The sequence below is a fragment of the Marmota flaviventris genome, chromosome 5 (genome assembly GCF_047511675.1).
Source record: "Marmota flaviventris isolate mMarFla1 chromosome 5, mMarFla1.hap1, whole genome shotgun sequence".
NCBI lineage: Eukaryota > Metazoa > Chordata > Mammalia > Rodentia > Sciuridae > Marmota > Marmota flaviventris.
This window is the reverse complement of record NC_092502.1, coordinates 68,300,959-68,445,137: the sequence shown is the minus strand read 5'-3', so window position 1 is coordinate 68,445,137 and position 144,179 is coordinate 68,300,959. Positions and strand designations below refer to the sequence as shown.

The 144,179-nt window shown below is 44.2% G+C and overlaps 1 protein-coding gene and 1 non-coding gene across 5 annotated transcripts; both read right to left on the bottom strand.

Annotated features, from left to right (window-relative positions):
* Nucleotides 1-38,375: 38,375 nt before the first annotated feature.
* On the bottom strand, nt 38,376-132,633 carry Fgf1 (fibroblast growth factor 1). 4 transcript variants are annotated; one of them, XM_071612278.1, is made up of 6 exons: nt 132,248-132,633; nt 121,270-121,423; nt 119,132-119,236; nt 57,713-57,915; nt 45,953-46,056; nt 38,376-40,913 (listed from the first exon to the last, which is right to left on the bottom strand). In XM_071612278.1, the coding sequence occupies exons 4-6, from the start codon at nt 57,879-57,881 to the stop codon at nt 40,719-40,721; spliced, it is 468 nt and encodes a 155-aa protein (XP_071468379.1). In that variant the 5' UTR covers nt 57,882-57,915; nt 119,132-119,236; nt 121,270-121,423; nt 132,248-132,633; the 3' UTR covers nt 38,376-40,718. The 4 variants fall into 4 exon arrangements, with proteins under 4 accessions (XP_071468379.1, XP_071468378.1, XP_071468377.1 ...); XM_071612277.1 differs by lacking the exon at nt 119,132-119,236 and adding an exon at nt 112,774-112,891; XM_071612276.1 differs by lacking the exon at nt 119,132-119,236.
* LOC114086676 (small nucleolar RNA SNORA36 family) lies at nt 68,519-68,645 on the bottom strand. Its single transcript, XR_003581675.1, has one exon. It is a non-coding gene; the product is annotated as a small nucleolar RNA SNORA36 family (small nucleolar RNA).
* Nucleotides 132,634-144,179: the final 11,546 nt, after the last annotated feature.

Genomic DNA, 144,179 nt, shown 5'->3' with positions numbered 1-144,179 from the left:
AAGATGTCTCTCCTTGGCTTTCAGACAACTGCTTTCTTGTTATGTCCTCACACAGTTTTCCTCTGTGTATAAATATCCCTGTTCTCTGTGTGTCCAAATTTTTTTTTTTTTTTTTTTTTTTGGTACTGGGGATTGAACCCCCAGCATCACTCTACCACTGAGCTACATTCCCTTTTTACTTACTTTTTGTTTTAGTTGTACAAGGATAGCATGCCTTTATTTTATTTGCTTATTTTTATGCGATGATAAGGATCAAACCTAGTGCCTCACATGTGCTAAGCAAGCACTCTGCCACTGAGCTATAGCCCCAGTCCCTATTTACTTTCTTTGTTTGTTTACTGTTTGAGTCTAACTTGCCAAAGCTGGCCTTGAATTTGTGATTCTCCTGCCTCAACCTCCTGACTAGCTGGGATATATACATACATACATACATACACACACACACATATGCTATACTGCATATACTACATGGGGTGAATGTTGGGAATTGAACCCAAGGCTTCATGCATGCTAGACAAGCACTCTACCACTGAGATATACCCCCAGTCCCTCTACTCATTCATTCTTTCTCTTTCCCCAACCCCCTCCTGCCAGGATTGAACCCAGGGCCTCACACGTGCTGGGAGGGTGCTCTACCACTGAGCTACACTCTCAGCCCATGAACTGTCATTTTTATGGGCCCTAAAATCCTTTCTTACTCTAAATATTAGAACTAGAGGCTGGGTCTATTGGGAAGATTTTGGTTTTCATTTTAGATCTTTCTCTAGTTTTACCATGTTCAATTATTACTTTTATCATTTAAATTATGAATACAATTTTGAAAAAAAATTATGAACAAAATTTTGATAATCTGGAGTGTGGCAGGCCAAATAGAACCCCTTTCTCAGCTTTCCTCTTTCTAAATGAGTGTTCTGGGTGAAAAGAATGCAGAATCAGAATTCATCAGAACAAAAAAACCAAGAGATATTGGTACATTATCATTAATTCAAGTCCAGAATCCGGTTCAGGAAACCACATTGCTTTTAGCTATCAGGCTTCCCCAGGCGCCTCTGGCCTGCGAGTTGCTCGGTCTTTTCTTGTTTTTCCTGACCTTAGGAGTCTTAAGGAGCGAGTCCTGGACTCTTGGGTGAAGTGGAAAGTCTATGCTCCTTCCCCTAGCCTATGTCTTTTTTTTGTTCCAGAGACTTCCAAACCCGCAGACAAGAGCAGCAAATTGATCAAAGGAGGTGAAATGCATCTCTAAACATTGAACTCTCTCACAGCTCTGTGGCCTGGGTGCCAGTTGCAGGCCCATGGCTTTGACAAGAGCACTGATCCATGGGGACTTTAGCTCACTTCCCCTTGGAGGGGCTGTTAGGGTGGGACTGTCCCCCAAACCCTCATGTGTTAAAAGCATGGTCCCCAGTACAGCGTTCAGAGGTTGGGCTGTTATGCAGTGATTGGATCATGAGGGCTCAATCCACATGATGGATTGATCGCCGGTTGAACTAATGGGAGGTAGGACCTATTTGGAGGAAGTGGGTCACTATGGGGAGGAGAGTCCTGGGAGGGTTTATCTTCTTCCTAGCACCTTCCTTTCTCTCTCTCCCTTTTTGGTACCTGGCTGCCATGAGCTGACAGCTTTTCTCTGCGACACACTCCTGCCACCATGATGTTCTGCGTCACCTCAGGCCCACAGCCATGGAGCTGAATGACCATGGACTGAAATCTCTGTAACTGGGAGCTAAAATAAATATTTCCTCTTCTAAGTTGTTTTTCTCAGGTGTTTTGTCACAGCAACATCAAGCTGACAGACACAGTGGCACATCTGCCTTCAGAGGAGATTCTATTAGATGACCTTTTGCAAATGAAGCCTGTCATAGAGGACGGAATGGGATATGAGGACAGAGTGCCATACCATGGTGGAAACTTTGATATATTTCAAGTAATCCTGGCAGCTGGGGCATCCGGAGTTCTTCTCATCAGCCTTCATCCTGAACATTCCCCCTCCATTTCAGTTGGGTAGCTCTTTGGTTACTGCTTCGAGTTCCACATGCTGGGGGAAAAGAATTCATCTCTAAATGAAGAAAAAATTCTCCAGTTAGCAGATCTATAACCATGCACACTAATACCTTCTGGGACTTAGGACTTTTCAATGCATGGTCAAGTTCAGACAGCCCCCAAAGACATCTGAGGTCCATTAAGTTCAGATTTACATTCTTACCCAACAAATGGCAGTACTTCAGAAAGTTTGTTTATTTAACATAAAACGCAATAAAAAAAAGTTTTGGCCCCTAGAGTACAGAGTTTATGTGACTTCATGCCCCTCTTTCTGGGGTAGAATAAACAAAACAGGGAAATGGCAAAATCTATAGGATCCTCCTGCCTCAGCCTCCCCAGTAGCTAGGATTACAGGTGTGTGCAACCATACCTGACAAGATTTTTTATTTTTTAATGTATGACTAGGTCAACTTCAATATAAAAAAATTTTCAAGAGTTTATTGGATTTTTTTGATTGTACTGGAATTAATGATATTAAATATTGCTAGAAATAAGTGGGCCCTGCTAGGACCTTGAGATTATCATTATTTTTTTTTTGTCACAATTATATTCACTGTAATAGAATTTGGTTTTCCTGGAACTAAAAGTTCCTACCAAGAGCTTTATTAAAATCCACACATCTATCAAAGATTTGAACTCCTGCTTCAAGTTATTCTTGGAACTAAGGTAAAGAATTGCCCAGTTCACATTTCAGAGGCGAGAGACACAGAGGTGAGAGAGGCTTGTCATGAAGTCCTACAGCCAAGGAGTCCTGGAGGATGAGCAGTGATTGCTCTTGAAACAGCCTCAGAGCATACAAGGTGTGCAGAGGTAATGCCAGGTCCTAGTGCAAAAGTGGTCAGCCTGGAGGCGGGGCTTGATGTTGACTGACCCCTCACCACCCACATCTCCCACCCCAGGATGCCAGGGAGGCACCTAAGAGAGGCCCTGACCCCTGACTTCCCCTGACCCCAGACTGGCAGTCTTTCTTCCCTGCTGCTTTCTACAGTGTCTCTCATCATGATTGTAACACCCATCATGTCAACACAGTATCTGTGAGAGCTGTTGAAAAGGTACGGCTTTTGGAGACTGCCAGCAGAGAACCAGGCTGGCTCCACATCCTACCCCACTCTCGGTGGCTCCTTTCTTTAAATGAGCCTATTTAATGAGTCTAGAATATTCCATTAACCAATTGAGTACAGCTGCCAACAGGAATGTTCCAAAGAAAATAAATGAAAACTTGTCTACTTTGCACTGTTTTGATGGGCAGCCTCTTTAAAATCGTGGTGCCTGGTCTGTCTCCTCTGGGGGTGTAGTGCATTAGAACAAAGTGACCCTGAGAGGCCTAAGAAATGGTTTCATGCAGTGATACTTCACAGCTTCCTTTTTTTCTTACTCTATACTCCTCCCTCCTCGGTGCCTAAGGCTCTGTCTGGGAAGAAGCTCCACATTTAAAAGGTACATTAACTCTTTGGAGCCTAACTCTTTGGCTTGCAAATCTAAACAACAAACTTTATTATCTAAAGATCAAATCTATTGAGCCAACCTCTAAAAAAATGCTCTCGCATTGCTTCGGATAACAAGTCTGTGTCGATGAGTTTGAAAAGTGAAGAAAACTCTAGCCACATGAAATAACCCATATCAATCTTTTTCTCCATGTTAACAAGTGTGGAGTTTTCTTAGTAGAAACTGAACATGGTGGAAGTCGGAAACCTGACCTACGGCTGGCTCCCCTGTTCTGCCTTCCCAGGCCTGAATCAGGGGCTGGCGGGCTGAGCTCTTTTCTGAAGGCTCAGGGGAAGAATCTACTTCCCAGCTCATTCAGGTTTTTGGCAGAATCCAGGTCCTTGTGGTTGCAGGACTGAGGTCCCATTTCCTTGCTGGCTGTCATCTGGGAGCTGTGCTCAGCTCTTAGAGGCTTCTCCTGACAAAGCCTTGCCAAAAAAAAAAAAAAAAAAGGTCAGGACTTGAAAAACGGAATTTAACCCTTGTGAGCCCTGAAGACTGAACTCTGAGGGACGCTCAAGACATATCAGGCTCAAGCATTTTTCAATGCAGTGTCTCTTCTGGTTAGTTATTGGGTATTTAAGGGTTCTCCAACTTTGGTCTAATTATTTTATGCTGTTCCCAAGACTCCTATATGACCACATCAGAGAATACTTGGTGTTAGAAGTGAGTTTTCATCTGGGTGATCCGAGCCTTTGAGGTCTACTCTCCCACTGAATGTTTTACCTTTGTAAAGATTAGAGTTCGTTGGGCTGGGGATGTGGCTCAAGCGGTAGCGTGCTTGCCTGGCATGCGTGTGCCCGGGTTCGATTCTCAGCACTACATACAAAAAAACAAAGATGTTGTGTCCGCCGAGAACTAAAAAATAAATATTAAAATTCTCTCTCTCTCTCTTAAAAAAAAAAAAAGATTAGAGTTCGCATTGAACAAGCCTGATTTCAGATGAAAAACAAAAGCAATTTTATTTAGCCATAGTTTGCATGAAATGACATTTACTCATTTTAAATTTATTTGGACAAGTTTTTAAGAAGCAATACTTGCATGTAACCACCACCACCATCATCATCAATATAGATATTTCTGTCACCCTACAAAGTCTTCTTGGACTCTGTCCCAGACACCCTCGCCCCTCATTCCTTTTCCCTTCTATCCCAAGCAAAGACTGAACCATTTTCTCTCTCTGTACATTTTATTTGTTTTTTTTTTCCAGGAGTTTTATATAATTGGAATCATGCACACCTACATCTATTTTGACATGCGTGCATGCACATGCACACACACACACAATAAACACTTTGGTTTCTTTTACATAGTATAATGTTTTAGAGTTTCATCCATCTTGGGCTTATTTTTTGGGGGGAGGGAAGGGTGCTGGGGATTGAACCCAGGGCCTTGTGCATGTGAGGCAAGCACTCTACCAACTGAACTATATCCCCAGCCATCCTTCTTATTTTGAATCCCAGTAGTTTGTTCCCCTTAATTACTGAGTCATTTTTTACTATGTGAATGTACCACAATCATCCCTTTTCTGTATTGCTAGAATAAATCTGCTAAGATTTTGTCTAGAATTTTTGCATCTGTGTTCATGAAGGATATTTGGTCTGTAGTTTTCTTACAATGTCTTTGCCTGGTTTTGGTATCAGAGTAATACTGGCCACATAAATGGAGTTGGGAAGTATTGGGCGGGGGGGGATATTTATTGCTATTTGCAGGTGGTTTTTCTTGGCCATCTGTTGGGCACTACTGCCCCAAGAGGCCCAGAGACATCCTTCAAAGAGCTTTTTTTACAGGCCTAGGGAGAGTGCAGAAGTCCCTGGCACTGCTCTCAGGGTTTTGTGGCTTAGCAGCTATTCTCCGTTCCTGTTCCGTACATGGCATGCCAATAGGGCACAGATGTTCAAACACTCTACACAGAAACTCCTAAACCCTGACCTTGCAGAGAATTTCATCCACGCTCTTGAGTCTGGCTGCTTCTACTTCAGCACAAAGCAGTGACCTCCATCCTTCCCCTGGGATGATCTAGTAAAATCCTCCTCAACCAAAAGTGCATTTTGCTTCTAAGAGCAAGAGTAGGGGTAGTGGAGAGAGGCAGCAGTGAGAGAGGCGGGGTGCTCAGACCTTCAAAAAACAAATTTAGCTCTTGCCAGAGTATGGAATGGGGAAAGGAGACATTTTAATGTCCCCTAATAAGTATCCAGAAGTAAAAAAAAATCAAAAAAGAAAAAAAAGTTTACTCCTCAAACACACTTTGTAAGGCAAACCAAGGAAAATTTAGATTCATACATAAACTTTCAGAAAAGGAAACTTACAAATCATATAATGTCCTCCCTCAAGCGGTTTTCTTTTACAAGTGTGGGGACTGTCCTTCAGCCCTATCCATCCCTGAGAGATAGTCAAGATGCTTGAAAACCACTGTTTTATGAGGTTTTGGGGGGGTGGCTCAGGCAAATAAAATTCCTGCTGATTGAGGCTGATCCCCAGGTATCCTGAGTTGGCATGCAGATGAGGCTCTCAGAGTTCTGGCAAAATCAGAACAAAGAACACATTATGATGACTTCCAGCCCAGGACGGAGGCTACTGCATGATGCTATATAAGCTCCCATGCTCTTCAGGTGCCTTTTTGTTTGTGTTGAGCTAAATTTCAAACATCAAGAGATACCATTATCAATAGATACATTGTAATTCTCACTGTGTGTGTGCATACACACGTGTGCATATACAGACATAACCACGACATGATGAAGGCATTAGCATAATGAGAATGTAATGCACCTGCTTCTGTATGCAGCTTGAGACTCGCCTACAAAGAGAGTTACCTGAGCCATAGCCATTCATGGAGAGCCAAGGATGTCAGTGCTCATTGCCAGCTAACTTCATCGTGAACCGGGCCTATTGCTTTGGTGGGAAATAAGACTGAGTTCAGGGGACAGCAAAAAGGAGGTTCTGTCTTTGGGGAGTTGGACACAGCATGATACTTTGATAGACTGTTTCCAGGGCCAGGGAGCCAAGATGGTGCTGGGAGGCCGTATAGTACAGAGCCACAGAGGAGCAAACCTCAGGGTGGAGGGAAGCCATCAAGACCTGGCTGTTGCTGTTTGTAATGCTGGGCTTGAAACCCAGGCCACCCTCCATGCTGCACAAATGCTCTACCTCCAAGCTTCAGCCCAACCCAAGGCCATGCTTTTAAGAGTTGTAGCTGGAAAAAAACAAAAGGACGGGAGAAGGCACTGAAGTCACCACATTCATAGTTCAGCTTCTGACACAAAATTGTTTTATGACCTTCACCTACTTTCTCTGGACGCCCCCCCTCCACCCCAAAACTATAAGAGGGTCTCATCATCTATAAGAGAAAAGTTAAAGAGGCTAATGATTAAACTATGCCTAGATTTCAAGTCCTAAAACTGAATGTGAGGAAATAGTTGTTCTTTATTTTTGTTTGCTGGTTTTATAATGTTCTCTATAAAATTGCCAGCTGGTCTGAGACATTATAAATGGGAGGAGAGAAAGGGAATTTTTGTCTATGCTTCAATTGGAGTTGGTAGTTAGATGTAGCTGAAGACCTTCCAAGAAGGGAGTAGAAAGTCAGGGAGAGACTCAGAGACAGCTGGACATTCAGTTCTTCCATAAGATTGTTCTATCATGCTCTAGAAGATTCTGAGTCTTATTTCACTACATAATGATTTTGATATCCTGAATTCTTTTTTTTGGAACTGGGAATTGAACTCAGGGGCACTTAACCACTGAGCCACATCCCCAGCCATTTTTTATATTTTATTTAGAGACAGGGTCTTGCTGAGTTGGTTAGAGCCTTGCTAAGTTGCTGAGGCTGGCTTTGAACTCGTGATCCTCCTGCCTCAGCCTTCCGTGCCACTGGGGTTACAGGTGTGCACCACCATACCTGGTGATATCCTGAATTCTTAAGCAAGCTGCATGTATGTTTTATAATGCCCCAAATCTTGTAAACAATAAGATAGCCCTTATAAACAGTCACAGTGAGCATAAATACTGAAAGCTTTTAGATTCCACAGAAAGATTCTACCTTTTGGAGAACCATTTTCTGTCTTCTGGAAGATATTCCTATACCCCACCCCCACACCTGACCACCCAGCCCTGGAGCGAGCAGGTACTTTCATACAACATGGTTACCCTCTGGCCTCCTGGCTGGAGATCTGTTCATTTTGAGACTGAGAAAGCATCGGGAATTTAGGGGGAATAATTTTTGCTTTGGAGTGATGCAGGAAGAGGAACAGATTAGGACTGAAGGGACAGCAGATGACTTTTATGCAGATCATCGACATGTCCACAGGGGAAAGTTGAACATACTGATCCACAGCTCCCCCAAACAGTTGCTGACACAGGTTTGGAGATAGCCTTAAAGTCTCCTTGAAGACATGAGAGCAGCTGTAGGTACCCCAAGAGTATGGAAGAGGCCAAGGACAAACCCTGTGCAAAAGAACAGGGGAAAGACAAGCCAAAATGATTGTAAAAGAGGTGAGGACCATGGTCAGGGGCTGTGTTGTCCCTCTGCTCTCTGAAGAGGCAGCCTCTGGTCCATGCATGTGTCTTCTGTCTGCTCCACAAATCACTGGTGTTCAGCCTTTTGTTGTCTAGGATGTCAATGTTTCCAGGATGCATTAGTGTTCCTGCTTGTTAGCAATCTGACCATACACACTGTCAGTTCCTAACTAGGTGAGTTAAAATATCTGGCTTTGTGTGTTTGCCATGTTTGGCATCCCTTCCATGCTCTTCAGACTGCATAGGGACCTGTTAGATCCTTCTGGAGAGATCTAAGTGAAGGGGCAGCAGGTTGTAGCCCTTCTACTTGTTGTAGGCCAAACCAAATAGGTAAGAGATGGAACCTACATTTTGGCTTGTTGGTTTCTTATTTGGGCTTTTAAAAAACGGTTTTATGGGCTGGGGTTATGGCTCAGGAGTAGAGCACTCACCTAGCATGTGTGAGGCCCTGGGTTCGATCCTCAGCACCACATAAAAATTAATCAATCAATCAATAAAAATATTTTTTTTTAAAAAATGATTTTATAATTTCCTTCTTGTAGGGGACCAGCAAGGGAAGGGGCTCTGGTTCTTGTGGACAAATTAAAACATCACAGATTCAGGTAAAACCCAGTTTGGGATCTTGCCCCTGGGCTTCGTAAGGCTGCTTGGGCCCAACTCCTTTTCCAAGTCTCACCACATTCTCACCAGGAGCGAGATGGAGTTGGACCCCTTGCTCAGTACAGCCTAATTTCTTTCTGTTATTTCCATGATACCAGAGACAGACTTAAAAAAAAATGGAATATAAGTTTAGTTGAGTGAATAGTGAATATTTTTTTGTGCTTCAGTTCACCAGTCATGGAAAAATAAATGAATCTGGCTCAGTGTGAACTGTATTTCTAAAGTTTATTTATGTATTTAAAACATAAGTTTGGTTTTGCAGCTGAGTAAAAAAGAATACTTGGTCTCAGTTCAAAATTCACAAAATGTGCAGCTTTTGGTTCGCAGTCTAGCTCAAAACCCTAGCTATTTATTCTTAGCTGTCTTCTGCACAGAGAAGTTGGGAAATCATCTTCCCCCTTACTAAGGGCCTCTGAAAAATGGGTTACTTGTGATTCCTCCCTTCTCCTCTGAGAACGGGTGGATATGCCTAAATTCAGGAAAGGCTAAGAACATCTTCGCCCCTTGTCACGTCCTTCCCATTTGGTTCGTGACTTGATGCAACTCTCCTGGTCACATGGGGGGGGGGTCCTTGTTTAGGCAGAGTGGTGCTATTTCTTTTTCTACTCCAGCATGAGGATGGATCCTACCAAGTAGTCCCTGAGCCTCAGCCCTCAACAGAAGACCAGCGATGAGGTTAATGAGGTGTCGGAAGATGGCAAAAGCAGCTCCAATGTTCCGCCTTCCAACTTTTTAATTAGGAGTCCTGATGAATGGCTTGCTTGTAAAATACTCTTTCACTGGTGACACCCCCGCCCAGCACCAAGAGGTGAGGAAGTACGGGGTGAGATAAAGCAGGGCACTTAGTCTCTGCTTTCTCCCAAGTCTGTCCAGCTCACATCCAGGGACTGTAGCTGCCTATAGCTGCCATAAATAATGTCCCAGGGCTTCCAGAGGCTTCCAGAGGCCAGAGCTACCAGTGCAGCATGAATTACCCCAGAAACAGGAGCTTGCTGGGGGCTTTCTCTTACTATTTTTCTCCTGCAGGCCATTGGTGTGATCCAGAGTCTCTGGCAGCTTTGTGCATGGGTTTGCTCCATAGAGCCTGTTTGGGCTCTTGTGGGACCTGCTTCTTCCAGGTCCTCAGAGTCACACACCTGAAGGTTTCCAGAGGCCGTGGTCATTAAACAACCCAGGAGGCTCACACTGTGAGTCTATACATTTCCCCAGGTTGTACCTCAGGAGGACTTGGGGTGCTCCTTGTCACGGCATGACGGATGTGTGTTGTGGCGTTCTCCCAGTGCTCTGTGGACGTTACCCCTGGGACCCAGCCACATTTCTCTTTCCCAGGTGAAAAAAGTTTTGTCCGGAAAAAGCATCAAGTGTAGAAAGGCAAAGAGCGTGGCTTTAGATGGATGGACAAGTGCAAAGAAAAGGACCCTTCCTAGGAACAGCAGTGTGCACCCTTTGTTATAATTACAAGAGAAATGTTTCCAGATAGTGCTCTCTGAGTGATATTACGAGATAGAGGTTCCAGGGGAAATCAGGGACTTGAGGGAGGAAGCAGTTATCAGTGGTGACAGGAGCAGTGACAGCGATTGTTGACATTTCTCCTACCCCTCCCTTTTTTTTTTTTTTTTTTACAACTTGACTTGTAAAATTCCAATGAATACTTCTATGACTTTTAACATCTACATAAATTCACGTAGCCACCGCCACAATCAGGGTTCAGAACGGTTCCATCTCCTGCCCCCAAAACTCTCCTGTGCCACCGCTTTGACTCTACTCTTCCCTACCAGCGCCCCACTGATGTGCTTTCTATTTCATTGTGAGGATGTGGTAAACAGAGAATCACACAGTAGGTGTCATTTTGAAACTAGCTTCTTTCACTCAGCATAATACCCTTGCAATTAATCAAAGTTGTTGTATGTATCCATAGTTAGTTTCATTTTATTCTAACATATGAATGTACCACAATTTACGTACGGATTCGTTCATCTATTGGAGGGCACTTGGACTGTTTCTAGTGGAGTCCCTCATTCAAAAAAATTGTGGTTATATATGATATATAATACATTATATAGAGAGGGAAATTATTATATATATTATATGTAATATATAAATAATATATATAATACATTATATATAATACATTATATCATATATATAATATATATCATCAAATTTGCTCCTTTAACCATTTTTAAATGTACAATTCTATGGTATTGATTTTGCATTGTTGTACAACCATCACTATTTTATATTTCCTGAACTTTTTAATCAGCCCAAATAGAAACTAAGCAATAATCATCCTTTCCCTTTAGCTCCTGGCAACCTCTAATCTATTTCCTGTCTCTGTGAATTTATCCATTCAAGATATCGCTTATAAATTGATTCATACAATATTTGGTCTTTTGGGTCTGGCTTATCTCACTTAACATAGTGTTTTCAAAGTTCACCCAGGGTGTTCAGCATGTTCAGCACCTTCATTCCTCTTTTTTTTTTTTTTTTTTTTTGGTACCAGGGATTGAACCCAGGGGGTGCTTAACCACTCAGCCAAATCCTCAGACCTTTTTTTTTTATTTATTAGAGACAGGGTCTTGCTGAGTTGCTAAGTGCCCTGCTAAGTTGCTGAGGCTGGCGTTGAACTCACAATCCTCCTGCCTCAGCCTCCTAAACTGCTGGGATTGTAAGTGTGTGCCACCAGGCCTGGCTCATTGACATGAATTTTTGGTTCCTGTTTCCAACTCTTTTGCCATCTCTACTTTTTAATTTGAACTTGCAGGGGATGGAAGAGTCTAGTTTCTAAGAATCCAATACTTTGTCTGAATCTATTCATCGTTCTTTGTGTTCTTAAAAGAATTCCATCATGGGGCTAGGGATGTGGCTCCAGCGGTAGCGCGCTCGCCTGGCATGCGTGCGGCCCGGGTTCGATCCTCAGCACCACATACAAACAAAGATGTTGTGTCTGCTGAAAACTAAAAAATAAATATTAAAAAAAAAAAAAGAATTCCATCATTTTTTTGTTCACTAGCCACCTTAGTATCTTGAAGGAGGCAGGCAATCAGTGGATTGTGGGGAAAATAGACTTGTGGTAAAGGGCTGGAGACTGTCAGCCTCTTTGTGTGTACTTTCTCAGGCCCTGGTGTGATGGTTTGTTTAGACCTGGAGATCTTTAATAAGTAACTCACAATTTTTCTTTCTTTTCTTTTCTTTCTTCTTCTTTTTTTTTTTTTTTTGGTGTTTAGGGAAAAAAAATATATAAAATCATTTGAGACAGGGTCTTGCTACATTGCCCAGGCTGACCTCAAACTTGTGATCCTCCTGCCTGAGCCTCAGGAATAGCTGGGATTAGAAATATGCACCATTCCTGGCTTGAGTGTTAATGATCATTTTTTGCCACCGCTAAAGTGTGGCATATCTTTCCTTTTATCAACAGCTTGCCAGAGCCTTCCACCATCTGAGATTCTTACCCCAAGTGATTCTCTTGCCTTAAAATCCTTCATTTTCAGGATAAAAATGAGGTTGTTAAATATGCAAGCGGTGTGTGTGTGTGTGTGTGTGTGTGTGTATGGACATGCGTGTGTGCAGCTTTCAGAATGACTGTGAACTCATTCTGAATCTCTGTGTCAGTCTGGCCACCCTCCTTCAGTTCCTGGGTTTTTGTTCATATGGGGATCAGGGGAACAGCAGGTGATGTCCCACTGCAAGGTAGACTGAGAAGACCCCAAGGTGTGAGGATCAAGGGATCCAGTCTCATACTAACCCACTTTGCAGAATCAGCCAAGCCTGCTTCATGGTCCCCCCTTCATCAGCACGTTCCCTTGAATGGAAGCTTTTTGGTATTGTATTTTGAGGTTCCTCATGAAATTAATTAACCTTTTAAAATCGTGAAACAGGGCTGGGAATGCAGCTCAGTAGTAAAGCGCTGGCCTAGCAGGTCCTGGGTTTCATCCCAGCTTTGCAAAACAAAACAAACAGAAACAGAAGTTAAAATGAGCTTATCTTAAAAAGGACAAATTACAATCAGGACAACAATAACTTACAAAGCCTCTGATTTCAGGCTCATCATTCCGAGCGACTATGCTTAGCCTCTCACAGCAAAAAAGAAAATGCACAACTACACGATACGCTTCTGGTCTTTAAGAATTTAGCAATTATTCTGGGGCAACCACCCAAGTGTCCATCAACAGATGAATAGCACAGTCTGTCACATTTATGTCAATATTTTGGATTTCATTGACATTTTGTTTTTAATCTATGAATAAGTCCTGTGCCTTTATTCATACATTTTAGGCTTAGTAATTGTGTGAGAATTATAAGCATATGAGCATTAGACCTAGTTTTATATATTTGTGCATAGTTTAGTAATATAATAAAAATGGCTTAGGTCAACACTGGCAGTCCACAGTCTTATGTCATTAACACCCTGAGCATATTAACACTGTTTACTTTAAATAAAATCCCTTCAAAGCCTAAGAGACTGGACATATTTGATGGACTGGGAGTGAAGAGGTAACAAGAAAGCTCAAAACAGAAGTTCAGAAATGACTTGACGTTGGTCACAGGGAACCAGCCGGTTAACGATTATTTTCTCTCAGCCCTTTGAAGACAGAGTCTCCTCTCTCCTGGCTGCTATTGTTGTGTTGCTGCTGCTATAAATGCCACTGTACAGGGAACCACCCTTTCCTTCAGTTCTTTTAAAGATATTCTCTATGATGTTCTTCCTCCTGGTGACTGTCCCTCTGAATGTGGGCATAGATCCGGCAGAGAACTCCACATGGTTCCAGAACATTAGGATTCTACCTTTCATCAAAGCAAGAACAGTTTCAGTCCCCGTCCCTCCATATCCCCTCTCTCTGTTTCCCCTCTTTTCCCACACTGCACGGCCTCCTCACTTTCTCCTCCCCAGCCCTCAGTTCCTCTCACATTTCTCACCATGTGACATTCTGGTTAATTTCTTCAGATCTGTTTTTCTATTTGTATTCTCTTCAGTATTTACCAATATAATATTTTTTTTTATCAATTCAAGAATGTTCATTTCTCATACTATTACAAATGTGAAGTACACACAGAAAGCCAATTAGAACATGCAGTCCAATATAACATTATTATAAAGCGAACACCCAAGTTGAGAAGTACTAACACTTAGTACTTCCTTCCCAATCAGAAATAATTTTTCCTTGCAACTAATAAGCTTTTGGTGGAGAGGTACTTTGCAACCCTGCCAATACTCTGTCTTTTCATCATGGTTTTGCTATTATGACTTTATTTTTATTATTTTGCACATTTTTTTATTGGTGCATTATAGTTGTACATAATGATGAGATTTTGTTGTTACATATTTGTACATGTGCACAATATAATTTGGCCAATTATGACTTTTGTGATAGATTTTTTTTTTTGCTTTCCTTTGTAGTTTTACTACCCATTTAAACATCTTTACACGATAGTTTCACACATTAGTAACTTATATGATAAAGTCATACACCTGTATTTTCAAGTCTCTCAGTCTATGATAGTCTAAACTCAGACAGACCTAGACAAAAACTGTCTTCCAAACATTTTGTTGGAATTACCGTCGTGATTTCAGGAAACTTTTCCTACTGTACTGTAGAGGACATTTTGCATTCTAGACTTTAGCTGTTCAGGACCAGGCCAACCCAAGTGTAGCGTGTCAGTGATAAAATCTAGGTGGTTTTGGTATATGGGTTTTACTGTAAAATCTTTTCAGTTTTGCTTCATGTTTGAAAATGTCCATCATAATGTTGGAAAAATTCTATATCTTGAGTTTGAGCCAAAATGGAGGAGCCCCAATCTTCCCAGGTTGTCTTTCTTGTAATTTAAAAACCCCTGACATGACACAATAAAGGAGCCTAAGAAGACTTGGAAATGTGGAAAGAAGTTGGCCAACTGGGGACTTTGGGACTGAGGAGAAGCTTAATGGAAATTTCCTTTATTTTCCTCATCATCTCCCAAATCTCCCAACTAAAGAGTTGTAGAAGCTATAGATAGGCAGTTTGTGTCACCCAAAATTCATGTATTGAATCCTAACACCTAAGAGATGGGGCCTTTGTAAGGGAATTAAGTCATGAGATTGGAATCCTCATGAATTGGATCATTGCCCTTGAATAAAGAGACATGAGGTCTTGCTTTTCCCTACCTCTCCACCAAGTAGGACACAGCAAGAAGTTGGCCATCTGCAAGTCAGCAAGTGGGTCACCAGATACTGGACCTTCAGATACCTTGTTCTTGAATTCTTCCTTAGCCTCCAAAACTGTGAGAAATTGGTGTTGGTTGTTTAAGCCATTCAATCTATGATAGTCTAAGACAGACACAGACAAAAATAAAATGTTCTAAGAAAAGCTGTTCCCTTAGCCAAAGGACCATTTGGTGGCCTCTACCCTACATAATCCAAACACCAGCAAAACAACAACATCAAAACCCCTCATACCTCCTCACTTTTCTGAACCCATGGAGGAAAGAAATAGCACATTTTTCTCAAATTAAAAAAAAAAAAAACTCAACCATGAATTCTATATCTGGTAAAAATATTTAGCAATGAATAGGAAATAAAAATATTTTCAAACAAAGGATACCCAAGAGTATTTATGGGAACAAGCCTACCCTTAACATGTAATTAAAGGAAATACTCTAAGCAAACAATAAATAAAAGATTGGGAAGTGCAAACATCGCCAATATAATATTTAACTCATACATTAGGATGTTTTTAATGGGAGAGATGAGCATATTTCTGTCAGGGACTAGAAGGAAATTCTCCTTCAAAGATTAGCCTGACAGCCCCCTGGGAGACATCCTGCCTGGGAGGCATCCTGCAGCTACTTATCTCACCTGAGACATCCTGAGGCCACCTATCTTCCTGAAACCTATCTTCCTGAAACATCCTGCGGTTATCTCACCTTGTGCAGACATCCAGCAACTGCCGATAAGAGAGCTTCCCCATTCCCACCATATAAATACCCCTGTGTGAACAATAAAAGTTTGCAGCTTGATCAGAACTTTTGTCTTGCTGTCATCCTTCTGTGTCTCTTGTCCCTTCATTCCTCCCCATCTAGGTTCGCTGCCCACGTTGATGTGTCCTGTCAGACGGGACATTTGGCGCCCAGTGTGGGGCTCGAGCCTTTGACTGAGGGGGAACGCCATCCTCCGGGAAGACTTGGCCAAGCGGGAGCGCGAGATCGCCTCGGCAGACACAACCGAGAGACAGATCCAGGAGGAGAGTGAGGACGACGCAAGGTGAGTGACCCACCATGGGACAAGCAGTTTCGTCACATGAGTTGTTTTTGTCAGGCCTCAAGGAGGCCCTCAAGACACGGGGGGCACGTGTTAAGAAAAAGGACTTAAAATTATTCTTTTCATACATAGGAGAATTGTGTCCTTGGTTTCCCCTTGAAGGGACCATTGATGGTAAAAGATGGCTTAGAGTAGGAGACTGTTTAAAAGATTATTATGAATCCTTTGGCCCAGAAAATGTGCCTGTTCCCACCTTTTCTTACTAGAACCTAATTAATTAAAAAAAAAAAAAAAAAGCTTAAAAAAAAAAAGAGAGAGAGATTTTTTGGCCTTTATGTTCTAGAAGTTTGTGCTAGGAGAGTGAGAAAAAGGGAGAGAAAATGTGATGTTTACCTGGAGAGAAATAAGTTTCAATTTTCCACTGTTTTTGTCAATACTCAGAAAGTATGTAGGGACCTTTTTACTACTTGATTGTCCTATGAATCAGAATGGCTATAACTCAGCCGCTGGGGACAAGAGACTTTAGCCGCTGCTGCTTGCTATGGGGTCCTAGCCCCTGCGGCCAGCAGTGCTTTTAACCCTTGAATTACTTGACCTAAATGCCAAACAGACTAACTTAAGATCTGATGGTAATGCTAGCGTTTGCTGCTAAAAAACCTTTGGAGCACCCACGTGCCACAGAAAAAAGTGCAGGATGTACATGAGCTGCAACCGCAGGTCGCAGAGACAGAACAAGCTGCTACCGCAGTAGGATCTTGGCCAGGCGGGGGAAAAGGCAGACAAAATCAATCAAAATGCAATCGGCTAGGAAAAATTTTGCCCCGAAAATGGGCAGCGGACTCCATGTTGTTTGCATCACCATGGTAACCATGGGGTGCCTGGCCAGAAGAGCGGGCTTCCTGGTCCCACCTCCCACACTTTCGCGGGCTTCCGATTGGTTCTTCCACAGTCACTCAGACAGGACTTCTAGTCCCGCCTTCCAGCCACTAATCTGTACTACTGTGTTTCAGATTTCTACCGGAGCTGTTCAGAGCCTGTATTTTTAAGAATGCCTACCTGTAAATGCTAACGAAAGATATCTTTTTCAGACAAAATTTAATTCCACAGCTTTCTATGTTGCAGCCCTAAATTTAAGTTAGTTCTGAGTTAAATAACCTGACTTTTCTCTATAGTTGTGTTACTAAATAATGTTCTATTGATGAGAGATCAAACATGCTTCTTTATATTTTACTTTTAATTTTGGAGGTTATGAGGATGCATTTGCTCGCCACAGGAACAAAGCCGGCAATATTCCTGTGATGACCAAAAAATCCTTATTCTCATTCCTAACTATAAAAAATAAATATGCATACTCAACAAGGATTTTATTTCAGTTACATCAAGTGACGTCACATAGAAGAGTGCACTCCTAGTTAAAAATAAATTAAAATGGATCCAAATATTTTAAGACCACGTGGTTACATAAAATTAATACAATTATAAGTTATGTTCTTATTCTTAATATATATATTTTTAAGATATTTAGATAACCTATATTTGTTAATCTATAAAATAATTAGCACATGCCTAATTGATTAGTTAATATATATTTGCCTAATTGTTTTTCTTCAACAGAAAACCCATAATTTATGTTTTATATTTACATTTATCAGATACTCTGCCTTTTCAGTTACAGATATTTGAGATAAATGTGTTTACTATAAATTTGCTTTTAAGTGAAAATACAATCTTCAAGTAGTTTCTAATTCTCAAAGTTACTGTTCAAACTCATAAGATGATAAATAATTATAATTATGTCTACAAAATATCTAAGGATTTTAACTATATTTTCATTGATATCTCTCAAAGCTCTCCAAAATTGTTCTGCAACTTGTATGCATACCCAGGCGATGTATGTCTCTTGTTATGCGTCAGCCTCAATTTGTGTTAACAAGCAGGGAGAACAATTTTTTGAAGCCACCCTAACTAAAACTCATGCAGCAGAGGGGACCACTATTCATTATACCCCCCTCCTCTTTGACCGGGGAGGAGAAGGCATATATACCAAGTTACAGTCAGCTGGGTGCCAAGGCACTGTTGGTAAACCCTCCTGCTGGCCCATTAAGGCCCCTACAGGGGTCTCTGATGGTGGAGGACCCACTGATGCTGTCAAGCATCTTCAGATAATCAAACTTTTGAAACCCCAAATCCCTGAGCTCACATATCATCCCTTAATGCTGCCTAAATCCCAGCTCCCAGATTTAGATACCAATACATTAGATATTTTGGAAACTACCTTCTCCTTGCTTAATAATTCCAACCCCACCCTTGCTGGTGATTGCTGGCTCTGCATGACAACAGGGGCAATCATGCCTATGGCAGTTCCTATTAATTCTATCATAGACAGTGATAATACATGCCAACCTGGATTTCCTTTTAAAGTACAGCCTATAGGCACTTTTACATCATGTCTTTTAGGCGCGATGCAGAATAATACCTATGATATTGATGTTGGAGTTACTTCCTTTGGAAATTGCTCAACAGTAAAAAATTATTCCTCACCCACCCCATCTCTTTGTCCCCCCAATGGCACAGTTTTTATGTGTGGAGGAAACTCAGCCTTCCCCAGGCTTCCAGCGAATTGGAACAGTGGCTGTGTTCTTGCCTTATTACTCCCTGATATAACTATTGTCCCAGGAGATGAACCTCTACCCATTCCTAGCCTAGACACCTTAGTCAAAAGACACAGGCGGGCAATACAGGCCTTACCACTCCTTGCCAGCCTTGGAATAACAGCTGCTGTGGGCACAGGTACAACTATCTCAACAACTTATAGATGATGTACAAACTCTATCAGGAACTATTAAAGATTTACAGGACCAAATAGACTCCCTGGCAGAAGTGGTCCTTCAAAACAGACGAGGCTTAGATTTGCTGACAGCTAACCAGGGAGGTATTTGCTTGGCCTTAGGGGAAAGATGCTGCTTTTATGCCAATAAATCAGGCATAGTACGCACTAAAATTAAGCAGCTTCAAGAAGATCTAGAAAAGAGAAGAAGGGAACTATTTGAAAATCCCCTCTGGACTGGGCTTAATGGATTTTTACCCTACCTTCTTCCCTTATTAGGCCCTTTGTTGGGTTTGCTTTTAATGGTGTCCATAGGACCCTGCATTATAAACAGGCTGGTACAATTTATTAAAGAACAGATTAATATTTTGGCCTCTAAGCCCATACAGGTCCACTATCACCGTTTGGAGATGGAAGACCGCGCTGCCAACATTTAAAAGGATGTTCTACCCTTCTTTCAGGCTTATTTCTTAAGTTTACATCCCCACAGATCTCTCTTTCTTATATAAAAGTAGAAGTAACAGCTCTGACCAACCATCTTCTGCCCTTGCCATAAGGGTTCGCTCCTCCATGGGCCCCTCCGCTTGGGGGAGGACGCACCCATGGAGTGAGGATGTTAGGCCATAATGACAGAGGGTGCAGGAAGGACTGCAGGAGGATGGATCCACGGATCCCAAAACCCAAGACCTCTGAGTGACACGCTCTGGTGCATGGCGGTTGGCATGCTCCCCCCTCAAAGCCGTCTCCTCCAAAAACATGCCAAGGCCACCACGAAATCTCCTAGTGAAGACGCTCGCTCGGATCAGGAGATATTCTAAGGCCTTCTAGAGGAACAGAGCCTCTATCACCCCCTAAAAACATGGCCAATAAGGTATGGTCAAATATTTTATATAAGAAAGGGGGAAGATGTCAGGGACTAGAAGGAAATTCTCCTTCAAAGATTAGCCTGACAGCCCCCTGGGAGACATCCTGCCTGGGAGGCATCCTGCAGCTACTTATCTCACCTGAGACATCCTGAGGCCACCTATCTTCCTGAAACCTATCTTCCTGAAACATCCTGCGGTTATCTCACCTTGTGCAGACATCCAGCAACTGCCGATAAGAGAGCTTCCCCATTCCCACCATATAAATACCCCTGTGTGAACAATAAAAGTTTGCAGCTTGATCAGAACTTTTGTCTTGCTGTCATCCTTCTGTGTCTCTTGTCCCTTCATTCCTCCCCATCTAGGTTCGCTGCCCACGTTGATGTGTCCTGTCAGACGGGACATATTTCATCACTTTTTAGAATAGAGTATTAGATACTGATTGATATACATCATTTATAGTATACAATTAGGTGAGTTTTGATGAATGTTTACACCTCTGTGCTCAAAGCACACAGCATTTCTACCATCCTTAAAAGTTTCCTTGTGCCCCTTTGGGAAGTTTTTAATAAAGAGTTCTTCGGTTACCTTTTCTTCCTCTTCTTTCTCCTCTTCCTCTGGAATTCCAATGACATGTATACCAACATCTGGAACATCTGGATATCTATCCCCCAGGTCCTGAGGTCCTCTTCCTTTCTCTTCAGTTCTTATTCTTGCAGTTGTGTGAATCTGGCATCTCCATTACACTGTCTTCAGGTTCACTGATTCTTTGTTTTATCATCCCAAATTTTTGTTGAGCCCGTGTCATGATCTTTTTAAATTTCAGTTTCCATATTTTTCAGACCTAGATCTTCCTGGCTCTGTTTATTTGTTGTTGTTGTTGGTGGTGGTTTTGTTTTTCAGTTCTCATTTCTCCACTGAGAGTTCCTAGCTGTTCATTGAATGTGATACAATAATTTCCTTTAATTTTTTTTTGAACATTTTTATAATAACTGCTTTAAAGATTTTTGCCCATGAAGTCCAACATCCGGAGTCACTCAGAGTCAGTTTCTATTGGCTGCCTTTTCCTGGGAGAATAGAGACCACTTTCATGTTTCTGTGCACGTCTAGGAATTTCTGGTTGAAAGTTGGGCCTTGTAGATAACCCACTCTGGCAACTCCAGATTCTGTTGCATTCTTTTGAGCTTTGTTGAGTTTTGACCTGGCAAGCAGTTAACTTGTCTGGACTCCCCTGCAAACTTTGTCACCTTGTGAGGCTCAGTAGCTGATTTCTCTGTTCCTATGGCTTCCCATTGCTGTGTTTCTCCTCTGGCCCTTTGGGGGTTTCCCCTGTTTCTGTCATTTGGTGGTTAGCCAAGGATTTCAACAGAGACGGAATTGCTCTCTTTGTGATTTTCTTGCTTCTAGGGGTTCCCTTTCCCTGTTTTCTAGCTATTTGGCCGATTTTGAGCACTCTCTCTAACATTTCAGGCCTGTAAGTTTCAATTTTCCACCACCTGATTTGTGCACAGTTGAGAAATTTACTCAGTTTTTAAAAACAAATTTAAAAAGGCAGTGACTGCACACAGCTCTGTTCAAGAGCAGATTTCTTTCTGGTTTCTGTCCACTTTTTCACCACGTCCCTTAGGGTCTCCTACCACATCTGCGTAGTTTAGTTTCTGGCCAAGGGTTTGGGCAGAGTTTATACTCACAGTTTTATACTCCTTCTGTGGTTTTTCTACTGCCAGTACTTTTCCTGTAGATTTCTAGCTACTTTTCCAGCCTTGAACTCTGATCTCTGGCACCTTCAGCTGGTAAAACTGTGGTTTTCCACTGCTATTTTTCACAGTTGTAACTGTGAGGGTTAGGCATCACCCTCAAGCCAGGAAGACAGAAACTCAAAATTCTTACCTCTTCCTGTGGCAGTTTTTGAGATTAAATTCTTCTGCTTCTGTCTTTCAGTAGTTGTGTGTGTGTTTTTTTTAATTGTTTTTATCCTATTTTTTATCATTATTATCTGTGGGAGGATTTCATGACCACTTTAATCATCTGCCATTGCTGGGAGTTCTACCCATTGGGTTTTAAATTTCAGTATCTTTTTCATTTGAAGTTCTATTTGGCTCCTTTCCGAATTAAATTTGCCTTGGATTTGTGAGAACCTTTATATTTCTTCACGTCCCTTTGAAAAGCATATTTGACCATCTTACAGATATGTATTCTATGGTGAGGACACCCGATCAGCACTGATGGTTCCACTCTCTGAAGTTCTTGGACATTTAGCATTGCTGTTCGGCATGTCTGCTGACTGTCTCATTCAACTTTTTGCAAGTAAGTTTTGAATTATGAACTAGGGATCAGAGATTCAATAAACATGGAAAAACCATGTGTCCTGATTTGGGAAGTTGAATCTGCAGAGAGAGTTCTGTTTCCTTTGACTTGGTGTCCCAAGAATACCATGGGCCATTTCTTATGTTTATTTCTAAGGCTGGGGTTCCTCAACCAGACAGGTAGTATAAATTTGTAGCCCAGATCTTCTTAAGGATAGATGATGATTATAAATCCTTGGAGAGTGACCTCTGTTTCTCAGGATACAGGGTCCATGGCAGCCATATCTCTGGGCCAATAAATAGACTACTTTTCTGACCACAGCTTGGCTGTTTGAACCTGTGTCATGTGTCTGCTCATGGTGGAAAAGATAAAGCAGTCTATGGGGTCTCTGGGGTCTATTTTTTTATTATTATTATTTTTAAATAAGGGCACTGATCCCCTTCATGAGGATAGAGCCCACTTCACCTAGTCACCTCCCAACCCCATCACAATGGTGACTGGGTTTCAACATGTGCGTGCATTTCGGGGCCACACAGACATTCAAATCATAATATCTGCTCCTCTGTTCTGACATAGCTCAAATGTTGCTTCTCTGGGAAGTTTTACTAACATCCCTAGGAAGATTTTTTTTTCCTCCTACCTGTGTTCCCAAAGCATCCTGTACATATTTCTTTTAGTGCTTTTCTTGTTGCTTTTAAATGATTTGTTTATGTCACATTCTCCCGCTAAGTTTTGAAGCCCCTCAATAGCATCCTTTTTTTTTTTTTTTTTTAGTTCATAATTCTCTGGTCTCTGTTACAGTCTCTCCCCCATAGGAGGGATTCAGGGACTCTCTTTTTTTGCTTGGTTGTCAGGAAAGCAGATCTCTATCCTTTTAGAAAAACAAATGAGGTCAACTCATAGAGGTTATTGCGAAGAATCAGTCATTTCTTAAAGAATCTGGAGTACCAAAATTTTTCTATCTCTACTCATTTCTACTCATTTTCTGTCTCTTTGATTTCTTTGTTCTTTCTGTAGGGTCACTATTTTACCTTAGGACCTTAGGAAACTAGTTCCTGAAGGGTAATATGGGCTGTGGAGTTTTTCTCTTTAGATCTGTATAAATAAGCTTCTTATGTTATTTATTTTCATACCCAGATTAAGACATCCCCAGACAGCCAGTTCCTTCCTGAACTCTGAAACTGGCACCATCTCTAAAGAGTTTTCCAGTTGCCTTTTTCTCCCTTGTGAAGAATGTAAGGTTTGGCTGTGTGATTCTTTTTAAGCTAATCATTTGTTTTTGGACTGATTAACATCGTAGCTATCCAAACTTGGGCAGAAACACCAAATTCAGAATCTCCGGAAGCAAAACAGTAAGAAGTTAATTCCTTCATGCTTTCAGATGAATGAGACGCCAATACATAATCACGGTTCCCTTGTTCTAACTCACACCCTTGATTATGCTGGCAAATCTTGCTTTTCTTTCTGGGTCCCAGGGAATTCATTGGGGGGGGGGGGGAGGGGGAAGCATTTTCCTGTACTCCACCTGCTGGATGGAATGAATAAAAGCCTCAGTGAAAGATCTAAATATTTAGCAAATGTAACCTCAGCCTCCAGAGTTTCAAGTCTGGAATACATTTCACAGGCTCTCAGATCTGAACCCAGGCCAGACACATGCATGCTGATACTGATTATTTGTGTTCTTTGGCAGAGGCACTAGAGAAGCGTTATAATTCAGCTGTGCGTGGAGAGAGAACGATTATGCATATGTAACTTCCACTTGGTTATCTACAGATGTTGGAGAATGCAGTCCACCCAACTTTTCTGTTTCTGGCATCCGCCTCTCTGGTGGGTCTCAGGTCCTACTCTGTTCCTGCCCCCCTTGCTTTCTACACTGAGCCTCCCTGGCATATGCTCTCTCCTGTCACAGGCATTTGGCACATGCTGCTACTTCTATCTGGAATGTTCTTCACAGGCCTGCCCATGCCTCTTGACCTAGTCAGCTTTGCTCTTCCTTCAGATGTCAGGTTGCTTCTCAGGGAAGCTCTTGAGCAAGTTTAACCCTCTACCACAGGGTCCAGGATGCCTGATACTTCTCCTTCGTAAGCACCTGTTACCGTTGCAATTATACGTTTCTCTGTGTGATCTTTTATAAAAACTGCTTCCTGAAGTGTAGTGTAGGTATGTGTGCCAGCTTATCGATATGTGGATATTTGTTTTATTATGAGTTATGTGTTTATTTTAATGTGCATTTTTTTTAAAAAAGTCTACATAGTACTGGTAGTAATGAACAACATTTTGTGAACATTTTAGGCCACCTTACGATGGGTCTAAAGTAGATAAAACTATGAATCCACCTATGCAAACCATGTGAATCAGGAGCACTGTGGTCCGGAAACAGGCATATGTGGCAAACATTTTGGAAACAGAATGAAAATGACTGAAATTTGGGAAAGAATGCATTCGTCAGTATGTTTCCCCTCACAAAAATGTAAGCTCCAGAGGTGATTTTTGTTCTTGTGTGTGTGTGTGTGTGTGTACCATTGTACCCACCAGACTTGATGCACATTTGGGCCTTAGTAAATATTATCCACAGAGGAGACAGGTTGTAACTTTGTAGACCTAAACCAGTCACCTTCAGATGCCCAGAGACTCTGTAGAGTCACAGAGCTGTAGGGATCTTTACCATTACCTTACTCAAAATAGTATCAATAGCATCCTAGAAGGGTGCTGTCACAGACTGGAGTCCCTGAGAAGCAGACTCTGAGAGGGAGATCAGTGGCAGGGAGTTTATAGAGAGTGCTCTTAGAACTCCTGTGGAAGGGAAGGAAGCAGGAGTGGGCAGAGGGAGAAATCAAGGCCGTCTCAGTGTGGGCTTCAGTGGGTTCCATAAGAAGTTCTAAACCTGGAATGACTTTTAGAGCTGCCCAAAGAATTATACACCCTTATAGGCCACTTCAAGGAGAGGACTACCTTGGGGACAGCAGCTCTCTTCATCAGGGCCATCCCTGCAGGTGTTATAGGCTAGGGTCTGCCTGTAGGTAGGGCATATCAGAAGGGAGATAGGGTGACACGTCACTGGATTTGCCATAGACTATGAAAATCTCCAGGAGTAGCAGGTGTCAGTCATTGGCTGTGGATATACCTTCTGTCATGGGAATGGCTTTGCTATTTTAATTTTTTTCCCTTTTATTAAACCCAAATCACTTTCTTGTTAAGTCCCAAATACTAAACTATAACAGAGCAAGAAAAGCAAAAGGTACTCAGACTATCTGAAGAGAACTTTTATCTTTATCTCTCTTAACTAATGTAATCCTCCACTTAACTTTTTTTTTTAATTTATAAAACGTCACATACCATGCAGCATCTAGAATCATATACAATGGCCTAGATGAGCACTGACCAGCTCAGATTACTGTAGAAAAATTACTGTAATCTGGACCTCATTAACTTGGGATCAACTAAGATTCTTATATCTTCTTCATGTGGATTGTATGGAGTAATATCTCTTTTTTTTTGTAATATCTCTTTAAATACAGACTCATGAAATCATTCTTTCCTAAGACTCATTAAATGAAGAGTCTTAAAAGATCATTTTTAGCCCTTCTTATTTTATAATATGTATGATTATACTTATTATAGAGACAATACCAAATGTTTACTGAATCCTTGTCATATGCCGGAGGTTGTGTTTCACAGTTCTTGCATGTCTCCTTCTTATTAGATCCTCCTGATGACACTGTGAGGTTCATACTGTTTGTATTTACTCAGGAGGAGATGGAGGCACAGACAGAGTAAGTAGCTTGCCCAAAGTTCTGATGTCAGTAAATGGAGAACTGGGATTCCCACCCTCCAGTCTGGCTTCAAAACTGCCTTCTTCTGTACATGTATGTTATGTTGGTTTAAGTTGATTTAAACTAATGAATGAATAGCCAGATGTAAAGACAGTGCTATGAACATACAAGGTACTCATCCGAGTGGCTCAGAGGGCTTAGAGAGACTGTTATATTCTTTTTTTTTTTTTTTTTTTTTTAATTTTTTATTGTTGGCTGTTCAAAACATTACATAGTTCTTGATATATCATATTTCACAATTTGATTCAAGTGGGTTATGAGCTCCCATTTTTACCCCATATACAGATTGCAGAATCACGTCAGTTACACATCCATTGATTTACATATTGCCATACTAGTGTCTGTTGTATTCTGCTGTCTTTCCTATCCTCTACTATCCCCCCTCCCCTCCCCTCCCCTCCCCTCCCCTCTTCTCTCTCTGCCCCCTTTACTGACATTCGTTTGTCCCCCTTGTATTATTTTTCCCCTTCCCCTCACTTCCTCTTGTATGTACTTTTGTATACCTCTGAGGGTCTCCTTCCATTTCCATGCATTTTCCCTTCTCTCTCCCTTTCCCTCCCACCTCTCATCCCTGTTTAATGTTAATCTTCTTCTCATGCTCTTCGACCCTACTCTGTTCTTAGCTACTCTCCTTATATCAAAGAAGACATTAGACATTTGTTTTTTAGGGATTGGCTAGCTTCACTTAGCATAATCTGCTCTAATGCCATCCATTTCCCTGTAAATTCTATGATTTTGTCATTTTTTAATGCAGAGTAATACTCCATTGTGTATAAATGCCACATTTTTTTTATCCATTCATCCATTGAAGGGCATCTAGGTTGGTTCCACAGTCTAGCTATTGTGAATTGTGCTGCTATGAACATCGATGTAGCAGTGTCCCTGTAGCATGCTCTTTTTAGGTCTTTAGGGAATAGACCGAGAAGGGGAATAGCTGGGTCAAATGGTGGCTCCATTCCCAGCTTTCCAAGAAATCTCCATACTGCTTTCCAAATTGGCTGCACCAATTTGCAGTCCCACCAGCAATGTACAAGTGTACCCTTTTCCCCACATCCTCGCCAGCACTTGTTGTTGTTTGACTTCATAATGGCTGCCAATCTAACTGGAGTGAGATGGTATCTTAGGGTGGTTTTGATTTGCATTTCTCTGACTGCTAGAGATGGTGAGCATTTTTTCATGTACTCGTTGATTGACTGTATGTCCTCCTCTGAGAAGTGTCTGTTCAGGTCCTTGGCCCATTTGTTGATTGGGTTGTTTGTTCTCTTATTGTCTAATTTTTTGAGCTCTTTGTATACTCTGGATATTAGGGCTCTATCTGAGGTGTGAGGAGTAAAGATTTGTTCCCAGGATGTAGGCTCTCTATTTACCTCTCTTATTGTATCTTTTGCTGAGAAAAAACTTTTTAGTTTGAGTAAGTCCCATTTGTTGATTCTAGTTATTAACTTTTGTGCTATGGGTGTCCTATTGAGGAATTTGGAGCCCGACCCCACCGACTGTAGATCGTAGCCAACTTTCTCTTCTATCAGACGGCGCGTCTCTGATTTGATATCAAGCTCCTTGATCCATTTTGAATTAACTTTTGTGCATGGCGAGAGAAAGGGATTCAGTTTCATTTTGTTGCATATGGATTTCCAGTTTTCCCAGCACCATTTGTTGAAGATGCTATCCTTCCTCCATTGCATGCTTTTAGCCCCTTTATCAAATATAAGATAGTTGTAGTTTTGTGGATTGGTTTCTGTGTCCTCTATTCTGTACCATTGGTCCACCCGCCTGTTTTGGTACCAGTACCATGCTGTTTTTGTTACTATTGCTCTGTAATATAGTTTGAAGTCTGGTATCGCTATACCGCCTGATTCACACTTCCTGCTTAGCATTGTTTTTGCTATTCTGGGTCGTTTATTTTTCCATATGAATTTCATGATTGCTTTCTCTATTTCTACAAGAAATGCCGTTGGGATTTTGATTGGCATTGCATTAAACCTATAGAGAACTTTTGGTAATATCGCCATTTTGATGATGTTAGTTCTGCCTATCCATGAACAGGGTATATTTTTCCATCTTCTAAGATCTTCTTCTATTTCTCTCTTTAGGGTTCTGTAGTTTTCATTGTATAAGTCTTTCACCTCTTTTGTTAGGTTGATTCCCAAGTATTTTATTTTTTTTGAAGATATTGTGAATGGAGTGGTTGTCCTCATTTCCATTTCAGAGGATTTGTCGCTGATATACAGGAATGCCTTTGATTTATGCGTGTTGATTTTATACCCTGCCACTTTGCTGAATTCATTTATTAGCTCTAATAGTTTCTTTGTAGACCCTTTTGGGTCTGCTAGGTATAGAATCATGTCATCTGCAAATAGTGATAATTTAAGTTCTTCTTTTCCTATTTTGATGCCTTTAATTTCTTTCGTCTGTCTAATTGCTCCGGCCAGTGTTTCGAGAACTATGTTGAACAGAAGTGGTGAGAGAGGGCATCCCTGTCTTGTTCCAGATTTTAGAGGGAATGCCTTCAATTTTTCTCCATTCAGAATGATGCTAGCCTGAGGCTTAGCATAGATAGCTTTTACAATATTGAGGTATGTTCCTGTTATCCCTAGTTTTTCTAGAGTTTTGAACATAAAGGGATGCTGTACTTTGTCGAATGCTTTTTCCGCATCTATCGAGATGATCATATGGTTCTTATTTTTAAGTCTATTGATGTGGTGAATAACATTTATTGATTTCCTTATATTGAACCAGCCTTGCATCCCAGGGATGAATCCTACTTGATCATGGTGCACAATTTTTTTGATGTGCCTTTGTATCCGAGTGGCCAGAATTTTATTGAGGATTTTTGCATCTAGGTTCATTAGAGATATTGGTCTGTAGTTTTCTTTCTTTGAAGTGTCTTTGTCTGGTTTAGGTATCAGGGTGATGTTGGCCTCGTAGAATGAATTTGGAAGTTCTCCCTCTTTTTCTATTTCCCGAAGTAGCTTGAAAAGTATTGGTATTAGTTCCTCTTTAAAGGTTTTGTAAAACTCTGCTGTATACCCATCCGGTCCTGGGCTTTTCTTAGTTGGTAGTCTTTTGATGGTTTCTTCTATTTCCTCAATTGATATTGGTCTGTTTAGGTTGTCTATATCCTCCTGACTCAATCTGGGCAGATCATATGACTTAAGAAATTTATCTATGCCTTCACTATCTTCTAATTTATTGGAGTATAAGGATTCAAAATAATTTTTGATTATCTTCTGTATTTCTGAAGTGTCTGTTGTGATATTGCCTCTTTCATCCCGTATGTTAGTGATTTGAGATCTCTCTCTTCTTCTCTTCGCTAGCATGGCTAAGGGTCTGTCGATTTTGTTTATTTTTTCAAAGAACCAACTTTTAGTTTTGTCAATTTTTTCAATTGTTTCTTTTGTTTCGATTTCATTGATTTCAGCTCTGATTTTAATTATTTCTTGCCTTCTACTTCTTTTGCTGTTGTTTTGCTCTTCTTTTTCTAGGATTTTGAGATGAAGTATGAGATCATTTATTTGTTGGTTTTTTCTTTTTTTAAGGAATGAACTCCAAGCAATGAATTTTCCTCTTAGAACTGCTTTCAATGTGTCCCATAGATTCCGATATGTTGTGTCTGTGTTTTCATTAATCTCTAAGAATTTTTTAATTTCCTCCTTGATGTCTTCTATAACCCATTGATCATTCAGCAACCTATTGTTCATTCTCCAAGTGATATATTCTTTTTCCTTCCTTCTTTTATCGTTGATTTTCAGTTCCATTCCATTATGATCAGATAGGATGCATGGTATTATCTCTACTCCTTTGTATTGTCTAAGAGTTTCCCTGTGACATAATATATGATCTATTTTTGAGAAGGATCCATGTGCTGCTGAGAAAAAAGTGTAACTGTTTGATGTTGGGTGGTATATTCTATATATGTCAATTAAGTCTAGGTTATTAATTGTGTTATTGAGTTCTATAGTTTCCTTATTCAACTTTTGTTTGGAAGATCTGTCCAGTGGTGAGAGAGGTGTGTTGAAGTCTCCCATGATTATTGTATGGTGGTCTATTAGACTCTTGAACTTGAGAAGAGTTTGTTTGATGAACATAGCTGCACCATTGTTTGGGGCATATATATTTATGATTGTTATGTCTTGTTGGTGTATGGTTCCCTTGAGCAGTATGTAGTGTCCCTCTTTATCCCTTTTGATTAACTTTGGCTTAAAATCTATTTTATTTGATATGAGTATGGATACTCCTGCTTGTTTCCGAAGTCCATATGAGTGATATGATTTTTCCCAACCTTTCACCTTCAGCCTATGTATGTCTTTTCCTATCAAATGCGTCTCCTGTAGGCAGCATATTGTTGGGTCTTGTTTTGTGATCCATTCTACTAGCCTGTGTCTCTTGATTGGTGAGTTTAAGCCATTAACATTTAGGGTTATTATTGAGATATGGGTTGTTCTTCCAGCCATATTTGTTTATTTATGTTACTAAACATGGTTTGTTTTCCACTTTGATTATTTTCCCCCCTTTAGTGTCCTACCTCCCACTGTTGGTTTTCATTGTTATTTTCCATTTCCTCTTCCTGTAATGTTTTGCCAAGGATGTTTTGAAGAGATGGTTTTCTAGCTGCAAATTCTTTTAACTTTTGTTTATCGTGGAAGGTTTTAATTTCATCTTCCATCCTGAAGCTTAATTTCGCTGGAAACACAATTCTTGGTTGGAACCCATTTTCTTTCAGTGTTTGAAATATGTTATTCCAGGATCTTCTAGCTTTCAGAGTCTGTGTTGAAAGATCAGCTGTTATCCTGATTGGCATACCCCTAAATGTGATCTGCTTCCTTTCTCTTGTAGCTTTTAAAATTCTCTCCTTGTTCTGTATGTTGGGCATCTTCATTATAATGTGTCTAGGTGTGGGTCTCTTATGATTTTGCACATTCGGCGTCCTGTAGGCTTCTAGGATTTGGGGTTCTGTCTCATTCTTCAAATCTGGGAAGTTTTCTCGTATTATTTCATTGAATAGATTGCTCATTCCTTTGGTTTGAAACTCTGTTCCTTCCTGTATCCCAATGACTCTTAAATTTGGTCTCTTGATGTTATCCCATATTTCTTGGATGTTCTGCTCATGGTTTCTTAACAGTCTTGCTGAGCTGTCTATGTTCTTTTCAAGTTGATATACTTTATCTTCATTGTCTGATGTTCTGTCTTCTAAGTGTTCTACTCTGCTGGTAGTATTCTCAATTGAGTTTTTAAGTTGGCTTATTGCTTCCTGCATTTCTAGGATTTCTGTTTGTTTGTTTTTTATAATCTCTATTTCCCTGTATAGTTGATCTTTTGCTTCTTGGATTTGTTTATGTAATTCATTGTTGAAGTGATCTTTCATTGTCTGATTTTGTTGTCTGATGTCTTCCTTGAGACTCCAGATCATCTGAAGCATGTATATCCTGAATTCTTTATCTAACATTCCATCAGCTGCAGCTATTACCTAATCTAAAGTTGAGTTGACCTGCAATGCTTGTGGTCCTTTCTTTCCTTGTCTCTTCATACTGTTCGCGTTCCTTTCTTCTTGGTGAAACTGTTGTGCTATTGAATTTTCCCCCTATATATTTATATTGGTCTTGTATAGTTGCAAAGTCTCCCTCGCAGGCACGGGCGGCGGCTCTGCCCCTCCGCCAATTGGGGCAATGTGCCTACCACGCCGGCAGGCCGCTGGGCCTGCTCTGCCAGTCGGTAGCAGGTCCGCCGTCCTTGCAGGCGCGGGCGGCGGCTCTGTCCCTCTGCGGGCCGCTAGGCTTGTTCTGTCGGTGGTCGCAGTTCTGCCTACTTTGCAGGCGCAGGCAGCGGCACTGCCCCTCTGCAGGCCTCTGGGGCTGTACTGCCAGTGGGTCGCAGGTCCGCCTACTTTGCAGGCGTGTGGGGGGGGGGGCGGCTCTACCCTTCCTCAGGCCACTGGGCCTGTTCTGTCTCTCGGTTGCAGGTCTGACCTGTTCTGATGGTGGTCTCAGTTCCGACTACCTTGCAGGCGCGGGGGGGAGGGGGCGGCTCTGCCTCCCAGCAGGCCGCTGCTCCTCTTCTGCCGGTGGGTCGCAGGCCCGCCTACCTTGCAGGAGTGATTGGAAGCTCTGTCCCGCCGCGGGCCACTGGGCCTTTTCTGTCGGTGGTCACCCTTCCCCTACCTGGCAGGCGAGGGGGATGGGGGGCGGCTCTGCCCCTCAGCAGGCCGCTGGGCCTGCTCTGTGTTTGGTCCCAGTTCCCTCTACTATGCCGGCGCAGGGGGAGGGGGCGGCTCAACCTCTCAGCAGGCGACTGCTCCTCTTCTGCCGGTGGGTCGCAGGCCCGCCTACCTTGCAGGAGTGATTGGAAGCTCTGTCCCGCCCTGGGCCACTGGGCCTTTTCTGTCGGTGGTCACCCTTCCCCTACCTGGCAGGCGAGGGGGGTGGGGGGCGGCTCTGCCCCTCAGCAGGCTGCTGGGCCTGCTCTGTCTTTGGTCCCAGTTCCCTCTACTATGCCGGCGCAGGGGGAGGGGGCTGCTCAGCCTCTCAGCAGGCGACTGCTCCTCTTCTGCCGGTGGGTCGCAGGCCCGCCTACCTTGCAGGAGTGATTGGAAGCTCTGTCCCGCCCTGGGCCACTGGGCCTTTTCTGTCGGTGGTCACCCTTCCCCTACCTGGCAGGCGAGGGGGGTGGGGGGCGGCTCTGCCCCTCAGCAGGCCGCTGGGCCTGCTCTGTCTTTGGTCCCAGTTCCCTCTACTATGCCGGCGCAGGGGGAGGGGGCGGCTCAGCCTCTCAGCAGGCGACTGCTCCTCTTCTGCTGGTGGGTCGCAGGCCCGCCTACCTTGCAGGAGTGATTGGAAGCTCTGTCCCGCCCTGGGCCACTGGGCCTTTTCTGTCGGTGGTCACCCTTCCCCTACCTGGCAGGCGAGGGGGGTGGGGGGCGGCTCTGCCCCTCAGCAGGCCGCTGGGCCTGCTCTGTCTTTGGTCCCAGTTCCCTCTACTATGCCGGCGCAGGGGGAGGGGGCGGCTCAGCCTCTCAGCAGGCGACTGCTCCTCTTCTGCCGGTGGGTCGCAGGCCCGCCTACCTTGCAGGAGTGATTGGAAGCTCTGTCCCGCCCTGGGCCACTGGGCCTTTTCTGTCGGTGGTCACCCTTCCCCTACCTGGCAGGCGAGGGGGGTGGGGGGCGGCTCTGCCCCTCAGCAGGCCGCTGGGCCTGCTCTGTCTTCGGTCCCAGTTCCCTCTACTATGCCGGCGCAGGGGGAGGGGGCGGCTCAGCCTCTCAGCAGGCGACTGCTCCTCTTCTGCAGGTGGGTCGCAGGCCCGCCTACCTTGCAGGAGTGATTGGAAGCTCTGTCCCGCCCTGGGCCACTGGGCCTTTTCTGTCGGTGGTCACCCTTCCCCTACCTGGCAGGCGAGGGGGGTGGGGGGCCGCTCTGCCCCTCAGCAGGCCGCTGGGCCTGCTCTGTCTTTGGTCCCAGTTCCCTCTACCCTGTTATATTCTTTAAAAGGAATAAAGCAAAAAAAGAAAAAAAGAAAGAAAGAAAAGAAAAAACAGAACCCTAACACTTTCATTTAGGTATTTTCTCCTCTACTATGATAAACATTTTGTTTTTCTTTTGAGTGAGGGGATAGACTTTGAACCCAGGACCTCATGTGTGCTAGGCAAGTGCTCTACCACTGAGCTGCATTCCCTGCCCTTTTTATTTTTTATTTTTAGAAAGGGTCTTGGTAAGTTGCTCAGTCTGGACTTGAACTTGTGATTCTCCTGCTTCAGGCTACTGAATCATTGGTTTACAGATGTGAGCTGTCATACCTGACTTATGATAAGATTTTTAAGAGAAAGGACCACAGCTGGATTCAATCCCCAGTACCAAAAAATGAACAAACAAGTAAAAACCAAGAGAAAGGATCACAGTTTCCATTTTAAATACTGTGTGTAGTAAAGTATGTGAGGCATGGTTATGCCAGTTAGCTGTCTATTGCTTTCTTTCCTCATCGACTCTTCTTCGTCTTGTTTTGAGATACTGGAACTGGACCCTTTCAACATTTCTTCTATACCAGCAGATGCAATGCAAGATTTGTCAATAGAGGGCGCTGGCGGGACGCTGTAAGAAGAAGGGGCTTTTCTTTGGGGTTCTTGTGATTTCCTCTTGTTCCTAGGGCACAAGCCCAGTGGGTACTTTCCTGTGGGAGACCTAGTGGAGCACACCTCTGTCGATTTTGCCAGAAACCCTGGAAGTCACACCTAGAAACTTTCACCATCACTCTGGGGGAGAACTCCCTGAAGCACCTTAGGGAAATTCTTCGCCATCCCGTGGGTAACAGACACAGCTTTACTAAATCTGCATCTCACCCTCTTTCAAGTTTGTCCCCTCAAGTTTGTCTCTCCTCAGCCTTGCAGATGGTAGCTGCTCCCTGCATCTGCTGTTCCACTTTTTTTTTTTTTTTGAGATCTCCTTATCCCTCTTAGTAGTGAATCCCCTTTACAAGCCATTAAAATTTCCCTGTTCAAATCATTGTTGTGGATACTATCTCCTGCATGAATTTTGACTAATAGAGTGGTAGACAATGAATGATGAATGAATGGATGTTTGAGTGAGGAATTGAAGCAAAATGCTTCATTTTTCAATTTATTGCCGCCCTTTGTTTTGAAGCACTGGACTAGGTGGCCTCTGTCCTATCAAATTCTTCCCAGATGTTCAAGATATTTGAGAGTTGCATGTTTTCAAGCGATCTTCAAGCCCATCTCTCTTCTTCACCTCACTTAAATAACAGGACACATTGTAGTACACCAAAGAGATAGAAGCAAATTTCCCTCCATACACCCATCCACGATTGCAGCTTTGTACCAGAAATAACCTGGCCAGTCGTAGAGTCTGCACTGTGTCCTGGGGTCAGCAGCACCATGGCTAATGCAGGTACTCTATTTTGAGAACACCATAGATTTTTCTGTTCATTTCCACAGGAAATTACTAAACTCTTAACATAGTTGATATTTCCAGGCTCTGAAGGGTCCTTTTTTTCCAGCCCACACAAAAGAGGTTAGTTTACAGTAACATTCCTATGACCTGTTCTGGAGGATAAAGACTTCTAGCCAAGGTCTATCAGCAAGACAAACTAACATCTTACTCTATGTATCTCCGGGTCAGTCTAAAATACATCTTTTTTTCCCCTACGACAGGAAAACATGAAATGTGAAACTTTCAATGAGATATATTTCTGTGATGATTTGTGCAAATTGCCCATCTACATCTACATCCCTAAACACTTCAGCCAAGGGAACCAAATCCTTAAATTGAATGCAGTTCCAAACAAGAGTGCCCAACCCTTCATTAAGGCCACAGAAAAGCACATCAAGGACAGGGTGAGGTTTTGCTTGTTTGCGTAATAAAACAGACACCAATGTTTAGCTGCCAAATGTGTAAATTTAGCCTGTGTGACAGTGAGAACTAAGAGGGAAGGAAGCAGTTTGGGAGATACCTCCTCCCCACATCACAAACCCTCTCAGACCCATCAGAAGACCCCAAAACTGGGCCTACAATATGTGCATTTTATACAGCAAACCTACCCTCTGGCTTCAAGCTGTGTGTGACCTCGTTTCTCCTTTTAATTTTATAACTAGGGTGGAAAGCTAGCGGTGTAGTATGTCATGGTCAATATATCAACTGCAAAGTAAGTCCAATGTTGCAGAAAGACTCCAAGAGTCATTTAGTACTTTTCCCCTGACACCAGAGATAACGTTGGAGAAATCTTGGGGTCTGGAGTACCTGATGTCAAAGCCCCATGCCTCTGGTTCTCTGACTGGGTTTGGGAGTAAATTTTATGCACAGTGACAAAGGGAGTTTCTTTCTGGTGGTGGAGGGCGTTTTAGGAGTGGACGAGGAAGGTGGGGGTGCCGCTTCTACTCGCCATTATTTCATTTTAACAGTTGTTAGACACGTCATCCTACTACTTCTGAAATGGGAAACCTACAGATCCCCAGGCTTGGTTGGGCTTAAATATCCCTACAGTATCACTATTACCCCTAAATATATATATATATATATATATATATATATATATATATATATATATATATATTTTTTTTTTTTTTTTTTTTTTTTTTTTGGATAATTTGTGAAACTACAGTTGAACTCACATTTTTGCTTGATGTGCCGCTGTTATCCTACTAGCAATATAACAACTACCCACTAGGGCTTAGGACTTGAGATTGCCCACCCTTCCTGCCCCATGACAAGCAGACCCTCAACCCCATAAACATGAAAAGTGATAACTTCATTCGTAGTTTTCTCTTTGCCGTCAAGTTCATCCCCACGAGGCCCCTTCTCAGCCATCCTACCCCCTCAAACATCCAAGGAACAGAAGTACTTTTTAAAAGTTGGTTCAGCAAAAAACAGGAATTTAAAAGCTTCCTTCCAACAGCAGTGGCGTTTATCTGAGGACTTAGAGTGGTATTCCATTTTTCCTAGAGGTAGGTGAGAGGCCAGAGGGTAATTTCCAGAAAGTGCTAGTGGCTGGGGAGGATGCTCAGAGGTCCTAGGTTTATGGCCTTTTCCTGGCTCAGTCTTTTTATACCTTTCTTAGAAATGGTTATGATTCCTGCTTCATCTCTCCTGGGGGGGCAGGAAGGGTGAATTAAGATCGTGGGAGTTAGGGAGGGGATGACCTCAAGACCCAAAGTGGTGAGCATTCATTCCAAAGGAAAAGGGAGTGGGCCGGAGTGTCCAGGGCTTCCAAGAGCAGAAATCTGCTAGACCAGCACTGGCGGCTGTGGGTGGGTGCCGTGGAATCTGCATGGTCGCATTCATTTTGCCTGATTAGTGGCAAACCAGGCTAAGACAACCGCTGAGCTTCAGAACAGATGGTGCCTGGGTGACAGGATGTCCCTTGTCTTATTTATTCAAGAACAAATCATGCCATTGAAAACACTAAAGTCAGACTGGGGGTGTAAATCAGAGGTAAAGCTCTTGTCCAGCTAGCGCTGGCTTCCATTCCCGGTACTGGGGTGGGTGTGCAGTGAGAACACTGAAGTCAACACAGGATCCTAATTGGGTCTCTCCATCTTTGGGAAGGAGGACAATTGCTTTTTTTCAAACTGTGGTTGTGACCCAATAATGTTGGGACCTAATTTAACTATTGGATCAGTATTTTTAGTGGAATATCATAGAAAGATCAAAAGTGTGTCTCATACTGTTTTATGAATTTTTCTCGTTTCAACTGTGTATGTATAAGGATATGTATGTGGCTGGGTTAGAATGGAACATGTAATTCTTTTTGTGAGCAAACTCCAAAAAATAGAAAAAAATTACTGCTCAAGGCAACTTTAAAAGAAAGATATGTAATTACTATAGTGGGCACACACGGCCCAGGTATTTTTGTACAGGTGTGCATGTGTGTGTATAATCTAATTAGCCATGTTGTGCTAGACCATGTTGTGTCTCCAAGAACAAGAGATCATGAGATTTGGAGGTTCAAATAAGGAAACATCCTTACTTAACGATAATTTTGAAAAGCTGGTGGGCTTTTAGGATGAAGATATGCAGCTTTTTTGACATTGCTCTAAAGTTGTTCTTTTTTTTTTTCTTTTTTCAGTTTACCATATCTTTGCCTAAGCAGAAGCCTGTTAGCCCAGCGATAGTACCACAATTTCACAAGGTTTATATTACGAAGCAAAAGATTTAACTGAGTTATTAGTGGAGCCTGGCTCCTGAGGGGACACATTTCCTGAATATCTTTCCCTAGCAAAAGCCTTCTGTTTCTAAACAAAACAAAACAAAACAAAAAATGCTTCTGCTACAGCTTTTCCTGTCAGCCATTAAAGTCTCATATCTGGGAACAAGATAAGTAGAAAACAGTGTCCACATCCTAGGCTTGCCAAGAGAAGTCTTTTGATAGAAAAGAAACCATGACGTTCAGACACTCAGAGACGTAATCACCAGTTAATGGAACATTTATTGTTACTTGTAAGGCATAACTGTAATACCGAAAAAAGAGAGAGAGACAGAGAGTGATGTGAAATGACAGGTGGTGTCCTCATTGACCTGCTCTGCAGCCGTGGGCCTGGCTGTTTTAGGCAGCACACTCTGCCAGGCTAAGGACCTGGGCTCTGTTGCCTCCAGCACAAAGTTAGGGCCTCCTCTGCAGTGGCAGCTGGTACACCCATCTGGTTTTTGTATATCCACCCTGTTGGCCACTGGAGGAGATGAGAGCCACCTCCACCCACACCTCACTGCCAACCTGCTGAAGCCTCTGTGGTCCTGACAGTAGAGTGTCAGACCCTTTGTGACAGTCATTCTGAACATGGATGCATGGGAGAGGCACAGGATGGGCAGATGGCGGCAAGAATCACTGAAGGAATAGAGGGCACAATGGGAATGTTCGCCCGCTCAAAACCACACAGGGAACTGCTCACCACTCCCTTCTGCCAAGAGCTCACGGGCTCTCTTCCTAATTTGCAAGCAGTCTCCCTGAAGCAGATGCAGGTCTACAGCTAAAAATGTTAGATTCACTTTGCTATGTTGTTTGTCACTCTGTTAGGGATTTGTCTTATGGGAGGAGCCAATTCTTCCAAATCCTGGGTTTCTGGTACTTGCTATTTACTCAGCAGTAACATGCAAAGTCTATGTTTTTCACTTGATTGAAAGAAATGAATCCACAGCATCTTTCATCATAAATATAATGCCCTGGGAGAGGATACAGCAGCAAACCAGACAGACAAAGTCCTCAGGGACCCCAGTTCCCAGTACAGTACCTGGCACACAGGCACACGGTCTCCATTGAGCAAATATGCAAATGATGCCTGGGCTGATTGTTAAGTCACAATCTACTTCAATGCTTTGGGTCTCTGGAATCACCAACTTCCATCTCGTCTGTTAGCAACGGTATTTCGTTGTTCTTGGCCAGTGTTATACTTGAATTTGATTCACACAATAAAAATTATGGACCATCATAAATATCTTAGATTTCCTCTCTGGATGCCTTTTACTGGCCAAATCTTCATACAAAAGAGATGTTAAGCCACAATGCATTATCCCCAACTTGCCTACAAAGATTGACTAAAATAAAATAGAATCATCCAAGTTATAAAAACAAAAAGTTATGAAATCATTTTTCTGTACAAAAGCAGATCACTATTATTAACCATAATGCCAACTTAGTTCCTCAGATGTGCTCTCACATTGAACTTTCAAATTGTCGTTCTTTTTTCATCCTAAGTCTGACAGTTCAATGAGTGAGAAATTATGCTTCAGTTAAAAATTACTGCAATTCGTTGTAAAACGTGAGCTAACACTCTCATCCGTTTTTATATACAACGATCATCTCATTGGTTAAGAGTCCCCATTTTCAAGAGAAAATGCGGGACAGCACAGTGGAAGACAAAGAAAAATCTCTTGAGTAAACATGGTGAAGTGTTAGTTAACTGAGTGCCTTATGTATCGTATCCTATTATTACCATTCACAAAGGCTGAATGCTAATCAGTTTAACTGCCTTCAAGCTATATATTTCAAAATGTGATTAAAACATACAGTCTCACAGTAAATTTAAATGGCTTATTAAAGGCCTCAGCATCGGTATCATATGTCAGAGATGAATGGTGTTACTAATATGCTAGCCACTTGGGCCAAGTTCACTTTAAGCAGGAAGCATATTTATACAAGGAAGGGTAACAGAAATGGTCTCTTGCGGGAAGCTGTGTGTGGGGGTTTAACACTTTTTTGTATGCTTTTGTATATCTTCTAAATGGGCATTTTGCCAGCATTGGGTCTTTAAAATCCTTCCTTGATACAGGCCTAACTATTGTCAATGCTGACTGAATGTTCAGGGAAGGGGGGGGGTGCATGTTTCGAGGTGAGGCAGAGGTGGGTGAGGGTCAGGGCTTCGAGCCATCTTTATTTGAATGACATTTTTTTTCTGATCTGCTCCTTCAAGTGCACTGGGGAAAGGCAGCAGCCTCTGCAGGACCTGGGAGCCCCTTGGCAATGTAGAAGCTCCCAGCCCCACCCAACCAGAAGCTACTTCAAAGCAGATCCCAGTTGATCCCTAAGCACGTCAGAGTGGGGAAGCGCTGCACGCGGACTCCAAAGCCCTGCTTACTGGTGGCCAAGCACAAGTCATGGTGTCACTTTCTCTTTCTTCCTGTCTTCTAAAATCGTCCTTCTCAGAGTGCAACATCCCCTTAGCCAGGGACACCCTTCCTTTCTCGTCACTCCCAACACACTGCCAAGACCCAAATGAACTTCCCAGCATTGATGTCCTTGCTTTTATGAAGAAGCCACTTCCCATGCTCCTCCTGACCTCAGAGGCTTCTTGGGCACGGTATTGATTCCTAAGGCTATGGGTTTGTTCTTTCCCGTGGCTGAGCCTCCCCTCCTTCATTTATCCTGCATTGAAATTCCATCCTTCTCTGATGTCCACCCAAGTGCACCCCCTCTTTCCAATTTAAATCCCTTCTGTGCTCAAGGGAGGACTTCTCTGTCCCTGCTTCTATTACGGAACATGGCCCTCCTCTAAACCTCACGATCTGCTTCTCTGCTAATATTTGTGAGCTACCGAAAGGAAAAGAGGCAGGTTGGGCCAGATGTTTGGGGGACCGGCAGCTGGGGTTTACTCAGCAGCAGGAAAATGCTATGCAGTCACCTACGGCCACTTGGCAAACCCCGGAACACACTTCATTTGGCCCCACCTTGCACTGAGAGGCTCAGCCTACTGCAGGTGCCCTGCGGCAACTGAACCTCCAAACCTGGACTCAGACTGGCCTGCCAGCCACCCCTGGAAGCAATTTGGTCCCTCTGTTCCAAACTGAGCTAGGGTAAAGGGCTCTTAAAAAAAAGGGAACTGGCATTTAGAAGCGCATTGCTTACAAATTCAGGCTCCGTGGGCTGGGGGTTAGCGCAGCCAATGATCAAGGGGACATTTGGGGGTCAATCAGGTGAGGACCCCTCAAGGCTCTTCTGGAGTGGTCAGCACCCAGAACAGATTTCTCTAATCAGAGGAGACAGGCAGTGGGAGAAACAAGATCGCTTTCTGGCCATAGTGAGTCCGAGGACCACGTTTGCAGCTTCCGTTCTTCTTGAGGCCAACAAACCAATTCTTCTCTGCATGCTTCTTGGATGTGTACGTGTTGTAATGGTTTTCCTCCAGCCTTTCCAGGAATAAGCATTCCTCATTTGGGGTCTGCTACAAAGATAAAACCAACATAGGTAGAACTGTTAGCGAGTGCTTTTAAAGGATCCCTCCTTTCACTAGCAGCTTAATCTTGGGACAGTAACTGAAATGCTCAGTGCCTCAGGATCTTCTTCAGAATTGGAATAAAGAGGGAGCCCATCTCAGAAGGTGCTCACGAGGACTTTGAAGGGTACCCAACAAGTGATGGGTCTTCAATATGCATCCACTATTACTCTAAGCTCCCCTCCTGCCTGCTGTTCTTGGGACCTAGGGTCTCTGCTGGGGAGACCTGCTAGACCAAGCACCTTGAGGGCAGGCTGGGACTTTTGTCTCTGTGGAGGCCGACAGACGCGATCGTAGAAGAACGTGAAGCCAGACAGTGAGGCAGTGGTGTTTTTCAAGTTTGGACTTGAAATAAATGAAAACCTACTAATATTTCTTTCTATCCTGGTGATTGTCACTAACAATATCTGAGGATTTCACTTCAGTATTATTACAGATGTGAATGCTTGTACAAAATTTGCCCTAACATATTAAAACTTAAACTGGGACTTAAATTTTTTTTAAGTGAAAATAACTATTTTTGCTACCTATAAAAAAGAATAAAATGTTTTTTTTAAAAAACCTTTTTTTATGCTTTTGATTAAAATTTAACAAAGGTAAAGAATTTGTAAGAGATCTTTTTTAACAAACAAAAGTTTGTTAAAACATCCTAGTCAAAATATGGAAGAAAAAAATTGCAACTTCTCTCAACAAACTAAATTTTGGAAATGCCTCATCTATATTTTGTTACACAATAACATTTCTGGTTGTTTTAAAATTTGAGTTGAAAAACTCAAATGATTTTTAAATTTTTATTTATTTTATTTTATTTATTGTTTATTTGTTCTGATTAGTCATACATGACAGCAGAATGCAATGCAGAGCCCAACTTTTCATTTCTCTGGTTGTACCCACAACTTTATTTTAAAAAGAAAAAACAACAAAGTACCCAAAGCCCACCACTAGATATGGTTTTTTTGTTTGTTCTTTTGTGTGTTCACTCATTTTATTTTTGTACAGTCCCGGGGATGGAACCGCAGGCATTACTCAGGCTAAGCAAGTGCTCTACAACTGAGCTACACTTCCAGCCCAAGGCAGCTGTTAACAGCTGATGAACACCCTCCCCTACATCTCTTTATATACAATAGATAAGACTCTGTGAATATAGATTTATGATATTATCATAAATGACATGTTTTATCTGCTGTTCTAATATTGGACAATAAAACTACGAAAACACATTCAGTATCACTAGCAAGAAAAATGCAAGGTAAAAAATGATCATCTGTTGGCTATCCTATCTGTAAAGACCAAAGAGATTTACATATCAGTATTGGTGAGAGTGTGGAAAACCTGCACTTTCATTCACTGTTGGTGAGATGAGAGCAATTTGGCGGTATCAGAATTTAAGATAGCATTATCCTTGACTCAGAAATTCCCTTCTAGGAATTTACCCTTAGAAGATAGTTGAACGAGTATAAGATCATATTTTCAAGAATGTTCTTTGAAGCATTGGATGTAATAGCAACAAACTGAAAGCAATCTTTGTACCTATGGCAAGGTGTGAGTGGGCAGATACATCACTAGAGTGGGGTCCGGTGCAGACGTAAGTGTATTAAGCTTAAGTAGCTACCACAACATTATTAAAAAGAGTACCGTACTTAAAAAGTATCCACCAACTGATATTTTACTTATAATTTATCTGTTAAGAGAGTGGGGGAAGCCAGCCTTTGAACCTCTATTTGTCCAGATTTTAGAACACATTTACTCTATTGGGATATAAAGCAGGGATAGCAAAGCCCTTCTGCTGGATGCTCTCTTTCCAATGACATCACACATCTGACTTGGCACCTTTTTCAAGCTGCATGGTGTATAAAGTCTTTCTGTGCCCATGTGGTTGGTGATTCCCTTTCTCGTGGTTTCCAGTCGTCTTGCTCATTGTTCTCTATTTGTGGACTTGGTTGTTACATTAGACTGTAAGCCCCACTGAGGGAAGATAAGATCTCGTTGACCTTGTGTCTATCCCCAGTCTTGCAGATGGTAGGTGTTCACCAGCTAGGTAGCAAATTAATTTGGTATCTTGGTTTGTTTTTGCTGGAAATTAAACCCAGGGTATGGTAGGCACATGCTCTACTGCTGAGCTACAGCCTCAGCCCGAAAGTTAGCTTTCATTAGTAAAAAGCTATGCAACAGGAAGCATGCTGCTTCATATTCACCGAAGTATAGCGAGAGGAGAGCTGGGTGAGACACTTTAGCCCTTCTGGAACAAGATGAAATATAAATATACTAATTGGCTGGCCAGGCTGCCTCCGGAGGAACATTAGCATTGATGCACTGCGTCGGGATGGAAGGACGCAGGAGGTTCTGGACTGTGTGGGTCGTTGACCCTCTCAGGGACGTTAGTCCCATGACTCCCCCCGGTGGGTGTAAGGCCTGCCTTCTATGATATAGGTGAGGCTGGCCACGTTTCCCAACTGATGTCTCTACTACACCGGCTCAGTCAACACAGACCAAGTGGCTGAGTCACAAGCTGAGCCGCAGGCCAACCCAGAGGTGCCCCAACCCCAGCTGGGACTTTTCAGCACTTGCCATGCATGAGGTACAGTGCCAACTTGTTGATACACACCTAGGATTGTGGTTGTTTCTTTTTTATATTTAGCATGCTTTTCTTCCAGTTACACAGGTGACATACTCACCGTAGAAGATTTGGAAAATACAGGAAGGCACCCCCATATTAGAAAAACACCCACTTACCACGCCCAGAGAGAACTGTGTTAATATTTTGGTATACAGACATTCAAACTTAAAATAAACATGTCCTCTCTGTATACACACACACACGTGTGCATACACATATTTGAATTGGGATGATTGAATAAAATTTGTTCATGAGGCAGGGCTGTGAGGTACTTGAGAATTTTCTTTAAAATTTAAATGGGGAAAAATGTCAAAAATCAGGTGTAATGTCAAGCTTGGTGGTGCATACCTGTAATCCCAGCAGCTCAGGAGGCTGAGGCAGGAGAATCACAGGTTCAAAGCCAGCCTCAGCAAAAGTGAGGCACTAAGCAACTCAGTGAGACCCTGTCTCTAAATAAAATACAAAATAGGGCTGGGGATGTGGCTCAGTGGTTGAGTGCACCTGAGTTCAATCTCCAGTACCTTCCACCCTCCCGAAAAAATCAGGCATAGGATACTAAGACCATATTTCAGGTAAGTAGCAGTGACAACCAGGGTGATAGTGGGAGAGGGGCTGCCTGGAACCTAAAGCAAACTGGATTCTTCCTTAATATTTTTATATAAGTAAAAGAAGTTTACAATAAATATCAAAACTGATCTAAAGAGGTCAGTGTAGTGGCACACACCTATAATCCCCAGCTACTCAGGAGGCTAAGGAAGGAAGATCACAAAATCATGTCTAGCTTCGACAACCTAGTGAGACCTTGACTCAATATAAAACGGGCTGGGGATGTGTGCTCATGGGGTAAAGCTGAGTGTAATGAAAGGAGACCACCAGTACTGCAAAAAAAAAAAAAAAAAAAGATTTAAAAGAGAAAAGGCCATAAAACTGTAATGTATAACCTAAGACAGAGATAGGATAAGGTATTCACAAGCTGATTATTTGTCTTATAGCTACTGTTAATGTAGTGCCAATGTGCCCTTCACCCTGGTGGATGTGTTGTGTGTGTGGTCTCATTGACCCCTCTTGAGCCCATGTGAAGTGGTCACTGTCCTACATTCCATTTTAGACAGGGCTCCAAGTGGGCAAGTAACTTACAAAGTGACAGAGGCGTGAGATTCAGTTGTGGGTCTGAGACTGGGTGATTGATTGATTCTATTAGTAGTTGAAAAAACTACTTCCTATGTAGCAGCCAAGGTCTATGCTCCAAACCCCTTGAACTTGTCCCAGTTGCTCTGTGTTTCAGCAAACTGCCTAAGAATCAACCTATTACTGTGATGATTCCTCCTCCTGACCTCTAGTAGGCAGTGTGATGAAACAAACTCTGTTCACATCTAGCACTAGCAGCCAGGCTTCAAGAAAGGGTTTCCTGCCCCTGCTCAGGCTTGGCGATTTCGTACAAGTCAAAGGAAGCCCCAGACTAAACTCGCACTATGGTTACCTTTTTGGAGACATCTTCATAAAAGGGAAGAAAGTGGTTTGAACTGGGTCATGAGTCACAGTCACACCCTGGTTATCAGATATTAGGGAACTGGAGGGATAGTTGAAATCTGGAAATAATTGCAAACTCTGCAATGATTCATTTCAGCTCTCTGTCCAGTTAAATCTTTTAGTGGAGGAAAATGAGGGGCAAAATCAGGTTGCCTGTGTTTCTATTCTTTTCTCACAAAGACCAGAAGGACACACTGGGTCAAACCTGTCCAGTGCCTTTACTCAGAGGGAAGAAGCAGGTGTGCAGGGTTTTAGTTACCGAAGAAACTAAAGCCTACACTTCTTGATGTGGCTCATTCTTCTTTATGGACCTCTCAGTATCTAAGATGGCACTGAGACACAAGAGAAGCCAATTTGATAGATGTTCAATTAGGTTATTAAAATGTTCATTCTTTTAGGTGATCTATCTAGAATAAAAGGGGCCTTTTTTCAAACCTGTATACATGACATTTAAACTGCTAACGTCTGGGCTCACAATTTTTGTAAAAGTATTAAGAGACATGCCTATAGCACTTAGTAGGTGCTCAAGAAAACATTTTGGGACTGAATGAATAAAGCAGGAGTAGGTATTCTGAAATGACTGTCTGATGAGCTACCAAAACATCAATCAATGTTTCCTCTCTGTCTGTAGGATAATACACTTGAGTATTTTGAGACTACCACAAAAAACTCTTTTATGTTCATACCTAAAATAAGGCAAGGTAGAGGGTGGGAATCCTACTGGAAAAAATAACAAACAGAGACTAATTGATGCTTTTGAGTTTGCATCACTTGGTGTAACAAGATTTCTGGAAACCTCAAACCTGGGCCGTGTCTGGAGGCACGTCAGTTTCATACTTACTGAGCCATATAAAAGCCCGTCGGTGTCCATGGCCAAGTACTGGCCGGTCTCGGTACTCTTTATATACACCTCCCCCACGCTTTCCGCACTGAGCTGCAGCTGAACTGGAATAAAAATAACACAAGAAAAAGTAGAGTCAACGTGACACTTGTGCAGATAGGGCCCAGCGGCCAGGATAATCGATTCTGGAAAATTCTGCTCATTCGTTTTGTAGAACCCCAAGGATGAGCCTCCCATTAATCAGAACATAGAAATACAGTTCCTTTTTCTTTGCCATCCAGAGAAAGCTGTGCATGGAGAACTATGTTCTTGAGAGGAGGAGAGACGATGGCTAGCTCCTCTGGTTGTCCACCCTGTTTGTTACAATAACCCCGTGGGGCCCTTCAGGGTGTCCTGCTCCCCTCCTGCTGTCTCCTGGAAGAAAATAATCAGGAGGGAATGGCATTTGCTTCCTTGGCTGTGCCATCCCATCAATCTTGGGGTGCAGTGGAGCTGACCAGCGTGTGACTCTTTGCGGACAGCTTTTTGATGCTGTTGTTTGAAAGACAAGGTCCTGCTAACTTGCCCAGACCGGCCTTGAACCTGCGATCCTCCTGCCTCAGTCTCCTGTGCAGCTGGGATTACAGGGGTGCACCATCACACTTGGCTTTGTTCTATTGTTTCTATTATTCTATTATTTCTTAGTTGTAGTTAGACACAATACCTTTTACTTTTTTTACTGTGGTGCTGAGGATCGTGCTAGGCTAGCGCTCTATCACTAAGCCACAACCCCAGTCCCTTGTTCTCTTATTTAAAAAAAAAAAAAATCTGGAATTGTTATTTTTCCAGACAGAAAAGTTTCCCAAGGAGTTAGGATGGCTTTCAGCTATGAAACGCAGGGGACCAACCACAGTGAAGTTCAGTCGACCTCTCCACCCCTGGGGCAACCCATCTGGGGTCCAGACCAAGGGGAAGTCACTAGTTTCCAATCTAGAGGGCAACAGTTGCTCGGAAATACAGTGGTGAGAACAGGGGTTCTCAGCTGGGACTATTTTGTCCCACGGAGGACACTGGGCATTGTCTGGGGATGGGTTGGATTGTTACAACCAGAGGGGTTGGAGGGTGCTCCTGGTTTCTAGTAGGCAGGGACCAAGGGACCCTGCAAGACATCTTATAACGCACATGGCAGCCGTCCAGCAAAGAACTGTTCAGCTGGAAGAGTCCGTGGTGCCCAGGTAGAGAAACTTGGAGGCTGAGGGCAGCGATCGCGAGTTAAACTGAGGCCCGCTCGACCGGTTTTGCACAGGGACACTCCCAAGGTGCCCGCCCAGTGCTGGGTCCATAATCACAGTCCAGGACCCAAGTGATGAAGACGTTCTTGCTTGTTCATCTCAGAGTGCCTCCGAAGGCAGGGGCTTTGAGGGTTCTAATTTGGGAATTGGGGTTAATTCTGGACTCTCCTGGACAATTTCTTTGGTCACCAGACGATCACAAAGCATCCATACAACTAGGAGCAAAATCCAGACCAGGAACCGACTCCTCTAGGACTTATCAGAGGCTGAGGGGCAGCAGGGTTGGAGCATAGGGCTTTGGCTCGTAGGTCTAGACCGTTTCTTTGTTTTTATTTTTTCATTTAATTTCTTTGAATAGGGAAGAATCCATTCCCATGTTTCAAACTTGGAAACAGTCTCAGAAAAGACAGCGGAGAGTCCCCGGGTACCCCTCCCTCCGTCCTACCATCTAGCCAATGAAGAAGATCCTGCCCTTCCTCCCTGTGCAGTTCATCATCCTGGGGAGACAGAAACAGCAGGAATCCCTCCTTGTAGACAGATGATATGTGTGGATTTTGCCAAATATGCATCTTGTTTTATTGCACACAATTGATGACATTCGATTCACACAGTGCTACCCCTAGGGTTGGTTGGTTGGTTGATTTCTTAACAACTATGGCAGTACTGAAAGGTTCAGCTCATTGTTTTTGCCAGTTGAATTATGTTCCACGATGTGGCTATACCATAGTTATTTAACCCCCTCCCTATTGATACGGCTGTATGTTTTTTTTTATATGTTTTTTATACACCATTTTCCTCATCTGATTCACCCCAAGGGCGATACACAGCTACATCACTCCCACCGAAGACCGGAAGCGTATGGAGGATGCTTCTCTCATCCTTGGAAGCCTTTGCTCTAGATTCGGGACTCCTTCCAGCTGCCTGTGGTCAGTGAAGTTCATTGAATTCACTGGAAGGGAACTGGGAACCTCTGGTCTTTCCCATAAGTCCTCCTGTCTTCATTTAACTCTAAGAGTGTGGTCATGAAAGAAGAGGCCAAAGAGCTTCCATTGGGATCCAGGCCCAGCCCTCTCCAGCCTCATGTCACACCACCTGCTTGTTCAATCACTCCAAGCTCTTTCTTGCCCCAGGATCTTTGCACATACTAAGCTCTCTGTCTGGTAACTTCTTCCTCTAGATAGTCACAAGATTGCTTCTCTCCTCCTCCGGGCCTCAACCTAAATATCCCCTCCTTGGAGACACCTTCTCCAAGTGTCTGATGAAGTGCTGTGTGGCACTCTGTATGGTGGGTCCTTTCACCCCACCCCTGCTGTGCCGGTACTTCCCTAGTCCCCACATGGCTCTTTCTCAGACCCTTGCTTGCTTCTTTTGTGGCCCTTAACATACAATTATTTGATTATTTATGGGTTCATTCATTTGTTTCTGCCTTTCCAAGAGAAGGTACATCTGAGATGGAAGGGCAGGAGTCCTGGCTGATCTGTGCCTCCTTGCGTCCCCAGCCTCTCGCAGTGTCTTGTACATGGGGGACAGACAGCATCCACTTGCTGAATGAATGGTGTCAGGCAAATGTTGGCAGAGATGCTGCTGCTGGTCCCCCATCAGTGACCTGTGAGTTTTTAACTGTGTTTCCAACAGTGCAAAGTGAGATGGGATCAAGGTGAGAGTCAAAAGGCTCGAGGCTGGCCTCTACCCCCAACAGCTAGCTATGCTCCATCCCCTCTCTGGGCCTCAGCCTCCTTGTCTGTACAATGGAAAGATTTTTCTTTCCCCCGTACTGGGGATTGAACCGTAGGGGCTCTCTAGCACTGGAAAACATCCCCAGCCCTTTTTATTTTTTTCATTTTGAGACAGGTCCTCACTAAATTGATGAGTCTGCTCTCATTTTGCAATCCTCCTGCCTCAGCCTCCCGAGTCTCTGGAATCACAGGTGCACACCACAGCAACCAGCAGAACCACGTACTTTATGATTCCATTTACACGGAAGGCCCCAAAGAAACAAATCTATAAATATAGCAGCAGGTTAGTGGTAGCCAGGGCCTCCGCAGGGGTGGGAGTGGAGATGCAGGAATTATAGTTAAGGGACATGGGGTTTCTCTTTGAAAATATTCTCAAATTGATCGTGGCGATGGCTGTCCAACTCTATTAAGAAAAAATGTAAGAAAAAAAACAACCACTGGATGATATATTTTAAATGGGTGAGTTATAATGGTATGTGAATTATATCTCAATAAAGTCATTTTTTAAAAAAAAAGTCCTCTATTTTTCATTGGACTTTATGGCCTTCAGAGAACCTTCACATATATTTTTCTCTGGATTTCTCAGCATAATCCTGCAGGTTTAACTGAGCCTGAAGGAAGGTGATAACCATTATGGATCACCTACGTGGGTCAGGCCCCACACTAGTTTCTGTCACAGTACAGTGGACAGTTAGAGAGCGTGTGCTCTGGAGTCCAGCACGTGGGCTCCAGTTCTGATTGGGCTGTGTGTTAGTTGTGTGGTCACTGGGTGGGTTGTTGGTCCCTGTGTCCTATTTCCATTGCTGTCATGAGGATTGAATGAGCTCATGCATGGAGAGAGGCCACTCCCATTGTGATCTTCTCCTCTGTGCTTATGTGACCTCATCTGCTCCTCACCCAGTTCCCCTGAAGGAGGTGGTCCCTACTCCAGGTGACAGATGACGTGCTGGAGCTTTGGCTAGAGCATCTGCTTGCACTCCAAGTTATAAGAAGAGGCAACACCATGGCCAGAACGAGGCTCGAGTCCCCCAAGGACCCTGCGATTTCCTCTCTTTCACACAACCTCTTGGGCTCCAATTATGGGATGAACTGATCCAAATCCAGCCATACTCTCCAGGTTGGGCCCCTTTATAATCAAGATGGTGGGTGGTCCTCCAGGTCCCCATTGGTAACCATGGAATGGAGTGAGGCTAGTGCTTGGGACTTTTTTCTACCCACCACCCATCTATGCAAGTATTTAGACCAACACGCTAGGAGAGCTACAGAAATCTCAAGGGGCAGGTCCTTTTGGATCTCAAGGAGGATTTTTAAAAGGATTTCCATTTCTGTGTTCTGTTCTGTTTGTCTTGCCTTGGGGTCGAGCAGAGTTGACTTTCCTTCTGTGGAGTTCCGTCATGGCCTCACAGAGGTCAACAAGAGCCGAGACCTGCCTAGCACGTGACCGGCCCTCAGCCATGCGCCCCAACACCGGGGTCGTTGTGAGAGTTCGATTCAAGAGTTTCCTCTGTAAATATTGTTTCTCCAGGATGTCCAAGTTTCATAGCTCATTTTCACTGGATTGCTTTCTGGCTGAGTTTCCTCAACATATATCCTTCTGCAAGCAGAGCCGGCAGGAAGGAGCAACACCCAGCCGAGCTGCTCATGCAGCTGACTAGGTGTCCAGCTCTCTAGTGTGACCTCATCCCAGTTTTTCCAGACCTACATCCTCTTGCAGCTGCTGCTATAAAAGAGCAAGGAAGGCGAGAGCCTGAGAAAGGGGCCTCAGGGCGAGGGAGAGGCTGGCCACCAGCAGGATGGGGTGGGGGCTGCTCAGGCCTGGCACGCTCCTGGGAACTGTGCTCAGTGCTAGGCACAGACCCTGCACCCAGGGCTTACGCATGTCAACAACAGACACATGAACCTACACGCGATAAGGCAACACAACAAACCCCGCTGTTTTTTGAGCAAAAGCAAACAAAAATTCACAAATTACAGTAAGAGTTCTCTCCCTCCTTCTCTCTCTCTCTCTCTCTCTCTCTCTCTCTCTCTCTCTCTCCTCTCTCGCTTCCCATCCCCCCTTTTTTTCTCTTTCAAAGAAAAGCAGAAAAAAACATATGGCAAAAACCCAAGCTGTGGGAGAATATAATAACTTGAACCGCTGGGCATAGCTCCTATGAAGTGAAACATAAAACTGCACTAGATACACACCAAATGCATACAGTAGCTGCTCTGGGGAGGATGAGAAGAAGGACTAGGACTGCAGAGAGAATGCAGGGAATGTCTCTTCCATCCCTTTCTTTAAAAATAATCTAAGGCTACCTCTGAGAGATGGGGCACCGGTGTTTGAGGATCTTTGGTCTGTTTCTAACACACCTTTTTTTTTCCTACATAAATATTCATGAGCTACGCAGATTGGTTTGTGTTTATTAAAAAGTTTTCACCAAAGAGCTACCATCTTCCACAATTCTTTTTTGTTTTTTGGACCAGGAATTGAACATACGGGTGCTTTACTAATGAGCCACATCCCCAGTCCTTTTTTTAAATTTTATTTTGAGATAAGTTCTCACTAAGTTGCTTAGGTCCTCACTAAGGTTCTGAGGCTACAAATTTGTGATCCTCCTGTCTCAGTCTCCTCAGCCTAATTCTTCTTCTCTCTTTCTTTTTTTTTTTTTTTTTTGGTGCATGACCCAGGGTCTTGCTCATGCTAAGCATGTGTTCTACAGTTGAATTACACTCCCAACCCATCCTATTCTTTTTTTAGGAATACAGTAGATTGTGTTGGTTTGGGGATGTTCTGGTCATCAAAAATAAATGTCAAATAATCAGAAATGTACAAAATAACCTTGCTGATATGGACCATGCTCATATCATCTTGTGCTCATCATGTAAATCCCATCCCAGGTCTCTGAATACTAAAGGCACCTGCCTGAAAGTGAGCCCAGAGTTTTTGAGTGGATATACCAGCCCTTCAGGACACTTGCTTTCTGTTTGAGAAACGGCGAGCATGTCGTTCTGGTTTGTCCTCTTCTCCTCAGAGCCTTCCATCTCCTCTTAGTGGTAGCCTGTTGGCAGTTAGGTACTGATCTCTAACTCTCCAAGGATAGAAAGAAGGAGAAGGAGCCAGGAGCCTGCAGTGTGAGGGGAGCCTGGTCACTGCTCCCCATCTCTGAGCCCAGCCTCTCCCTCTCCTGCCCTAGGAAGTTGTAAAGATAAGGTTACAACGGGTGCTGGAAAGCGTGGAGAGGAGGCCTGGCTTGTGCAGCCTGCCTGCCCTTTAAACCAAGGAGAGGCCTCAGGGTTGACGCGCGGGCTTATTCTGGGCTGGAGACTTCCCGTCCTTTGCCGTGTTTACCCAAAGTGAAGTCAGCCTCATTCAGAACTCAGGGAGGTTGTTTTATGTCAGTGACATTTATAATTAAAACGTAGCCACAAGTCGGGCTCCGCAGAACATTAAAGAAAGACAGAGAAGGGGAAGAAAGTGGATTTGAGGGGAAAAAATTCCAATTCCAGTGGTTTGGAATACACACGTGCACACACGCACGGCTATATGAGAAGGACATTTTTCTAAATTTATGTAAGTGTGTGCTCTTTTAATGTCTGAAGATGATGGTTGGAAATTTTTTATTTAGTCTAGAGGTTGATATCAGATATATATGATAGCACATTTATATTTCAAAGTTTATCTGGAAAAATCCCTCCTTATAATCAGATAAGGACTATGCAGGTAGGGAGAAGGGGTAGGGAGGCCCTTATATCCCTATGACCAAGCTTAGGGCACCCTGTTGGGGGTGGTGCACTGGAGATCTGCTCTTCTCTTTGACCTCTGGCAATGGGGCCAGCTCTGCCCACTGTGGGCACCTGGGAAGACATCTTGACTCAGGGCTCAAGCCAGTGGGGAACAAAGTGCCTTTGAGTCGCATCAAACCAGGTGGCCGAAGTCTGGATTCCCCAAAACAATAGTCAGGGAGGGATTTCACTGAGGAGCCGTCTGCCTGGATTAAGGGCTACAAAGTAGAATTTTTCTGACCAGCAAACCCCCCTGGGGCCTCTAGGATGTGGCTGGATTTATAAATATTTTATTGGAATCCACTTTGCTCAAGAACATTTCCATTTGTGTGGTGAGTGGTGCCGGTAATCCCTCTTCCCATGCAGCCTCTTACGTGTTTGGGGAGGCCAGGGGCTGTGGGCTCCCGAGGCTGCAGACTGGGGATGCTCGGGAGAATATCATTATTCTGCAGTTATTATTCCTATTGAGGAGGAAGTCACAACCCTCCATCCCTGTTGGCCAAGTGGCTTGTTGAACCAGAGAAGTTCAACGTGGCAGAGCTTACAGGGACAGGGCCCCGGGCATGTTCAGCCTCTGTGCCAGGCCTCCAGAGCTCCCACCTAGGTAGTCCCAGAGAAGCTGGCATGAAAAGCCACCTTTGGTTTTGTGAGCAAGCATGGAATTCACTTAATGTGGCAGACTCGAAAGATGGAACGTTGAGATAGGGGAGGCCTAGATAGCCCAGGAGTGATGAGGAAGAGGACTGTCAGTCTCAGCACTGGTCGCCTGGCACTGTACAAACATGGTCACATTTCAAATCCCCTCTTGCCTATGCGTTAGATAGTATTGCCCTTTTTGGGGGGGTGGGGAAGTACTAGGGATTGAACTCAGTCAGGGGCACTCAACCACTGAGCCACATCCCCAGGCCTATTTTATATTTTATTTAGAGACAGGGTCTCACTGAGTTGCTCAGCACCTTGCTTTTGCTGAGGCTGGCTTTGAACTGGAGATCCTCCCGCCTCAGCCTCCTGAGCCGCTGGGATTACAGGCATGTGCCATCAGGCCTGGCTGCTTTTCTTATTTTTAAAATGAGGAAACTGAGGCACATGGAAGAGAAATAACTACCCCAAAGTGACATAGAACTAGTAAATGGCAGTTTGGGGGGCTGTACCTCCACCCACCTAATCCACATGACTCTGTATGCTTATTTAGTAGTGAAACCACTGTTGTGGGGTTGTTGTGCAGGGAATGGTGGAATGTGAAAAGAACCTTAGTACTGGAAGCAAAGTACTGGTTAGCCAAGCTGTCCCTATTGGAAGCTGGTCACCCCCTGTTAGCTTCAGTGTTTTCAGAGTGATTATTATTAGGAAACTCATGGGGTTACAGTTAGGTAGAAATGAGTCTAGCACAATGCCTGGCGGAAATCAGTATTTGAGAGTAATTATTGGATCTATTGTTGAGCTCAAATTTATCTGCCACCAATACAATTCAGTTACTCATCAAATTAATGCATACCAAGGGACAGGCTATGGGCGAGACAAAAATTGCAATGTTGAGCATTAAGAGACAAAGTCCTTGCTCTCAGGGAGTCCAGTGGGAAAGAAAACGGTCAAATGATCACACAAATGAGTGGAGAGGTATAGGTGCAAGGAGGGAACACCCCAGGACATACCCCTCAAATGTGCTATATCCAAAACTGACTGGCCATCTTCCCCTGCCCCTTCACCTCTTTCTGGATCCTCCTCTCCATGGTGACACATCTACCCTCCTCTCAGAGTTAAAACTCTGGCACCAATGGGAATCTTCTCACAAACTGCTCTCCATGGGCCCCAGAGGCTGCAGCTCTCCCCACCTGGTTGTACCGGGCATGGGTGGTGTGGCAGGGTAACCAGTGTCCACAGCAGTGTCCATAGATTGCCCACTGCCTGCAGAGATGATCTTCTCCATGTGCAGAAATTCTTACCAGTGGAGACATTCTACTCAGTTCTCTGTTAGGATGGGAGAGATGGAGACCCAAGTACCACAATAAGGTACTTGGGAATTTACTCCCCGCTATGGGTAGTAGGAAGACAAATTTTGACAACTACCTTTGCCCAAGGCAGATCAACTAATTGAGGACAAGGACAAGATGTGAAAGAAATTATTTATGTAGATTTATTTAAATATCTGATTGTCTGTTAGGAATGCTCTTTCTGAAAGAAGGCTTGGAGTGTGACTGCCTACCTGTAACAACAGTCTAGTCACACTCAGACTAATGGTCAAGGAATAGGAATCAATCCCCAGTCTATGCAGATCTCAGTTATCCAGGGGCGTTCACACCATGTCTGTCTAAGGCTGATTCGGAATAACCCTTGAGATGCAGAAGGACCATGGCAGTACCACCACTGGGCAGAAGAGGGCGACAGATCCACACTCGGAGCCCATTGGTGCCCAGGAGGACTCCTCTCAGTTCTAGGATCTTATTGATTTTCAGCCTTGTGAAAGACACAGAGCAATGCTACCATTTTCCATTCCACCGGTAAGAAACTGAGTCTCTGACAGTAAAATATTTTCCGTCAAAATTAGAGAGCTGAAGACACTAGAGTTTGGAAGAGTCATACAGCTAAGGTGACTTTAAGTTTATTTTGCAGAACACTTCCTACAAAACGGAGAGAATGTTTCTTGTCTAGTTTGGAAGTGGTAGAGCAGGAATACGGGTATTCCAACCCTAAATCTGGGCCCCTGACTCTACAGAGAGTATGTGGATTTTCCAGTTCTGTACTGACGGAACAGGGATGGATTTCTGCCCATACACCCTACTCACTCTGATTTTTGTCCCCTTGTTCTTAGTTCCAGAGAAAGAAAATAATAGGTCAACATAGCCATTCTGAACATTGTCAGAGAGGCGCTGAATCAAAGCTTGAAACCAGACCCTTGCCCTTCCTGGTCAGTGGCATTATAGAAAAGAGGACACTAGGAAAGTTCCTTAATATTGTGCTGGATTTCCATATGCTTCATTGAATATGTAGAAATTTTGATGATGATAACAGCAGTATTAATCAATATTTGCTGCACTGTTACTCTGGGTGGGACATTATGCAAGAGCTTTCAATATATCATCTCATTTAACTTCCCCCAAGAAACCTGTTAGGCAGGAAACATTATTATTCTTATTTTATAGTTGGGAAATTTAAGACCAGAAAGATTAAGTGACTTGCCCAAGTTCACCTGACCAATAATGCAGCATCACTTGGATGCAGACACCTGACACACTCCTATGCCTGCTGTGCTGAGTCCCAAGGGTCCTGATGTCTTCAGTCAGGCAGCCAAATCCACAGCAGACTCAGAAGCTGTCCTGATGTTATGTACCCAGAGTGCAGTCTATAATGTTAATGATAGAATGACAATAACGAAGACATATGATGTTTTTACAGCTTCTCATGACCCTGCAATTCAAGGTTTCCCAGAAGAGCTGGCTTTACCCCAAGGAGCATGTCACCAAGGCTGCCCTTCCTCTCCCATTCTGGATATCAGAGCCTCCCCCATTGATTCAGAAAACTGATAAGACTTACTAGAGACATTTAAAGCCAGGGTCAATTAGAGCTTGTTTTCCTCTTGTGTGGGCCGATCACATGAATAAATTGTATATCATGCCCAACACAATGGACTACAATCTTAGTCCATTTACTTGCAGGAAATGCTGCTTGTATTTAATGCACTAGATTTTTTTTTTTCCTTGTGGATTACTCTGGTACTTATTTTCCACTGAGAATAAAGCATGCAGGAAGTCCATTTGAAAAAAAAAAAAAGTCACCAGAACAAAGCCCTGACCTTAGCCTTCCTGCTTCTCTTCTGCAGGTCTGGGTGGAGGGTGGGAAGGAAGGGACAATGCCAGCTGGCCCATAAATGCTGGCATCCATGCCAGTTACCTGTGCACCCGGGGGTAGAGAGCGGGTAGCACTGAAGTGGTCCTTGCACTCCAGGCTGCAACCTTTGGAGCATGGCCTGCTTACTACCCGATACGTAAACCAGCACCTCCAAGGCAGCGTTTTGCATTCCATTTTAAAGCCAGTCTCATGGAACCTGACTTCCTGCCTGGGCTCTGGCATCTCCTCAATTCACTCACTCTTCCCTTCTCTCGATTTGCAGCGTGTTTGACTCTTGAGATTGCAGCTCCCCGAAGCCGGATCCAGATCTGACTTTTAGCTTCTCTATGACATCTAACGCTTTAGTGGTCCTCAGGGAATCTCCAGACACCACTGCAGGACCCAGAACCCTGAAGTCACACCTACACTCCAGCACCAGAAGTACGGAGGCAGAAGGAAGAGCTCTTAGGCTTAGTCCAGAAGATTCTTTTCCCTGAAATGATACCTCCATCTATCAACATCCTCGGAGAGTCAGGCTACCGGGAAACCTGGAAGAGGCAGTCAGCCTTTGGCTGGACGGCGCTCCCTCTCCGGCTTCTATAGAATCTGGAGAATGACTTTACCCCTCCTGATTACCACAGCCACATCTGCATGATGTGCGGAGCGAGAGCTGAATAATTTATGATGTGTAAGGCTACAGTTATACACTAGGATTTCACAAATCAAGCCCAGCGGAAGCATAACCTGGAGAGTCCATTCACTTGAAACCGAGCCCAGGTCTTTGTGCAGGATTTACCGTCCCTGCCCATCTGGCTCTTCCCATCCTGGAGCAAGCCAGCCCCAGGCCAGCCTCAGGGGCCAGATCTTTCACTAGTTACAGAAACTCAGGAAACATCCAGTAATTGAACATTGGCAGCCAGTTGTGTTAGGTCAGCAGAGAATCCCTTTAAAAACTTGCAATAGTTCATCTTTAGATATGCAGTAGCCCCCAACTCCCCTTTTTCCAAACCTGGGCTCTTTGCACAGGTATGGTACCCCTACCTCTGAATGTGTCCTGCCAGTAGAGCCTTGGAGAAGAGGGTACCAGTGCTCAGTTCTCCCCTTTCCCATCCTTGACAGCAGAAGACAGAAGCAAGGAGGGTACAATATGGATGGCTACTTACTGTGTTGGTCGCTCCTGTCTCTTGTCCCATCCACTGTGCCATCAGGAAGGATCCTCAAGAAGTGGCCTCCGTTGCTACAGTAGAGCAGTTTGGGTTTCTTGTAGTTCCCTGGAGGCAGATTGAACTTCTCCGTCAGGGCTGTGAAGGTTGTGATTTCCCCTTCAGCCATGGCTCAGTGGTGGCTGCTGGTGACACCTTCAGGACTGTAAGAAATTAAACAAATCTGTAGAATATTCTTCCAGTAAAGGCACGGCAGAAACTCAAGAAGAGAAGGACTGCTTCAGAGCTCAGAGCGCCTGGTTAGCTTGTGACCACAGACTGGCCAGGTGATGGCCACAGAAGACGGGCCTGTGAGGTGGCCGCTGGCTAAGGCAGGGTGGTCCCTGGCCTGGGAGGGTGTTTCACAGCCCTTCTGTCTTTGCAACTGGACGTAGCTTGGGACCAAGCTGTGCATTTTTTAGAACTTTAAATTTAATCATTTAGCCAAGGGGAAAAAATCATGTTTTGGTCCCTCCTTCTGGTCCACACACATCCTCAAATTAAACACTGAAGTTGCACTAAAATAACACCTGGGTCTGGCTGAAACCCACAAGAGCCGAGAGGCCAGGCCTGAGGTTCTGCCCTCCACCCTCACACTGTTTAGACTAGGTGCCTCGTGGCTTATGGCAGCAGAGAGCACAGATGGCAGGGACATTCGAGGCCTGTGAGCGAAAGACGGCAGAGACAGCAAAGGGTTAAAATGGGAAGGAATCATTCTGGGCTGGTGAGGAGGACAGAACCAGGACCAGGGGAGGAGGCAGGGAGGGGGTCAAGTACGGTTTTTAAAGGGAAAGCACTGTACCAAAGGAAATTTTATGAGCTAGATCACTACAAAGGCTGTGCCTGGTTACTGCTTGTTCCATAGTTTTCACACATCCTCATAGCCCACAGAGCAGTCAGGTCTGACCTGTCCCAAGCCATCTTCATCCTGATTATTTTGTACTATGAGAGACATAACACAAAAACTAATGGGCTGGAGATATAGTTCAGTTGGTAGAGTGCCTGTCTGAAATGCCCAAGGCCCTGGGTTCAATCCCCAGCAACACACACACACACACACACACAACCAAAACTTCCATATTGCACATTAAAATCTCCTAATGTTGTACATATTACTGCATACAAATTTACATTGTTATTATAAATATGCATGGATTATTACCCCCAAAGTATTAAAAAAACAAAGCCAATGAATGTTACATTGAAAGCATGAATTTCCCCCATGGAAGGGCTGGTGACTACACAGGCTGGAAAAGAAAGAGGTCAAAGACAGCAGGAGCTGCTGTGGGGGGTTTGCTTCTAAGTGGAGAGGGGCCAGCTATAAGGGTGAACTATCAAGTGGTCTTATAATCATAGCAACCATCACCACCGACAATATATTCTGAGCCACAGGTTAATGCCTGTTAACATCACCATGATCCTCTGACATGGATGCTAATATCCTATCTTTTATAAAATGAAATCAAAGCTTAGAGAAGTTACCTGGCTTTCCCAAGGTCAACAGCTAGAAGTGATAGAGCTAAGACTCAAAATGAGTCTGAACACACAACCCTGACTTGTCCTTAATCACTGAGAACAGGTTAAATGGCTTCACGGAGGCTGCAGTGTTGGCAGAAGCGGGGTTTACCCATGCCTGGCAGGTACATTTGCCTCCTTAAATTTGTCATTAGGTTCTTTTCATTTTTGACCCAAAGGTTGACTCTCTCTACCAACAGCCTCTGCTTTTGCCCCCTGCTGACCTTGAATCAGGACTCAGGCAGTTCTTCATTCCCAGGAGGAGGCCAGATCACTGAGCACTATAAGCCCAGGGAAGACCTGCTGGCCTCCCTCTGTCCCAGCCCACCACAGCCTTCAGCGGCTTCTGCAGCAGCCTCCTGGAGTTGCTCTTACAGAAAGCAATTCCATCATAGATCAAGGCACCAATCTGAATAATTTGTCCTTGTGACATTTAAATTGGGACTGATGTTGGAAACCTTCATTTGTTTTCTCTGCTAGTTTGGGTATATTTCTCCTAATGTGCAGCCACATGGGTCATTCATTGAACCCTGTTTCAACTGCTGTTTGAGGTCTCTCCAAAGACCCCCAAAGCAAATTTTGCACATACGATAAGAACTATATTTAAAGTCAGACCATCCCAAATGACCCCTCACATATGGTGAAACTCTGTCCAATCCTCTTCACACAACATAGTGACAGGGAGAAAATTAATTCTATTTGTGTCTGCTTCACAGGGCAGCAGCAGAGTTGACCTTGCATAGCACATTCTAATCTTCTCCTAAATTTCCACTCTCTCTTCCAAATCACTCCCTGTCATCTGAAGCCTCTTAGTCTCTCTGTGCCCATTTCAGTCTCAGTCTCTCTCTGCTCAATTTTAGATCCCCTTCTCTTCCCTCTCCCCATCCCCAAGGATGGAACCCAGGGCCTCACACATGCTAAGCATGCTCTGCCACTGAGCCATGCTCCAGTCCTGGGGATCCCCTTCTGTCCCCTTCACCTATCACATTTCCATTACACAATGCCACCCCTTGTTAAAATACAACTTAGATAAATAGATTGATAGATAGATAGATATTTTTTTTCCCAAGCATTTCCTAAGTCATTTACTTAATTTGGTATACAGGAGATAACAATCATATTCTAGTGGTTGCCATTTAACTGTGAAAATAGGAGGGTGGTTTTTGTTTCTTGTAGTCTCTGGGTCTCCTCCAGTGGGGATTTCTGTCTGCTTTTTTCCCTGATGGTGGGACAACGGCATGTTAAGGATCCAGCCCCAGTGAACAGTCTCCATGAAGTAGTTTTCTAAGTGTTGTGCACGGATTTGACTCCATTTGCATTCTTGCTTCCACTCCATGGGGGGTTGGGGGGAAAGAGGATGCAGCAGCAGGCTGGCTGTTGTTAGAGGACCAGCTCTGGCCAAAGATGACACTAAGGCTTACATTCACCTGTGTGGATAGGCCGGGCTTATCGGTGCAGAGATCTCACCAGCTAAATGACTTTGGCCCAAGCCCAGCAGGTCCTCAAGGTTCCCTTCCTCCTGACCATCATGTAACATGCAGTTAAACAAGGCCACCCTCTGCTTTCTGCCTGTTCCCCACTATAAGATGCACAGTCATGGGGTGACTATATTCTTCAGATGGCTACTATAATCCTGGAAAATGGAACATAGTCCTGGAGCCTACACCGAGCTGATAGGCCAGGGCAAGAGGATTTAGCCATCAGCCAAAAACCCCAGGGGGCACGAAAAGCTCTTATTTTTAACTTTATTTACAATTCACCTATCTTTTGAGCTGTGGTTGGTCTGAAGTTCTCTGCCAATCCACTATTTGTTTAGGATAGGAATAAAGGAAGTATATGACATGATAAAACCAGAAGGCAGCAACCTTAGCAGGCCCTTGGGGATTTACACAAATTGCTCTAATAAATGAATCCATTAACTAAGTGAAATCAGGCATTAAGCATAATGGGAATTTATGAGCTCTGCTTCTCATTACTATTTTCTTTTTATTGGCTGTCAGGGGAGGGGATTATCTGTGTTTGTGCTGGAAGATAAAGAAGATCAAGCCCAATGAACTCTATGTCATCATTATGCACTAAGTCCAGCCCTTGGAGATTTGGGACAGTGGTGAGATTTTAGGAAAGCCAGGTGATTTTCTTGATTTATCAGTGACACCAAAATGAGAGGAGCATGGAGTCTACTAGAACATCTGTGTGAGACTGACACACTTGGTCAGCTGTGGCCTCTGGAAGAGACCCTGAATTTGGACACTCAAACAGGACATGAGGTGGACACTCCTACCCAGGAATACAGCAGTCACATTACAGTGTGGGATGGTAAGCAACCATTGCACCACCCTACCTGCACCCAAAGTGGCTGGGAAGAGGAGTGGATCCCTCCTTCTAAGGTGTTTCCTCTAATAACCCTCACCTTCCCTAATACACGGAGGGGTCAGGTTAAATAGGAACAATATTCACAAAAGCCCTTGGGACAGTTTAAAATTGTAATTTGACCTATAGGAGACAAGATTAACTGGTTATATTGAACTAGTTGAAGCCTGGTGTGGTCTAGGTCATTTATGATTAAATACTTCATTTAAGATAATTTTTCAATGGGCTTGAAAATAGAGGATTTTTCTGTTTTTCTTTTTGCAGTGCTAGTCTCCTGCTCTCCCAATGAGCTACATCCCCCATCCTGAAAGTTATTTTTCATTCCCTCCCAAATTTAAGCTAAGTCCCTCTTCCCATTATTTAGGCCACAAACTGCAGAGAGGAGCAGGAGGCAAAGGTAAACCATGGTTGTATAAGAGGGGATTCAGTTCCTCTTTCAGACTGGTTCTCAGCTTATCAGCAGCTATTGCAATGACATTTATTAAACTTGCTATTTCTAGGAGACATCTGTACTCAGCTTGGCTCTGGTGATGAAGCTGGAAGGAAAGTCTTATGGTTTTAGAAATCAAGGAAAGGCAAACATTGACATTTATTTATTTATCCCCTTCACTACCTATGCAATACAGAATACCCTTAAAGCAGGGCATTTTGAAAAGTATATAAAGCCTCCAAAAGTAGATGTGTGTGTGACAATTAAGATAATCATGTCCTTAAACCCAGCATATAAAAAAACAGGATTAGCTTTGGTTCCAAATTGGTTCTAAGTTCTTATTCCTTCCTTTTCTTCCTTTTTAGGCATCACCCAAAGCCTTAACTATTCCTTAGAGATACTAATTAACTTCAGATTTTGTTAAGTCAAATATGCATATTAAATATTAAGGGTAAAAGAAGCCAGGCATGGTGGCACATGCTTATAATCCCAGTGGCTTGGGAGGCTGAAGCAGGAGGATTGTGAGTTCAAAGCCAGCCTCAGCAACTTAGCGAGGCCCTGTGCAACTCAGTGAGACCATGTCTCTAAATAAAATACAAAAAAGGGCTGGTGAAGTGGCTCAGTGGTTAAGTGCCCCTGAGTTCAATCCCCAGTACCAAAACAAAAACAAAATGTTAATGGTAAAGAGAAAACAAATGGAATGCGTTAATTCCAACCAGTACTTGTAGGAAATAAATAAAACTTCATGGAAGTGTCAAGAAAAAAGAGGAAGAGAAGAGAAAATTTTTAAAATGCTCAAAATTAGGTGGAAGAATTAACCCAAATAGATTTGTAATAACAATAAATGTAAATGGACTAAATTATCTAGTTATTGGATTTAAAAAATAATCCATACACATTTTGATTACAAGAGATACATTTAAAAGATAAGAATGTAGAAAGTAAAATGATAAAAAACTAAGCTGGGCATGATGGTTTACACTTGTACTCCCAGTTACTCAGGAGGCTGATGCAAGAGGATCACTTGAGCCCTGGAGTTTGGGATCAACCTGGGCAACATAGCAAAGCCTTGTTTTAAAATAAATAAATGAATGACTAAATAAATAAATAAGATGACCTTCAAAGGTTAACAAAATATTAAAATTGGCTATATTAATATCAGATAAAAATAATTCTAAGGCAAAAAGAATGATTAAGAGTAAAAGGAATTATTCCATAATGATAAGTGGAAACACTAAACAGAAAGATAAAAAAAATCCCAAGTTTGTGTATACCTAATGACACAGTCTCAAAATATATAAGACAAAAAATTGACAAGTATATAAAGAGAAATTAGCAAATCCACAATGGTGATGGAAGATTTTAATACATTTCTGTCATAAATGGTAGAGCAGACAGTCACAGAATATCAATGAGAATGTAGAAGACATCCTGAAATATACAACTAGGATGTTTAGTTGAACAAACATCTAAGGGAATCTTCACCCAACAGTGAAGTGGACAGAGGTCTTCTCAAGGACATTGGAACATTTACCAAAATTGCCTAAGGCAAGATGCAACCCAAACAGAAGAGTGAGTTTCCTTCAAACAATTCTCTGAATAGAAAATACTTCCAACCATCCATTTGGTGATAAGGTCCTTTCACTTTTACCTTTTCTTTAAAAAATTATTTATTTATTTATTTTAATTAGGTATACATGACAGCAAAATGCATTTTGATTCTTTGAACACAATTGCAGCCCAACTTTTCATTCCTCTGGTTGTATGATATAGCATCACACCATACATGCAGTCATACATGCACCTAGGGTCATGATGTCCATCTCATTCCACCATCTTTCCTGCCCCCATGCCCCCTCCCACCCTCACTTTTACCTTTTTAATGTCTCCTAAAAACACCCTCCCTTCTCCCTCCTCACTGGGCTGCCTTAGAGCAGAGCCACACCTCCCGTCTCTGGGCTGCTGCGGCAAGCTGCAGTGGTCCCTCTTCTCCAGCTCTGCTCCTTCCAACCACTTCCAACCCTGCTGCTGGTGACCTCCTAACTAGGGATCTGGTAATCGCTCCCCAGTTGAAGATCTTTGACTGGATCAGTGGATCTCTACTGCCTTCAGAATAAAGCCCAGACTCCTACCTATGAGGCTTTCTCTTCTGCTCTCTGCCTACCCTGGTGACCTGTCCTCTTACTGGTCTCTTCTCACAGTCCCCCACACCCTCACACTTGCCCAGGCCTTGACCCACACGTACTCCTGCTGCCAGCAGTCATCTCTCTCCTTACTCCGACCCTTCCAGGGGCCTGGCTAAGTCATCCTCGCCCTCCAAAAATTCAGCTAGATAGTTCCTCCTCCAGAAGGCCCTCTTTGGACACATCCCCCAACCTGACCTCTGCCCATTCCCTACACACACACACACACACACAGAGTTCAGATGAGCTGATTGATTCTCTTGGGCTCCCAGCACTCCTTTTGCTTCATGGCAGCACTGGGTGTGATTGCCATGGGTATTTCCCACCGCAGCCCCTCCATGGCTTCCTGCTGCTCTGTAGTAAAGACCAAAGCCTTGAGCTGGCCTGTGGGGCTCCAGGAGGACCAGCCCAGCTTCTTCCCCTGGTTTATCTCCATTACACTCCTTCTCCAAACTGTCTTCTATTTCCTGGAAAGCGCTGGCTCCCTCTCGCCCGAGGACACTTGCCCCCACTCTGCCCTCTGTGCTGTGCTCTCCTCCTCTCTGCTCCACCCACCTGGTTTACTCCTCATTTTTCTTCAGATCTCAGTTCACTTGCCAATTCCCCAAGAAAGCCTTTCCTGGCTTCCCTTAACTGGGTCAGGTTCCTCCAGTTCTCACAGGACCATTTAATATTTCTTTGGAGGGTTTACATCAGTTTTTAAATATGGACTCATTCCTGTGATTAATCAATGTCTCCTTCATGACAGGACTGTCGGTTCCATAATAGTAGAAACCACTCTGCGTGGCTCACCATGGTTCCCAGTGCCTGGAAGAATGCCTGGCATCTGATGGTCACTCGACAAATATTTTTTGAGTGAGTGGATGAATGTAATTTAACTCTGCTTCTTGACTGTCTCCTTCATTAGTGTCTGAGACGCTGGGAAAGACATTTTTTCCTTTTCTTTCTGCATCCAGCATTTGGCAAATGCCTGGATGTATCAGTATCCGGTGCAGCTTGTTGACTGCATATCAAGGCAGCCCCTTCTCAGGAGGCTCTAGCATAGTATCCTACAGACATCGACAGAGAAGCTAAACCAAGAGCCAGCATTTGATTTAATTGGGTTCAGTTTACAGTGGAGTACCCTGCCTTGGTTTCTACCAGGCCTAAATTCTATTCCTCTTTGTAACAAATATTTCCTTACTTCTTTGAAGGAAATGCTAGAGAAATCAAGGATTTCAAAAGTTAAAGGATCAGATCTTTTGGTCCCAAATCTGACCTTGTTTAACCAAAACCAAACAAACAAACAAAAAAAAAATTGTAGGGCCTGAAAAAAAATATTCCAGCTTTTGTTATTTCTGCCAGGGAACATTGTCAGGCTGGCAGGGACCCTTCTCAAACCCTCTGGTGAAGGAATATTTGTTTTCTTTGTTTTTTTTTTTTGGTACCAGAGATTGAACTCAGGGGTGCTTAACCACTGAGCCACATCCCTAGTCCGTTTTCGTATTTTATTTAGAGAAAGGGTTTTGCTGAGTTGCTTAGAGACTTGCTAGGTTGCTGAGGCTGCCTTTGAACTCTTGATCCTCCTGTCTCAGCTGGGATTACAGGGTTGCACCACCACGCCCGGCTGGGAATGTTTGAACTAAGAGAGACACTGTGTTCTTTGCTGTCTGTATTTGCCCTATTCTACCCTCAAGTGATATGTAAGGGGTCTGAGGCTAGGAGTGTGGCCTTGGTTGACTGGCCTGGACAGCATGCTATCCTCAAATCAATTCTGTTCCTTGAACTATAATTCATTTTCCAAAATTAACTGTAAACTGTGAACTTCACTATGGAATGGACTTAACAGTGGTGTGCAGGAGATGGCTTCTGCAAGTTTTTGCAAACCAATTATTACACATTCAGGAATTTTGCTGCTGGCTGTTAAACCATTAGTAGCTTCAAATCAGCTCCGATGAGGATATTTATTTTACAGAAATTGGCAAGTGCTAGAAATCGGGGCCTCCCCCCCCCTTTCTTTTTCTCTCCTTTGATAGCTGAATTACCAGCATACTACTAACCTTGAATTTAAATCCTGGCGGGGAACTCATTAGTAAATGACTTATTCTTACAGGGTCTCAGTTTCCTCATCTGTAAAATGAAGCTTCATAGTAGTAGGTACTGCACAGAGTCCTTCTAAGTATTAAATGGTGATGCTTACAAAATGCTGAACCCAGCACTTGAAAATCTATAAGGCTCAATAGGCGTTAGCTTGACTGTCACCATTCACATATCACCATTCATGTATCCTCTTGTTAGTTTTGATCATCAACTGTGCTATTGATTTAGAACTGAACAAACTTGATCTGTAACATTTACTAATACTTTAGTAATATTTGAAAAATGTCCTTTTCTAAGTGATAAGCTAGGAGTTCTATCATCACTGTGTGCAATGACGCTCTCTCCTCAGTACTCAGTATATTTTTTTACAAGTGCATGTCTTACTGTCCAGGATGACGGAGAACCTAGGGATTTAATGGTCCTTCTCTCTGGTTCTTTAGGATCCTTCTAATCCTAAAAATCTCCAAGTCACTGAGCACAAACCGTTCCCCAGCCTTCCAGAATCAAATATTCAAGAGAGATCAAGATATCATACTTTAGATGTCAATAACTTCTACTCGGAGCTATCTAGGGGAGAAGGTTTCAGGTCGTCCTGGAAATTTAAACAAAAAAAGAAAAAGCAAAGAAAGAAAGAGGAAAAGAAAGGCTGAAAAATCTCTCTTCTCCAGTTCTGAAGTCTCAAAGGCTCTGAACACTCGAAGTTCTTTCATAACTCAGACACAAACTGTCCTGAGACTATGTCATCTTTAGTTATCTCACTTTGTCTTAATGTTTATATATCTGGTACAAAATTACAATTGTGTTTGATTCCAAGTTACTGTCCCAGATGCCACTGGAGTTATTTTGTAATATATGAGTAATACTAACTTCTAAAATTCTCAGAATTCTAGGTTCTGAAACACATCTAGTCCAAGGTTTTTCAGATAAGGGATTGTAGTAGAAATGGGTTTCTGTCTTTAAGGAGGTCACAGTCTAGCCTATCTGACTCATCAAGCCATGCTTCAGAAGAGACAGATACAGATTCTTGGACCAAGTGTAAGTGGCAGAAAATGGGGGCTGTTAGTCTAATCTAGGTGCAACGCCGAACAGCCCACTCCCAGTGTTGGCTCCCACACTCCTTAATGAAGACTAGAGAAATGTAAGGTGAGGATCCACATGTGCACATATGCCCAAGGATTGCCTCCATCTGGGGTTTCTTCCCTGGATTTAGGATCTTTTATTCTCTGCAGTTAGTGGATCCACCCCAAAACACATCCTTGTTAGGGAGCACCCTGCAATTGGAGGTCAGGAATTCTTTTAAGTGCTTGCAGAAAACAGCTTCCAATCTGAGAGGAAAACCAGATTGCTTCCTGGTGCAGCGGTTCCATGCTCTGCTGGCCCCAGTTCTGTCTGAGCTTTAATGGTGCACACTGGGCCAGAATATCCCGCCGGCTCGGGGCCATCCCGAGGACCTGCACACTTCTTAAATGGAAATCCTTCCTGCAAACTGAAGCATTAAAGCCCAGGGATTTGAGCCAAAAGCAAAGTGATTCTGCAGGGGTTCTTGCAACTTCACGCCCCTCCCTTTAACCTTCTCTTATTGATGTGTCTCCAAAAACCTTTTTAATGTGTTGTATGAGTTCCAGTCTCCAGAAGCAGCCCAGCAAGGACATTCCTTCTCTAAGTAAGCCCTCTTTCTAGCTCATAGGAAGATAGTCTGTTCACTGGTTTGTTTTTTCTCCCCCTTCCCTTCTCACCTAGACAATGTAATCTCTCCAATCTCTCCAAACTCAGTGTTTTGAAGTATGTATTTGTTATCTATTTGGAACTGCTGAAGGCTTGCTCTTATCACAGATTACCCAATAGCCCACTTTAGACATACACATAAATAATCAAGCACATCCACAAATAATGCAATAGCAACCAGTACTTGAACATGTACTATGTACCAGATACGGTCCTAAGCACATTATATACTTTTTTTCCCCCCATACTGGGGTTTGAACCCAGGAGTGATTCTCCACTGAGCTACATACCCAGATTTTCTTTATTTTGAAACAGGGTCTGATTAAGTTGCTTAGGGCCTCACTAAGCTGCATACAACATATTAATCATTGTGGACAAGCTTGTGATCCTCCTGCCTCAGCCTCCTGAGTCATTGGGATTACAGGTGTGCACCATTCAACCTAGCAGGAAGGCTTTGCTTTTGGGCAGGGTTGGCTGGGAGGTAAATGAATAGAGTAACACTTTCTATGCTATCACTTACTCTAGCCTATTTTAATGTCTGAAAGTTAAAGTAAGAGGAAAGAGAGCTACCCTAGAAAGAACTCAAGGCATTGCTTGTGTGTGTGTGTGTGTGTGTGTGTGTGTATGTGTGTGTGTGTTGCTAGGGATTGAACCCAGAGCCTTATGCCTGCCAGGTAAGTGCTCTGCCACTGAGCCACATTCCCAGAGCTTTTTAAAATTTTTATTTTGAGCCCAGGCTGGCCTCCAACTTGCTATCCTCCTCAGCCTCTGAAAAGCTGGGATCATAGGGGAGCCCCACCGTGCCTGGCAAAGATTCTCCTTCTCACCTCCATTTTACAGCTGAAGAGGCTGAGGCTTAGAGAGTTGAAATCTCAGTCACTTTCTAGGATCATACAGCTGAACAACTGTCACAGCTCAGACCCGAAGGGAGATTTTCTGATTCCGGACTCCCAGATTTTAATCCCTGAATCATTGTGGACAAGAGAATAAATGTCGTTGGGCTGAGAGATCCTTCACCCTCTCTGTTCTTTTTACCCCACCAGCATCTGTAACTCATGCAGCCTTCGAGATGTTCTGAAAGAGGTATCTGCCTTCACTGAAATGGGGTCTTTGAAGTGCCTCCTCTGACAGACTCTCCCCTTCCTCAGTGGTACAGTGGCCACCTTGGGTGCTTTCCTGGTTGTCACTCTGGTACCTCCTGAAGGTGACCCAGCATCATGGGATACCAGCTGGGCCCTCATCAGAGCAGCCATTTGCCATTGCTGATAAAGGATCCAGGGTGGCCTGAAAACACAGAGTAGTGGGTGAACAGTCCAATTTCAAGAGGCTCCAAGGGCTCTGAACTTGAGAAGTCCTCATGAGCTGAGAGTCACAGACTTGGATTTTGTATTTTGCTATGTCATGAACTCCTTGCAGAACTGGCAAATCCTTAACCTTTCTGTTCCTCAATTGCCTTATCTGTAAAATGAAGTTGTTCGGGGTGGAGCCCCAGGCTGGGGATGTGGCTCAGTGATAGAGTATGTGCTTAGCATGTGAGGCCCTGGGTTCCATCCCCAGCACCACCATAAAAAAGGAAGAAAAGAGTGCTGGACTTGTCTGGAGGAGGGAAGAGAACAAAGCCAGGGAAGGATCTCACATACAGTGAGTTCCAGAAAACGCCAGGTATTATAATTGTTAATTAGAGCCTGTGTCTTATTAGGTTGACTATTTGAATTTTTAAGGCACTGGAGGTTTCACAGAGCATTTTAGAAGCAAAAAAAGCCTCTCTGAGTGACTGTTGTGTGGACAGAACATTAGGTACTTTATTCTCCCTTTGTATTTGCTATTCCTCCTCCTATGGCTACATGAACACCCCCCACCCAGGCCCCCCAGCCAAGACAACTGGGATGGAGGCTGAACAGCTTATCAAAGCAAATCTGCAACTTAGTCAAGAACAAAACCCTCAGTCCCAAGACATCAGTTTATGATGTCACCCCTCTGTTGGACTGCCTCATTTCCAAAGGACTCCTGCTCACTGAAAAAGTAAAAAGAAAAAAAAAAATTAAAAAGGACAAACTCACATTTTTGTCAGACAGATGATAGATACCCAGGCGGCTCAGGAAGAATGGTTGGCAATCCCGGCATGCAGCTTTGTGTTTAAGGTGCTTGGATACGAGGGAGGAATGTAAACCCCATAGAGCTCTTTCCCATGTCATGGTCTATTCTGGATCTCTAAAGGGGGCATGGAGGCCCCAGCTGGGCCCCCAAGAGCTACATCCTGCAGAGGCATCCAGCACCATGCAGGAAGCCGGCAGGAGAGCAGGGCCCTGGATTTGCAAAGGGACTCAATGGGTGTCACAGCCAAAGGGCAGGAAGAAAATAGTCACTGACCCCGGTGCCAGCCTTCCAGGGCTCAGCTTTTGCAGAGCCTGTTTTAGGACAGTATAAAACTTGTTCCCTTTTTGCATTCTTTCTTTTTAAGGACTTTGGCTATTTTTAGAGATTCCTTGTTCTTGCCAACTCCCCTTGATCCCCTATGAATAATACAAAGGGGACCATTTTCCCGTATGCACTCTTTTCTCTGTTTCAATGTCACCCAGGGCATTCAAGGTCTCTGGGCTGTGTCATTGCTTTCCACACAGGGGTCCGCACGCAGCCTAGCCATTGACAGGAGCCAGGTGGGTTTTATGGAAAGGAGATGGAGCAAAAAACATCACCACAGGGCCTGGGAAATGACTGGTGTTTGATAAGGAATGAATGCATTTGGAAGTGAGTTGAAATCTGGTGTCCAAGAAGCTGGCCCAAGAGATAAGTCTAGCCCTAGCCTCCCGTGTCTCCAGGAAGGCATGCATTACAGTTAAGACACCATTTCTCAAAAAAATGGCGAGGGTAGGTAGGTACCAACAACCGCCACAGCGTACTCATCGTTAGATGAGGTCTCTTAGGAGAGATTAGTCTTGGCAGGTAGCTCAAAGCATGGTTTGCTTCCAGCCCTTCAGCTCTCCATGGTCTCCCTCCTTGTTTATTTCTTTTTGGATCTGACCTTTCAAAGCCATTTATCTCCTTCAATGTCCACTGGCCCCTATCATGTTTTAGAGATCAAAGAAGATCCACTGGGTTGGGTGGGGTGGTTTGAAAAGTGGAGAAATTTTAAGTTATCGGCCTTTGAAAAACAGGTTAGGCAACAAGAAGCAAGGAGAGACCTGAGAGGGGCTTCTCTTCCCTTCTCTGAGCTGTGCCATCTTTTGCACATAATTCCTCTGGACAGCCAGAGATCCTGCATTCCTTGGCTCCTCCTGGCTTGGTCAGGTGCAAGGGGCTCTTCTTGGAATTTGATAAATCTAGAACTTGAGATAGTCCCGTGGGGTGAGGAGGACAGAAGGCAGAACATTCTCCAGTGTTTTATGATAGTGTACTCTTGAACTCTTAATGGCATAAATTTTCTATAGATCTGTTCTTACAGAAAATAAACACATAGATGGGTGTTGCTTTTCAAAACTGTCCTTCATAGGAGTCAGTCACTAGGCTATGTAGAAGTTTGATGGATTTGATTTGCAAAAAAAAAAAAAAAAAAATCTTTATTAACGCATAGCATTTACAGGCAGGGTATCTGCCCCCCTGAGTCTGTGTAGGGCCCACTCTGTCTAAAGAAGCCCCCCTCACTTCCGTGTTTTCTATCCCTTCCCTAAATGTGTTTCTTTCATATCATTCATGATAATTCATAGTTATTGTTCTTTCTCAAGCTACATAACTGTATACACACAAAAATGTAATCTAAGGGCCCATATCAGGCTTGGTTTGCTCACATTGTATTGTCAGCACTCAGCACTGTTACTCATCCTGTCTTTTAGAAATTGTTATTATAATTCAAATTATTATAATTATATTATTGTTCATATTTTGTTCACCATGGATATTTTTGCATTACAGTGGAATTTCGGAAAATATCACATGAAGCTATTACTCAGCGTGATGACGGAGTGAAGTGTTTGCTTGAAGCAAGTGCTTGCCTCCCATCACCCTCATCCACCCCTGTTAGCTGGTTGACTTCTCCAAGGTCTATTAATCAAGCCCTTTGACTCTAGTCAAGGCTCAGCAAATGTCCACGCTTATTACCAGGCCCCCAGTAGCCCCACTCCAATCCACCAGCACCTCCAGCCTTACCTCTAAAAGAGCATGCTCCCCACCACCTCTTTATGCTGTTTTCTCCTCCTGTCATTTTTATACAATGAACCTGAGAGATCTCTTTAAATCTATATCAGATTGGTCACTGCCTGGCTTGAAACCTTCCACGGCTTTCCTTTTTATTTATTTTTTTTTGTGTGCTGGGGATCAAACTCAAGGCCTTGTGCATGCAAGGCAAGCACTCTACCAACTGAGCCATATCCCCAGCCCACAGCTTTTCATTTCTATAAAGTAAAATCCAAATTCTTATCATGGTCTCCAAGACCTTCATGACTGCCTGCTACTCCCACCTTTTGTCCCTACATGTCAGTCACCCCATTCCCTCCTGGATCCTTGAGCTCACTGCAGTCTTCTCGGGCTGACTTCCTACAGTGTGTTCCCTTTCCTGCAGTCTCCTTCCCGAGGGTGACCTCTGGCTGACACCTTTCAGATGGTGGCTGATGCACCACTACATTGGAAGGCTTCCTGACCTCCCCACCATTCTCTTTTGGAGCCTCCTGTGTCTTTCCTTCCCAAGGCTAACCACTGTTGGTTAATTAATTGATTAATTGCATATCCACCCACATGAGTGGCTGTTTGGTCTCTTCTCCTCTAGACGGTCAGCCTCTGGAGGGCTACAAAAGACATGTTTATTCAGCTCCTTCCCAGTCTTCACACAAGGGCCAGCACAGAGGACTGAATCAAATATGTGTTAAGTGAACGAGGGAGGGAAAGAATAAGTGAATAAATGAATTTTTCAGATTGCAAATTTGTGACCTAAGGACGCTGCCACACACTAAGGCATGTTCATGTCCCATTCTGATCTCTGTTGTCATGACCTTTGCTCTTCTAAAGCAAGCCTTTTCCCCCTAGATTATTTTTATAGAAAAAAGTGAAGCAAATATAGAGATAATTATTGATTCTCACTCATCAAGTCCCTGTTCCCTATCACCAACATCCTCCTGAGAGCCTGTTGCAGAATTCCTAGGAACCACAGGAAGTAAGTCCACTAACCACTTGAAATGCTCTTTCAAAAATAGATTGGTTTCTTCCTGCGGAAGGGCCTCTTTCCTTAGAGCAAACATTGCAAAGAAATTTTATCTGTTTTTAGGCTCCTCCGCCTCCAATCAGATAAATCCCAGCAGGATTTATCTGGACAGACTCAGAATCCTGTTCTGAAATTGTCTCCCTTTTGGCTGAGTTATCACTTGAACCAACTGCTCATTTTTTATTTCCATGCTATTGTTTTTATATTAAAATGATAAGATGGACTCAAATCAGGGCCTCAGGAACTACTGGGATATTCTAATGCACGTTGATATTCCAGAAGGGCTTTCCTGTCCTCTAGAGGCCATCACGTCCCTCAGACTGAAGTCTCAGGTGTGCTGTCTTCATCCTTTTGATCGATCACTCCCTTCTTAACAAATTTCTAACTTCTAACTTCTATTTAAATTACCGATGAGCAGTTTCACTTACTTTTAATTTCCCCTTTTAAAGGAAGCTTCACCTCTCTAGTGCAATTGCAAAAACTTCCCGTAAGTAGAAGGCAGTCAGAAAGATAAACTCCATGAAAAGATGACCCTGTCACTGGCTTCTGGTCAGATGCCTCCCACCTCCTCCCGCCTGCTGAGCCCTTTGGCCTACAGAAAGGGCAGCGGTTCCTTTGGCTGGAAACATAATTGTCCTCACACAAAAGCTGTCTCCCTGAATAATCATAAAGATTTAAGGAGCCCTAACAGGGTTTTTTTGGACTCATCTTAGTGCTGCTCACAATCTCTCCTGTATCTTGGGGTGCCTGCCCCTTACTAGGGAAGCAAAGGACTGGTATTTAGGTCTGTTGCTTTACTGTTGTTATTATTTCAACAAGTAAGCAGTATGGATGCCAGTCTTCTTAGGAACTCTTAAATATGAGGGAGTGTTAGAAAAATTAGGAATATAGATAAATCACCATAAAGTTTCTAAAGACTGTGTATGATCATTCTTTTTTCTTGTGGTGGAAATTGAACCTAAGACCGTGTGCCAGGCAAATGCTGTACCACTGAGCTACACCTCACCTGCATGACTGTGTATGATCATACATGCCAGCATTAACTTCTCTTTTTTGTTAATATGTAAGCAGTTTAGAAAATGAAAAAAATGTATACATTATATGCTTATATTATAAATATACATTATATATTTGTTATAAAATAATTATAGAGAATCTAATTATTATTGATGCTCTTTTTTTTTTTTTTTTTTTTTGATACCAGGGATTGAACTCAGCAGCACTCAACCACTAAGCCATATTCCCAGCCCTTTTTTGTATTCTATTTATAGACAGGGTCTCACTGAGTTGCTTAGGCTGAGGCTGGCTTTGAACTCATGATCCTCCTGCCTCAGCTTCCAGGGCCACTGGGATTATAAGGATGTGACACTACACCTGATAATTGATGCTCTTTTATGGTCTGAATTTCTCAAAACGTTAGGAATGTTTTCCTCATGAAGAACGTGCACATCTTCATTTGTAAGGGGCTGCGTGGGATTTCATTATACCAACACGCTACGCTGAGTTAACTAATCCTTGATTGTTGGACGTTTGATTTGTTCACCATTTGTTCCCATTATCAACAAAATTGCTGAAGTCATCTTTGTGCATTATGTTATTATTTCCTAAGGGAGAATTTGGAGAAATTAAATTCCTGGGGAAAATCATGTCCATTTGATAAGGTTTTTAACTCAAACATTTCAGGAAGTTTCTACCTGTTATGGGCTTAATTTGTGCCCCTGGAAGTCAGGTGTGCTGAGGCCACTGGGGGCAGAATGCCTGATACAGCATTGGTTGACGCAGGTTTGAAGGCGTCTTTTGCCCCAGACTCCCTGACCCTCCTCTGCAGTGCCCTCCTTTCCCCTCTCTGACATCTGTTTGAAGCTCATATCCTTACTTCTTTTCCTCATCTTATTTTTTCTTTCCAATTGACACATTATCTTACAAGGGGTACAATGTGATAATTCAATACATGTACACAGCTCCTTCTCTCCTCCATGTGATGCTGGGGAATGGGACCGCTGGGCTTTTTCTAAAAACAGGCTGACTCTCCCCTTCCATGGAGGAGGGCAGACAGCCACTTTGGTTACAGTCTTTCCTTTTAAGACTCTGCAACAGAGAGTGCTCGGTAATGAACCAGAACTGGATATCACTCACCAGATGTGCCCAGACTGATTGCTCATTGCCGCATAAAACTGTATAATTTATACTTTCCCTTTTGATTTTCTTATGCCTTTTCCATTTAATTATAAGCATCAGAAAGGCAGGGAGACAGACCATAATGGTTTAGACCAGAGATTTCAGAATGGGGAGACCTGGCTTCCAGTCTGGCTCTGCAGTAAGTTAGTGAGTGGCTTTGGCCAAGTTCCTTCATTTCCCTGGGTCTCATTTTTCTTGTCCATGGAATGAAAATGATAATAATACTTTGCAGGGTGATTAGGAGGATTAAATGAGATAATGCATGCAAAACACCTAGCACATACTAAGGTCTCAGTTCACTTGCGTTACCGTCACTGTCTTGCCCAATGCCATCTTTCTGTTGTATTTAGCACAGGTAGAGTTCAGTGTCAACTGAAGTGAACAAAATAAACAAGACATGCCCCTTTGCTTCCTCCAGAGGTGATATAACAGCATTCATTTTCCTGCACATCCCAAGTCTGGTTTACTTTGAAAAGGTTTTCAGCACTGTGGTTGGAATCCCCAAGAGTAGCTTCCTACTGGAGCTGCCTCTTGTGTCCTTGGCACAGGACATACCATGGCACTGGCACCCTGAGTTCACGCCCCCTGGGTGCAAGAATCATGTCAGAGTCCCTGTCCTTGGGGTTCCGACCTGCTGGGCTGAGCTGGGGCACCTGTGTGTCCAACAGGACTCCACAGGGAACCCTGAGACACACCTGAGTGTGTCACCCCCAGGTCTGGGGGAACTTTTTCTGTCCCAAGGTAGAGGAAAGCACTTCAGCCCAGAAGGGAGGGACGAGCTTGATTATTTTCCTCCTTTTGTTTTCTTTAAAAGCAACAGCCGGGGAACACTGCCCATTTTGATATGTTTATTTTTTCTCTTTCTTTCCATTACTCATATTTCCTTTACTGAATTATTGTTTGTTGCTACTAGGGGGAAGCAAGTAAAAACAGAGGGTGAGGCAAAATGAGGGAGGCTGCTTCTCAACCTGCTCTGCAGCCACAGGTGAGGGGGGTGGGAGCAGCAGCCAACGCATCTGGGCTGCCTTTGGCTTGCTGGGGCTTTGCTTTGCTGATTGTGGTTGTACCTGGTGGAGAGGCCCAGATTTCTCTGAGCTGAGCCAGAATCGGTTCTGAAGGATCAACTGGGACCTAATCACAGCACATAAACAGGCAATAAGTCGAACTCGTGCCTCCAGGGTAAGGAAGGTCACAAGGCTGGGAATTGCTAAAGGGTGAGGTCCTATGAAGTTTTGTTTTCTCTCAGCCTCTTATTTGGTTTGATAAAGTTGCTCCCAACTGTTTACCCATCTGAATATTCATTCATTCACTTGACACATTTAATGAGAACTTAGTATGTGCCAGATAGGAGGAATGGAGTAAAGAAGAAAGCAGAGGCAGGGAGGCCCTCTTGGAGTTTGAATTCTAGTGAGGAAGAAAGAGCCCCAAGAGGTGTTTCAAGATGGTGGAATAGAGAGGGTCGCTTTCCTGGCTGCTCCACAGCATGAAAGCAAGAAAGCAGACAGGCAGCTTCTCAGCAAGGTGGGTGAACAGAAAGAGCCCTATGCAAGGGATTCGGCGTGAACTCAGTGTTACAGTGGCAAAGTCCAGGGCACCATGGGAGGCAGGTAATAAGTGACCTACAGATGCCTGGGAGAGGGGAGGACTTCCTGGAGGAAGGGGTGGTCATGTTGCTAGTGAGTGGAGAGAGAAAGGTAGCAGATAAAAGTGTATACAAAATTCCTGATTCCAGAAAGAGCATGTTTCACTTGGGGAACTGAAAAGTGCATCCTGGTTGAGGAGAGAAGGCTGTGGCTGGGGAAGCTGACAGCCGGATTGCCCTAAGCCTGGCAGGCATTGAGCTGAAGGACTGTGGGAAACCACTGAACAATGCAGGCTATGAAGTGACATCCCTGGATTTGCATCTTAAGAATGTCACTCTGGCTGCTGAGTGGAATACAGGAGGCAGGAAAAGGGAAAGTACTTGCTATTGCCCAAGTCGGAGGCTGCAGACCTCAATGGAGTGGTATGTGTGGGTACGAGCCAGAGATGGTGTCACTGTTCAGAGTGATGGTTCAGATATCCTGGAAGTATTGGCCCGGGAGCCTGCTCCAAGAGAGACTGCAGCATGTAGTCAGTGCATTGTATCAGGAGATGAGCTAAACTTGGATTTAAATAGTGTACCACCGAATACCAAGACATAGAATTCCCACACAGGGTAGTGCTACTTTGGGACTGTGGGCTCATTGGTCTTCAGTAGCCAATTTGGAAATGAGGCACCATGACAAATCAGTAGATGACACATGTTGCTGGGGAGCCAGGGTTCCCCCGCTGCCTGTCATGCCAGGCTGGGGCACTCAGGGCTGCTCTCCATGCTTTGGCATCCTGTCCTCGACTCACTACCGGTGACTGGACAAACTGTCTCTCCATCAGCAGCATGAGCATGTCCTCAAGAACTGAATCTCCTAGTCATGCCACTATAATTTACAGAGCCTAGAAGACAGTGTCATTTCTGAGTGGCTTAACCTGGTGGGGGTGGGGCAGGGAGGAGGAGTGGGACAGCTGGCTTTCCAGATGCCTCTGAACTTAGGCTTGTGTGCATTTTGCTGATGCCAGGGGAGATAGCTGAGACTGCCTGGTGGGCTTCATTCATTCATTCACTTTATAAATGCGTGAATTTATAAATGGTCATTAGGAATCTTCCTTGTGCAGGGTGCCATGTGCACGCCTGTAATACCAGCATCTCAGGAGGCTGAGGCAGGAGGATTGCAAGTTCAAAGCTAGCCTCAGCAACTTTCAAAAAATGAGGGTGGTGGTGGTGCTGGGATGTTGCTCAGTGGTTAACCCCTGGCTTCAATCACTGGTACCAAAAAAAAAAAAAAAAAAGAATCTATTTTGTTCTGGTTCCATTCTCAAATGGTGAGCAAAGCCACAGAGCTTCTATTCTCTGTAATCTTACACTCTGGTGGCCCGCCCTTCCTCCAAGCTCTTCTCAAATGGCCCAGGGGTTCCCTGGTATTGAATCCAGGGTTTGAGGACTAGTGACCTCAATAAGAGAACTTCTAGATCTCAATGTCCCAAGCTTGTTCTCACCTCTGGGTCTTTGAACTTGGTTTTCTCTTGGGCTGGTGTCTACCAAAGCTGCCATCTCTCCCATTACCTCAGAAAGGAAATTTCTCCCTCAGAGCAGGCCTCATGCTGTTTGCTCACCCATTTCCAAGCTCTACTCCCCCAGGACAAAGCCCCGTCTATCTTATCCCAGTGTTCAGCACAGGCTGGGCGCCTGAGATGTGTTCAATAAATATGCTGACTCACACCATCGACTAAGAGCAACTCAAAATGAATTGACAACTTACATGTAAGGCCTGAGGCTATAAAATAACTAGACAAAAACACAGGAGAAAGGCTTCTTGACATTGGTGCAGGCAATGATTTTTTTTTTGGATATAATCCCAAAAGTATAGGCAACAAAAACGAAATAGACAAATGAGACTGTATCAAACTAAAAAAGCTTCTGTACAGAAAAAAGAAAGAAAGAAAGGAAGGAAGGAAGGAAGGAAGGAAGGAAGAAGGGAAGGAAAATAAAAACAAAAACAGTCAAAGAGTGAAGACACAACCCACAGAATAGGGGGAATATTTGCAAACCATACACTGATAAGAGGTTAATATCCAAAATGTATAAGGAACTCAAACAAATCAGTGGTAAGAAAACAAATAAGTCAATAAAAATGGGCAAAATCCTGAAGAGACAATTCTCAAAAGAAGATATACAGAGAGCCAACAGGTCTATGAAATAATGTTTAACATCACTAGTCACCAGGGAAATGCAAACTCAAACCACAATGAGATACCACCTCCACTTGTTAGAATAGATATTTTTAAAAAAGACAAAAAAATAATGAGTGCTGGGCTGGGGCTGTAGCTCAGTGGTAGAGTGCTTGTCTCACATGTGTGAAGCACTGGGTTCGATCTTTAGAACCACATAAAAATAAATACATAAAAAGATACTGTGTCCATTTACAACTAAAATAAAAAATAATAAGTGCTGATAAAGGTCTGGAGAAAAGGGAGCCTTTGTACACTGTTGCTCAGAAGGTAACCCAGTTCAATCATTTTGGAAAATAAAATGGAGTTTCTACAAACAAGAAGAGAACTACTATACAATCCAGCTATCCTACTACTGGATATATATCCAAGGGAATTGAAGTCGGTATCTTGAATGGATATCTGGCTCTCATGTTTACTGCAGCATTATTCACAATAGCCCAGATAAGGAATCAACCTAGGTATTCACTGATGGAGGAATCAGTCAAAAAAATGTATCGGTCAAGAAAAATGTAGAACACTATCCAGCCTTAAAAAGAAGGAAATCCTGTCGTTTGCAACAGCACGGATGAATATAGAGGACATTATACTAAGTGGAAAAGCCAGAGATGGAAAGGCAAATACCACATGAGCTCACATATGGAATCTAAAAGAGTCAAACTTAATAAAATTGTGTAGAATGGTAGTTGCCAGGGCCTGGGGCTGGGGAGTGGAAATGGAAAGATGCTGATCAAGGGTACAGTTTCAGTTAGAAAGAAAAATTCTGCAGGTCTATTGTATAGCATGGTTGTCATAATTGATAATAATGTATTATATATTTGAAAACTGCTAACAAAGTAGATCTTCAATGTCCTCACCATATATCATAATAACCATGTGAGGTTCGGGGTATATTAATTAGGTTGATTGAGGAAATCATTTCATGATGTATACCATGAATACATTTACTATTTTTGTCAATTATACTTTAATAAGGCTAAGAAAAAAAAACATATTCACTGAAAGAAAAGATTATGGCAGAGAGGAACGACATTCTGCCCCATCCCATGTAGCACGTCAATTTTGCTGAAAAGACACATGCTGGCTCAGGTCCCCTCCTGAACCAAGGCCCCATCAAATATACTAATTTTCCAATTATCTTACTGAACCAAAGTGTGAATATTTTTGACTAATTGAATCAATACGCAATTAATTCTATTTATTTTTTGAAGTCACTGACACCCTCCCAGCTCCCACAAAACCAAACTGGCCTAACAGAGAGATGAAAAGGTTGGGGAAGAGACAAGATTTAACTAGATAATAATAATAATCACTAATTAATTAACTCAAAAAATTTATTAAATGCTATCATTGAACAGGCTCTGAGAGCACAGGGGCAAATAATAAAAGCCAGCTTCCTGCTTTTGCTGTCTTTTTATTCCTATTACTCTTTTTTTTCTTTTCATTTTCTCTCTCTTTTTTTTTCCAGTACTGAGGATTGATTCCATTGTTGCTCTACCACTGAGCTATATCCCCAGACCTTTTTAATTTTTATTTTGAAACAGAGTAGCTAGGATTATAGGTATGCATCACTTCACCCAATGAGATATTACATTTTAGAAAGCAAACAGTTGAGTATGAAAATCTGGAATGGCCAGGTAAGGTGGCAAGAATCCTAACTTCTTGGGAAACTGAGGCAGGAGGATCCAAGTTTGGGGTCAGCCTCAGTTAACTTAGGGACACCCTGTGGAAAGAAGAAAGAAAGAAAGAAAGAAAGAAAGGAAGGAAGGAAGGAAGGAAGGAAGGAAGGAAGGAAGGAAGGAAGGAAGGAAGACTGAAATGGTTCAAATGACCCTATCTCCTTTGAAATGAGGGGTGGCTGGAGGAGGACACTGCACCAGTAGCTGGAAGTGGTCAAAAAGAAGGGTGGGGCTCTCCAAGGACATTTGAGCTGGGGCCTTTGAGGGTGAACAGGAGTTTGCCAAGGTGTGGTCAGGGGCTGGTGCAGGCCATATGCATCTAAGCCTGTGTCAGCCAGGGGAGGAGGTTTTGTGATCCTCATGGGGAAGGAGCTGGAAGAAACAACAGCTGTTACCCTAGAGTGGGCAAGGCATTCAGGATGATCCACGGGTTGCAGGGGGCTGCAAGAGTTAACATAATCTTTTTATAGGACAAATGCTTCTCAGGGACCATTGCTGCCTCCATCCTGAACCTGACTTGATCCCTACCAAGCCAAAATCCATTTCCTCCATGGCATCCTGTGCATGTTGGCTGTAGCTGTTTGTGGCAGCCTCTACATTCTACCCTGCAATTAGAGTTATTTGCATCCTCTGCTCGGGCTCCCTGATGACCCTTCAAGTCCTCGAGGGCAGGGATTGGGTCTGGGCACAGCTGTCCCGCTGTAGACATGCCCTCTGGCCATACACTTTTATGTGCTCAGTGAATATTAATTGATGCTCATATCCTCAAAAAATGAGGATATCTGGGTTTTACTTTGGAGACAAACCTTTTACAAAAAGAGAGAGTTTTGACGTGAGGGAAGGAGAAGATAATTTTGAACCACACTAGGTGGTTCATCCAACCAAGAACGTGGAATGCTTCAAAATTTGCTACTGGGGGTTGGCCAGGATAAAAAAAGGAAGTTGTAGGGAGCAAAAAAAAAGTTGGGGGGCAATGGGAATTAATTGCCTATATTTCTATGGGTCTTGATGGTGGTAAAATGCCATTGCGACTTATCTTGCTTTGTCCCTGCTACTCAAGGCTGTGAATGTCCAGGTCTGCTCTGAGATTTTTGCCATTTGGTTAGTTGGGTGATTTGGGGTTTGTTTGGATTTTCTTATCTTCTTATGTTTTCTATGCTATTTCTTTCTTTGTTTTTAAGAGAGTTTATTTTCTCCATATGCAGAATGTTTTGTCCTGAATAATCTAGTCAAAGGCATCTAGAATATATTTTCTCATTATTTAATGAATATTTTGAAAGTTTAATTAGTATTTAAACTGAAATTCATTTCAGATGGAAATTTGGATCACTACTGAAGTTATAAAACTGGTTCTCACTTGTGACAGACGGTTGCTGTAAAAGTAAATGTAATTTTAAAACAAAACATATATAGCTAATTAAATCTAATTTATTTGCACTCTGTTAAGTACTTCACTTATCTCTTGCTTAATCTATTGTAAAAGTGACCACAGTGTATATGCTGTTACTCCCGTTCTCATTCCTCAGGTACAAAACTGAGATCCTGAGAAATTAAGCGACTTCGAGGTTTAGGAGGTATTTTCAACATGCAAACTACTATCCGGCCGGCTTTTGTTTGCCCATGGAATATGTAACGAGAACCTTGTTAATTTCATGGAGCTAAAAAGTAGAACAAAAGGTGGCATTGGAGATGATTGACTTTTAAAATAGATATTTGTTTAAATGTTTACTCTCTTAAGTAAAAAGAAAATCTAGTGAAATGTGAACAACAAAACAGAAAAGCCAGAGGAAAGCAGAAGTGGTTTTCTAGGAAGAACAAGTTCATGCACCTACCACAGTCAGAGGAGCCAGTCAGCCCTCGACTTCCTGGGTCCCCCAGTAGATGCCCTGGGCTGTGACATCTCACTTCAGGACAAGGAATGGTCTGGTGAGAGAAGGGTTATCAGGGGGCAGAGAAGGGTTATCAGGGAGCAGAGACGGAAAGAAAGAGCCAGGTGCTCTGGTCCCTTGTTGGCTGTACCTAATTAACTGAAATTAAGTTCATTTTCCGGTTCCCTTGGACTGGGGGCGAAGTCCTTGTGCAGGCCTGACGGGATAGTTTGTGGGGCCATTTCAAGGTCAGGAAACTCAGAGCCCAGCAGCTTTGTTTGCATCAGCAAATCCAGCTGCATCTTGCAAGCACCGGATGGGCCTCAACTCCCAACATAAAACAGATGTCTGGGCTACAAAGAAGGAACACACAGGACTTCTGATCTGGAGGACTTTGTCTTAATGGCTTGGAAAAAGGACAGAAGGTAGGTGGCACACAGTTATGCCAAGAATTGACAGCAGCAGCAGTGGGGGAACAGACCTGGCTTTGTGTTGCCCTAGGAACGTGGGATCCACGAGGAGGTGCTTGGAATGGCTTAGGAAGGCCACGTGGAATCCCTGCCTGCACTGCTTTTGGCTGGGCTGTGGGAAGAGGTGGGGTCCCCTAAGCCAGTGAAGGGGAAAAGGGATCACAATGGACATTCCATTTGGAGCTTAGCCCTAGACACCAGTCTTCTGCTTTTTGTCAGCTAATATTACTGAGTGTGATGCATATCATAGGTTATGTTGTAAATCTCTCCGAATAAATAAATGGTTGCTTGATTAGGTTAATCATGCTACACATCTTTCAGGCAATGCTTACCAGCTAGAAGTATTCATAAATAATGAAAAACCAAATCCTGCCAGGTGCAGTTGCTGTAATCCCAGCAACTTAAGAGGTTGAAGCAGGAGAATCATGAGTTCAAAGCCAGCCTCAGCAATTTAGCAAGGCCCTAGGCAACTTAGCAAGACCCTATCTCAAAATAGTAAATAAAAAGGGCTGGGGATGTGGCTCAGTGGTTGAGCACTCCTGAGTTCAATCTCTGGTACCAAAATAAAACAAAACAAAAACAAACTCCCAAATCCTAATTAAACGACATGCACCTTCCCACACACAGTATCCAAGGCACCCAGAAAGCCCCCATGGCTTCTGTCCACTCATTCAAATGGTTCAGTTTGTTTCCATATCATGATGTATTCTACTAATTGAGATTCATTTAGTAGATTTGCAAACTTAAATATTGTAGTACAATTCTCCCTTAAAGAAAAGAACTCAACAGGTACAATAACAATTTAAGATACTAAGAACTGTGATTTTAAAAGGCAATATCAACATATATGCATCAGGAAAAGAGACCAAAAATTACACACACACGCACATGCACGCACTCACCATAAGGACTACCATACACCCTCCAAAATATGACAACTACCATCGCTGGATGGTAAGCTTAAATTTGTTTTTTGTTTTCTTCTTTTTATTTTCCAATATTTTATGAAGAGCATGTATTTTTATATAATCAGAGAAGTTTTATTTAAATAATAAATTTTAAAATACTATATATACTCCTTGCTGTAGTCTGGGAGTTAATACTTTAATTTACTGCTTTTACAAGGCTTTCTTAAGGAAAACAAGGCTTTTCCCCTCAGATAAGATTTGGAATTTCTCAGTAGAGAACAAAAACTGTCCTTAAGATTCCAATGGTACCCATGAGAGAGGGCACAGCTAAGGATAAGGCTTCTGATCCCCTTTTATGAACTTAGTGTAGAAAAGAGTGTTTTTGCCGTCTCAGTGACCATTTTTCTTCATCTGACCCGCGCCCTGTCCTGTCTGTCGATAGGCTCCTCATTACAGTAAAGCAGATTTACATTGCTAACCACGGTTTGCTAACCACAGGACTGCAGCCAAGTCATTTAACATCTTTGTGCCTCAGTCTGCTCATCTGTAAACTGACAGGCTTATGATGAGGAAGAGATGAAATGCCCCACCTGAGCTCATGGTAGTAGCACAAGCCTGAAAGGCTAGCTCTAATCACCATCCCGCTGACATGTCCCCAGCAGGCATCGTTTCTAATCAGCACGTGAAGAACATTTCTCTGATTTACCTGGGCCCTGTAATCTCCAGATGTGTGGTGAGACTCTCCTTTGGCCCCAGGGAAAAAAAAGGAAGAAGTTCCTGCTTACCTGGCTGGTCTCCTGCAGAGGTGGCAAAGCCTTTGGTGGAGTAGTGAATTTCACTCCCAAGAAGCCCCAGGAGCCTGCTGCACCAGGGCTGGCTGGCCTCAGTAATCCTGAGCTCTCTATAAGCTGTTCCTCTTGGCTACTCTGACTCAGAATGTCTTACGTCATCCTGAGACAGCGTTCTCCTCCCCACCTTCCCAATTTCTACCTGCTGTTCTGGACATTTGTCATCTTCTTGACTGCGCAGCATCTGAAGCCACACCCCACATATTTGAGAGTTACCCACTCCACCTATCTCCCCCTCACTCCCCTCACAGACACACACACACACACACACACACACACACACACACATACACCATTCATGCTGAGTGATTTGTGGCCACCAGACCTTCCCAGTGACTCTGCGAGCCACATGGCATTCTCTAATTTTCAGGAGTCAGTTTCAGTTGCTTACAGTGAAGAAACCCAGCCAGCTCCTCCTTGGCCTTCCTACCTGTGTGGCCTAAGTCCTCTGGCTGGTGGTTCCCAACACTCCCTGGGTTTCCATTTCATATCGTTTATTTATTGGTTGTGACATGTTATTATTAGTGTCTGCTTGTTCCCCTAGACTGTTAGCTTCGTGAGGACAAGAACTAAGGCTGTGTCGTCCTGGGCAGGATCTCCACCGCAGAGCAGACTGCCTGGCACACAGCAAGCCCTCAACAAGGGCCAAATGAACAAACAAGTCAAGACCTTAGCACACACCAGGGGACCAGAGCAAGACAGTAGTTTCCTGTGGAAAACCAGTTAACTAGCCAGCTTTCTGATATCCTGGCTCAGCTCCTACTGGGATCCCGGGGGAAACCAGATTTCCTTTAAGATCGGGCAGGGGAGAAGCTCTTTTAGCAGCATTCTGTGCTGTTGGCCACAAGTGGGTGAGTGATCCCCCAGGCAGAGGTTAGTGTTAAATCCTGGCTCCTCATGCAGTCATCTCCTGGAGCTCCCGCTTAAAATGGAAAGTGGCATTACTCATGGCAAAGGGCAGACAATATAAAAACATTTAGGTGGGGCCCGACACAATGGGGTGAGTATTCCCTGGTGATGGAAGAGTACCTCTGCCCTGAGCACTCACAGCCCTGGCAAGCAGCTCACTCAGAGCTGGGCTTCTGAGCTGCACTTCCAACTTAGCTCATCTCCCTTGATCTTTGAGGTGTCCTGAGACATTTCATTCTTCGGCCTGCAGCAGGCCTGGTGGAAGGACTGACCCTGAATCCATCGATAGCCGAAGATGCAGAACCTGGTCTCTGGCATTCAACAGAATTGGGTCAAAATCCCAATTCTTAGAGTTACCAGTTCTGTAACGCTGAGAAATTTGCTTAATCTCTCTGATCCCCAAGTTCCTCGTTGTAAAATGAGTAAAATAATAATACCTACCGCATGGTCATCAGGATAAGTAAACAAGACAATTTGCACAAAGCCCTTATCCCAGTGCCTGGCACATTTCCAACACTCAATAAGCAACACTGCAGTTATTGACCCTGCTCTTTTCTCTCTGCCTTCAGTAACCCCCATTATAGCCCACCCTTTATGTTTTCCTTTCTTTGTTCATTTCACTTAGCCTCCAACCCTTACTTGGTCCAGGAATCTTCTTTTGCCTCTCACACTCTCCTGAGCTCAGGTCACACCCCAGCCCCCTGGATGGTCACTATTCATTTCTAATTGTCTCCATTCACTTTGTCTGTCAGCTTGCATACCAAGACTCCCCCACTTGATATCTGACCCTGTCATCGTTTTTATTTTTTAATTTCTTTTTTTTTAGATGTAGGTGGACACAAGAACTTTATTTATTTATATGTGGTGCTGAGGATCAAACCCAGTGCCTCACATGTGCTAGGCCAGCGCTCCACCACTGAGCCACCACCCCAGCCCTGACCCTGTCATTATTTCTTCCGCGCTTCCGCATCCGTGATCTGATACCCCATGAAGCAAAATGTGTGTTAGAATAAATCAATCCAATCTTAATGCAGCCTTATAGATTAGGCATCGATCTAAAACAAATGGGGCTCAACACCAGGATCCAGTGCTCTAGCACAAATGCCTGAATCCACAGAAAGCAAAGGGCCCAAAGTCCAGGCTTATAAAACCTGATTGTGGGGTGACAGAGTGACAATGAAAACACTGCATATGAAGTTTTTTTCCCCCCCTTAGGAAAGAACATACACTACTGACTTTCTAAAGACAGGTTTCTGTAGTGAGCACATGAATTATGCAGGGAGAAGTAGGTGAGTTGAGACTGAGCACTGTGCTCGGTGGTTCTACACCAAAGAACCACACACAGCCACTGCCAGTTCCTCTAGGGTTTAGAAAACCTTCCACCTTTGACTACCTGGGACTAGATTAGCCTTTCAGTCATGTCAGATCATATCCTAATCCTTCCCTTATCCAACATTGAATGTGTAGCCTTCTCTGTGCTGAGCACATTTCTGCATACCATGTAAGATATTGTAAAAATAAAATACGTAAATAGGTAGGTGGTTGTGAGCCCTGCACTCCAGGAATTTAGCAGCCAGTACAGGAGTTAATGCATTGAAATAGCTCTCCTGGGGTGAAGAAAATATGACAAGCATCACAAACAAGACAAGCCCCCCCCCACCCCCACAAGGAACAAATCACTTAGGATGGAGATTTGGGAAGAAGGGGTCATGATTAGGGTCTCAAAAGGCCAAGACTGGCAGGTGCCCTGGGCAGAGGACACACCTAGGCAACGTACAGAGTTGGGGAAACTTAGAGCCAGAATTGGAAGATTTCACTGGGAATCCAGCATATCTCAATCCAAGGGTGAGAGGGGTAAACCTGGGAAAATCATATGTAGTCAGATCTTACATCCCACCCCTGCTGAACATCTCCATTGGATGTCCACTGCTCATCTTAAAATTATTATGGCCCAAACAGACCTGTTGATTCCCTCTTTCCAGCTCCCCAGATGTTCCTTCCTAAATATTTCAAATCTTATAAATATTCCCAGTGCCTCACCCCCCCCCCCCAAATAAAATCAGTTTTCTCTCTCCCTCTTCTTCACCTAGCCTAATCCATTTCTCAGCGAGTTCATTAGTTCTAGCTTCAAAATAGATCCCCACCCTGGCCTGTTCTTCCCTCTGCATCACTACAGCCATGTTCCCAGTCACTGTCATTTCTTACCTGCCTCCTGGCTTCAGTCCCTGCCCCTCTCCCTGCTGGGTGGGAGTGTGAAGGCCATTTAAGTGGAAAGGTCACAGTTCTCTTATCATGAGAAATATGAGACACGAAGATGTTCAGAAATAACCTCTAGCGTGGAAGGGCTGTAGAAATAGAAATACTAGCCTTGGGTATGGTGGTTCTGAGCTGGTCTGGAGAGTGCTGATTGGAGGCTGGGGTTGTGGCTCAGTGGTAGAACACTGGCCTAGCATGTGGGAGGCACTAGGTCTGATCCTCAGCACCACATAAAAATAAATAAACAAAATAAAGGTATTCTGTCTATCTATAATTCAAAATATTAAAAATGAAGAGTGCTGATTGGTTATTTATGGCACTTCCTGGCTGGGTTGTCCCAGTCTATGCTATGATGGCCCTGTGAGACCATGACACTGATGGCCCCATTGGAGGGAACAGAAGTGCCCCAGGGTTCCTCATGCTTCTTCCCACATTTCCTATACCTCTTTAGGGCCCTGCCTGCCCTCAGCCAGCCAGTCAGCACATGCTGCCCAGGCATGTGTCACGGTGCAGACACCCCAGGAGTGCCTGGGTCCACCCGCATCTGGCCAGAGGAGTGGCCACCTTGGCAGCCGGCTGTGGCCCTTTGTCATGGCCCCGTCACAGCACACACACGTGTCTGCGCCAGCCCCGTCAGGCAGCCTCATCCTGGGCACCTCGGCTCACTCCCTGTCCCCTCCACTTCCTTCAGCCCTGCATTTCCAGACAGAGTCAAAAATGGGTTCACATCAAATAAGATTTGTTTTGCTTCAGTGTAATTTTCCATTTATAGATGGCCTTCTCTCCGGAGGCTCAGGCCTCCTTCCTCCGTCTTGTTTTTTTTTTTCCCTGGGTATTCGGGATAAACTCTTGGTGGTTGTTTTTGAGTCCTGTGGTCAGCAGCCCTGCTGGTCATTCATTCAGAATGTCTCCAGAAAGCCAGTGGTTGCCTTGACAGGAGTTTATGCTAATTTCTGTGGTTTCTGAGACCTCTATAGGACTGTGCCCACAGAGCCAGTGTGAATTGTTAAAAAGTAACATTCAACCTGGTTGGGCAGGTCCTTGTCCCCAGGTGAAAATGACAAGGATCTCAATGACAACAGCAGCAGCCAACACCAGCAGCATAGTCCCGAGTGCTTTGCAGACAGGGACTACGAGGCAGGTGTTGTTCAGACCCCCCATTATACAGAGGAGGAAATGAGCACACAGGAGTGCAGGCCAAGGTCAACCAGACTCCCACGGTGGGGTCTGACCCTCCTGACCTCACTGGCCTGGCCACTTGCTCTCCTTTGCCAGCCTTGTGATCTAGCCATACCAGTGTTGCTTTGATCCCTTGGATACACTATGGCCCTCCTGCTCCAGTTCCTCTGCATGTACCTTCCAGTGCCTGGACCTTGGTTCCACCAGTCTACAGTGAATTCACCCTGAACCATTTTTCAGATCTTCTTTGAAGATGCTCTTCTGACACCTCTCCCCCCCCACATACCCAGGCCAGATGCCACATTAACCCACAGCACCACCTTCCTTGTCTCCAGAGCACTGGTTGGAGTTTAAATTCTATTTTGATTTGTGCGATTTTCTGATCAGCATCTGGCTCTCCCTCCAAACCATAACTCCAGGAGGGCAGAGGCTTGGAAGTGCTGTGGTGTGTGGAACCTTCTCGTTTGCGATCACCACTCTGGACTGAAGTGAGCTGTTTATCATCTGTCTCATCCTGTGAATTTCCCAAGGGTGGTATCCAGGTCCTCTTCAAACAGAGTGCTCAGCTCAACAAATATTTGATGAGTTGGACTAAATGAACTGGATTTAATTGAATAGTGTAACTTGGGAAAAGGGATTGGAAATTTTGGAACTTTTCATGGAGCAAACCCATAAAATACAACCCACTGGGCACAGGGGCCCACACAAGTAATCCCAGTGACTGGGGAGACTGAGGCAGGAGGAGCACAAGTTCAAGTCCAGCCTGGGCAACTTATTGAGACCCTGTCTCCAAATAAACCATAAAAAGGACTCAGGATGTGGTTCAGTGATAGAGCACCCCTGAGCTCAATCCCCAGTGCAACTACAACAACAAAAACAAACCCATTAATACCAGGATCTTGGAAATCAGGAATGATTTTAAAGAGAATAGCCTTTTAAAAAGCCAACTTCACTTACAATGAACTAGCGGTCGTTCACTGAACTTTGGACAATAAATTAGAAGGATGCATGACTTTCCCAAAGAAGTATAATATGTGCTTGTAAATCCAGGAGAAATGAAGAAGAAATAAAGTCTGTCCCTCCAAGTTCATCTGAAGTTTAGTAAAAGTTAGGGCATAAATAACCAGTGCAATCTCACTGGATGCTGCGTGGAATTTGGTTCCTTCCAGCCTTTGGCCTTGCGTCATTTCCTTATCTCTCTTGGATGACATTGCCTGGCTCATCTGCCAGTGCTTTCGTCTGCTGTCTTCTACTCCATAAATATTGTGGCCTGGTTGAAAGGAAGCACCCGCTCTTTGGGGCTGGCCTTTCCAGGATTTGATCCCTCTGTCTGGCAGATGAGCCCTGAATAGAGAGAGAAAGCAAAAGTGGGGGGGGGGGCTTCTCTTCTGCCCAGAGGAGCAGCAGGGTGAGGGACGAGCAGGGGGTCACGGGCCTGCTGCTCACCCAGCAGGGTTTATGAAGATAGCGCCAGGTAACCACAGGTTCCCATATCCAAACAGGACCTGGCCTCAGCTCTGCCCACCCAAGCTCCAAGGAAAACAGTTATTTGGAAAAAATGGTTTTCTTTCATGCTGCCTCCTCCTCCCTATCATAACAGATCATGAGCATGTTCCTTGGAGGATTGAATGGTTCCTTTTAAGATGTTAGAAGCCATTTCTGAGCGAGAGGATGAGCCTAGTTAAATTTAGTAGTCCTGCTGCACAGAAGAGATTAACAGGTAATTTGAAAGAACATCACTGAGGCTCCAGTAAACCATTACGATGCTCCTAAGTTTCCAAGCATTTTGCAATAAAAATACTACCTAGTTATCACACGTAATGATGAAAGCGTAACTGTTCTCATCTTGTCCACCACTAAGACCTGTTCCTGGTACACTCCCTGGCACATAGTAGTACTTGGCAAATATTGCTAAACGAATACAGGAAAGACGTGGCTGCCCTAAGGTTCCGACAGCTTTCCAGAGTGGACAGAAGACCTCAATCTTGGCCATGCTTAGCTCAGACACAGTGGGTGATGACACTGAATTGTTTGCTTCTGGATCTAGTTCCTGCTTATCCAAAATTATGAATCTTATTTCCAATAGTTAATGAATGTAGGTGATACCCCAGTAGCTAAGAAAGGGCATTAAGAAAAAAAACACTGTGGTCACCAAGGAATGATTCCTAAAGGGAAAGCAGAGCCATGAATAACATTAAAATTTTAGCACGACTATTGAAAGAAGACATCTTGGGGTTACAGTGGCTACAACAAAAGATAGTCAAAGATTTCATTTATGTCAACGTTAGAGAGCTAGCGTTGCTTTCCAAACTCTAGAAATTACGCCAGATACAGGGTGGTGCAGTGGCGCCTGAGGCCAGTAGAGGGCACTCTGAGCCAAGCGTGCTGCCCCCAAATCAGAGGGACCCCACCAAGAAGCGGTTTATGCTTCATCTTTGTTTTTCCTGAATGTTTTTGTGCTTTCTACCCGAAGAAGATAGGGTTTTACCTACTCTGCACCAAAAAACTATCTGATAATTTCACATAATAAATACCGAGTCCCAGGAATATAATCATGTCTTTAAAAATGTTAATGGACATCAACCTTTGATCTCCTTAAAATCTGTAGACAGATTTCTCTCGGGTTAAATCTTAGCAGTGTAAATGTGCCCTCAGGAATGAGAATCTTTTTCAAATATTGACTCTAGGTATAGAAGGTCATAAAAATCAAACCAAGAAGGGCAGACTGTAATGTTATCTCTTTGAAAGTGATTTATATTTGGTCTATATTCATCAGGTGAATAGGAGTTACTTATGCATCAATACAATTACCTGTAGCATCTTGATTAAAAAGAAAGCTGTATATTCATCAAGTTGGAATATGTTAAAGTCTTGTTTTCAATTTACAAGCTCCGTTGGAAATGTCTTCTTCCCTGTGCTTGTAATTCCTAGCCCTGAGAGAACAAATAAATCAAGAGGCCCTTCCAGGAACCAGCACACTTATGTGCCAACCCTACAACTGGCAAGTCCAGTACTAAGAATTTGTCCTACAAAAGAACTCACACAAATGCCCAAAGATCTATGTGTGAGATTCACTGCAGTGCTGTTTGCAATAGCAAAAATTTGGAAATAATGTCACATCAATAATAGAGCAATAAAATAGATCATACGGCCAAGTCACATCAAGCAACTATAAAAAAGGAGAGACAGACATTTATGTGCATTTTTGAGTGGAGAAAAAGAAAGCCATAGAACAATAGACATAGAATCATTTCACAACTTTTTTTTTTTAAATATTTTTAGTTGTTGATGGACCTTTATTTTTTTTAAATTTATTTATATGCAGTTCTGAGAATCAAACCCAGTGTCCCACATGTGCTAGGTGACAGCTTTACCACTGAGCTACAACCCCAGCCCTGAGTACCCCATAACTTTTTAAAATCACATATGTATGGTTATACATAGATAGGAACCTGAGGAATTGATTACTTCAGGGAAAGGATTGGGGTGGATGAGAAATCACATTCTATTCTGATACTGTAGGAATTTTCCTAATTTAAAAGAAAAAAAAAACTTTGAAACTCCTTAAAAAGAGGGAAAGAATGCTGTTCACTGAACCTTTCCCTTTGCCCCCCAAATTGAATCAGTTCCTTCCACCTGAAAGTCCTTCTGTTTTGGTGTGGATATGAGATGTCCCACAGAAGCCCATGTTAGGAAACTCAGTAATGTTCAGAGGTGAAACAATTAGATTACACAAGCTGAAACCTAATCCATGGATGAGTTCATCTGATGTAGTAATAATTTGAAAGAACTACCATGCTGGGTAGAAAGTGTAGGCAGGGCACGGTTGGAGGAAGGAGGTCACTGGGGGTGCCTCTGGGCTTATATTTTGTTCCTGACTCTCCCGGCTCTCTCTCTCTTTCTGTTTCTTTTGCTCTGCCACACCCTTCCACCATGATGTTCCGCCATGGCCTTGGGCCCAGAGCAATGGAGGCAGCTGTGGACTACATCTCTGAAACTTTGAGCTCCAAATAAGCTTTTACACCTCGAAGTTGTTCCTGTCAGGTATTTCGGTCAGAGCCATGAAGAGCAGATGAATGCACCTTCCTATTCACCCGGAGGCCCTCTCGCCCCTCAGCTTCTTTGCACAGCTGAGCTTACTAAAGGAAGATGGCACCCCCAGCCCTCTGGGGCCCTCTTCCTGCCTATTCCTCCCTCGAAACCCACTTTTGAAAAGCAGATGAATGATCTCCTCCTGTACTTGGGTTGCAATGTCCTGAGGATATGTGGTCAATTGTGGATGTTGTTGTTTTCAACTTTCTTCAGTGCTGGGGATCGAACACCTGGCCTCACACTAGGAAAGCACCAACACTATACTACTACATCTCTAGCCCTTGAATATTGTCCTTAATTGACATGATTTTACCAATTGGAAGATCTCATCTAAAACTCCTGCTCTCTGGTTTCTCTTTAACCCCCACAGTCCCTGGCCCCTTTCACCCATTATCCTTTCCAGCTGGAGTGAGGGTCAACCTGAGACTGGATCTCTACCACTCTCTTATAGACTCTTCAACCCAAAGGGCACTAGGACTTTTCATCCTACTCTAGATAATGCTCCCCTCTCTAGTTTCTGGGTCTTCTTTCTCTGTACCTGAACTTGCTTAGTGCCCAGCACTGATTTCTCTTCCTTTAGCCACTGTTTTAGTCAGCTTTTCAAATTGTAACAAATACCTGGGAAAAACAACTTAGAGAAAGAAAGATTTATTTTGGTTCACATTTTCATAGGTTTCAGCCCAGAGTTGGCTGGCTCCATTGCTTTGGGCCTGAGATGAGACAGGGCAGAAGGGTGTGTCAGAGGAAGACTGTTCAGTTCATGGTGCCAGGAAGAAGGGAGAGAGAAGGAAAGGGACTCCGGACAAGAAATACCTTTCAGGGCATACTCCCAGGACCTACTTCCTCAACCGTCCCAACAACCTACAGTTTCTACCATCTCCCCATGGTCCATATAGCTATCAATGGATTAATCCACTCAGGAGGTCAGAGCCCTCATGACCCAATCACTTCCCCAAAGCCACACCTCTGAACATTGCTGCAGTGGGGACCAAGACTAAAACACATGAATCTTTGGAGGACATCCAGATCTAAACAATAGTAGTCACCCTTTGAAGTATGGCATCCTTCAGGGGCCTGTCCTAGATGGTCTCTTTTAATGGTGTTCTCTCTGAGTGTCCTGGTCTGCTTGAGAGTCCACCATGTCTCCCAAATCCTGTCCTATACCTCTGCTCTGATCTGCTGATTTGGAGCTCCTACCATTTGAAAGAAACCTTCCTGAACATTCTACAGATGCATCCCAAGGTAGAATCCATGCATTCCTACTTCCATTGCCCCTGAGAAGACAGTACAGTGTTACCAAGTAACCCAAGCTGCAGACTTGGTCATATTCTGTTTCCGTCACTACCTACATGCATCTTCTCATGATTGGACCTAAATATAAAATTTTCCTTCCCTTTCATCAATGTCTTAACTCTGATAAAAAATTCTCAATCTTTATCCATGGGGAAATTGCTTTTACTTTTTCTCTCTGCAGTTTAGTCTTCTTACCCTCTCCACAGCATCTCCCAAACCTCAGATCTGACCATGCCTGCCCTCGATCGAATTTCCTCCATTATTTCTCATAGCCTACATGCCAAGCTCAATTTCTTAGCTTGGTGGTCGAGCTCTGTAGGATCTGATTGCAACCTTTATTCACTAGAGAGGCAACAAACAGCATGCATGATGGGTCACACCTCATAAATATCTTTGTGAATGAGATAGTCATGGTCTCTGCCCTAGTGGGACCACACTGTAGTGGGGTCTTCTAGGTAGCACCCCTGGGTGCAGACATGCAGGCCCTTCCATGTGTGTGCAAGATCCTGGGAGACCTCCACAAGCTCCCAGTTTCTTTATGAAACATGAATAACAAGAGTTTCTATTTTCAGAGAGCTGATGGAGGATTCAAGGACACATGTCAAGAGTCAGCACAACACCTGGGACAAAGTAAAGGTTCAAAAACCGGGTGCCACTGTTAGAGGAGTGCCATTTCTTTAGCTTGGCCCATCTGAATGCTTCCAAATGTTTCTGAAAAGATTGCAGCCAAAGATGACAAAGGACTTGCTCTTTGGACTATTTTTTATTGACTCTCTGCCTACATACTTCTTGATTCCAGAGAAGTCCCCAAAAATAGCTATAGACAGCAATGCTGATGGGACCACGTCCCTGTGTCACCAGCCCTGTATGGGGCTGCCATAGGACTGGACCCTGGGAAGTGCCACAGTCTTCCTCACACCACATGGCCATGGTTTCCCTTAGTTTTTCTGTAGTGGGGGCTTCCCCACAAGACCTCATCTGTTAGGTAGCTGGAAACATCTTTGTTCTTATCCCATGGGAGATTTAAATGGTCCTGTTAGGAAATGCTCCAGCCTCAGTGGCCCCCCTGACCTTGGCTGCAGGAGGAGTTGGGGGAAGGCACCCAACCTCTTCCTGGAAGAGAAGAACCAAGATGCTCCTGCACAGGGTCCTCTAGGGGCCCACACTCTCTGGCTGAGTGCTTTGCCTGGTGTGTTCTGCCCACCCCTTTGCCCTTTATGACTCAACTTGGGACTGCTGGTCTGTCCTGGCTCAGGGCGGCTCCCAGGCTGACCAGCTCTTGCTGGCCATGAGCCTTGGCTTCCCCACCCAGAAGGTTTGCCCGGACCCCACTGTAGGGTCACCCCACAGCAGCCTCTGGCTCATATCTCAGCATCTCATCATGTGGGAACGGCATCAAAGCACACCCACTCGCCATCCATCGCGCCCGTCACCCTCCTAACCCTCGCGTTTCAGCCCTGTGTTGAGAGCCGCCTTGTCTCTGCATTCATCCCTGTGTGTCAGGATGTTTCTAAAGCCAAAGTCCCCCCACCACCGCCCACCACACACACACACACTTATTGTACCTTCTTTTCTAACCCGATCTTTAAGACTGAACCTCACACCCCACCCCCACAGTAGTGGGAGCTCCAAAGACTCTCTGCCGAGCCGCACCCTCGCTATGTGAATTGGGAGCACAAGCCATTTTGCAAGTCTCTCCACAGATCTTGGCAATTGAGTCCAACTCTTCTTTATTCTGTGCTCTCCTTTCCTTCTCTGGCTACAGGAGACGGGCCTCCTGGCCCAGCCTCTGAGAGGGAAAGCCCAAATGGAACATGGTGTATAAGCAGTGGGATGGGGTGAGAGGAGTGAAAATGCATTGTTTCATGTTTGCAAAACATTTCCCTCATACGACTGTCCCCTTACAGGTTGAGGCTGTCAGAGCTGACATCGTCCAAGGCATATTTCTTCGCTCATTCTTAGTTAGGTTCCTTCCCGCTGAGCACCTACAGCAGCAGGCGCTGTGCTGTGGACCCAGTAGCTGCCTCACAAATGGTACAGACGTTCTCATCTCCACATGGGAAGATGCTCAACGCCTTTAGCCACCAAGGAAATGCAAGGCAAAAGCACGATGTCATGTTGTACCCACCATGTTGGCTTTAATGGAAAAGGTAGACAATAATAAATATTGTCAAGAATATGAAGAAATTGTTCACACATTGCTGGCAAAATACAAAATGGTGATCACTTTTGGAAAACACTTCAAATGGTGAAGCAGAGTTAACCAAATGACCCAACAATCCCATACCTAAGTATATACCCAGGAGAAATGAAAGCATATAAAAGTAGTCTACTCATGTTCATTCAATTACTCATAGTAGCCAAAAAGTAGAAAAAACCCAAATGCCCATTGAATGATGAATGGATAAAGAAATGTGGTACATTCATACAGTGGAATATTAGCCATAAAAAGAATGAACATAACATGATGAATCCTGAAAACTTCATGTGAAATGAAAGAAGCCAGTCACAAAAGACCATATTTTATATGACTCCATGTTTTCATATACATTCCACGTATATGAAATGTCCAGAATAGGCAAATCCATAGAGACGGGGAAGAAGAGAAATAGAATATAACTTTTTAAAAGGTTATTTTGCGTTACTTTTTATGGCTCTGGGGATGGAGCCCAGGGCCTTACGCACAGTAGGCAAGCACTCACCACTGAGCTACATCCTGGCCTTGTTTTTTTCTTCAGTAAAACACTAAAAACATCCTGAAATTAAATAGCCCAATAGTTGTACAACCCTGTGGACATACCAAAAGCTATTGGATTGTATACTTTAATTGGGTGAGTTGATATATGAATTATATGAGTTGATATATATGAATTATATCTCAATAAAGCCCCCATCAATTCTCTCATTCTCTCTCTGTCCCAGTTTCTTAGCTTTCCTAGAACAAATATGAATTCAACTTTCTGTCATTTTGAGACTTACTCTAGCACATTTATTAGAGTCCCATATTATGTGGGCACCAACATAATAATTTTTAAACATTTTTTTAAAAAAATGTTTTTTAGTTGTAGTTGAACACCTTTATTTTATTATTTATTTTTATGTGGTGCTGAGAATTGAACCCAGCACCTCACACATACTAGGAGAGCACTCTACTGCTGAGCCACAACCCCAGTACCCCAATATAATAATTTTAAGTGGTCATTTTCTGTTATAAGGCGGACTCTAAGAGCATGTGTCTGTTTGATTCTGTAATGTCCATCACGCTTAACCCAGGACCTGACGTAGCAGGGTCTCCATCAGTCTCTGTGGAGTGGATGGCTTCACAGAGCTCACATCTTAAGTGGACACAGTCCCAGTGACAACTGCTCGTCATTCATTCATTCAGCACATATTTTCTGGAGCTTCCTTGGTGTGTGGAGTGCAGGAAAGAGGCAAACATAACTGAGCCCTGGGAGAACCTAGAACAAGGAAACCCACACGAGCAGGTTTCACAATTCAATCAAACACTGAAAGCAAATAATATTTAATAAAAGTTCGCATATGTTGGAATTGGATGGTTTTCATTGTTTTATTTTTGTTTTTGAGGTCGGGTCTCTGTGTTACCCAGACTAGCCTCAAACTCATGATCCTCCCGCCTCAGCCTCCAGAGGAGCTGGGGTTATAGGCCTGTGCCACCCAGCTTGCAAGTTGTTTTATCGTCCTTCTTAAAATAAATAAATAAAAATAAAAAATAAAGTTCCTCTTGGTAGGGTTTTGTGGGAAAGTTAGGCTGCATTGAGACAGTCATGTGAAAACAAAGAAGGAAGTTTCTAAGGGGCCAAGGATGGGTAAGAGGAAGGTCATTCAGAAAAAAGAAAATCACCCCATAGAATGATCTCGTTGGTTAGGAGGCTAAATTGTGATTTTAATTTCTGGTTGACATGGAGAGTAAAAGCAGAAGAAGGTTAAGTGCCAAGTCCCATCCTTCATCTCCAGTCAGGGAAGGCTTTGAGAAGAGGTGTGATGGGAAAGGGTGACTCAGCGGCTGGAAGGGGAGAGAAGGAGGGAGTCTTAAAGAGCCGGGGAAGACTTAATGAATATAATTGTCCTCTTCACTGTGGAAAACTGGGGGGGGGGGGGGTGCAGTGGATGCTAAGAGGGCAAGACAGAGGCAAGAAGACTACGATGACGACACAGGTTGGAAACCCAGAGGCCCGCCTGGCCCTGCTCAGCCCACAGAGGTGGTGGAGGCCCGGGGTCACAAGGAGAGCAAAGGAACTTTCCAGTGGACTTCTTTCCCCACACACAGCCTCTTCGCGGCACCTCTCTCTTGCCCTTTATTTCCATGTGAACATGCAGGGATTCTAGAAGGCCTTTCACGAGAAGGAGGCGTGAACAGGGCTGGGAAGTGGTTAAGGCATGAACCAGCTCCTGAGGAAGGCAGGGCGCGGTGGAGAGTGAAGAGCTCGGAGAGAAGGGAGGAGGCAAGGAAGACGGGGGAGGAACAAATTCAAGGTCAGGCAAGAGGCCACAAAATCTGGCACAGATCACAAGTGGAGTTTGGGGAAAGCGCGAGATGGGTGGGAGACAGACCGTGGACACAGGAGGCTGATGAAGCAGGGGAGGACCGGACAGAGCTCTTGGGTGTCCTGAAGGGCTCGCCTGACTCCGCTGTAGATGGCTTGCAGCCCAAAGTCCAGCAGGAGCCGGAGAGACCACAAGGCCCAGGCACATGGGCTCCCAGAGGAGCCTGTGCCGGTCAGTAAGGCAAGTGCTCCTTCTCCCATGTGTTTTGTGTTTGCCATCAGAAGGAACAAATGGCAAGACAGCCCATCTTGTTCAGGGGCAGTGTGGCCTCCTCGTCAAGGACAGAAGTTTGGGCTTTGGAAGTTGCTGAAGACAGATCCAGGCTCTGGGGCTCCAAAGCTCTATGTGACCTCCCATGGGCACAGAGTCCTGTGTCCTGCCCTGCAGAAGCAGGGGCAATGGGAAGGGCCACTGTGAAGAAATGACACATGGAGGCAGAGCCCCTAGCCCAGTGTGGCCACTGCAATATTCCATCAAGCTTGGACGCACATATAGCTGGTATTTTAACATCTCTAAAATCAGGCTGGGTAGCATTTTTCTCTTAGTACTACCCAAAATGATGGCATATCTTACAACTGACAGTTCTTTAGACAAAATATGGAAGTGGTCAGATAGTCAGCGGTAGTTGGGGTGTGGTGTGGTCATTCTACCTGTATTTGAGTCTTGGCTTATTGACTTCTGAAGGTTTCCTTCTTTCTCCAGGCTGGGCAGAAGCTGGGGCCCTGGAGGAACCCAGCTGGGGACAAGTCTCTACTTCACTATTACTTTTCTGTGAGAACTGGGCTAGAGACTGTCACTTCTCTGAACCTCAGTTTCCTCTTCTTTACAACAAGGGATAACAATATCATCTAAACACATCGTAGGGTTATTGTGAGGATAAAACGAGTTAAGGTTATGTAAAGTGCTCAGTGCACTGCTGCACTGTTAAGTAGTGAGGCAGAGGATACAAATTATTAAATAATCCTACACATTATAAAAGTTATCATAAGAACCTGGCAGCCCCACCACAAAGCACCTATCTCAGGCTCTCAACAGGAAGGGGACTGGAAACCCCAATCAGTCTCATGGTCTGCCCTGGTAGCCAGGACACAGACACGCATTGCACCTCTCAGCCCACTGCCCACCAGCCCACCTGCCTGCTCTCCTCTTTTGTGAGCCAGGCTTCCCACATGCCAGTGCCCCCCCTCCTTAGGACTTTGGACCATCTTGGGACGTTAGTTGGGGAACTGCTTTACCTCACTGTTAGTAAAGCTATGTGTTTATAACAATGGTAACTCTCACTCCCAGCGCCTCCAGAACCCTCAGATGCCCACAGGTTTCCCACTCTCAGTCCTCCAGGGGCTGGGGAGCATGGCACACTCAATGTGCCCTTCGTGCCTGGCCTGCTTCACTGCACCAGGAGGCTCAGGAATCCAGACTTGTACCTGCAACTTAGATGTCCCTGTGGAGTTCTGCTGTAATTTGAGCTACTCTATTTATGACATCTGATAAAAATCTCAGACTTTGCTGAATTAAATTTAGCTGCAGTTTCAACCTAGAGTCCTGATAGCATGAGATTGATCTGTAGCAGCATCATAGGCTGTGGATGATCCTGCGGGGGCAGAAGAATAAAAATAAGACTAATGGTCTAAAGAACATGTCAAATAAGCCCCAGCTCCTCAAAATTTGTTTCTGCTCCTTTAAAAATAGTTATGTCCATAATGCAATGCAGTGGCCAGGGTGGGGTGTAAGATGTCTTGAGATCCAGCAGCAGCGAGGCATTGTTGAATCAGAGAGTAGCAAGCACAGTGTGTTAGATGAGACTCCGAACATTACTCCCTCATGGGTCTGTCCCTCTGCCTGTCTGTATATCTTCTAACATGTCCCCCCAAATGCAGCATGTGAGCCAGGATATGGAGGACAAAGGGGCACGTAAAGATGTCTGTGCTGTAGACAAGCCAAGCCAAACTGGAGGCAAGTCAAGAAATAAAGCAAGGAAAGGCCACTGTCTTAGTCCACGTTCTGTTGCTATAACTGAGCACCTCTAATTAGTACTTTAAAAAGAATAAAGGTTTATTCAGCTCATGGTTCTACAGGTTGGGAGATCCAAGGTCAGGGGCCACATCTAGTGAACACCTTCTGGTGGAGACTTTCTGCAGAGTCTGGAGCACTGCAGGGCATCACATGGCAAGAGAGGAGAGGTGTACCAGAGACAGAGCCAGAGTAGCATTTATAACTGATCACTCTGGAAATAACATATTAATCCATCATTCCATGACAATCCACGGGGCCTTCATGACTCAGTCACCTCCTAAGTGTCCCATCTGGTCCCACCTCTGAAGACCTTAAAAATGCGGATTAAATTTCAACATGAGTTTTTGTGGGGACACTCAAACCATAGCAGCCACCAACCTCTTAGTCCCTCCTAGGTGATGGGGAAAGGAAAAGAGAAAAGAGGAGTAGATGGTCCTCCTTCTACCAACGTCCTGCATGTCAGATGTCACAGGCTCTGGGGAGCACTGAGGTCCAAACTCTGGGCTGTGTTCCTCCAGGCTTTCTGGGGCTCTCCTGTTCATGCCCCAGAGAGGAGAAGAGGAAACACCCCGGCCTGTTGGTTCCTGTGCACAGGTCTCTCAGCAACCAGCCCTTTCCCATTCCTGACCTTCCCATCCCAACTGTCCCCTCTGGCCCTGCTCCTGCTGACTCGGGAGGCCACAGGGTTCATGTGCTCATTGAGAGTCCCCCACCCCAGCTTCCCCGCCTGCCCGTGCTTACAAAGGCAAGCATATCTGAGATGAGCAGGGCCCGCATGGACGCCTGGAGAACACAACCCTTCTGCCCTAAGGAAGCAGACAGGTCCAGTCCAACGGAGGGAGGGAGAGGATAGTCCCTTGTTAAATATCCCTCTCAGCTTGGGCAGAGGCAGCCATGGCTGTGTGAAGGGTAAGTCTTTTGCTTTGGGAACCTGCATCCCATTAAGGACACACTATGAACAAGGAAACTGACCCCACAATAGGAATGAAGGGCAAGTCATGGCTAAGGTTGTGGGCTTTAAAGTGAGGCTTCCGGATTAAAATTCAGAGAGTCAGTTCACCTTTCTGAGCCTTGGCTACTTCTTCTATAAAAGCAGGCTAGTGACAGCTCTTACCCTGCATGGTTGTTATGCAGATAATACAAATGAAGCACTCTGCTGCCTGACAGATAAATAAAAAGTTCATTCTAATGCATCTCATAATTTGAGCTATTATTTTTGTTGTTATGATGATTCAAGAGGAATAAGATAAGCTCTCTGTCCTTGACAGAGGGTGAGAGGCTAAATCATAAACAGCATATAGGCTGTGCTAAGTGCTCTGAGGGAGGTGCCAAGGGCTGGGGGACTAAGGAGGGGAAAAGGAGCACAGGGATTCTGTAGAAGACGGGACATCTCAGCTAACAGCACAGAATCAAGGAACTGCTTGAACAAAGGCCAGGATGGGCGAGCGGAAGTCACCCCCACCCCACCCACCCCAGTGAGTAGCTGATGCCACTGAGCAGGAGTGGGGGCTGTGGAATGCGCAGGGTTAGTGCAAGCTAGTTTGGAATCAACCCATGGAGGACCCCAAAGGATGCCATTCCAAAGAATTCAGACTTATCTGCAAGCAAATAAAAGTGGAACCAGAGGAGCTTTTTTTGAGATGAGAATTTGGAAAATGCTTCTGGAAACATTTTATACGGAAATTTTGGTTACTGGTGGGGGTGGGCAGAGCAGAGGCCAAGGAGCACAGAATTTCCATCTCTGAAAAGTGAATTTGTCTTGAAGTCCTTACTTAGTGTCCATCTTCTTTACAAGGCTGCGAGCTAGCCTAGGACAGGGCCAAGTGCTTCCTCGCCCTCGTTCCCCAGTGCAGCCCCTGATGCTCAACATTGGTTGAACTAAAATAGAGAAAAAAGCCAAAACTTGAACCCCAAGAGTTGAGGGAGAGAATGGCTCTATATTGTCACCTGAAGAGGAGGATGGGATAATCAGACATGCTTGGGTGGGGTGGGCTGGAGGAGTGAATGGAGATCTGTTGCTGAGCAAAGGGAGAAGTCCCTTCAGCAGACCAAACACCAGGCTGTGGGGCGTGTGGCAAGTGGAGTAAGAGCCAGCATCTGCAGACGGCTGCCTGGCAGGCAGTGAACGGGGGTCTGGAGAGAAGCCACATGTGTGGCAGATGCAGGAAAGCCGGAGCAGAGAAGAAAAAGGAGTTTTTTAGGGAGAACAGCCTAAAGCCTGGATATAGGTGGACAGAGACAGCCACCTTGGAGTCAATCAGTTAGGTAGTAGTGATGAACAGTAGAATATGAACCCATAACTTAGCAGGGTCACCGAGTCTCTATCAGGGTTACCGAGTTTCTTTGATTGCCTTTAAAGAACAATCAAGTAACTTGTAGAATAACAGGTGTACTAACCCTGAGAATAAACACGTGGAAACAAAAGGAACCAATTAGGAAATACCTCAAGAAGGAAAGATCATTGGCTAGCTCCTGACAGGGTCCAATAAGATTACTGTCAAGTTAGGATGTATAGTCATCGGTTTCTCAACATATTTCAGAAGGGAAATGTCATTAGGAGCACAGGTACACCAAGATGAAGTTTTCCTGGTTATTGACCCCAGTACCTACATTAACACAGAATTAACTTGTAGATGAAGACACCCCCTGAATGGGGTGGTGGCCATGACAGTTCCAGAGAAAACCAACTAGAGTCAAAAACTTTCTGCCTGTCATGAAGGAGGAGCTAGACAACTGATTGGTGAGGATGGCAGAAGGCGGACCCCAGGTCTCCTGGTAAATATCAAGCAGTAATAAATCTGGAAGTAGCCTTGTTTCCTTTGTCATTCTGTAGTTGGAGATGACTCCCTCTCCCTCTAGACTGTTCTTTTTTTTGCTTGAGCCTTACTTTCACGTCTAATAAAATTCTCCTGCTTGACTTTTTGTGTCTGACTCCTGGATTAAAATTCAGAAAGTCAGTTCACCTTTCTGAGCCTTTATAAAACAAGACAGGTTTTCTTTCGTTAGGACACAAGAACTGAGGTTCGGACCTTGGGTTCCCCATTTGCCTGTGACAACCTCACACTCCCAGATACTCCTAGTGCATCCAGTTATCTCAGAGAAGCCACAGAAGCCTGTCAAGTAGAGGTAGAGCCAGGAGGGAATTCATAGAGCACAGGATACCAGCATCCGAGGGGGTACTGGGGCTGGGCCACACTGTTCAAAACTGCAAAGAGGTTAAACGTAGAGAATGGACCCTGGAGCCTCAGATTGGTCTCCTGTCTCCTAGAGGTGCTATTCCAGTGTGTTTTGTACACTGTCACTGAGGTCTTTCTTGGTTCAGACTCCTTCCCTTGCTTCCCACTTCCCACATTTTAAGACCTCAGATCCTTGCCTAAACATTTAAGTGGACCCAAACCCAGTCTGAGAGGCCTCACTTCCCACTGTATCCATCTACCTCCCAGCTCTCTGGGCTCCTCCCTGCCACACACCAAGAACTTCCACACCTTCATGTGTTGGCTCTTGCTGTTCCCCCACCTGAAAGGCCCTTCTCCATTTTCTGCTAATTAAAACCCTTCTCATCTTTCAAGTCTCTGTTGAAAGCAAAAACTCCCTTGCAAAGCTTTCCCTGGTCTTGCCAGTAAGAGGCCTCCCTCCTTCCCGGAAGCACCTACAGTGTGGTGCTTGCCTAGCAATTACCTCATCCCTCATCCAATCAAGTTGGCTCCTCTCTTCCTCTGCATACTACAATATGAGAGCAGAGAACACATCTATCCCTGACTCTCCCACAGCATAGTTCTCACGCACAGAAGGCACCTGACCAGCACCAACAGGGCATGTGCCCAATGCTAGGTTGCCTACAAATATGTTAACTGTGATCACTGGGGCCTCTTTGGTATTGAGAACACACCATACCGTAACACACAGAGAGAGAGAGAGAGAGAGAGAGAGAGAGAGAGAGAGAGAGAGAGAGAGAGAGACTTCTGAACATTTCTCATGTTTAGAGAGAAGTGGAAAAACTTGGCCTGGCCATCTGAAATGCTTTATCACATGTGCTGCTGCCTAGGATGGTGGTTTAGAGAAATCCTACACAGTTCCATCAGGATCACAATCATATTCCAAGAGTCATGAATTAGGAGGAAAAAATTTCTCAACACTCAGTTTCTAAACTCAAAAAGCATCTGTTCATTTAATCATTTGTCATCTTCTGATCCTCCCAAGAGGCTCTAGCAGTATTTGTGTCAACCCTCAACAATCTATTGCTCATAAGGAAACATATAGTCAAGATATACACCCAACATAGTCCAAGGAGCACCTACTATGGGTCTCTAGTGTGCCTGCATTAACAAATGATGTACAGTATATGAATTGGATCAGTTCTTTCTGTGGTCTGCATTTTAGAGGTTAGACATTTTCTGAATTGTTTTATAAAACAGAGAGCAATTTAGGGTTGATCTAGAGAGTCCTTTTTTGAGTTGTTGCTTTGCTGCTTTGTTTTTACTTGAGGATAGACAGTTATAAAATGCAGCTGGCCCAATGAAAAGAAAGGCTACATTCCTTTTGCAGCTGTGAACAACAGAATTATTTCAATCTATCTCTAATCCAATCAACATGGTTCTTGGTAGGGAAGAAAAAAGAGAGTTAATTGTCTTTAATGTTTTAGACTTTGACATGCACCCCATCCCCTACCCCCCATCCCCCCCCAAAAAAAATGAAGGAAAAAGAATAATAGAGTCAGAGAGTATTTTGAGTGATTTAACAATTTATTTTCCTGGGCTCTTGCAGAATAGGATGGGAAGCAGTTTTCCAAAGTGTTAAATTGTGAGAAAATGCTTCCTCCATCTTAACAACAAACATTTTCTGAGCCTCTGTCCCCTGCTGGGCACAGTGCTCAGAAGAACCTTGCCCGTTTTACCTCATTGCGTCCTCTGAGGCCTGCACCATGTATACATGGGGACACTGAGGCTCAGGAAAATGAATGTGCCTGTGGACACACGCTGATGAGGGCTGGGATTGGCATTTAGACCTAGTTGTCTAACTTCAGGACCCACATTTTAGTCACAACTGAGATTTTTCCTGAATTATTCCTATTGTGGTGAAATTACACCAAAGCCATACTTGAGGGGTGAGTAATAATGTGCAGCACTGAGAAAATGGGGAGAGTTTTAAATGACATGTCAACTTGAAGTGATTCTGAAAATCAGAAGCAAGAAACGTGCCAGTTGGTCTACCCCAAAGGGCCCTAAAAAGAAGTATCTTCTCCCTTTTGTATTTGAATGTGTAAAGTGATTCCCCCCCCACCCGCCCGCCCTTTTTAATAGCACTGTAACTGCTATGATCTGATTGTTTGGGGCCTAGAAAATTCATATGTTGAAACTCTAACTCCCAAGATGATGGTATTAACAGGTGAGGGGCTTTGAGGAGAGATTAGGTCACTTGAGTGGAGTTAGTAACCTTATAAAAGAGGCCTTAGAGAGATTCCTCCCCACTTCTGCTATGTAGGGTCACAAGGAAAAAATGGCTTCCAGGAAACGCCCACACCATACTCTGAGTCTACTGGGTCCTCCATCAGGACTTCCCAACCCAGAACCTTGAGAAATACATTTGTTAGAAGGAGAGAGGGAGGATGGGAAAGGGGAGGAAATATGGAATGAATTCAATAAAATCATGTGATATGTTTTTTATATAAATGTACCAAAGGGAATTTCAGCTTTATATATATTTCCAATAAAAAAAAATAAATAAACAAAAGGAAGATCAATAGAGTAGAGGAAGGAGGAGAGAAGGAAATGGGGGATGGGGACTGTAATCAAATTCCTTGCATGTATAATTTTGTCAAAATGAGCCCAACTACTATGCATGAGTATAATGCTCTAATTAAAAAGTATATATTTGTTATTTATTAGACTGTAAGTTTATAGTATTTTGTTATAGCAGCCCAAACATACTAAGATGGTTGCTGTGCATAAGTGTTTTTGTAGAAGGATGTTTAATATGATGTTATGAATAATTATGACCACAAATTGAATATCTAATAATATGGACTCATTAAATAAATTTTAGAGAAATGCACTGCTACCATTAAAAATTCTATTTTAAAAGAATATTAAATGAGGGTAGGAAGGATAGTGGAATTAATCGGATATTATTACCCTATGTGCATATAGTGTGATTCTACATTCTGTACACCCAGGTTGTACTCCATTTATGTATGATGTGTCAAAGTGCATTCTACTGTCAGGTATAACTAATTAGAATGAATAAAAAACAAGCAAAAAAACCCAAAGAATATTAAATGGAATGGGAAATGATTGTGATATATTGTTAAGTGAAAAAAGTATGTTGAAGTACAATATGGTGTACAATATTTAAGAATATACACACATATATACATACAAATCACTAGGAAGATAGATAGGTAGGTAGATGGATAATGAGAGACAGGCAGACACAGACAGAAATAAAAGGAAAAACCTGGAAATGTCTGAATCATTATTCTCAATATTTTAATAGTGATTATCTCTGGATGATGGATAAATTTTTCCTTTCTTAAAATTTACTTTCCACTTACTTTAACTACCCCCAAATAATTTTAAATAACTTGTACTCATTAGCTCAGCAGTTTCATTAAACAAGAGGATCCCGAGCTTCCACTCTGTACCAGGCACTGTGTATTCAAAACAATAAAAAAAGGAAATAAAAAAGACAACAAAGTTGCTCGTATCCCTGCTCCACCAGCATTTGGACGCGCTTGTCCAGGTCTTTTTCCACAGTAGTGACCAAGCCAGGCAGCATAGAGCCTGTTTTGTAGTTAGGAGTCCATCAGCTTCCAGACCCTGACTCTACCACTTCTACCAAGTGACATCTCCCTGCCTCCCTTCCGTCAATCAGTTCCATCATCCTTGAAACGATTAAGAGTGGTACCTATGTCCTTGATCCTTTTGAAGATTAAATGAGTTAATATAAGCAGAGGCCTGCAAAGCACAGCAAATAACAACTACTATTATTTTCTGCCAATTTTTTATGTTGTATTTCTCTTTTATATTCCATACGCTTCCTTCTGAAGAGCAATAACACAATGTGTTTTCCCTGGAGAGCAGGGACCACTGCTCATGGCATTTGGGCATCCATATCACCCATGACTTGTAGACTAAGTGAGATCACTCCGTCAAAGCAACGATTGCTCAAAAATTGGCCCATTTGGTCTCAAATCTGAGCCAAAGATGCCAAGGACAGAGAGAGCTACTACAGTGTAAAGAGAGAAGAGTAGTTACCCACCTTTCAGGACAATCAGAGGGACAGGTGTTGGACAAAGAGCTTCTTCACTGTGTTTGGAATCTATTAAACATGGCCGGTCATAGGCAATAGGCTGTGTAACCCCAACAGCTCATCCTGGCCAGCCCTGCAACAGGGGGCCTGGGGGTCTCAGGCTGGGTGACGACTGTGGAACAGAGTTCTCTGAGCTCTCTGGAAAGAGCTAATTCCCAGAGAGCCAGCCTGCGTGCAGTGGCCCTGCCCCGGCTGCCATCACTTCTTTCCTGCCTGCCTCGGTAGCCGCCTAACTCACATCCCTGCCTCCCCTCCCACCCGCCTCCGAGTCAGTTCTCCTTTCAGGAACCTAGTGAGGATCTTAAAATGTCCACCACCACCTGTCCCCACCTCACCCTGTGGCTTTCCACTGCACTCGGAACACAGCCCCAAACTCTTCTCGAGACTTCGGGGTCCAGCACCACCTGGCCGCTGAGCCCTCCCCAGCTTATCTTCACCACTGTCCCTTTGGCCCCTAGGCTTCCAGTTCTGGCATTCTGTTGCATTCTAGAACATGTCATGCTCTTGCCCATGTCAGGGCCTTACCACACGTTCTTCCCTCCCTGAGGAAGTCTCCACCCTGCTCCCCACATGCTTGGTGCCCCCCATTCTTCTGGTCTCTGCTTTTATGGCACCTCCTCAGAGAGGCTTCCCCTCTCCACCCCCTGGCTAGAGGGAGAGAGAGAGAGGAAGCCCCCCAAAATGGGGCCAGCATTCCAAGTGGCCCTGTTTCCTGTGGACGTAGGCAGTATGTCCTGCTCAGCCCTAGCATTATGGTGCAAGTTAAAAATAAAACCCCCAGATGGAATGAGAAGCCTTTAATGAGGATCAGGGAGAGATAATGAGAAACATGAGCTGACCAACACAGGTCCAGCAGGATGTGGGACTGGCCAGGAAGAAAAGGATCTTGACTCCAGGAAAATACTGACTTTGGGCTGCCGTATAGTCTGATGAATGTACAGCTCCCAATTAGTCATCAGAAGTCTCTCTCTTGAGCTGCCATGTATGAGAAGATGTTAAAGTAGCCAACTCAGGTCATACTTCCATCCTTGAGCAAGATGAGGTTAGAGTTTTTCAGAGACAATTCCTAGAACGGGGGGCCTCCCCAGCCCCCACTGGACTCTGTGCAGGGAGAAGAGGGAGAGGTCTGGAGGTAACCCAGAGGCGAGGAGGCCTTTCTTGACTCATCCTCCAGCTGACCTCCCCCAGGGCCCATCCAGCGTGGGATCCGAACCTCCCACCATACTAGGGTTCCAGCCAGCTAACCCAAGGTGAAGCCACCCTCCAAAGGCTTGGGTCAGTCCTGGGGGTAGCGCGAGGCAGGGAGGGAAGGGTCAATGGGTCTCCAGAAACAACTTGACGTTGCCTTGGAAACGCTTCTCCCCCTTGTACAGCAAGCATCTGGATCCACCCTGAACCAGCTGTGTATTAAACCGTTCAAGCCTTGGTGGGAGGTGGGGAAGCATTAGGAAGGGTCAGAGTGGGAGAGGCAGGGTCCGCTTCCTTTAGAGGAGAATATCAATCTTTAGGCCTTGGGGAGGTATCTCACATCCCAGAAGAGCAGTAGGTTACAAATTCATATTCCAGGCTTGGCTCGCTGGAGCAAAAAGATGGGCTAAGCAGGGTGTGGGGGCTGCCAGCACCCCCTCCTCCAGACCGCAACCTGGACCCCATCCCAGAATCCATCTGTCTGTGCTGCTTCCACAAGCCAAGTGATGTGCTCATGGTCACCTGGTGCGAGGGAATATTCACAACCCTCTAAAACATTGATCACCACTGGGTTTTTCCCTTCACAGATCTGAGACAGTCAGGGGGCCCACAAAGGGCGAGAAGGGAATTAGCAAGAGAGACAGCCATGCCGTGGGCTTTACACATCACCCCTAACTCAACCTCCAAGACCATCCCCAGAGGAGCTCTGTGGAGAAGGAATCTGAAACGAAAGAGGACCATTTCCCTAGCCCAGGTCACTTGGCCAGGGAGGTCAGCGCATCAGGCGCAGCTGGACACAGAGTGGCTGTGTAATTGGCCACGTGTAACAGGCCATCTTTCCAATCCCTGCGGTCAGCTTTCAGATGATTTCAACTCAAAGTCCAGCATCAGGGGCTTCTGAGCCAAATTTTTAAGCCGTCCATGTACTGAGGGTAGGAATCCTAAAGTCTTCATGTGTGCTGAGCAAAAGGGGTAAAAGCTGACTCCTCTTTAATGGTTTGTTGGAAGCATCTCCAGTTTGAAACTGCCAGAAAAGCAGACTGCATGTGTGGGGGACTTCAACCTTTTAAGGGACTATTGCTCTCTTGGTGGGTTCTAGGTTCCCATCATAGGGGTTTTAAGTGCTGAAAAATCACAGGATGATAATCCTCCCCTGAGACAAAATAAAGGCTCCTGGGGAACAGCAGGGTAGTAGGTGACCTTCACACCCTCAACCAGGACCATACATTTATAGGAAGACTTCCAAAAACCTTAGTCAGATGGTAAAGTTTGTCAATAACAATAACAATTCAAATTTTACTGAGCAAATACTAAACACTCTGCATTGTGTACTGAAACATTTGGGCACTTAATGTGTTAATTCTCTACATTCTTTTTTTTTTTAAATATGTTTTTAGTTGTAGATGGACACAATATCTTTATTTATTTATTTATCTATCTATTCATTTATTTATTTATTTATTTTGTGGTGCTGAGGATCAAACCCAGGGCCTCACACCTGCTCGGCAAGCGCTCTACCACTGAGCTACAGCCCCAGCCCAATTCTCTATATTCTTATACCAACCCTATGATATAGGAACAACTAACATTGGCATAGCACTGACAGGTACTCTGGACTTTACCTGAGTTAATTCACATATTCCTATCAACAAGTGCTAGGATATAGGTACTACTATTATGTCTATTTTATAGAAACAGAGAAGCTGTGTAACTTTTCCACGGTCACACTGTTCTTCAATGTCAGATCCAGAATTTGAACCCAAACAAGTCCTACCCAAGAGTCCCTACTCTTTTTTTTTTTTTAGAGAGAGAGAGAGAGAATTTTTAATATTTATTTTTTAGTTTTTCGGCAGACACAACATCTTTGTTTGTATGTGGTGCTGAGGATCGAACCCAGGCCGCACATATGCCAGGCGAGCGCGCTACGGCTTGAGCCACATCCCCAGCCCGAGTCCCTACTCTTTTTTTTTTTAATTTTTTATTGTGGGTTGTTCAAAACATTACAAATTTCTTGACATATCATATTCCACACTTTGATTCAAGTGGGTTATCCCTTTATGTTCAAAACTCTAGAAAAACTAGGGATAACAGGAACATACCTCAATATTGTAAAAGCAATCTATGCTAAGCCTCAGGCTAGCATCATTCTGAATGGAGAAAAACTGAAGGCATTCCCTCTAAAATCTGGAACAAGACAGGGATGCCCTCTCTCTCCACTTCTGTTCAACATAGTTCTCGAAACACTGGCCAGAGCAATTAGACAGACGAAAGAAATTAAAGGCATAAAAATAGGAAAAGAAGAACTTAAATTATCACTATTTGCAGATGATATGATTCTATACCTAGCAGACCCAAAAGGCTCTACAAAGAAACTATTAGAGCTAATAAATGAATTCAGCAAAGTGGCAGGATATAAAATCAACACGCATAAATCAAAGGCATTCCTGTATATCAGCGACAAATCCTCTGAAATGGAAATGAGGACAACCACTCCATTCAAAATATCTTCAAAAAAAATAAAATACTTGGGAATCAACCGAGTCCCTACTCTTGACCACTATACTATACTACCAAAACTCCACAGGCTGTTTCTGAAATAATGGAAAGGACGTCTAGCAAGTGACGTCTAGAGAGATGGGTCAGAAGTGAGACTGTCAGAAGAATTCTTGTTGCCCATGCCAGCAACTTAGGGTCTGCTCAGCCAGCCCTCAGCAAAAATCTCAGGACCAGCCTGGGAGAATGGCACTGAGTTTTGTGTGACCAACTGCATGGAAGTGTCACCCTTGGGAAGAAAACTTCCTTTGAAAGATGCCATTCTGAAGCTGACCTGCATCTCTGTCATTTAGAAATGTCCCCATTATTACTTCAAACACAGAAAAAAGATCACACTTAAGGGAGACTATTTAGCTTTGATAACACCACCTGTCACTAAGGTGATGCAGCCAACTCCAAGACGCCTGGGCCACCCACCTGCACTCCTGAGCAGGGGACGTGCCCTCCTCTGGGTCCTGGGCTTGCTGTGTGACCGCAGGTCACAGTTCTGCAGCACTCACTCTCTCCACAGCGGTGTCAGAAGCTGACATAGATTCTGAGGAAGGACAGAAAGAGGTGCGCTTGCTAGACGTCCTTTCTACCCCTAAAGGTCCTAGGCAGGACTTGGCACACCCTGGTTAACCAGGGGGAGGCAGAAGTGGGCTGCTCCCTCCCGCTGCCTCCGGGGCACAAAGGCCAGGATGTGCTGGATCGATGCCTTCCTTCTGGGGGCCTGGCATCCCTTGCTTGCCTCTGATGCACATCAGCCAAAGAAGTTATTCATTTCTGAGTGTGAATAATACCATGAGGGTAGATTTTTTTCCAGAGATAACACCAAGTCAGCCAAGCCAGGGCAGGAACACAGAGCATGGAGCTTGGAGAACTGTGAGGGGCCCCTGGTGCAAACTTCCTGACTTCACTCTCAGACGGGCCAGGGTCCTCAGAAGGACCAACAGAGGCTAGGAGGTCCCATTACTGCCCTGGGTCTTGGCTTTCTCATCCCAAGATGTAACGATTCTCTCATTCACTGGACTGGTATTTACTGAGCCCCTACTATGTGGTTTGGCTCATAGTAATATATATATATATAGCAAGGAACAAGACAGACAAGGTCTAGTTCCAGCCCTTCTGAGGCTTACATAAGGGAGAAAAGGCAATAGCAACTCTTTTAAAAAACTGGTGAGAACAATTTCCTGAAAAGAACTTCAGTAGCTCAGGAAATAAAAGCAAGAATTGACAGATGGGGTTAGATTACATTAAAAGGCTTCTGCACATCAAAGGAAACAATCAATAGAGGGAAGAGACAGACAGACTACAGAATGGAGAAAGACTTCACCAGTATTCATCTGACGGAGAATTGATATCCAGAATATAAAAAGAACGTGGAAAAAACTCAACAACAAAAGAACAAGTAATCCAATCAAAAATAGGCAAATGATCTGAACAGACACTTCTCAAAAGAAGAAATACAAATGGCTCATAAATACATGAAAAAATACTCAATATCTTTAGCCATCAAGTAAATGCCAATCAAAACTACAATGAGATTCCATCTCACCCCGGTCAGAATGGCTATCATAAAAAATAATGATAACAAATGCTGGAGAGGATGTGGAGAAAAAGAAACCCTTATACACTATGGGTGGGAATGTAAGTTACCATAGTGGCTATGGAGGACAGTATGAAGGGTCTTCAAAAATAGATAAATAAATAAATAAAAACCATATGATCCAGCTATAGCACCCCTGGGTACATGCCTGAAGGAATCAAAGACAGCATGCAATAGAGAAAACTGCATACTTCCTTTATCATGACACTTTTCCCATAGCCAAGTATGGATAAGAAAATGGGACATGGGCTGGGGATGTGGCTCAAGTGGTAGCGCGCTCGCCTGGCATGCGTGTGGCCCGGGTTCGATCCTCAGCACCACATACAAACAAAGATGTTGTATCCGCCGAAAACTAAAAAATAAATATTAAAAAAATTCTCTCTCTCTCTCCCTCTCTCTTTAAAAAAAAAAAGAAAGAAAATGGGACATATATAGTGGAGTATGATTTAGCCGTAAAGCAGAACAAAATCATGCTTGTCATTTGCAGGAAAACAGATGAAACTGAAGAGCATCATGTCAAGAGAAATAAGCTAGACACAGAAAGTAAGTATAGCATGTTCTCTCTCATATGTGGGAAATAGAAAAAAAAATGACTTGAAAGGACCTGGGGCAAGGGGGAGAGGTGGGGGAGGATAAGAAAAGAAACAGGGAAGGGTGGGCCTGATGGGGCATGATATATGTGTGTATGGAAACGTCACAGTGAAGCCCATTAGCCTGGGTAATTAATATGTGTTTATAAAAGAAATCAAAAAAATAGGAAAAATAAAAAGAACTGATGAATAACTATCAACTGGGATAAGTACCATGAAGGAAAGAGACAGAATAGGGAGTAACAGGGAAGAGTCTTGGAGGAGTTGACAAGCACCGTGAGCACTGAGAATAGAAAAGAGGTCTGCTGTGACGAGACCTGGGGGCGTCTTCCAGGCAGGTGGAACAGCCGTGGCGAAGTCTCAGAGGCAGGAAAGGGCATGGAACAACAGAGAACAAAGGGAAGCTAAGGGGATCGAGTGGGCACTCTTGAGTGTATACCAAAGTGTGCTCCAGGGATTCATTCTTGCTTAGCCAAACCAGTCCCTCTGCTCAATTCCAAATGAAGGGAATATTTTTGAGCCAGGCAAGGCCTGTGGTAAAGGCTGGTATTGAGTTTTCCACAGCAGGACTTTTGTTTCATAGGGACTTACATATGGGGCACTTGAAAGATTTCCCAAGGATGGGAAGGGTGGTCAAGGTGGGCAAGGAGCTCAGGTACCTGGCTGGGCTGGGATCTCCCTGCTCCCAGCAAAGGCCTCAATGGCTGCATTTTGTGTGAAATTATAAATGAGGCAGAATTTGGCTTTGGAACTTCTTTTTTTTCAGCACTCTCAGCCCCTTTCAGATCCTTTCTAAACCACTTCTTCCCCAATGTCCTCGGGGGCTCTGCCTGGGCTTCCTGGCCTCACCGCCACCGTCCCCCATAATCTGCTGCACACCTGGCCTCCTGCAGGCAAAGCACAGGCAGGCAGAGCAGAGCCTGTGCTCATCAGACCTCTGTGTCTTGCAAATGATGCTGAAGAAGGGTGCCCAGCCGCATGCACAGTAGTATGAGCCTGATCCAGCTGCCACACTCAATAATTAGCCTCCCCCATAGGAAAAAAACTGTCCCTTTTGAGAGCCTTCTCAATAGGGCCATATAAACACCTAGAACATACACTGTTGGAGGACAACATGGCTGGACACTATGTAGGAAGAGGCCTAGAACTCTGCTCTCTAATGCCCATGCAGCCAACCCAGGGTCTGTGAAACCAAGGAGTCTGATGTCTTGCTTCAGGGCTGGCCCACTGCCAACCAAGGTCATCAGCATCTCTAGCCCAAGATGTTTTTATTTAATGAAATTTTTGCCCTGTGTAAGATCACTTCCTCCTCAGACTTTCTATAGCTTACAATTAAAGGGCCTAAATCTTCCACAGGGTCATGTGGTCTGACCCTGCCTGGCCCCTGGGCTCCCATCTACCCACATTGACCTTCCTCCAGGAACTGGGCAATGCCATGCTTCCTCATACCATGTGGACTTCCCACATGCTCTTCCCCCACCAGAGACACTCTGTCTTCCCTAACTGACACCTGTCAGTCCCTCAGATCTCAACCTCAGCATCCTTCCTCTTCATAACCTTCTCAGATCCCTTACTTCCTCGATTGGGTCAGGACCTCTGCCATTTGCTTTGCAGACCACCTTGGAGTCACTGCTTGATTGATGTCTGTAGCTCCATCTATTCTCTAATATTCCTGGTGGTGGGGACTGTGTTGCAGCCCGGGCACTCGCCCTGACACCCAGGAGGTTCCCTCTGAGTGAGCTGGATGAATCTGCAGTGGTCATCATTGGCTTTCATGTGCCCATCCTGTCCCACTCCATCTCTTTCTCCTCCTGCCTCCTTGTTTCTTTACTTCCCGTTGCTTCCTCCCTCTTCTTTCTAATTCAGTCTTTCTTTCCTATCCTTGAGCCAACTGTAGCTCCCGAAAACACCATGAAAGTCATGTGAAAGCTACTCTTGAGGTTTTTTTTTTTTTAATTGCTATAACTTGACATAATATATTGACCTTCAACTAGATTGCTGGAAGTCCAAGGTCAAGGTTTCTGCTGGTTTGGTTCCTTCCAAAGGCTGTGGGGGAATGTTCCAGGACTCTCCTTGGCTTATAGATGGCTGTCTTCTTCTTAGTTCTCTGTGTCCAAAGTTTCCCTTTTCATAAGGACACCAGACATTGTAGATTAGGGGCACCCTTTAATGATCTCATTTTTAATTTGATTATCTGTGAAAAGACCCTATCTCTAAATAAGGTCACAGTCTTGGGTACTGAGGGCTAAGGGGTATATTTGAGCATATGAATTTAACCCATGACATCTACCTCAACCTGCCCATTTCCCCAAACCACTTTGACTCATTGAATGAAATAAAAATAGGGAAGCAAAGGAACATAGAATCTTCTGAAGAGATTATATGTGAGTTTGGGAATGTGGTGGAGACTCCATCAATGTGACCTGGAGAAAGACACCCCACCTAACAATGAGAAAGGAGGGCTGGACTGCTGGGCTAGAACCACTCTCATAGAATAGCCTAGTGGGTACGTGTCTGGGCTCTGGTAACTGCTAGTCCTGAATTCAAATCCCAGCTGAGCCACTTTCGGGCAATGAGGGCTTTCCCCCTACTTGCAAAATGTGACTAATAATAGTGTCTAATATATGGGATTGCTGTGGAGAATTAATGAGAGATTAGCAGAGTGGAGGGCCTAGCAGTGTGCCTAGGACAGAATAACTCAATATACAGAAAGTGTGTGCTTGTCATTTCTAGAATAGGTAGAGGTCCAGTCAGGTAATTCAAGAAGTAATGACAAAGAAGAAGCTAAGTGCCACTGATTCTGGCCCCCAAACCCTCTGTTCCCTTACTAGTAACAGAGAAGGGAGTCAGAGCAACAGCCAGACCTTCTCTAATTGTGAGCTTCTTCAATTGTGATCTATGGACCAAGGACACAGCCAGATAATGCCACCATATTCCCTGTGGCACAGAATCACCTGGGCCCCACCCAGGAAATTCAGAATCTGGGCCCCCTCGTGGACTCACTGAATCACTACTGCCCCTACAACTCAGCAACCTGAATTTTTAACAAGTTCCTCTGTGATTCTTATGCACATTAAAGTGTGAAAACCCCTGGACCAGACTATGGTTCCTGGAGGAACAGGGATGAGTCATGCCCATGAGTAATCCTGCACATCCACACCACCCTGGTGCCAGGTGCACGCCCCTCACACCTGTTTGCATCACCGGCATTCCTCGGACAAAGCCAGAGAGCTAACCTTGAGCAATTAGGCATAAACCAAATCTCTGTAAGTTACACTTTAAATGTACTCTCTTTAGAGGGATCACATCTTTTATATAATTAAACGTTACTGTGGCCAGACATTTAGTTTTAGATTGTCCATTTCTCCTCTTCCCACAACTAGGGTCACCCAATGCTAACCTCAGACTTAACTCAAGAGACCTCTGACCTTAAGCTTGAGTTGGGGAGGGAGACCTGGCCCAGTTTTGCTGGCTGTGCCTGTGTCTCTGTCATCAGACTGCATTTCTTTTGTCCTTGGGCACCATCCTCTGCCTGTTTCAGCAAAACCAGAGACCCACCTCGCCCTCAATGCCAGCATTCATATCTTGTTCCCAAAGAGTGTAGGTCTTCATGAGATTCTGCCCGTGGCCCAAGCAAGGGTCCTGCCACCTCTAAGCAGTTAACAATTCCTGGCCTATTTTCTAGGGTCTTCCAATATCATCTCTTGCTGAATTCCTGTTGCCAAATTCCACCTGCCTCTCAAGACACCTCCCATACCCCCCAAAACAAATGTAGCACCCCCGCCCTCCACCCTGTAAGGAGTATAGCAATCTGGAAAAACCTGGTGTGAAGCTCGGCTCTGCTACCTGGTAGCTGTGGGACCACAAGCAAACGACCCACCCACTGAACCTCAATTCCTGTGTCTGTAACAGCCCCTATTCCACAGGGTTGTTTCAAGAATCCAGTGAGTTGGTACACTAAAGTCTAGCCCAATGCTCAGCATGGCAACCGGACAGAAGCTCTTTTGTTTCTGATGCTCATAGAGGCAAACAAAACCCCATGCCAAGGCCAAAGTGCCTCAGTGCTGCCAAAAGGCGGCACTCACGGTCACTTGTAGGGTATCGCTTGGGCCTCTGGAACAAATGGACTTGTGGGCAGCCTCTTCAGAGCTCATCTTTTAATAATGTTAACAGTAAACACTCACATGGCACTCACTGTAATCCAGGCATAGTACTAAGGTTGTTACTCCTTTCATCCTTTCAAGGTTGGGGCTGGGAAGGTAGCTCAGTGGTGTATGCTTACCTAGCACTACAGGGTCCTGGGTTCCATTCCGAGCACCAAAAAAAAATTAAAAATATTAAGATTGGTACTTCATCATTCCTCTTTACAGATGAGGAAACCAAGGCACAGAACTCATAAGAGGCAGAGTAAGAATTTGGACCCGAGGCAGCCTGGCTGCAGAATCCAGGTACTCAGCCACCATTGTTATACAGCTTCTCTTCCATAGCATGAGTCAGGTGTTAAAACAATGGCTATTCCCTCCTTCTCCTTTCTCTCTCTGTAGGCCATTGGTCCAGAAGCCTGCTCTTGCCCTGTATCTTGGGCTCCTTTACTTACCTTCCAACTGAGTTGAAAACTCTCAGCCCAACTCATCTCTGTACTTGCCCAGCCGGTAGGTTCCCTCCCTTTTCTGTGGTTGATTGGGGCTGAATCCAATCACATCTGAAATGAAACACCCTGTGGGTACTTAATGAACAATTGTTGCTTAGTGAATCCTTCCATAAAGAAAAATACCCACTGTTTATATGTTTATATAATGTGTAAAGATTAGCTTTACATAAAGCAGGGTATGTCTATGGCATGAGTGGCTACAGAATATTTTCCCTGCAGCCCAAACCAATGGGTACTGCATCAGCCAAGCAATGCCTGTTTAATGAGGTGGAAGCGGGTGTGCCTCCACTCTGCACAATACCTAGCTCCTGGCAGCTGGCACAGTGAGGCTGGCAGCTCATGATCCATTTATAGCTTATTCAGGGTCCACAGATTGCATTCCTGCAGAGAGACTGCCACACTGTCTGTCCCAGGACTGGACATCCCTACACAAGTATAGATGGAGTTTGTGGATGTCCACTCACCATCTCCCTGAAAGTGCCTTCATCCTGGTCAGTGCTACACACCCCTAAGACACATCACTGGATCAGATCCTGCTTTCTTATTTTTGAAACCAGGTCAGGTATATATAAACACCAGATTTAGGAGAAGGTTTACTTATTGTTTTCCTGCTTCACTTTTTGATAATACCTTTGCTTTTGATTAAGTACTTCATTTGCAAACTCATTTAGTCATAAAAAAAAAAGACAAGGGCAACAAAAGAAAGTCTCCCTGCATCTTCAGCCAGCTGCCCTTAGCAGTGAACTGGTGATCTTGCCCTCAGAGACACATTCTTAAGAGGGGACTTTCCTAGGAAGTCCTCAGTGACCAACAAAGGGAAAACGGATTTGTGGCTGTGAATCAGAGGCTCCACCAAAATCCACACTTATTCACACAGACAAAGCAGCTGGTCAACCCTTCCCCGGATACCACCTCCCAAAGCAAGACCCATTCTTTTAAAGCCTTTGCCACTGTCGGGCTGGCTCTTCCTCAGGTAGAGTCACCAGGAGGCAGCCTGGCTTGCCTTCTGCTGTATGCTCATGTCCTCCCCCTAGAGCCCGGGGAGAATTAAAGGGAAGGTGCTGGAAGGAGGAGATGGGGAGGTGGATGAAGAGAAAGCACAGAGTGCCTGAGTTCTGCTGAGACACAGTGAGCTCTTGGACCTGAGATGGGAGGTGAGGTCTCTGAAAAATGGTACTTGATAAAATTCCTGAAATTCCCATCCCAGCCCTGGAGTCTGAATTCCTCAAGAGCTCCTGTCTAGAAGCCCTGCATACTTTTGGCCATATAAATGCCAGGTGAGTGGAGATTGCCCGGGTGACAGAGAATGTGCCCAGGGATCAGCCATCCTGGCCTCTTTGCTACTGGTGCCTATGGGAGGGGTTCTGAGATAAAGATGGTGATAGCCGAAGATGACCAGAAGATAGAGTAAGAAATAACCCAGAATACTGCCCTTCAAAGTATCAAGCTCACACCCTCAGAGAATCCTACATTTCAGCCTGATTTTTATAGCAGGAGGATGATAAAATCTAAGCTGCTCACCGTGTTGACAGGTCGCCCCTTGCGGCTGAATTTCCAGGCTATCCAGGAGAGTGTGACACAGCAATATAATGTCAGCCAGACGCCCTGCAGTACCACTCTCAGCTTCCGCTGAACCGCAGGACCGCGAATAGCACTTAGTAAATGAGAACATTCCTGGCCCCTTTGGTGCTGGGGCTGGCACTGGGGGTGGTGAAGATAATGGGACAGCATGGTGCATGATTACTTTTGCAGTCTCTAAATTGTCAGTGCTATTTTTACATATCTGTGGCATCAGCGAGACCTTCCCCCTGAGCAGTCTTCACCATGATTCCTGCCCAGCCGGAGGGGAGCTTCTTGAGGTTCACTTGCAGGAGTGCTGGCTCCAGCACTATCTGCTCTGAACACTCTTCTGCCTAACTTTTCTCTTTTTACCTTCTTCTCTAAGTGCCTTATACTTACACCAAGGAGGACACACACACACACACACACACACACACACACACACCCCATATACAACGTCCACACATACAACCTCAGCTCTGGATAGAACCTAGTCTCCCCAGAGGAAACCCCCTGATTCTTACCCAAAGAGATCTTAGGCTGAAGGCTGTCCTCGCTCCTGGCGGGGAAACAGAATCCACTTGTGTCCTCTGCTCTATGTCTGTCACTGTCACCTTGCTGCGGCTGCTTCTCCAGCAGTCCCAAGCCGGCTCTCTGAACCTCTGGGCTACTGTAGCTCTGTGTGGGGAGAGGGACGGGCCATGGCATGCACATCAGGTTGCTGGCCTGCCTCCAGACGCCATGCCGCAGAGCGGGCCACCAGTCCCAGAGGGTTGTGTGGGAAGCAGGGAGGGGGCAGGGGGCATGGGGCTGGGAATGTCAGTCTCTAGGTCTGTCTCTGGCCCTTGTTTATCAGCAGAGGGGACCTGCCTGTCGACCACCACCCAGAGCCAGTCCGCCTACAGCAATGCACACATAGCTCTCAGCACCCCCAACTCTGGGCAGCTGGCAGCAGGCCCAGGAACACACAGGCTTTGGCCCACAGAGAGAGGCAGAGATGGCAGACAGTGGCAGCAACTACACCGGCTGTTATTTTAACATGGTTTGTCTTGGGGCAAATGCCTGAGCTGAATGGACTACTGGCCCGTCTGACCAGAATCCTGTTTATTTTGAAGCCTCAGTCACCAGGGAAACAGCAGGTCGTGGCTCAGAAACACTCCTCTGGAACCAGAGGCCTGCGGGGTGAAAGGGAGCCCTTTTCTGTTCTGTCATCTGGCATCCTCACACAGGGTGTAGGTGTGTCTCCGTGTGGCAGTGTCTGTCTGTCTGTGCCCTTCCCAGAGCTAAGCCCTAGAAAAGGTCCCCTGCAAAGCCCGTCAAGGCGATGGCTGTCCAGGTTAGGACTGGGGAGGGGCTGCAGAGGGGATATTTCTATCATTCCTCACCACCGTGCAAGCCTGTCCCTATTGGACTAGGTGAAGCCTCAGGTGAGCCCAGTGTCAGGTGAGGATTCCCTCTATGGTCTTTGAACATCAACATCGTCCCTATACCACTTGATGCCAGGATAGGGGAAGAAAGGAAGGAAGGGAGGGAGGTGTCTATATAAATACTATTTGGCCAGAAGGTGGGAATGAAGGTGGACAGAAAGGATATGAATGAGGGGGTATCTTTGAAGAAACCAAATGGAAACATGATTAATAGTTCCCTATAATTCCCTTTTCCTTTTCCTTTACTCAGGTGCTTGAGCCTGGGAGGCTTGAGTGGGGTGTGAGTGTGTGTGCGTGTGTGTGTGTGTGCGTGACCATGGATAATTCAGATAGAGAGAGATAGGTTGACCTGCTGCAGCTGAAAATGAGCTCTCCAGTCTCTCCCTCCTAGGACAGCTGCTTGGGTGCAGGGAAGGTGGAGGTGGAGACTGTTTTCTGCACAGAGTATCTGGGGGCCTACTCAGGTGCCTTCAGAAGGGAGGGGCCCCTGGGATCTCGGGGGTCAGAGGCTCAGATATTACACGACTTTGATCATGGATCTCCAAAACTGGACTGAAAAAATTTTTATTTTTCCAAACCCTATTAGCTGGAACCTTTGTGAACTATCATTTCCACATACTCAAAGGAAACTGATAATTTGCTTTAAAACATAATAATCTTCCTGAGAATTTGCAAGATTCTAAAGAACCTTCTCAATTATAGATAAAAATGCTTTGGACAGTTGTCTTCTAAATTTTGGAGAATGATTATGCTACATAGAGTATGTATTAACTCTTTTTAGCTACATGAAATAGCAGTGTTGGAAGTGAGAGAATGCCCTAACAATCTAGAGTTCATAGAGGCATTCTTTCTCTGCCACATCTGCTGGGAGAATGAAGACCATTCTAGCAATCAGACTGTGGATATTCCAAAAAATGTCATCATCACTCTGAATGGATCTTCAGGAACCCTACGGAGGGACTTCATCACATCAGCATAGAAACTAGTCTCCTTCAAAGAAGAGGCCCTGTGCTCAGGGGTGATGGGGAAATAGGAAAAGGCCCTAGCTCCCATTCCCACCATCTGCAGTCATCTACAGAACCTGTCCAGGAGTTCACACCACTTTCTACAAGATGAGGTCTATGTGTGTGTGCACCGCCCCATCAACGTCCTCACTCCGGACCATGGGTCTCTTGTTGAAATCCAAAATGTCTTGGGAGAAAAATACCTCCACAGAGTTCAAGTGAAGCCCAGGTGCTGCTTCTTTAGTCTCTAAAGCCCAGAAAATTGAGAATCCTTGAAAGAAATGACAGTGAACTTGTATCAAATTCAGCTGTCCTGATTCAACAAGCCACAAAATAAGACAAGGATATCAGAAGATGTTTGGGTGGCATCTATGTCTCTGAAAAAGGAACAGTTCAGCAGCCTGATGAGTAAGATACAAGAGTTGTCCAGCTTTGGAAACAAGATCCCAGATTATAACACCAATTTGTGGTATTTTGATGAGGCGACAAAAGACCTCTCTGTTGAGCTTGGGGCCACACCTCTACTCCCAGCTACTCAGAAGGCTCAAGAGGATTCCAAGCTGGAGGCCAGCCTCAAGAGAGACCCTCTCTCAAATTTTAAAAAGAGATGGAGATACAGCTCAGTGGTAGAGTGCTTGCCTACCATGTACAAGGCCCTGGGTCCAACCCCCAATACCACAAAGGAAAAAAAGAGACTTCTATTTAAAAAAAAATGCAGACCCAAAAGATTGGGTTGCAATCCCAATTAAAGTCCCCACTGTGACCAAAACCAGGTCGCCCCACTTCAGATGTCATTGGTCCTTCTAGGCAACTCAGCCCAGGGCTCCAAATTCACCCTTTCCTAAGGGAGATCAGTAAGACATATCATTTCTGCCAACTCACAGGATCATTTTGACAATTGCATGTGTCCAGGTGTTTGAGGATACAAAGCAAAATCATTATTTTAGTTTATTTCTCTATTATATGCAGTTGTGAAACATTGTTTAGCGCGTGTGCGCACGCACACACACACACACACACACATACACAGTTTTTAGGCAAATGTAATCCTGGTTACTAACATACGTTTTCAGTCTCTACTTCTTGTTGGGTATTCAGCAATGTCATGATCCAAATACTGGTAAATAAGGACTCCTCAGTTTCTTAACATATTTACTGTAATATAATTTCTCTCAATGTTGAAATTTCTTAAAATTTCATTTTAACATCCCTCAATTTCAATATTTATTTCAACTTCTGTGTCAAGGATCTAGATTTATCTCTTAAGTAATATACATTGAAGTTTTTTTTTTCTTAAGTCCTAAGACAAGATAATGTGGATGCTTTTAGCCCCACTGTTATTTAGAGTAGGGAGGGACTCTGAGATTACCTAGTAGAAAAGTCTGGTGTCGGAATAACCCTTCATCTCTGAGCCAGGAAATAGTTTGCGGAAATAATAGCTGTGAAAGCCACTAATTAAGTAGCCACAGTATACTAGATCCTATACAGCATAAGTTACAGAGAGTATATCTTCCCTCAAAGCTCTTATACTACTTTAAAGGCTATTTTTTACTATGATAAAACCAAATATAAGAACCAAACTACATTGCAGAAAGACGAAGAAAAGAATGGATTTCAGGAACAAACAAAAATCCTGGGATGTTTATATGTAGAGATGTGGGCTTGCCAGGGTCATGCCCATCTGAACCATGGGTACTGGTACTGGAGGTGAGGTCTGCTTCCACATCCCAAGAAAAAGACTGGACATGGAGCACCTAGGCAGTAACTATTACACAAAGTAGCTCCAAACCTTTCGTGAGAGCTTTAGAAGGGTGACAAAGGAAGAAAGGGACATTGCAGAGCCTCTGAAAAATCAGACCTAAAACCCTCGCTTTTTAACTTCACCGACCTGAAAGCAGGAGCAGAGCATGATGGGTAGACATAGCAGGGTTCAGAATGCCCCCGATGTTTTCTTCCTCTCCTGGCATAACATAGCCGGGCAACTTGTCCTTGAGTCTTTTTGTTCTTGTTGTGCTTTTCAGTCATGCATGACAACAGAGTTGTCCTTGAATCTTCAGACTGACATTGGATATTTGCTTTACAATTTCCCCCTTCATTCCTCCTGTTTACAGAAATGATGCCATTCTCTGAAACGCACACCAGGCCCAGTGTGTTTTCTTCCTAATCTCATTCAACCTTGTTCAGGCACAACAAATCCTAATCAGCTGACAGGAGAAATCAGATGCTGCACGCCACTCTCTTTCCCCAACAGAGCACTTCCTTCTGTTTATGTCCAATCAGGCAGTTAAATGAAGGGCATCCTGGCATCCTGGTGCGCCAGCTGCCAAGAGGATGGAGGGCCCTGGGAAATGCTGCAGACATGGACGGGAAATGGCAATCATTGTCCAAGGAGACCTGACCTAACACCAGAGCCGCAGGACAGAAACTGGGTCCAGTGGCTCTCAAGAACAGAGACGCCTTGTCCCAGTCCTACAGTAACCCAAGAATGGGACTCTGCCCCAGTTTGTCAGCCAGATCTCCACCAACGTCCAGGCGAGATGCTCGGAAAGGGGCCTACCCATGGGACGTGGGCTGCTTCTCCCTGATGTTGATCACTCATTGCGTATTCTATTTTTAAATATTTTAAAATATTTTATTCTTAAATAAAAGGAAAACTTCTTGTACATGATAAAAATGCTTAATGTACAGAGAAGTACAACATGATCCTCAGTAACCCTTTTCTTCCCCCAAAATAACCACTTTTAATTTTGTGTGAGGGTGGGAGGTCTTTTCAGGGGAAATGTGTGTGTGTGTGTGTGTGTTTAAAAATAGTTTACTGTGTACAATGCCCTGCATCATTTTTTTCACTTAATAATAGATCTCTGCAAATCAGTCCATTTCTTGCCTGAATTACTGCAACAGCCCCCTAACTTGCCTCCTGCTTCTGCCCTTAGCTTTTATAGTTCATTCTAGAAGTTCATTGGGAAAAGGTAAATTACATTACATCCTTCTTTGTTCAAATCTGTCCAATGCCTTTCCCTTGCACTAAGAGCAAGAACTAAGCTTGAACACTAAGTTCAAGCCTCTCCAAGTTTACTCCCTATGCATTACCCTTTGCTCACTGTGCTCTAGTGACATTGCTCCTTCTATGAGCCAAGCTTGGTCATACCCCAGGGCCTTTGCATTTGCCGTCTGTTTCCTCTACCTGGAATGTACACATTTATTTTCTGCTGCTAGATTCCTTGCATGGCTGGCTTTTTCTTGTCCTTCTGGTCTCAGCTCAGACCATCTCCTGCCTGACCACTTGTTCTAAACTCACCCCTCCTCACTGTCCTCCACATCCACCTGCTTTTTTTTTCCACAGAACTTATAAATATCTGAAAATTGTAACATTCATAAAATGTTTTTAATCACCCCTGCCATGCATACTGAAACTCCATGAGAGCGGGGACTTTATCTCTTTGCTGTTATACACCAAGTGTTTCACAAACTTGGATGTGCACTAGACTCACCTTGAGGGTTGTTCAAATAGAGATTGTTTAGCATGAAGTAAGCCAATCTCAAAAAACCAAAGGCCGAATGTTCTCTCTGATAAGTGGATGCTGATCCATATGGGGGAGGGGTGGTCATGGGGAAAATGGAGAAACTTTGATTGGGCAAAGGGGTGGGAGGGGTGGGGAGGGGGCATGCGGGCAGGAAAGATGGTGGAATGAGATGGACATCATTACCCAAGTACATGCATGACTGTACATATGGTGCGACGCTACATCATGTACAACCAGAGAAATGAAAAGTTGTGCTACACTTGTGTTCAATGAATCAAAAGGCATTCTGCTGTCATATATACCTAATTAAAATTAATTAATTAATTATAAAAAATAGAGATTGCTGGGTTTCCTAATTCGGTAGGTCTGGGGTGGATCCACCACGTTAGAATTTGCCTTCCTAACAAGTTCTCCAGTTGCTGGTGTGGTGACAGTGCTTGGAGAGCCACCAGTCTGGACAATGCCCGGCACACTGTGGGCATTGCCTGTACCTCTTTGTGCAAGGCCTGCACATGAGGCTGTGCCACTTCTCTGTAGCAACATTTTCTGTGACAGGAAAGTCCTGAGCTTTGTCAGATAATATGGTTAATCTGCTCCTTGGATTTGTCAGCTGGATATTAAAACTCTAAAGCTTTATAGGCCCAAGAGGAGCCAGTGACAGTCACTCTTTGTCCCCTGCCTCAGCAGGTAGTCAAGCCAAAAGGTGGTGCTGTTCCTGTGGAATGTGACAGAGGACCTCCCCAGGAGTGTTCAGACAGGCCTCCCCTGCATTACAAATCTGGTTTCAGATTCAGCCTCAATGCACTGGAACATTCTAACCAGTTCAGTACCTGGACCCCACCAGGTTGTGAAATGGATAAAACCCAGTGGTTTTTCCAAGTCACAAAACCCTTCGAGCATCTTACAAGATCTACAACCCTATTCCCCAGGAAAATAAATGTGGGTACACATGCTGTACACACACGTCCACACATCCACATGCTCTCACACACGTTTTTATGTTTAATTTCAGGAAGTTAGAAGATGCCCCAACTCCTGATTTAATAACTGGCTTGCTATTGGCAAAACAAACAAAACCAGTTTGGATCCCATTGGTTATTTAAATCCCTGATTTAATCGGAGGATTAAATATAAGAAGAATGATCTTAGAGGAAAACATTAATGAGATTTATCACCTTAGAATGGGGAATACTTTTTGCAGCATGATTTGAAACCCAGAAGTGAAAATAGAATGAGATTGATTCCATAAAATTTATAATGACCTTTACAAAAGGGAGTGGGGATCTTCTTGGTTCAGCCTCCAGGGAGAAATCTATGGAGCCATCTGTTCCATCTATTGTCTTTCCACTGGAATTATGTGAGTGGTCTGTGGCCAGGCTCTAGGGAGCAAGATGTGAGCTTATCAGAGCAGACAGGGTAGGACTACATCCTTCAGCAAAACTGTCACTAAGTTCATGATTCCACTAGCAGTGGTTTGGGATTTTTTTTTTTTTTTTTTTTTTTTTTTGTACTGGGGATTGAACCCAGGGGTACTTACCACTGAGCTACATCTCTAGCCCTTCCTAAATTGCTGAGGCTGGCCTCGGACTTGCAATCCCCTTGACTCAGCTTCCCAAATCACTGAGATTACAGGCATGCACCACCGAGCCCACCCAGCCCAGCTTGGTTTGAGATGTTTTTTAAACAACTATATTGAGTTATAAATCACATATCATATTTCTCATCCATTTAAAGTGGACAAACTGGACATTTTCACAAAGCTGGGTAACCCTCATCACTATCATTTCAGAATATTTTTGTCACCCAAAAAGAACACCTAAACCCATGAATAGTCATTCCCCATTCCCGCTTCCTTTCAGATTCAGGCAACCACTAAGCTACTTTTTTAGATTTTCCTGTTCTGACCATTTCCTATAAACAGAACCATACAATATGAACTTTTCCCCTTAGCATAATGTCTTCAAGCTTTACCTATGTTGTAGCATATCAAAATTTCTTTCCTTTTTATTGCTAAATATTTCATTGTATGAATGCAATACATTTTACTGATCCATTCATCAGCTAGTGTATATTTGCATGTTACCTCTGTCTGGCTATTTCAATAATGCTGCTATTCCCGGGTACAATGGTCCACAACTGTAATTCCAGCTATTCTAAAAGCTGAGGCAGGAGAATCCAAATTCAAGGTCAACCTGGCAACATGGGGAGATTCTGTCTCAAAATAAAAAACGAGAAAAAGGGCTGGTACAGTGCCCCTGAGTTCAATCCCCAGGAACACACACACATGCACACACACACACAAATCTGTTGTGAATGTTCATGGCAAGTCTTTGTATGAATATAGACTTTGTATAAACAAGTATTCATTTCTCTTATGTTTTTTTCTGTTAAGGATTATATGTATATATTTCATATAGATATAATTTATATACATATATGTAGGTATAACGTATATATACATATACACATAATGTACGAAATATAATATACAAGTGTGTATATTGCATATATGATACATGTAACACATGACATATGATGTTATGTAATACATATACACATGTATCTGTGTTTATTTATCTACTTATCACCTATCTTAACCTCATGGAGAAGCCAGCAGACCTGGATCCTAAAGACCTCAGAAAACTTCCATTCCCAGTCTGGGACCTGGGGTACAGTTTCAAGATGTGCTCAGTCTCACTGCCTCAATTGTGCCATCAATAGAGGCAAGGCAGGTGAGAACACCAGTTCTTTAGCCCTCTCACAGGATGTTGTGAAGATAAACAAAATGACGTAAATCAAATAGGATCTGCTCTTTTGAAGACACTAACTCATATGAACAAGCTTGTGCATGTCCAATTCACAGCATGCGCTCAGACCAGGGTTTTGCCAGCACAGCCAGAGGCCTGTGGCTTGTAATGTAAGGGCATAGTGGGTATAATAAACATGTTTTCTCAATATTTTGATTTCCTTTGAGATCAGAATTTTGTTGCCATCCAAATCCTGTCAGCTGCCCCTGAGGCAAAGCCCCCAGCTTGGTCACCCTAGTCAGGGGCAGGGGAAAGAAAAGGTTCATGCCTTGTGACTGGTGGCCAGAGGAGCAAGTTCACATTCTAAAGCCTGCTCCAGCCAACGTTTTCCCACTAATTAAAAAGCACCTCGCTCTCTACAGAGCTCCAGAGGCACCTCCTTTTGTGAAATCCCTGACCCCTTGACCCTTTGTTGGCTCTGGGGCAGGGGCCTGCACTCATACCCCTGGGTAGAATCTAATAAGAACCTCCCCCCATAGAGGCACTGAAAGGCCAGGTGGCGAAGGGTCTGAGAAATAGCTGAGCTTCCTCAGGCCATCTGAACAATCACTGCAGCCCACCCCTCTGCAGCAGGAAATCTGACTAATTAGCACGTAAATGCTGACTGGCATAGGAACTGAGATGACAGGCTTGTCTGAGTTCTAACCCCAGCGTCCCCACTTCCTAGCTATATGTTCTAGGACAGTGACTTCCTTATTTGAGACTCAGTTTCCCTATTTGCTAAATGGGACAATAACAGTCCCTGCCTGGTAGGGTTGCCAGAAGGAGTGCTGAGATGACACCTCTAGGGGCTCCGCATGCATTCTGAACTCAATCAATGTCTGCCACAGTCATGAAACGACTTTTAAAGCCAGAATTTAGGGCCTAAGCAATCTAGCCATCCTTCCTAACTATTTAGGGAGGCTCATTCTCTATTGGCCAATTGAATTGGACTCGCTTACTTGGGCACCTACTCTTTGTTAACTAGCACAGACAAGACTAGAGACAAAACTTAATTTTCTCCCATGAATGTGAAATTCAAGTTGGGAGAGAAACGGAGAACATGAAGTTCTTAAAGAACATGCAAACAGTAAACAATAATCCTGACACCTGGTTCAGGTTCAAAGAGGAGAGACAGCAGAAAATTCTGGAAGAGCCAGACAAGGGCCCAAAGGGAAGCAGCACTGAGGCTGGTCCTTGCGAGGCAAGATGATTTCACATCAGTACAGGAGAAACATACCTGAGCAGGGATGGGTGAGGGGAAAGGAGACCCAGGAGAGCACGGGCAGTCTGGGGCCCAGGCAGGTTGGGGTATGGTGCGTGGCTAGAGACTGAGCTAGGCAAACTGGCATCTGTGGCTTCCCTGGTATTTAGGGTCTTTAGGAATGACATGCATGGGGTCTTTTCATCACCTGTCCTAGTAATAATTATCCTTCCTATGAAACCTTCTGTTACAAATGCATTTTTGTGGAGTGAAAGAAGGAGGAGGAGTTATATTGGAGGAACTTTGACTCTCACTCTAGACCATTGCAACAAGAGCAACACAGTGACCACCACTGACCTTGACCACCCTACATCTACCTCCAGCCCTCCTCCTGGGACTGCATGTGGTTTTGGATGGGAGTGACAACACCCCTAATGGTGCAATCCCCACACCAGATCTATGAGAAGCAATCCTGAAACTCTGGGTAGGAACCTTGGGTATGAGAAGCACCTGTTCTTGCAGGATGGCCCTCCAAGGAGGGTGTGAGCCTGAGCCGCAGGCAATCATGTTACCACCACAAAGCAAGTCCTCCTGGAAACAGAATGACATAGTGGTCACAAGGCCAAGAGATGAGAAACGCAGATTCAGGAGGCCACTGTCTGCATACCTGACCTACTGTACCAAAACCTTGGCTTTTCAGTTACATAAGAGAAAACAAAGTTTTTCTCTTTTTGCCCAAGACCCTTCCAAATGAATTTCAGTCTATGGTCACTAAAAGAATACAGGCTGCCCTCAGACTTCTCAGCATGGATATTTGTAGTCCACAGCCCAGGCACAGTCTGTGTCCAGGATAACAGTACGCAGGTGCAAAGAATAGTGGCCTCAGTACACATCCCTAAATAGGCACACATCCATGTGATGTGCTTGGGTGTGCAGAAACATTGGAAGGGGAGACCGAGCTGTAACACTGGTTCCACCTCCTTGTGCCTTGATTCTGCTTACAGAGCAGTTCTCCCCAGACTCTTGATTTTATTCCCGTTATTCTCAACCAGGGTAATGAGTTCTCGGATCTGTTAGGCATGTTTTGCAGGGCTCCAAGGAGTCAGGAAGAGATGGGGAGAGGAAGCTCTGCAGATCCCATTTTCGTTTTTCCTTTTTGCCTAATAACAAAGAATCGGCTGGCATCCTTTTATTTCCTATTTCATGCAGTGCTTTTTAAAATGAAGCATTAACTCTACTGTCATGGGATTTGTCTAACGATTTCCTGGTACACATCTTCTTGGATCTCAGCAAAGATAATTCTCTTGGTAGGAATCACTTCCTGCTTTCCCGCTAAGAACTAGACCTGCCTAGTTCTTTCTGGGAGTCAATTGGCCTCTGCAGGAGAGAATCTTTTATACCAGCATCATCACAGAGCCTCAAGCCTGCCACAGGCCCAGACCCAGGAAGGGAGGAGGAAGGCATGGGGGATGGGGAAGAGCATTCGTGCTGAGCCCAAGCCTGAAGCCAGGTGACAGTCTGTAGCAATCCCAACCCTACAGAAACAGATGCACTCACCTCTTTGCCTGGACTCTGGGGCGCTGTCTTTCTGGGGCCCTGGTCGCTGCTGCAGCATTCACACTGTACTGCAGGCAGGCCGATGCAGGAGGAAGGGAGTTCCCATCACCATCAGAAGGGAGTGTCCTTCAAGAAAGGAGGCGATGCCCTTATCCCCTTGGAAGTTATTGGATTCGCTGGTCCTCACTCTCCTTGCTCCCTTTTTGGTGTGAGTAGAGCTCCAAGAAGCCCTGAGAGAAGGGCTCAGTGACACATACCACGCACCCTCCCTGATAGCAGGTTGGCCTCCTGGCTTTGGGGGCTTGGGGAGGGAATGTGTCCTGAGCACTATCACGCAGCTGAGCTGGTGTGCCCATAGGAAGCCCAAGGACAAGCACTCGTGAACTTCTCTCTCTCCCACTCATGTGATCTTATTTTTGGACTGGACACACGAGCTATTTGGGGGCTGGACAGCTGCCAGGTGAAAGGACAAATATCTCATTCAAATCGTCTCCATGCCCCTCTCTGGGCATGATCTAGTCCCTGATCCTTTTCCCCCATGCGAAGCAGAGGAAGGAGTGAGGGTCTTGCTACAAGCAATTTGTGCAACTTAACTAATTTTTTTCTCCAACTAGTTGACTGCTACCCTTTGAGGTTTCACAGGGGATAAATGTAATGGAAAAAAATCATTACCAGAGGCAGGCGGGTGTTTCTGAGCTGGTGACCATGTCAAGTAATCATACACCCTATTTTTGAGTCTCAGAGACCCTCTCGTCAACATTGGGGCAACCCTGGAAGGCATGTGTAAGCTATGTTGAGGGAGATGGTGGACTCTAAGTTTCTGCTTTCCTCCCATGGTTGTTCCTGCTTCCAACTCCTAGGCTTGTAAATCTTAACAAAATTGAAATTACTTGATTTTTCACCTCTGATTCTTCCTCTTTGGACACGAATGGAGAACTGAAACAGGCATGCCCGACCAAATGCCAATTCCATATTATCATCTTTACCACCATCACCGTAATTACTGAGCTCACGCTAAATGCCATTCACATGCTGAGCACCTTTCATGTCTGGTCTCTAATTCTCACAGCAGCCTACCAGGAAGGTGGCATTGTTGCTATCTGACAGCCAGGAAAGCTGAGGTTAGGAATGGCCCTGAATTTAACCTTTGGAAAGCCTATAGTGAGATCAGAGCTCTGGACTGTCTGACTACAGAGTTGGGGGCTCTTGATCATTTTGCTCTGCTGCTTCCTATAAGTGTTGAAATTTCTCTGCTGCTTTCATTTAATAAGATCAAAAACAAAAAACTTATGGTTGACTCAGACCCATAACTATAATCCTTGATTTCTTTCCTAAATTCAGTTCTTACAGGGAAAAGAGATTAAGGTTTTTACAGCCCCTGGCCCTGATTTTAGGTGAATGGAGGATCTCTAGCCTCCATTCTTATTGGAGGCATTTCCTATGAATAATTCACTGTGCAAACACACACACTAGAGAGGCCAGGGCAAGGCCCCCACTGAATACAAGCCAAATTGCCTTTTCTGCTGCCTGAGGTATAGCCAGCCATGGAGCCCAACAGCTTGTCCAACACTGCCCTCTGTGGGCTATTGGGCTGCATTACCCCAGGATAGTAGTCTTTAGCCTTACCAAGAATGATTTTTCAGAGGATCAATTTTCAGGTTCTCTGTTTCTGTGAATACTCCTTCCTAAAACTGGTTTACCTTAGAACATGGTTGTGTTAATAATAATAATTCTTCCCCTAGTATATAAAAGTAAAGACATCCTGGTTGTTCTGCAAATCTTCATAAGGTACCTTTTTCTCAGGTGTAAAATTCTCCAGGTTCCCAAACTGAAAGCTTCCTTTGATGGTTTAATTCAACTTCCTTTAATGACTCATTAGGCATTTTTTTCATTTGACAACTTTTTCTTCCATACCTTTAATGTCAGAGGATATAATTGTGGAGCAAATCAAAGAGAATCTTGGAATAAAAATAACAGAAAAATAGGTGTACTTAAAGAATGATGTCATAATTTAATTTTAAAATTCTGATATTTAAAATATGGTGGAAGTAATAACCTTCAAACCACATAAACTTAATCTGAAAATTAACATATAAAGTTTGAAAGGTGTATACCAGTAACATTGTTTTTCACAATTGTTTTAGAAGGCACAAGAGCAAAACTTCATGAAGGTTAGCCAGGGTGGTGGCAAATACCTATAATACCAGCAGCTCTGGAAGCTGAGGCAGGAGGATTGCAAGTTCAGAGCCAGCCTTGGCAATTTAGTGAAGCCCTAAGCAAGTTAGAGAAACCCTTCCAAAATAAAAATAAAAAATAAAAAACAGGGCTGGGGTTGTGGCTCAGTGGTTAAGCACCCCTGGGTTCAATCCCTAGTATCAAAAGAAAAAAAAAATCCTGAAGGTTGTTGTGCCCTAGTGTTGAGTATTGCCAACTGATAATGGTTGTCATCCATCCATGCACTCAATACACATTGAGGACCTACTATGTGTTAAGCCTTGTTTGGGACACTAGAGATAATAATTATGAGCAAAACCTAACAAGCTACATGCCAAATTCTTTGACAGTTAGAAATAGATTCATTCAATAATTACTCAAATAAATATAAGAATGCACCTTTTTTTGTTCAGTACCGGGAATTGAACCCAGAAGTGTTGTACCACTTAGCTACATCTCCAGTTCTCCTCCCCTACCTTTTTTTTTTTCTGTTTTGAGACAGGATCTCTCTAAGATGACCAGACCAGCCTCAAATTTGTGATCTTTCTGCCTCCGCTTCTCATGCATCTGTGTGTACCATTACAACTGGCCAAAAATTGGTCTTTGATAAGCACCACCAAAGAAGCATATTTGTTGACTGGGAAATGCATAATGGACATTAACGATGTGTAATGGTGATCTACCGGATGCAAGGTAAAGTCAGGTAAGGTGGCCCTAGAGAAATGAAATCTAGACCAAAAGTAAGGTATCCAAGAATCTTTACAAATAGACAGAAAACCTAGGAAGAAAGGCCATTTTAACATAGGGAGATTCAGGGGAAGAAGGATCAATGTTTCTAGAATTAGTTGCTTTCACAAAGGTACTTTGACCTTACACAAAGTCAATCCATATTATAAATCAGTGGTCCTTGTTATGTTAGATATGAGGTGACCCCCAAATCTCCTGTCAATGCAAGAATAGTCAGAGGTGAAATGATCAGATTATGACGACTGTAACCTAATCAGCCCATCCTAGTTTGAGTGGATTAACCGGATGGTCACTGTAGGCAGGTGGGGCATAGTTGGAGAAGGTGGGTCACTGGAACATGCCCTAGAAGGATTGTTCTTCCCTGTGGTCCATCACCCCCACATCCTGCTTCCTGACCCTGCCATGAGCTGAGCAGTGTCCCTCTGCTGGGCCCTTCCCCCATGATGTGCTGCCTCACTGTGGGTCCTGAGCAATGGAGTCAGCCATTTGTGGACTGAGACCTCTGAAATGTTGAGCCCCAAATACACTTTCCCTCCTCAAAATTGTTCTTGTTGGGTATTTTGGTCACAGTTACCAAAAGTTGACTAAAACAGTTCTCAACCAGTAGTGATTTTCCCCCAGGAGATCTTTGACAATTTCCGGAGACATTTTTAGTTGTGTAACTAGAATTGTGCCAGTAGCATTTAGTAAGTGAGGCCAGAGAGGCTGCTTAACATTCTACAATGCACAGGACAGCCTCCCCTGTCCCCCCTCAAAGAATTATATGGCTCTAGAAGTCAATAATGCCAAGGGTAAGAAATCCTGTTACAGATGGGGGAAGGACAAGCCTGATTAGTACCTACAGTGGTAAGAATTCACTCATTTTTTTGGTTCATTCATTCATTCATTGAACAAATACTTACCCGGTGTCTTCTATGTTCAAGGCACTGGTTAATCCATTCAAATTAGGATGGGCTGATTAGGTTATAGTCATCATAATCTGATCATTTCACCTCTGACTATTCTTGCATTGACAGGAGATTTGGGGGTCACCTCATATCTAATCCATAACAAGGACCACTGATTTATAATATGGATTGACTTTGTGTAAGGTCAAAATACCTTTGAGCATAATTGAGACATACCAGGCAGCCTCTAAACAAAATTGTGACCTCAAATAGCATTCCTAGTTGTTTTTCTCTATTACCTTGCCTGAAATTCTCACCACTGGAATGATGGCAAAAGTTATCTAGCTGCCTGAGGAAGGAAGATAGTAAAATATATAGATATTACTCACAAGGAAGGTGCCAAACCATGTTTGTAATTGTGCAAACAACTTAAATATCAACAGATGGATAGTTATATATTTATGGTATAATGGCAAGTCGTTGGTAATAGCTCTTTACCTAATTCCTCCCTCCACACTGATTAGATTCTACCCCAATTCATCCTCTCCATTACTGCCCCCAAATAGTCACCAACTTCTTGAGTTTTCAACTTCTACAGTAACATCTATTGCTTATTATTAAACCCAAGGATCTTCAAAACATGCCCATAGCCAGTCTTCATGAGCTCTTCCAGGATATGCTTTCTACATTTCACCCCTATTCCCATTCTCACTTCCCGGAATTTAAGCCACAGTGAACTCACCAGAATTTCAGCATGTCATACTTTTTCACAACAAGCTCACTTCTCTGCCTGGGAAACAGTCCTTCTGTTTGTCTACCTGTATTAGTCAAGATAGAGTAGGTCATACTGTGGCTATAATTAATCCCCAAATCTGAGTGACTTAAAATAGCAATGATTTATTGCTCTGTAACCAACATCAACATGTCCATTTGCAAATTGGCTGGGAAACTTGGGTCCAAATCATCCTCACCCAAGGACCTGGATCCAAGGATTTCCAGATCTCTGCTTTCAAGAAGGAAAATGGGAGACCTATTTACCAATACACTGGAAGATGCTCTGCTCACACTTCATTGATCAAAACAAGTCATATGGCTATACCTAACATAAAATGAAGTGGGGAATTTTAAGTAGTGTATCATAAATATTTGGGGAACATGACTTAGGTAATTGTTAGGTGTAATGGTATGTCCACTAAATCAGGTTTGCCAATCTTGTTCAAATAATCAATATCTTTACTCATTTCTTCTTAAGATTTTGTCAATGTTTGTCCCGTCCGGCAGGACACATCAACGTGGGCAGCGAACCTAGATGGGGAGGAATGAAGGGACAAGAGACACAGAAGGATGACAGCAAGACAAAAGTTCTGATCAAGCTGCAAACTTTTATTGTTCACACAGGGGTATTTATATGGTGGGAATGGGGAAGCTCTCTTATCGGCAGTTGCTGGATGTCTGCACAAGGTGAGATAACCGCAGGATGTTTCAGGAAGATAGGTTTCAGGAAGATAGGTGGCCTCAGGATGTCTCAGGTGAGATAAGTAGCTGCAGGATGCCTCCCAGGCAGGATGTCTCCCAGGGGGCTGTCAGGCTAATCTTTGAAGGAGAATTTCCTTCTAGTCCCTGACATCTCCCACTTTCTTATATAAAATATTTGACCATACCTTACCGGCCATGTTTTTAGGGGGTGATAGAGGCTCTGTTCCTCTAGAAGGCCTTAGAATATCTCCTGATCTGAGCGAGCATCTTCACTAGGAGATTTCGTGGTGGCCTTGGCATGTTTTTGGAGGAGACGGCTTTGAGGGGGGAGCATGCCAACCGCCATGCACCAGAGCGTGTCACTCAGAGGTCTTGGGTTTTGGGATCCGTGGATCCATCCTCCTGCAGTCCTTCCTGCACCCTCTGTCATTATGGCCTAATGTCCTCACTCCATGGGTGAGTCCTCCCCCAAGCGGAGGGGCCCATGGAGGAGCGAACCCTTATGGCAAGGGCAGAAGATGGTTGGTCAGAGCTGTTACTTATACTTTTATATAAGAAAGAGAGATCTGTGGGGATGTAAACTTAAGAAATAAACCTGAGAGAAGGGTAGAACATCCTTTTAAATGTTGGCAGCGCGGTCTTCCATCTCCAGACGATGATAGTGGACCTGTATGGGCTTAGAGGCCAAAATATTAATCTGTTCTTTAATAAATTGTACCAGCCTGTTTATAATGCAGGGTCCTATGGACATCATTAAAAGCAAACCCAACAAAGGGCCTAATAAGGGAAGAAGGTAGGGTAAAAATCCATTAAGCCCAGTCCAGAGGGGATTTTCAAATAGTTCCCTTCGTCTCTTTTCTAGATCTTCTTGAAGCTGCTTAATTTTAGTGCGTACTATGCCTGATTTATTGGCATAAAAGCAGCATCTTTCCCCTAAGGCCAAGCAAATACCTCCCTGGTTAGCTGTCAGCAAATCTAAGCCTCGTCTGTTTTGAAGGACCACTTCTGCCAGGGAGTCTATTTGGTCCTGTAAATCTTTAATAGTTCCTGATAGAGTTTGTACATCATCTATAAGTTGTTGAGATAGGCGACGGTAAGAGTGTATAGCCGTGCCTAAGCCAGCTGTACCTGTGCCCACAGCAGCTGTTATTCCAAGGCTGGCAAGGAGTGGTAAGGCCTGTATTGCCCGCCTGTGTCTTTTGACTAAGGTGTCTAGGCTAGGAATGGGTAGAGGTTCATCTCCTGGGACAATAGTTATATCAGGGAGTAATAAGGCAAGAACACAGCCACCGGTCCAATTCGCTGGAAGCCTGGGGAAGGCTGAGTTTCCTCCACACATAAAAACTGTGCCATTGGGGGGACAAAGAGATGGGGTGGGTGAGGAATAATTTTTTACTGTTGAGCAATTTCCAAAGGAAGTAATTCCAACATCAATATCATAGGTATTATTCTGCATCGCGCCTAAAAGACATGATGTAAAAGTGCCTATAGGCTGTACTTTAAAAGGAAATCCAGGTTGGCATGTATTATCACTGTCTATGATAGAATTAATAGCAACTGCCATAGGCATGATTGCCCCTGTTGTCATGCAAAGCCAGCAATCACCAGCAAGGGTGGGGTTGGAATTATTAAGCAAGGAGAAGGTAGTTTCCAAAATATCTAATGTATTGGTATCTAAATCTGGAAGCTGGGATTTAGGCAGCATTAAGGGATGATATGTGAGCTCAGGGATTTGGGGTTTCAAAAGTTTGATTATCTGAAGATGCTTGACAGCATCAGTGGGTCCTCCACCATCAGAGACCCCTGTAGGGGCCTTAATGGGCCAGCAGGAGGGTTTACCAACAGTGCCTTGGCACCCAGCTGACTGTAACTTGGTATATATGCCTTCTCCTCCCCGGTCAAAGAGGAGGGGGGTATAATGAATAGTGGTCCCCTCTGCTGCATGAGTTTTAGTTAGGGTGGCTTCAAAAAATTGTTCTCCCTGCTTGTTAACACAAATTGAGGCTGACGCATAACAAGAGACATGCATCGCCTGGGTATGCATACAAGTTGCAGAACAATTTTGGAGAGCTTTACTTGTACTGGGGGGAATAATCTTTGGCTTGTTAACACATACCCATTCAGGCTGATGAAATCCTCCGAGTTGATGGTCAACCTCAGCACGGAGGTAAGCCACCTTAGTCAAGCAGTCAGCAGTCTGGGTCCAACTAGTGGGAGCCTGAGTCCAAGATCCTCCCCTGCATTCACAGGGGGGGCCAAAAAGGTACTCCCTGATGTTGGAAGGTGGAGGGCTAAGGCCTCCGTATACAAACCTGTTCAGCAGAAGTGCCTTAAGCAGGATCCTCACACAGATTGTTGGCTGCATCTGCAAAAGAGGAAAATTTGTCCTCAGGGGGAGGGCCTCCGTCCCTGGGTTGAGGTAAGTCATTAACCTGTTTAACCAGGCGTTCTGGTAACCATCTTGGGGCTGCTTGCTCTTGGTCCAAAACACAAGCTGAGCCTCGTCCCCAGATGAGGACAGGATCTGGGCCTTTCCATTTATTTGTAAGGGGATCGCGCCACATTACAGGTGGGCGAACAGAATTGGACGAGGGATGCCAGTGTCTGTCTGCAGCCGAATGGCCTTCACTGTCTAGGGTAAGAAAATTAAGGGCAAATAATGCATGGTTAAGGCGATCCCTGGGAGTGGTAAATACAAGGGCAGAAGCCTTAAGGCGGGTTAGCCAAGTCTTTAAGGTAAGGTGGGCACGTTCCACAATGCCTTGGCCCTGAGGGTTGTATGGAATTCCCGTAGTATGACAAATTTGTAAGGTAGCACAAAACTGTTTAAACTTGGCACTGGTATATGCAGGACCATTATCTGTTTTAATATGTATTGGTTTACCCATTACAGAAAAGGCTGAAACAAGATGAGAAAGGACATCTTTGGTAGCCTCTCCAGAATGTGGTGATGCAAAAATAAAGCCACTGAAGGTATCTATAGAAACGTGTACATATTTGGTTTTTCCAAATTCAGGAAAATGAGTAACATCCATTTGCCAAACCTGATTGGGCAGTAATCCTCGGGGGTTAACTCCCAAGTGTTGAATGGGGAGGGAAACAGCGCAAGCAGGACATGCTTTTACTATTTCTCGTGCCTGTTGCCTGGTAATTTTACAAAGTAATCTAAGGCTCTGGGAATTTAAATGGTGAAGATTGTGTAACTCCGTGGCCTTTTGAACAGAGCCAACAAAAATTGGAAAGATGGAATGAGTTGCTGCATCAGCTTGGGCATTACCTTGTGTTAGAGGGCCGGGAAGATCAGAGTGTGCCCTGATGTGTCCTAAGAAAAATGGGTGTTGTCTGGCCTGAATTAGCTGCTGAAGCTGGTGAAACAGAAAGGCCGCGTTGGAAGAAGCCTTAATGGCGGGTGAAATCTCCAGCAGGGGCACAGAGTGAACAATGTAGGCACTGTCTGTATAAATATTAATAGGCTTATCAAAAAATGTTATAAAAACTTGTGTTATGGCAAACAATTCCACAAGCTGTGCTGACTGATAGACAGTATCAAAGGTGGTAGGCTGGTTATTGACAACAAAGACTGCTCGGCCATTACTGGAACCGTCTGTAAAGACAGTAAGGGCTTGAGGAATGGGAGCCTTTTGAGTAATTTTGGGAAAAATAAATGGATGTAATTGGGCAAAATGTAAAAGGGGGTCATTGGGGAGGTGGTTATCAATTGTTCCCAAAAAGCCTGATAGGGCAATACCCCATTCATCCCCTGTCTGTAGTAAAAATTGGGTTTGGTCCTTAGTATATGGAATTAAAATATTATCAGGGTCTTTGCCAAAATGTTGTCGAGAAAGCAAACGACCTTTGATAATAATAGAAGCTACCTGAGCAGGATAAACAGTAATAACCTTGGAGGATGTGGTGGGTAAATGGACCCAAAGCAAGGGGCAGCCTCTATTTTTAAAATGTGGATCCCGCTGCCAAAATATTCCTGTGGGTGTATGAGGAGTGTGTAAAATAACTAGAACCAGAGGAAGGTTATAAGAAATTTGTGTAACAAACTGTTGGGCAATGGCTTCTGTGACTTGGTTCAATGCCTGTCGTGCCTCGGAAGTAAGCTTTCGAGGGGAGGAGGGGTGGGAATCACCTCTCAAAATATCATTAAGGGGCAAGAGTACACAAGTGGGTAATTTTAAATATGGTCTTAGCCATTGAATATCTCCCAGTAATTTTTGAAAATCATTAAGGGTGTGAAGATGGCCAACACGTAGTTGTATTTTAGGGATTTGGATCTGATTATCTTGAAGTTTAAGGCCCAAATAGGTATAAGGGTCCTGTGTTTGAACCTTATCAGGAGCTATCTGTAGTCCCAAGGTAGTGAGGGCTTTGTAAAGGTCCAAGTAACAATTATTAAGGTCATGGGTATTAGGTGCAGCAATTAACAAATCATCCATATAATGTAAAATATAAATTTGTGGCCATTGCTCTCTCACAGGGTCTACTGCTTGAGCCACGTATTTTTGGCAAAGACTAGGGCTGTTGGCCATACCTTGGGGAAGAACCTTCCATTGAAATCTCTGCATAGGGCCCTGAAAATTAATGCGAGGGAGACTAAAGGCAAAATAGGGTCTATCCTCAGGATGTAAAGGTATGGTAAAAAAGCAATCTTTTAAGTCAATAACCATTTTACAATAGTTTTTGGGAATAGCCACTGGTGTGGGAATGCCTGGCTGTAGTGCTCCCATCGGGCGCATAACTTTATTAATGGCGCGCAAATCTTGTAAAAGGCGCCACTTGCCTGATTTTTTCTTGATAACAAAAATAGGAGTATTCCATGGTGAGGTTGAGGGCTCTACATGGCCGGCTGCCAGCTGTTCCTGCACTAACATGGAGGCAGCCTCCAATTTTTCTTGGGTAAGGGGCCACTGATCCACCCACACAGGAGTCTGAGTCTCCCAAATAATCTTATCTGCATGGGGTACAGGAGGGTCAGGGACCGACACTAAAAATCCAAATACCCAAGTCCATACGTATTTGTTTTTTGTATGGGTTGTATGGGCTCAACCAGTCCTTGTCTCAGTCTCCCAAGGCCTGTACCAGGGACAAAATTCATACGAAACATTTGATGAGTCACCATGGAATTGGGACTGGCAAGAATAACTTTCATTTGACTCAAAATATCTCGGCCCCATAGGTTAACAGGGAGGTCAGGAACAACGAAAGGAGTGACAGTTCCCTTATTACCCTCTTTGTCAGTCCAGCTAAGAGCCCTAGAGCTGACCAGAGGATTTTTTGACTGTCCTATCCCTTTAAGGTCAGTCAAGGATGGGGTGAGGGGCCAACCTGATGGCCAGTATTTTTGAGAGATAATTGTGGCATCAGCCCCAGTATCTAGGATTCCTTGGAAGTCTTTTCCTTCAATAAGTAAGGTAAGGGTGGGTCTATTGTGAGAAATGGGCTGAACCCAATACACATCAGAGGAGCCCAAGGAGGCAGTTCCCCGCGGTAGGGTTTGGGCAGTGGAAGTGCCTCCTGAATCTAAGGGAAAGAGTATTAATTGTGCAAGTCTTGTTCCTGCTGGGATGGCCGCAACTCCATTAATAGCTGTGGCCAGTATTTTTATTTCTCCAGTGAAATCATTATCAATAATGCCAGGGAAGACCTGAACACCTTGTAAGGTAATAGAGGCTCTTCCAAGAATAAGGGCACACGTATGAGATGGAGGGGGACCCATAATTCCAGTGGGTATTATCTGGGGCCCTTGCATGGAGTCTAATATTGTATTGGTGGTGGCACAGAGGTCCAGTCCTGCGCTGCCTGGGGTGGCTCGTTGGAGGGAGGCAATTGTGGAGAAGGATTTTGAGGTAGGTTGGGAGTTTGGGAGGGAACAAACCTTATTGCCCCTGGGTTTGTCCTTGGGGAGGTCGGGGCCAGGGGCTGGCCCCGCAGGGAGTTTCCCGAGAAGCAGGAAGAAATAGGCTGTCCAAGGGCATTTGTCTTAGATCTACACTCATTAGCCCAGTGACGACCTTTACCACATCTAGGGCAAAGGGTGGCTGGGGGCAGTTTAGCCCCAGTTTGAGGAGACCCTATCCCTAGGCTTTGTTTGCCTGTCGGACACTCTCGTGCAAAATGGCCAGGTTGTTTACAAGTAAAGCAAGTACGTGAGCCAGGATTGCGAAAGGCCTTGGTAAAGGCAGCACCTATGGCAAGACCCATAGCATGGGCTGTACCCACCCCGGCACAGAGTCTGATAAAGTCAGAAAGTTCCCCTTTGTCCTTATGTGGTCGAAGAACATCCTGACATGCGGGGTTGGCGTTTTCAAAGGCAAGATATTTTACAAAGGTGCTTTCGTTTTCGCTTGGTCCAAGTAGGCGCTCCGCGGCTAGGTTAAGCCGGGCAACAAAGTCGCTATAAGGCTCGTCAGGCCCTTGTCGAATTTTTGCCAGGGAAGTGGTAGCCGAGCCCTTTAGAGGGAGGCGTCTCCAAGCCTGTAAGCCAGCCGTCTGAATCTGCGCCAAAAGTCCAGCAGGGAAACGCGCCTGTTTAGGGTTAGTGTCAAAAGGCGCATTGCCCACTAGCTTAACATAAGTCCAGGATTTAGAGGAGGCCTTGG

Excerpts from the sequence above, each read along its gene's own strand:
- Fgf1 (XM_071612278.1), bottom strand. The coding sequence starts at position 57,881 with ATGGCTGAAGGGGAAATCACAACCTTCACAGCCCTGACGGAGAAGTTC. Across the intron at positions 46,057-57,712 it reads AGACAGGAGCGACCAACACA|TTCAGCTGCAGCTCAGTGCG; the intron begins GTAAGTAGCCAT and ends TTTTTATTCCAG. Across the intron at positions 40,914-45,952 it reads ACGGGCTTTTATATGGCTCA|CAGACCCCAAATGAGGAATG; the intron begins GTAAGTATGAAA and ends TTATCTTTGTAG.